The 133,411-nt window shown below is 35.3% G+C and overlaps 1 protein-coding gene across 2 annotated transcripts; it reads right to left on the bottom strand.

Moving 5' to 3' along the window:
* Positions 1-23,678: 23,678 nt before the first annotated feature.
* Positions 23,679-86,343, bottom strand: Slc27a6 (solute carrier family 27 member 6). 2 transcript variants are annotated; one of them, XM_046460327.2, is made up of 11 exons: positions 86,044-86,343; positions 84,883-85,504; positions 66,627-66,830; positions 59,801-59,959; positions 56,457-56,581; positions 40,065-40,259; positions 34,652-34,742; positions 31,999-32,197; positions 30,841-30,938; positions 29,072-29,202; positions 23,679-24,298 (listed from the first exon to the last, which is right to left on the bottom strand). In XM_046460327.2, exons 2-11 carry the CDS (start codon positions 85,361-85,363, stop codon positions 24,122-24,124), a joined length of 1,860 nt encoding a protein of 619 aa, XP_046316283.1. In that variant the 5' UTR covers positions 85,364-85,504; positions 86,044-86,343; the 3' UTR covers positions 23,679-24,121. The 2 variants fall into 2 exon arrangements, with proteins under 2 accessions (XP_046316283.1, XP_046316284.1); XM_046460328.2 differs by lacking the exon at positions 86,044-86,343 and adding an exon at positions 85,780-85,911.
* Between the last annotated feature and the right edge of the window lie 47,068 nt (positions 86,344-133,411).

Genomic DNA, 133,411 nt, shown 5'->3' with positions numbered 1-133,411 from the left:
AAGGACCTCTACAATGAAAACCATGGAATTGAAGAAAGAAATTGAAAAAGACCTTAGAAGATGGAAAAGCCTCTTATGTTCTTGTATAGGCTGAATTAAGATTATCCAATGATCACACTACCAAAAGTGTTACACAAATGTAGTGTAATTTCCACCAAACTACCAAGAAATTCTTCACAGAACTAGAAAGAAGCAGGTCAAGCAATCCAGAATAGCCCAAAAATCCTGAACAGAATGAGTGATGCTGAAGGCATCACACTACCAAATCTCAAATTATACTACTAACTAAACAGCATGGTACTTGTACCAAAACAAACATGAAGACCAATAGAATAAAATAGAAGACACAGAGACAAACCCACACAGATGCAGTCTGTCACCTGATACTTAACAAAGGTGCCAAAAATATATGTTGGGGGAAAAGATATCCTTTTAAACAAATGGTCCTGGGAAAACTGTATATTCATATACAGAAGAATGAAACTTGACCTCTAACTCTTACCCTGCACAAAAGTCAACTTAAACCAGATCAGAGACTTAGGAATTAGAGCATAATCTCTGCAACTGCCAGAAGAAAATGTAGACCCACCAGTCCAACATACTGGCACAGGAAATGACTTCCTTAACAAGACCCTTGAAGCTTAAGAAATAAAACTATAAATTAATAAGTAGGACAATGTCAAATTAAAAAGCTTCTGCACAGCAAATGAAACAATTAACAGTCTGAAGACAGAGCCTACAGAATGGGAGAAGATCATTCCCACCTGCTCCTCAGAGAGGGGAATAATATGCAGAATATATTTTTTAAAAACTCAAAAAACAGCCCTCCTCCATAATAACCCAGTTAATAAATGGGCAAAAGAACCAAACAGATATATCTCAAAATAAACAAAAATGGTCAATAGATGCATGAAAAAAAATTCAACATCAGGGAAATGCTAATCAAACCTACACTGAGATTTAATCTCACTCCAGTAAGAATGACAATTTTCAAGAATACAAATAATAATAAATATTGATGAGTATGTGGGAAAAGAGAACATCAAAGATGTGTGGTGGGACTGCAAATTAGTATAAGTGGAAAGTGGTAAGGGGATTCATCAAAAAACAAGGAATCGGACCAACATAAGACCTAGCTATACCACTCCTTGGTATATTTCCAAAAGATCTAAATCCAGCATACTAGAGGAATGCAGCTACATTAATGTTTATAGCAGCACAACTCACAATAGCCAAACTGTGGAACCAATCTAGGTATCTATCAACAGAAAAACGGATTAAAAAATGTGGAATATATATATACACACACACACATAGAATTTTATTCAGCCAAAAAGGAGAATAAAATTATGGCATTTGCAGGTTAATAGAACTGGATAACAAGCAAAAGAAGTTAGACCCAGAAAATCAAGGGTTGAATGTTCTCTCTTATAAGTGGAAGCTAGACAAAAATAAGGACAAGAAAAAAAATAAAATAAATTTCCCATGAAAATAAAAGAGAGATCAGTGCAGTGGAGGAAGGAGATTGAGAGGAGGGAGGAGGGATGCATAAAGGGAGAAATAATGGAATGATCAAATTTTCCTCTGCATGTGTGTGTCTGTGTGTGTGTGTGTGTGTGTGAGAGAGAGAGAGAGAGAGAGAGAATGTATGACTATATCACAGTGAATTTACCAGATCTGAAATCAAGTCTGCTCTTCAAGAGCCCTTGCAATGGTAGGAAACAGACTCTAAGCACATATAGAAAAAACAAGTCATGTACCAAAATGTATGTTTCTTAAATGCTGATTCTGGGAAAAAAATGTGTAAATCAATGTGAAATTGTAAACATAATTAGAAAAATCTTCTAGGAAACATTGGAAAATTGTTTATCTTTGTTTTTTATTAGGTATTTTTATTCTCTATTAATCTGATTTGCTTGGGTATTGTTCTCATATTCATAGAGTTAGCATATTATATACATATAAGCATAAATTGCTACTGCATCTCCCAATTTGGAGCTTCGTAAACTGGGTCATCATATGATTTGGTATTTGGTAAATTTGGTTATTATGAATACAACAGATATTGAAAAACTATTTTGTATTGCTTGCTTCCTGCCAATAAATCTCTCTTTTCTTCTAATCCTTTAATGCACATAAAAATGCATTGAAATAATGAAAAAATATATTAATTAAAACAATGAATATATGTAGTTTAAAAATTTAATGCTTTTTGGTTTTAGTTGTTTTTATCAATTAGGGTGAGTATTAAAAGGAGGAAATATTTCTTCATCCTGGTGTTGGATCCCTCATCATGGGATCCAGAATTGAGGCCTGGCTCGGGCACAGATACCCTTTCAATGGCTTTAATATGTACAGCAACTAGGATTAAATAAATATTGGAAAAGTAAATATTGGAAAGGATTAAGTTAATAATGGAAAAAGGTAAGTGTTAAGGGCCACAGCCAAGTCCGGATGACGCATGGCATTTTTGCCAGAAGTAGTGGTTGAAAGGTGACGCCAGCGAGCCATTAAGATGATGACTTTTGAGTTCTCGCAGAGTTCTCCTTGAGTTCCGGTTGAGCTCTTGCAGGGATTCCTGAAGAGTTAGCATTGGTTGGGGAAGTGCCCGGAGGAGGGAATTTTCTGGTTGGTGGTTCCTGGAGGAGTGGCGTGGCGTTCAGGAGAGTTCCTGGGGAGTGTGTGTGGAGTGTGCTGGTGGAGTTCAGAAATAAAGTTTGTTCCTCTTGAGTGGCTCGTGATTTGTGCCCAGCCAGACTGCGGCAGATAGGTGAGGTGAAAAAGAGGAGTAAAGGACTTGGAGATGAAGGGAGGAGCACCAGAAGAAAGTAATAAATATGCCAGAAATAAAGATTAGAGAGTTTTTGGGAAAATAAATGTTTAGAGATGTCAAATAACATCTTTGAATCTAAGTGGAGAATACTGAAAATCATTGGATTTAATAATATTTTGATCTTTATGGACTTTTAGAGAGAAAATTTAACATAATTGTGGCACCAAAAATAAGATTTCAGAGTTAAAATGCAAAGGAAGTAAGGAAATGGAAACAAGGACATAGTAGACTTTCAAGAACTTTGGCTATAGTGAAATGGGGTGGTAACTATAAAGGAATTCCAGGTCAAGGTTTTGTGTATGTGTGTGTGTGTGTATGTGTGTGTGTGCTTGTGCGTGCACACACACACGCGTTTCCAGAAGATATTGAAGTTACACACTAAGAAAGATGAAAGGAAACTAGTAGGATAAATATAGGAGTAAAAGGTTGATTAACTGCTTAATACCAAGTAAGAAAGGGAAATTTTAACAGAAAGTAATAAAAGTGGTTGGCCATAGAATTACAGTATATTTTTAACAACAGAAAGTAAGCAAAAGTTACCTAATGTGAAGTTACACATGTGAATATTTTGTAAAAGGTTAGCCAAGTAGACGAGGCATTATCAGACCCCAAACTATATATGCAATACATTAATTAAACTGCATTCTGAAAAATTCAAAGTTGATCTTAATATAAATATCTTAATTGAGAAAACAGCTTTTCTTAGTCATCCACATAATGGATACTTTAAGTTATGATAAATTATTTGGTGAACAAATCCAATAAAATCTATAGAAAAGAATCATGCTTGAAAGACCAAGCTTGAATTATGATAATGGGATGGAAGGGCATTGCTGATACCCCTCAAAGCCTATCTGCTCATCAGTATGGTTGCCCTTAGTCTTTAAGGACATCCTGAAGTCTTTCCACCAAGGTAAATGCCAGGGGTCAGGATAGGTTAACATTTTAGAGAGCAAGAGTCAAAGAGGAAGATGTTCCTAAAGACATGAGGCAAAATAACAGATGAAAGAGGAGTTTTGAGGCAATTCATTGAACTTGGTAATTTCTTACCTATATTGCTCTTTTGTAATTCAGACAGAGATTGCTTATCTATGTTTATCTGATTTACACATGTCACCACATTATCCCACCCATTTAGCACCTACCATATGGTGATCTGAGGTTGGGCATACCTGGATGAATTTTAAGAAAGGTCACGCTGGAATTAAGTGAAAATGTTGAGTTGGAATAGCTAAGAAGAATTTAAATCAAAGTACTACATCACTGGCATTTGTTTGAATTAACCCCAGATAATGCATTCTGCTTTCATCTAATTTGACTTTGATGCTCATACTTGATATTATAAACTAGCCATTAAGACCATAGTAAATTAGCTAAGGCTGAACTATTCACCTGATGATAAAAATCTAATCACAGGAGTCCATAAACTCCTGGAAGCTTTCTCATAGCTACCTAATGATTTCTAGATTAAGAGAAATCTGTTCCCTAGAAAAAAATATTTATTTTCAGCCACAAATGAACATAAAATGATTGTATAAGTACTTTTTAAGGAGGGTGGGACTGGAGTTGTGGCTCAGTGGTAGAGTATCTACTTTGCATGTGTGAGGTTTTGGGTTCAATTTTTCAGCACTAAATATAAATAAATAAAATAAAGATCCATTGACAACTAAAAACATATTTAAAACAAAGAGTAGTCTGTTCCCTAGAAAAATATATTTGTTTTCAACCACAAAAGAGCAGGAAATTATTTTATTAATAATTTTTAAGGGGGAGGGAAGAAAAATCAAATTAACTTATTTTTCCCTGTGATGTGGCTTTGCCTTCCTTCTTTTCCCTCTCTATCTCCTTCTCATTCCTGGAGAACTGATTTTTAATTTGAGTATTGTTTCCTGAAATAAAATTAACACAAAATGCATTATAGGCAGACGGGGAGTCCTGGCATTAGAAACACCTGCCAGGCTTCTTAGACAATAGATTGCTGCCCTGAGCCCAGAGTTTCTGATCCAGTAGGTCTGGAGTAGAACCTGATAACCCATTTCTAACAAGTTCCCAAGTGATGCTAATGTCACTTAGTCCAAGGCCATACCTGAGAATCACTGCCTAGCAATAGGCAGATGCTCATATTTCCCTCTCCCTTGTGTGGTACTTGAGAAACTCTGATTCATCCTTCCCCCACCACACAGATTCATTCCTAGATTCAGTGAAAAGTCAGACCTGCATTGAAATCCCAGGTCATCCCTAATTAGTTATGGCCTCAGAAGACTCTGACCATCTGGGGAATCTTGTGAAAATTAAGCCAGAAAATGTCAAGTGAAATTGTTCTTTACAGGTCGCTGGTTACCAATACAATACCCATTGGGACCAGATACGTAGCATACAGGAGAGTGTCCCCCAAGTTTGAAGTGTGTACAATTTAGACACACTGAGCAGGCCAGGGGGTTGGGAGAACTCATCTGTCTGGAACTTGACAGGCTCCAGTGTTTTACATCTGAATATGTCAACTCACTCCTATTTATTTAATCTATTATTGAAATAATCATTTTATCAATTTTATAGATTACTTAATGAAGTTGAGTAAACCATTGCTAATTTTGTGGTTATTAACCTTTAAAAAAAAACTGGACTTATTTTGGGAAAATTGGGAAAGCAATGGATACTTTTCTGTGCAAAGGCATGCAATTTGTTGGAAACAGGATTCCTTCAGGGATCTGTTTTCCAAATTAAGAACCTCTTGTCTGGGCACAACATACTCATTGCTTATGGCTGAGTGAGCCCTCTCACAATCCTACGATTTGAAGACTTACTTTTGGGAATATTTCAGAAACAGGATGGGGCCAGCCCCTGTTGACCTAACAGAGTTTGTCTTTCCCACAATCATCTTTTGTCCTAAACTTAGCATCTGTATTAGTTTGTGACAGTGACCATAAATGTTGCTGCTTACAGTAAGACTAAGGTACTATTTTACCACTTTAGAAATCAGAACTGCTTTCTTCTGGAGCTCTAGGAAAAGAATCTTGTTCCTTACTTTTTCTGGCTTCTAGAGCTGCCTCATATTCCTTGATCTATGACGTTCACCTCTGTTCTCACCAACAGCCTGATATCTGCCCATCCCTCTGCTTTCATCTTCATATCTCCAACTTTGACTAGGATGTTCTGCCTCCTTCTTTCTTTCATAAGGTCCCCTGTGATTACTCTGGGCCCACCTGCACAATCCAACATCATTTCCTCCCATCTCAATATATTTAATTTAATCATAGATGCAAAGTTCCTTTCACATTTAGTAACATATTCACAAGTTCTGAGAATTAGGACACAGACATCTTGGGGGAGGGGGCACATTATTGTCTCTACTACAGTGTCCATTTATTATCATCCCTTTAACACATACAAGTTCTGGGCTAATTATCATTACTTTCAACATGACTCAAATAAATTTAATAATAATCATAAATATCAGTGAAACATTTTTAACTTTTTTAAATATTCATTTTTTAGTTGGGCATAATAGTTTTATTTAGTTTATTTTTATGTGGTGCTGAGGATTGAACCCAGGGCCTTGAACGTGCTAGAAAAGTGCTCTACTGCTGAGCCACAAACCCAGCCCAGCATTTTTAACTTCTAATATTTGATAGGACATAGTGGCTCTAATAGTCACTCCATGAAATGTGAAAAACTTCTATATGTAGATGCTTATACCCATAGGATAATATGTTTTTCACTGTGCCTTCTACTTCTCTAACATTAAACTTCTATACTATGGAAACCTGGTCAAATTCTTTGTATTTTGAGACCAATGTTAAAAAGCTAGATAAAGAAAAATTAGTAGGCAGCTTACTTTAACAGTTTACAGATGATACAGGATCAATCAAAAGTTTTTGTTATTAAGGGTAAAAGCAAAACAAAACATGAATATATAAGAGAGATCTGATTTCACAGAAATAGTGTCAAAAATAAAATGTTGTGGGTAGTTGGTTGACTTCATTGTGTTAGTTGTGGGTAGTTGGTACTATTATTGTGTTAATTATTATTTTTAGGTTTGTATAACCTGGGAAAAATCACATTCCAATTAAGGAAAAGGGATAAACTTTAAACTCAGTAAAATCATCATATAATATAATTTTGGAATTATTGTAACTTATTATACAGATTTATTAGCAAAACGTATTTATAATAATTTGATGAACCAACTGCTTTTCAAAATATTCAAACATCACCACCAGCAACAGTTGAAAATAATTTATTTAAAAATTTTGCTTATATTCCTCTTGAACATTTTTACTATGAACAAAAAACACTTATAGAATTATATCCTGTTATTATTTTAAATAAACTTTTGACATATTACTCTAGGAAGAGTGGTACATCATTTAGTACAGAAGGGAATGTTTTAAAATAACTTTAGAATACTATATATGTAATTATTACTCTAAATTTAATAAAACTTTTCTACAAATCAGGCTCAAATTTCCTGTTTCATTATTTCAGATGTATGCATATTCTTAAATAATGAATTGAAAAATAATCAGCCAAAGTCTATTTGTGTTAAAGGTTTTAATTATTCTCCTTCAACAATAATATGGGGAGGAGGTGAAAATCAAGCAGTGAATGGTGACTATCCAGACTCACGGGCAGGTGCACAGTACAGGAGCTCAGTCCTGGGTCACCGTGATGGCTTCATGCTGACATCTGCTGAGTTGCACATTATCCCATCTTCCCATCTGGTCCACTGCTCCATGTCACTAGCAGCTGATTCTTCCTTCTTCCCAACCTTCATGTTTCTTTCCCTATTCCTTTGTTACTGCAATGTCTCTCTAGAGGTCTTGGAAAATACTTGGCGGTACTCCCAAATCATGCTGCTCAAGAATTCTGTCTGTCTAGCTCAGACCTTTTTTTCTCTAGACCTAAAAAAGAGAAACTTCTACCACACATCCCAGTATACCATGTTGAATGCAGGGGCCCTGGGAATCTCTCTGCCTCCTAAGGAAAGTACTTAAACACCCCACTCTAATTAAGATTCTTGTTTCTTTTCTCTTTCCTGGTATTTAGCCTGAGACATCAGACAGGGTACAGAGCCCCTTCTAAGGGAATCGCATCAATGTCTAACCCTCTGTCCCCTTTTAGACTGACAAACTTGAATGTTTTCTGCAGAGACAGAAAATATTGGCTCTGATTGACCTTGGGGCTTAAGCTTCCGAAGCTCAGAGGCTATGTATATTTCATGTTCTATGTTCTGCTTAATTAACACACCTACCTTGAGGTAAGGAGAGCGGCTTGTCCTAAATGGTTAACAAGGTGAAAGGAGATTGGGAGTAGAGAAAAGGGGCCATTCTGGGATAACTGAGGGAGAGATACAAGTGCAGAACTTTAGTCTCAAACTCACATAAACAAGGAAATGACAAATATGAAAATGAGCATTTGGAGGGGAAGTTCATTAAATTATGTGGAATTCTTTAAATTAGGCAAGTTGTGAAGTAAAATGGCTGTACTTCAGAGAAAAATATCACAATGAAATCCAGGTGAGAATAGAAACGTATCTACACAGGTACAAGAGAAAAAAAATGCTCCATAATTAGCCACTTATTTTCTGTATGTGTAACTTTATTTATTGAAAATTTTCAGATGTAAGTTAAATTTTAGATTTTTAAAATGTTATAAGGAATGTAATATGCTGGGGCAAAAATAATTCACTGATGATTTTATAATTGTTTTTTTAAGTCTCATAGTGATAGAAAAATTTTACTTCAGGAAAATGTAGAATAAAAGTTTGGTTAACTTGTCCTTATCAACCTCTCTTTTACTAAAGACATCAGTCCTAAGCCTTAGATGTTACCAAATATTATGAGTTCTCTTTCTCTCTCTTCTCCTTAAATTGATGATTTGTTTTGGTGTTGAAGTAATAATAAGAATGTCTTTGCTCAACAACTATATTTTTTAAGGCATGATGTAAATATTTTTTATATGGTAACAGAAAAAGAATCCAGGCACCAGCCCATAAAAATGTTACATTCTTCTGGTGTGAGTAATAATGTGCTCAGTCCTATGGAAAATGAGACGTTATGATTATTAAGGACTTCAGTAATGGGGCAGAATGCGTATTCGGCTCCACACCACCACTATCAGCAAAGAGGGAGAGCCATCTGCAACTGGCCACCGGGGCATGCTTGCTTGGGTCACACAGGCCCACACTAGCACATGCTGGACACTCAGGAACAAGGCAGCCAGCTCCTGATAACTGGAGAGCAGTAAGGTCACATAGATACATCCTTACCCATCTAACTATTCTGGCATTTTAAAACCTATTTAATTCACCTGTCAAGGTTCTATTTATATAAGGTGATATTTGGCATAATATGTTCTCATAAATGATTTTTTATAATAATGACTATTTCTCCTTTTATTTTCTTTTTCCCCTTCTGCTGATGTTTACTGCTAGAAGTATTGTCAGGTTTTTTGTTTGACTGACAATACAAACTCAATTTTGCTGTTCCCCTAAAAGTCTCTGACACTAGTAGACAGTAAGCACATCAAGATGCTTTCAGGAACTGGCAACAGGAGCCCTAATCAAACTAAAGGGACTTTATTGCATCTCATATCTAGAAGACCAGATGAAAAACACATTGCAGGAACAGTCCAATTAGGGATTCTGTTCCATTTCTCTGCAGTGCTATCAACTCTGCACTTTTCAAAGTGTCAGGCTTTTCTCTAGCTTGACTCCTTGAAAAGGTAAAATAGCTGCCACCAACGATTAGGGTGATGTGCTTCCTCATTCCCATTCTCCTTCAGAGGCTGACTTTCCATTGCCCTCCATCAAGCATAAGGAAAACTTCCCAGAAACTCTTAGAAAATATATCCTTGTGTCTCCTTAACCAGAATATGAGGCTCATTCCCATGCTTAACAAGTCCCTGGTATAGGGAATAAACCCAGATCAATCAGTTCTACCTTTGAGCTGAGGTCAGTTATGTAAACCCTACTCTTCCTTAAGAACGGAGGGTAGTGAAATCATCATCCTTGTCATCACCATCACCACTTAGGAGGGGCTTAGTTAATTAGCATGTTGGTCTTCATTTGTGAACATCCTTCTTCTGAGAGACTTCCACTCCTTGCACTCCAATGATGTGTTTCTGCAGCATGGATTCTCAAGTAGACTCTTCTAAACTTCTTACATCCTACTCTTTCCTTCTCATGCCCTCCTCCAGGACTCTCCCAACCAAGGGCATTCCCTCACCTTGGAGTCTGCTAAATAAAGATAAATAAATATCATGTATGTTGCTAATTTCTGTTGATTGATATACACTGTAGATACCTTTGTGATGATTAATATACAGACATAATTCACAGTGTTAATTATAATAATAATCATGTTTTGATTAATAATTTGTGGTGTCCATCTCTTCAGGAGTGTAATTCGCTTATGAAAACCATGTTTCTAGGGGAAAATAAGTTTATATTTCATCATTTCCACTGCCATCAATTCAATAATTATCTAAATTAGTAAATTGCTATTTGTTAAAATATCACTTTTTTTCTAAGTAATGTGTCCATTCTCTCAGTGGAAATGGCCTTGGGTAATATTATCCTGAAGGTAGAAAAATGGACATCTCTGCTTTTGCAAAATGAAAGCTACATACAATTTTTTACATTCTGTAGATAGATTCAACAAACATTGTAATTGAAGGCACTCAGGACCTTTATATTTGTTGTTTGTTTTATCCTTACAACATTTTTTCAAGATAGATTTATAATCTCTATTTGATGGATACAGAAAAGGCTCAGAGAGGTGACTTGCAAAGGTCACCCAGCTAGTAAAATGCCAAAGTTGTTAAAACAGAGCCCAGTAATTCTGACTCCAGTTTCATTTCACTTATGAAATTTACAAGGTAAAACGACATATGAGTTTAAATAGCCATAATGACTACATTCCAGCTAGAAAAAAAGTCAAGGCAGCAGTGAATTTAATTTCAGAAACCATTTCTTAAAAATAATATATTTTGTCACATGTGGAACATATACCAACTGCAGTGTAAGCCAGTAGAAAGATGCATTGTGACCAGAAATGTCTCAAAGAGGAAAAAAAAAAAAAACTCACTACAGATTAATAGACAAACAGGGTTGCTATTCTCTGTTCTACAGCATTTATAGAATGTTAAAGTAATATCTCTACCACACAGACAATAATTTTCCAAAAATTCCCCTACATAGAAGCAGTAAGCAGCATAAAATTAAAATTCCAATTATAAATATGAACTTATTTTATAATGTGCATGCTTTAAAAAGTCGTCTGTAATTGTAACAATTTTAAACAGTTTAATTAAACCTTTTGATAATTTTAAATCAATATCATACAAAATAAATACTTGAATATTAGTATGTTGAACACCTCTGCAGAATCACAAAATGCTTATACCACCCTTGAAACACTTCTGAGGGAAGGGTAGCCAAATGGAAGAATATCTTGTAGAGCAGGAGGCTGCAAATCCACAAGGAGAGAAGGTGAGAGCACCCCACACGGTGATGACTGAGTTGGAGACCACAAGAATGAATTCACATCAGGTTAACATAGACAGAGATGGCTACATCTAGAAACACTCATGGCCATGTGCATATGCACAGGTGAAACCACACACACATTCATTTCCTTGCTCTGACAGCTGGCAGGGCCCCAAAGCAGCAATGTTCCAGTAGCCACCCAGACCTTGGATTCTTCCATTCTCCAGTAAAAGGAAACAGGAATGGCTTTTGATGAGACAATTGACACATAAGATGAGCTCAGAGCAGTTTGTAGTGTTGCTCCTAAACTCCAAAGAAGGGGTTTGATTCATTGAATTGTCATACAGACAACATTTATGAAATGCTTACTCTCTGAAATCATGTTCTACTATAATAGGCTAAAGAGAGTCACAGGATGTTTTTTAAAACAAACTTTAAAATTTTAGAATAGTTTTAGATTTGCAGAAAAATTGAGGTCATAAAGAGAGCTTCTATATTCCCCATGCCCCACCTTCAGTTTCCCCTATTTTAACATCTTGGAGTGTTATATTATAATTAATGAATTAATATTGATACCTTGTTACTAATAAATGTTTCAATTCAGTTGTCCTTAGTTTTAACTTAATGTCCTTTCTGTTCTAGGATCCTATCCAGGATCTCATATTACATTTGGTTTTCATGTTTTGTTTTTACTGACCTTGAAGATTACCAGAAGTGCTGGTCAGGTAATTTGTAGAAAGTTCTCAATTGGAATTCATCTGCCGTTTTTTCTCATGGCAAGTCTGGGGTTATCTATGGATTGTTGCCTTGTCCTTTTTAAGTCCAGTGTCAATAAAGTTCAAAACAAAACAAAACAAAAAAGCATATTGGAAATCTGTATTTCTGTTTTGCCCTTCTCATATATAAAACTTTCCCCCATTTCCTGAAAAAGCTGACTGATTTTACCACCAATTTTATTTGATCTAAATGTCTTTTTTTATGTTTCACATAGCACGCAATTAGATTATAATAATTTCAAATAGTGGGTTTTTTTTTAAATTTAAATAGATTGTGCTGGTAAGGAACTAGAAAAATCATATTTCGATGATGATCAAAGACATTGACTATTAATAGAATTCTTTTTAAATTTTAATGGTTAAAATTAAAATTAAATCATTATCTGACTAATGACCAAGTTATAGAAGTAGGTGTGATGACTATATTATAAATGAATTAGTTAATGTTATTTTCCTACTGGGTTTCTATGATAATACCAAAAAAGAATGCTTTTTTTTGTTTGCTAAACTCAGTCTAAGAAAAATGTGTTCATTATATTATTGCTTTTTTGGCATAAGCTGTACCATCAATATTTTTAGCTTGTTTGTATGAGTATATGATACCTGACCTGAATACCTCAGCTCTTAATATATTATTTGCTTTCAGTTTCCATTATGTTATAAAAATTTGTAAAATCTTATCTATTGAAAATGGCATTGGCTCAGCCATCCAGTATAAGTAACAGTACATTCAAGAAATAACACAAAAGACAGTGGAATGAGGTGGACATCATTACCCTAAGTGCATTATGAAAGACACAAATGGACTGACTCTACTTTGTGTACAACCAGAGACATGAAAAATTGTGCTGTATATGTGTAATGTGAATTGAATTGCATTCTGCTGTCATATACAGCAAATTAGAATAAATAAAGAAGAAAGAAAGAACACAAAGGCAGGCATACTGTCACGTACCTGTAAGCTCAGCAACTCTGGGGCTGAGGCAGGAGGATCACAAGTTTGAAGACAGCCTCAGCAACTTAGTAAGAACCTGTATCAAAATTTAAAAAAAATAATAAAAGGGCTGGAGATTTAAGCTTAGTGGTAGAGCACCCCTGAGTTCAATCCCCAGTACCAAATACATAAATAAAATCACAGAAAGAAAAACTATGGTAAAAAATATAGCAAATGAACTACCTGACTAGTGCCATTCCCAAGTTGGCAGAACTGTGTCAGCATGACTATTTTGTGACCCATCTTCCACTACCATGAGTTTTGTGCTCTAACGAATAATGCTCATTGAAATCAGTGTCATCTCATGTCTATTCTTATTTCAGCGCTAATTCACAAACTTATAGAAAAAGGAAAAAAAAAACAACTATATAAATCTTAAGAAATCTATCTTGTGCATCACGTTAGGAGACCCTAAGGAGACCCTAAAATGATCGATCCCTTGAGTATCTATCTGTAGAGACCTATTTTTGAAATTTTTCTTGCATATTAAGAATTAAAAGTTAACCTGTAAGGAATTTAAATTTCAGTTCTAATTGCAGTCAGTTTAATTTCAATTTTGAAAGTAAAGACAGGGGCATTTAATTTCAGACAATCTTGGCCACTCTTTCTCCCACCATTTTCCTGAACACTAGGTACAAGTTCTTGAGAGTATGCTAAATATATTTAAAGAGAAGGAGAGTGTTAAATTACTGTGTCTGAAAGTTTTTTGTTTTGTTTTGTTTCCAAAGATCTATGCAGCTAACCACTGAAATGTTCATTTCCAGCCCCATAGGCCTCTTGAAACCCAATGGCTTTCTTATTTTCTACCAAAATTGGAGTTAGGGAAATCATTCTATTTCTGAATATTCTCATCACTTCTCATTTATCTCTCCTTCTCTAAGCCAAAGACATTCTCTAGACAGAAGTCCCATTGCTCTTGGCATCTGCTTTTCTCTAATTAGACCCTACCTCCCAATAGTGTCACAGGCTAGAGACCAAGCCTTTAGTATATGGTATTTGGGGGACATATTAGATCCAAACCATATCAGATGAGTTTGGGAAGACCCTGAAGACATATAGAGAATTTGGTGAATACACATTTATTTGGAGTTCTGAAGGACCTAGAGAAAAGTCTGGGAGTCAGGAAAAATTATGCCATGAAAATGAAGAAATAGAATATAATAATAGCCATGGTTCAGAATCCTGGGGTGTAAAAAATTTAAGTTCTAGATCTTACACTATAGTTTCTTATTCAATAGATCTGGGTGGCACCTGAAAAATCTGCAGGTTAAGAGTTGCACAAATGATTTTTATGCACTCTGGACTTGAAATCCATTTGTTTTTCTTGGGAGGCAGGGGACTAATGATAATGTCTTTATGCAGTAACTTGATGGAGGAGGAAGTGCCATCATTTTTCACAAGGTCAGATTTGTTGACTGAGAAACTCATTCACATTTTAAACCCTTCACCATATGGTTGAAATGTGCCATTGTACACAGATGGTCATCACAAAGCTATGCTCCTATCTCTAGAAGGATTAGAACCAAAAAATTTACATAGATTATGTATCAGTTACCTTATAACAGGAAGCCAGTATTCTGAATAAGAAAAGCACTGAAAGATGTCGCGACCCCTTGCCCGCAAGGAAGACGCAACTCAGGAATCTTCTTTCAGCAGTTTATTCAGGCCCTTGATATTTCTTCTTCTCTCTCTCTCGGATGCCCCTCCCAGCCTTAATAAAGCATCTCAAGCCCCAATGCGAAGCTGCCACGTGGAGCTTTCTCATAGGGTGGTGAAAAACCTTGCGCCAACTCTCCCAAATAAGGAGTTGTTTGTCACAGACCACAGCAGAGCCAGCGCCATCTTGTAATGGCGACCATAGTCTGCAGAAACGGCAGAAGCGGCTCACCACAGAAAGAAGTTCATAAAATGAAATTCATAGACATGTTTCATTCTGCATTTTAACTTTGACTTAATTTACTGAAGATTTTCCCAAAATCTCTTTAAAACTAGAGATTCACTACTAAATTTTTTTTTACTAGTATGATATCCACAGAAACCTTAAAGGAAGATCATCTGGAATGTGGTTCACACTTGGCTTTTACTCTACATGTTAAAAAGTCACTTATAAATTTACTAAATTTCAGAGATTTCATCTGGGTTCAGCTGATTTCTTACTCTTGGGCTTATGGTGAGGCAGAACTTGTTGGCCAAGGAGCATGTGGTGGAGCAAAGCTGCTTATCTAATGGTGGTTGCACATAAAGAGAAACAGGATGGGGCTGGGGGTCCAGTATCCCCTTCAAAGACATGCCTTCAGTGAACTAATTTCTTTCCTCTAAGCCTCACCTCCTAAAGATTCTACCATCTTTCATTAGTCAACAAGTTGAAACCAGCCTTTAGCATATGAGTCTTTGAGGGAAATTTAAGATCCAAACCATAACAGTATTATTTACTGTCAGTATATGCTGGCATGTCAGTTACCTGATATAATCATTGCAGAGCATAACAAACCATGGATTCTACCATTATTTATTTTTTCTATTTCAGGTATTCTCTCATTATTCAGTATTATTAATAATACTTTCCTGAACAGAAAACACTTATATAAATTCTGGCTATCAATAGTAGTTATTTCTTAGTCCTATAAATAGACTTATAGAGTCAAAGTTATGTGCATTGAATATTCTGATAGATAACTATCAGAGAGTTGTATCTATCCCACCAATAATGCCTATGAGTCCTATTTTGACATGTTTTCAGTTGTAGAAAGACATTTCATACTTACTTTAAGTTTTATTTTCAAAATATTGAGTTTTTAGTTATTTCTCCCAATGCTTAATAAGTACCTGTATTCTCCACTGGTTTTCCCATCCTTTATGTGATATTTGTCATTGGTATTCATCTACATGAACCATAAACTCACAAACAACATTATAAAATTTAAACAGTTATATTCATTTTTCAATTAAGGGAAACAAAATAATTTTGTATATTTTCCCAAATATGTACCATTTCAAAAAATGAAAATTTCTTCTGGAAGATACAAATTGCCATCTGGTATTATATTCCTCTGGTCTAAAGAAACAACTTTTAGCACTTATTCTAGACAGGGCTCCTGGCTATGAATTTGTTTTTCTCCAACAGCCTTTATTTGACCTTCATGCTTGAAAATATTTTTGCTACATACAGAATTCTGGCTTGACATTTGTTTATTTAGCATTTTCATTTTCTTCTAGACTTCACAGTTTTGATAAATCAAATATATTTCAAACTTTATATTTTTAGCTCTGTGGTATAATTTGAAATTGTTGTTCTCTCATGTGGCCTATATACATATATTAATTTATTGACATAATTGTTACCTGGTATCTAATACATTTTGATAAATATTTCATGGAAATTTGAAAAGAAATCTTTGGGAAACTAGATTATATTTCCTGCCTCCTCAGTTCTTTCCTTCACATACATATAGATCATGTAAATATATTAAAATTATATTTATATTTATAATATTAGTTTTCTAAAATTTTGTTTCTGAAATTTTTCTTTATTTTATTTTTAATGAAATATTTCATGCCTGAAAATTTTGAGGGATTTAAACTTTAATTGCTAAATATTAGTTTAATGTTTTCCATTTTTATTCTATTTTGTAAGAAAATAATACCATGACTCTTGGATTTTTGTCATTATGGTTAGCAATATTTGATATATATGAAAATTAATCTCACTATCAGTTTTTCAGATTTACTTATTGTAATGGTAATACAGTTACACAGCAATATTTCTTCCATTTTCCCAACCTTAAAAAACCATTTTACTTTGATTTTTTTAAAATTTAATTTAAAAACCCCACATTTTCTTCCCACAGTTGCAAAGTTTCTGATCTAATTCCAGGGTCTTTAATTAATTTTGAGTCAATATTTGTGAAGGATAAGAGGTATGGATCTTATTTCATTCTTCTACATATGCATATCCAGTTTTCTCAGCAACATTGGTTAAAAAAATATATCCGCTCCAACATGTTTGGACACCTTTGTTAAGAATCAGATAATTGCATCTGTTAGTTTGTCACTTTGTCTTCTATTATATTTAATTGGTCTTTCTGTCTGTTTTTATGGCAGTACCATACTGTGCTCATTACTATAACTCTGTAGCATAATTTGCAGGTATTGTGATACCTCCAGCTTTGCTCTTATTGCTCAGAATTGCTTTGGCTAATCTGGGTCCTTTATTCTTCCATATAAATTATAGGACTAATTTTTCTAGTTCTGTGAAGAATGTCATTGGTATTTTGATGGGAGGTGCATTGAATCTGTGTATTGCTTTTGGTAGTATGCCCGTTTTGACAATATTATTTTTCACTTTTCAGAAGCAATAGAGGTCTTCCCATCTTCTAATGTCCTCTTGAATTTCTTTTTTTAGTGACCTATAGTTTTTATTGCAGAGGTCTTTCAGCTCCTTGGTTTTATTCATTCCCAGATATTTCTTTTTCTTTTCTTTTCTTTTTTTTTGAGGTTATTATGAATGAAATTGTTTTACCAATTTCTTTTTAATTATTATAAAGAAAATACATTGATTTTTGTATGTTGATTTTGTATCCTGCTACCTTGCTGAATTAGTTTATCAACTTTAGAAGTCTTCTGGTGAAATTTTTTGGGTCTTCTGTGAATAGGATCATATCATCTGCAAGTACAGATAATTTGACTTATTTTCCTATTTGAATCTGTTTAATTTCCATCTCTTGCCTAATTGCTCTAGCTAAAATTTCAAGAACTATATGGAGTAGGACTGGTGAGAGTAGACATCTTACTTCTTGTTAGAAGTAAGCTTTCATTATTTTCTCCATTCATCATGATGCTGGCTTTAGGTTTGTCATAATAACTTCTATGATTTTGAGATAAATTCCTTCTATTTTTAGTTTTTTCAATGTTGACATGAATGGGTGCTGAATTTTGTTGAAGGGTGTTTTTTTTTTGCATCTTTTGAGATGATCATGTGATTTTTTTCTTAATACTATTTATGTGATGAATTACATTTATTGTTTTGCATATGTTGAATCAACCTTGCATGCCTTGGAATACAGCCAAATATATGTTCAGACTGACTTCCTTAATAAAACACCTAAAGCTCAAGAAATAAAACCAAGAATCAATGAGAGGGATAGCATCAAAATAAGAATGCTTCTGCACAGCAAAGTAAACAAGAGCATAAAGAAGGAACCTACAGAATGAAAGATAATCTTTGCCAGCTACTCACAGAGGACTGATATCCAGAATATATAAAGAACATGAAAAACCAAATACCAACACAACAAATAACCCAATTGATAAATGAGCAAATGAACTAAACAAACACTTCTCAAAAGAAGAAATGCAAATGGCCAACAATGAAAAATATTCATCATTGCTAGCAATCAGGGAAATGAAAATCAAAACTACACTGAGATTCTTTTCACCCTGATTAGATAAATGATAAGTGCTGTTAAGAATGTGGGGAGAAATGAACACATACATTGTTAGTGGGACTGTAAATTAGCACAACTACTTTGGAAAACAGTGTAGAGATTCCTCAAAATGATTAAGCATAAAACCACCATATGACCCAGTTATTTCACTCCTTGGTGTATATCCAAAATAACTAAAATCAGTATACCATGATGATACCTGCATTCCAACATTTATACCAATTCAGGTCACAACTGTCAAGTTATAGAACCAGCCAAGGTATTCCTCAATGGATGAATGGATAAAAAAAAATGTGGTGTATATATACACAGTGGAGTTCTACTCAGTCAGAGAGAAAAAGGAAATTATATCATTTGCTGGTAAATGATAGATCCACAGGACATCACACTCAGTGAAATAAGCCAGATTCAGAAGGTCAAGAATCAAATGTTTTCTCTCATATGAGAAAACTAGAGAAAGATTAAGGATTAAAAACAAAGTGGGGGATCTCACAAAAATATAGGGGAGAACAATAGAGTAGAGGAAGGAGATCAATGGGAAGGGAAAGTGTTGGAAAGGGAAAGAATTGAGGAATGAAATTAACTAACTTATACTATGTGCATGTTTAAATATATCAAAATAAATTCCACTATTATATATAACTATAATGTATGAATTTTAAAAAGCAATAAATAAATAGAAGGAAGACCAGTAAAGTAGAGGACGGAAATATGGGCAGGGATGGAATGAAGGGCAAGGGATTAGATGAACTCTAGATAAGGCACAGGGGAGGGAAGGGAAGGGAGGGGGCACGGGCATAGGGATGATGGTGGAATGAGATGGAAATCTTTACCCTAAGTACATGTATGAAGACATGAATGATGTGACTCTACTTGTACAACCAAAGATATGAAAAATTGTGCTCTGTATGTGTAATATAAATTGTAATGAATTCTGCTGTCATGTATAACAAATTAAAATTTAAAAATTAAATTTTAAAAAATGATGAAGATATTATAAATGTTGAAGATATTATAAAGCATCAGGATGATGTTATAATTATATATGTAATTATATAATATGCTGTTACTTTAAGTTTATTTGGTTATTAAAAGTTTTAATCTGAAAAAAATGCTACAAAGGTATACGGTATAACAACTAAGCTCTTTCAATTCCCACCATCTTCCCTCTATTCTAACAGCACCACACTTTTCCCAGCGTCAAAAATACAACTTTTCTCACTGGAACTGATCGTTGTTTTTAGTGTAATATTTTTCAGACACTCTTGTATTTATACACATATGTATGCACAAAATAATTCAGTTTTGTATAACTTTTATATAAACTTATTGTACTGTACGCATTGTTTAGCAGTATTCACTTTTTTTAAAATACACGACAGCAGTGGAAAGCATTACAATTCTTATTACACATATAGACACAATTTTTCATATCTCTGTATATAAAGTATGTTCATGCCAATTTATGCCTTTGTACATGTACTTTGTTGGGTTTTTTTGCATTACAATTCTTAATACACATATACACCACAATTTTTTCGTATCTCTGTTTGTATATAAAGTATGTTTACACCCAATTCAAGTCTTCATACATGTACTTTGGATAATGATGTCCATCACATTCCACCATCCTTGCTAATCCCCTGCCTCTTCCCTTGCCCTCCCATGCCTTTTCCCTATCCAAAATTCATCTATTCCTCCCATGCTCTCCCTCCCTACCCCATTATGAGTCAGCCTCCTTATATCAAAGAAAACATTCGGCATTTGGTTTTTTGGGGGGATTGGTTGACTTCATTTAGCAATATCTTCTAGGATTTTAGGCAAATGTATATGCAAATGTGTATGAGGTTTGGAGGTATTACATATTGTCTACAAGTAGAATGCCATGTGAGTAGTATATGCATATATATTTTAATAAATACTACCATATTAGTGCCAATTAGTGTAGCTACTACTCCCTAGTAGCTACACTAATTTTTACTTAACTAGATTTATTGTAGAGTTATGAATTCCCCAGATCCAAGCTAACCAAACTGATTATTAATGTGTATAATTATTTCCTCATGGAAAAAAGTTGATTTTGTTAGTTAATTTTTATTTTATTTACCAGTGAAGCTGAATATCTTTTTGTAGCATTTGTCACATTTGCAAGTCCAGATTTTATGTGGTTCAGTCTGTAGAACTGATTTTGCTCATCAGTGTATCCCTGGTACTTGTCATGTTATAGACATGCATATATAGAACACATCTATCTATCTATAAAATACCTACCTCTATGGGGGTATATTAAGTGGGCAAAATGAATTTTTAATTTTTGTATTATTATATTGCCTATTTTCATATTTTTCCATGAAATTATTTTGCCTTACTTTTTTTTTTTTTTTTTGTATTGGGCATTGAACCCAGAGGTACTTTACCATTGATGTACATCCTCATGATGTACCTGCATTAAAAATTTTGAGGCCAGGTCTCTCTAAAATGCCCACTGGCCTCAAACTTGCAATCCTCTTGTCTCAGCCTCCCCCTAGTAGCCGGGATTACAGGCATATGCCACAGCACGAACCTTTAAGTGTTCTTTATATATTAAAATGTGATAACTATTTCCCCTGGTATCTAGTTGTGTTTTTTTTTTATCTTATTTTTTGGGGGGTGGGGCTCTTTTTTTTTTTTTTGTCTTTTTTGGAACTGGGGGCCGAACCCAGGGCTTTGTGAATGCAAGGCAGATGCTTTGCCACTGAGCTACATCCTAGCCCTCTAGTTGTTTTTCATCAGTCTACCTATTTGGAAACTTTAATCTTTATTTTCTTTTAAAAACTTTTAATTTCACTTTTGTTGTTTTATTTTACAACTCATGCTGTTTGCTAATAGAAGTTTTCAATAAACAGAGAAAAGGAAATGAAAGTCATGGCCTCGATTTACTGTAATTAAGTATCCTGATAATTACATACAGCCCCAAGTTGGTCATTATGTGTGTTTATTATGTGGTTGTGGTTGGCATTTCTTTTGCCTTTGAAGTTATTTTCAGCTGCCTGTTTTTGATGCTTTATTCTCTCCCCCTTCCTCCACTGTATCTTTGGTAATTTGATCTCATCTGTATTTTTTATTTTCCAGTGATTTCACACAATGTTTCATCCAATTATGACAGACTCCCTGCTATACCTCTCACATACTCCTAACACACACTTTTAAAATGTATGGTTCTTTTCAAAACATTTTGCCTTTAATTGTAATGGATTTGGAAGAAGTAGTGGTAAAGGGTTGATATGTGCATGTCCAGTTTACTATCATGAACCAAGTTTTTAAAGATCTAGAAATTATTAGAAATACAGTAGCTCATTTCTAATAACTAAAGAACACCTAGAAACTAAAAAAAAAAAAAGACAAAACAACTTCTTATGGAATAGGTCAAATCACTAATATGAAAATCAATATCAACTTATACATTTACTTAATATATTTTAAGAAATTAGTATATTCTAATTTGTATTATGGGAATATGGGTATATTATTGGCACATGAGAATAGTTAGATTTCCTGTATGTTTAAATTTTATTTTATTTATTTTTTAAATTTTTCTTTTAGTTGTAGTAGGACACAATGTCTTTATTTATTTTCAAGTGGTGCTGAGGATCAAACCCAGTGCCTCACATATGCGAAGCAGGCACTCTACCACTGAGCTACAGCCCCAGCCCATGTTTAAATTTTATTCATGATAGTGTTTGTAGCTCCACATTTAAGATTCCTTATTTTGGTAAAATTAATTGTATTTTCCAATATTTCTTCATTCTAAAGTTGTACATTCTACTTATATGCTACTTGTAGTTAAAATTTGCATTTAAAACTTTTAACTTTTATAACATATGCTTCCCAAGCAAAGATAAAAATGAACTCCCTACAACTTTGGTTCCAAACAAAGTAAGGCTTTAAGCATGTAGGAGACAATGTGAAGTAAGGAAAACTTTTCTTTTGGTTGTACAGGGAGCTAGTATTTGGGATACAGGGGGTTTTGCTAGGTATTATTGCATTTCTCAGTCCAGCTCCACAATGCCCTTTGTCTTTGTGCCAATGCATTTGTGGCTATAACAAAAACCTAATGCTGTGTACTTTTAAATAAGTTTATTTAGCTCAATCTGAGGACTGTAATTCCAAGATTAGGAGGCTCCACCTATTTAGCCTCTAATGAGGACTGCATCACAACATGGCAAAGTGGTGGGAAGGGAAAGGGTTTTATGCAGAAGCCAAGAGCATGGTGTGACCTCTTTCAACAACTAGCTTTGCAAAAATTAACCCCATGACAATTACATTAATCCCTTCTGAGGAAGGTTCCCCCCCACTGACCACCTCCATACTGCCCCACTAGGGACCAACCTCCTAGCAAGCAAACTTCTGAAGGACAAATCAAACCACAACTGCACTCATTACACTGCACTTTTGATGGACTTTCCATTTAATTACTAGCAAACCTGCTCAGACTTGCAGCCCTTTCTGTCTATGATCTTGTTGATACTCCCAGGGTTCTATTCTGGTCTCTTCTTTCCCTGTATTATTAGTGGTTCCTAAAGCTCTGTTGGAACTTATTGTTAAATTGATCCCATTTATGTACTTTCAGAAAAAAATCCTAAATGTTTAGGCTTACCAGTGTTCGAAATAATGAGGTGTGGCAAGAAATCAAACTTGTGCTTGAAAGTGGGTGGGCAAGGCACTCCTTTACTTCTGGCAAAATGCTGGGCTGTGGGAACTGTGTTAGAAAGCCTGCCTGGGCTGGCAGTCCACCAGCTTGTATCTCTAACCTAAGGTAGTGTGCCCTTCACCCTGATTGGAGGACACAGGGGTACAATTTATGAGATTGGCTAATTTTAAAATTAGGGCGGGCAGAGCTACAATTGGATCCAGTTAAGACTGAATACCATATTCTGAAAATGGACCACCAGACTTTCTATTTCTCATATCAGCTTTCCTGATCTGTTGTTTTGTATTTTTACTTTTCTTCTATAATGTTCATGGATTTTAAGATAAAAAAGAGACATGAGTTTCCTTTAACATAAAGTTTACAATTAATACTAAAACAAAGACTCAAAACACATATTAATGAAGATGGTTTTATTGAGCAATAGGATAGGACACATAAAAATAAAATATTTGAATAAAATTTAACCATTTATTAAAAACTAGAAACTTTACATTAGAAAATACTTTTCAATGATTGTCTAAATGATTAGCTGCTTGTTTATTATTTAAAATATTTAATATTATGACAATTATTTACTTATACATTGAATCCCCAAATACATAAAAAATTAGCTAAAGTTAATTAAAGCAACACAAATCTTACTAAATTAAATTACCTTGCACATTAAGGAAACAAAGCATGTGCTTAATGTTAGTTCCTTTTAAACAGAGTAAAGATTCACGTATATATAGTTTCCAGCCGATGTTTGATAGGTTAAATGTATTAAATGTATTTTTATTTATTTCCAATTTATGATGGATTTATCAGAACAAAATCCCATTGTAAGTCAAGAAGCATCTGTACTCTCCTCTCGGTCTTCCTAGGAAAGCACATGAAAATCCCATACATACAAAAGCTTAAAGTTTTATCTCCCCTAATATTATCTGATCATAAAGTTCTTTGGTCAAAGGAACATAAGATTTTTTCAAGTTATCCATAAAGTAAAGTGGATCAGAAATTTTCATAGGATTAAATCCTTCTTCTACCAACTGAAACTTCTGTAGTTTGAATGTCCCCGTGGTTTCCATTTTTTCCTATAAAATAATTTTCAGGATGAGTGGGAATATTTATTACTATTTATAATAGGTATTATAGGCAAAAAATATTTATCACCATAGACTATAATATTTAATTATAATATTTTTATATCTAATATCTTCTGTATATTTACTACTAATTTAATGTTAAAATTTTTAAATGCTTTAATATTTAAAACTTTAGTTTCATATACATGTAAACTCTATTCAAATGTTAACTCATTCAATATATAAAAATCATGAACATAACCAATAAGCTTTTCACAAGTATGTTCAAAACACATAGCTTAGCATTTAATTCAATGCCAGTACAATATTATGTACAAAGAAGACTTTCAGAAGAGAAAATTTAAAAGCAATACAGATAGCAATTTCTGATACAAATGCACAAAATACGTTACAGGAGGCAGAATACTGTAAGAACCAGCCTGACCCTGTCTAGTCCAATCTAAGTTTAAAGAGTTGTGTAGTGCCTGACTTACATCTTAATGAGTAATTGTGGTTGTTTGGAAGTAATGTGAAAGTTTTTTTTTTCTTTAATTTAATGTGCATTATGTTTTAAATGACTACAAATTTGTTAAACCTAAATACTTGTAAGTTTATTTTGACCTAATTAGTCAATAAATGAGTGTTTAGGCATCTTTGTTTTTTCTTTTTTGACCCAAGAATGCCTAACAAAATTATACTGAGACATCCCAGATTCCACGAATGTAGAAAGTTTTAAGAATCTCTGCTTTAAAAGTTTTAAAGGATATGAGTGCATCCCTTATGGAGAGTTGCCAATATGGAAAACAACCCTGCTTAAATGAGATGATCTGTCAAGATCCATATAACCCATGCAGTATTCTATGAGCAATTTGGTCATTTTATCCATCCATAAGGATTAACTCAAGAGTCAACTGCACTTCAAGCCTTCTTCTTGCATCCCTCTCCCTGCCCCTGACCAAAAACTGTCTTCCCAGAATTAGATGCAGCTATAGAAACACATGTCATTTTTTCTTTTTTATTTTAAATAGAACATCACCATAATTTTACAATTAAGTGTTCTGCCTTGCAAAAATATTTAATATTATACAAGGTATACTTTCCTAGGCTATATAATTTTCTTCAAATTAATACTTTAAAAATTGGCTTTCAAGACACTGGAATGGGGAAGAATGTTTTGAACAATACTGTAAAAGCAGAGGAAACAAAAGCAAAAATAGACAAATATGATTACATTGAAATAAGTTCCCGAGAAACCAAGGATACAACCAACAGAGAGAAGAGACACATACAATATGGAAGAAAATATTTGCAAACTATACATCTGAAAAAGGGTTGACATCCAGAATATATAAGAAACTCCAAAACCTCAATAGCAGCAAAACAAATAATCTGATTTTTAAAAATGGACAATAGATGTAAATAGACACTTATCAAAAGAAGACATGTGAATGTCCAACAGCTATATGAAAAATGCTCAAGATATGAATCATCAGACAAATACAATTTAAAACCACCAAGAATAGGTGTTATCAAAAAGACTAAAAATAACAAGTGCTGGAGAAGATATGTGGGAAAGGGAACCCTTGCATACTGTTGATGAGAATGTAAATTAGTTCAGCTGTTACAGAAACTGTACAGGTGGTTATTCAAAAAATTAAAAGAACTATATACTACTGGGCATGTGTCTAAAAGAAATGAATCAGTATGTTGATGAGACAGCTGCACTTTCATATTCACTATAGCACTATTCACAATTGCCAAGACATGGACACAACCAAAGTGTCATTAACTAAATGGACAGAGAAAATATGGCATACACACAATGGATTATGATTTAGCCATAAAAATGAACAGAATTCTATCATTTAAAAAACATGGAGATCATTATGTTAAGAGAAATGTACCTGATATAGAGACTACCACATGATCTGACTAATATGTAGGCCTGAAAGAGTTTTATCTAGAAGTTGAAAGTAGAATGGTGGTTACCAGAGGATGGGGAGAGAGCAAGGCTGGAGAGAACTGCTGCAGTTAGATCAGAGCAAGAAGTGCTGGTGTGTTCATGTACAGTAGGGCGACTACAGATAACAATACTGTATAATTCAGAAAGTTAAAAGAAAATAATTTTCAAGGTTTTTCCATAAAGGATAAATGTCTGAGGTCATAGATATATTTGACTTTATTTAAACATTACATAATGTACATATGTATCAAAACATCACATGGTATTCTCTTAAAATGTAATATTTTCATGTTTTTATCTATCAATAAGAAAATAAATTTTAAAATGTATTTTATAAGGTTGTACCTAATTATCATGTTTTAATTATTTTTGCATTTATTCTTGAGTTTGTAGAGAATACAGAATTTTACTATTATAAATAATACTTTGAAAGATCTCCTTACGTGTAACATTTGTACATCTTTTATCACTTTCTAGAAATGAATTTCCAGAAGTGAAATCACTAAATTAAAATATTTGGCAACTCTTAAAGAGTCATATACTACCAAATAATTTTCTTTTTTTAATATTTATTTTTTAGTTTTCGGTGGATACAACATCTTTATTTTATTTTTATGTGGTGCTGAGGATCAACCCAGCACCCTGCACATGCCAGGCGAGTGTGCTACCGCTTGAGCCACATCCCCAGCCCCCAAATGATTTTCTAGAGAGGTCACACTTCATATTTCCACAAGTAGATTGAAAGAACCAAGTCCTTTTTTTCCCCACATTACTGAATATTATCATATTTTAGAAGTATGGGGGCTTGGGGGCGTTGCTTAGTGGTAGAACACTTGCCTAGCATTTGGATGGTCCTTTTATCTCTAGCATGAAAGATAAAAATAAAAAGGAAATTATTGGCAAAAATGAGTCCTCTTTAAAAAAAAAAACCTGTGCTAGATTTTTAATAAGATAAATAATGTTTTATGAATTTTCAGAGGCAACTTAACTTTTGTACTACTTTTATCAGATTATTATTATGATTAATTTAATAAATGTTTTGACTGCTGACTAAATATTTGGTTTTGTGCTAACTATAGCAAATAAATACTGTAATAGACATAACAGTCATGGCCTGTTCTTTTCAGATAGTTAATGATTTTAAAATATTTTCTAAACTTGCGCAAAGCTGATTGAGTCTTCTGGAGAAGTCCTACACCAGAATATTTCTTCAGCTTAATTAAAGTGATTTTTCAGTTGCCCTAGAGGAATACTGTTTAAAATATTATCTGCACTATAAACTTTTTAGTCCATCAAAATATGTTATTTGGGGGGTAGGTTGTAGAGGGACAGGAGGGAGCTAGGTGTGGTTATAAAAGGACAGCATGAAGGAACCTTGTAGTGTTGGGATTATTCACATCTTCCTGGGGGTCATGGATGCATGAAGCTATGAAGGTAATAAGAGTGGATAGAAAATAACACAACATGTATGTGTATAAGTAAAATAAGAGAAATTTAAGGGCATAGGTTGGTTATGTCAATATCCTGGTTGTGATAGATGTGACTTGGTAAAATCTGGGTAAAAGACACAGAATCTCTCTACTTAATTCTTAAAACTGGATAGGAATATACAACCATCTTAATAAAAATTTCAATTAAAACATATTACTAGCATTTAGTATTACAGAGGATTGTATGGAGATAATCTGAGATAATGTAAAACTCTCAAAAATGAAAAAAATATATAAATTAATTATGTACTGATGAGAGTCCAGATGAGTGTCCTATTGGACATATAAACAGACTTGGCTGTGAGTATTTCTTGGCAAATGCTTAAAATGAATATGAGCTGGGTGTGGTAGCTCACTCCTATAATACCAGCAGCTCAGAAGGCTGAGGCAAGAGGATCGTGAGTTCAAAGCCAGCCTCTGAAACTTAGTGAGATCCTAAGCAACTTAGCAAAACCCTGTCTCTAAATAAAATATAAAAAAGGGCTGGGGATATGTCTCAGTGGTTAAGTACCCTGTGTGCAATACCCAGAAAGAAAGAAAGAAAGAAAGAAAGAAAGAAAGAAAGAAAGAAAGAAAGAAAGAAAGAAAGAAAAGCAGAATATAATATACCTACTTCTCTGTTATTCTCCAATATGGATGTAATATAGATATAATAAATATAGTAAAAAAAGTCTGTGTGACTGCATATACTAACTTTGGGAAATTGGATTTGAGGCATAATATTAAATAAATAAATGCTTGAGTTAATGGTAAGTGAAGTTACCTGTAGCCTGGTAAATTATTTTTCTTTATACTGGTAGCCCAATAAAAAACACACTCATCCTAAAACAAATGAACTCAGAATTCTCCAAAAGAGAAGGAAGTTGGAGTTCTGAACAGAATAATAGAACTAAAAGCAGGATTCCGTCAAGCCAATTTCCTTCAGGTTCTGTGCACTTTCTGCCTACACTTTGATGTCAGCTTGGTGAAAACTAATTCTAGGTAAATGACACTGAATGCATTCATAAGATGTATTCAAGGTGTGGTTTCTGCTTGTCACCTTTGCTGGGACCTTCACTTGGGTCTCAGGTCCCAACTGAAGAGGAAGAGAACAATTCTATAATCAGGATAAAGACATATACATCCTAGCATTTCACCATGTTTCCTTCTTTCTCAGGCTTCAGATATCACATTGATTAGCATCAATTCTGTATCCCTAAGCTTTTCATTGAAACTTTGTAATATAAAAGTGCACATATTATCTAAAGGCTACAATATGATTTTTGCTCTTCAACTACCTCTTGGTTTCCTGGTCTCAAATTTGATAGTAAATTTAGCTTGTAAAATTACCTGAATTCTTAAAAATCGTGGGCAGGCATAAGCTGGTAGAGATGTTACAACTTGTTCATAAATTTTTTCTAAGTCTAAAGACTTATTTGGTTTTAAAACAATAGAAGCCATTCCAGCTTTTCCTTCATAACCTGAAAAAAAGTTTGAACTATAATCAATTATATAAATAAGAGATGAATTGTTAAAAATAGACCTGTTATATATTCATCCATATGAAGAGACATTAAATCTATTGTAGAGATAACAATGCGATAGTAGCATGAATGAGGCTATGTCCTTCTCTGAGAGTAGGCTCAATCTCTAGAAATAAATGAAGAATAGGAAAGTCTAGAATTTATCCTGAATTGTCCACACTACAGGAATAAAATAGATGGAATGTGAGTGGCGCATGCCTGTAATCTCAGAGGCTGGGGGTGGGGGGGCGAGGCAGGAGGATCTTGAGTTCAAAGACAGCTTCAGCAACAGCGAGACACTAAGCAACTCAGGGATACCCTGTCTCTAAATAAAATTCAAAAAAGGGCTGGAGATGTGGCTCAGTGGTTAATCGGCCCTGGATTCAATCCCTGGTACCCCCCTCCTCCCAAAAAAGAAAGAATGGAAAATACCATAAAATATCTATATTTTGCATCCTACCAACAATAACACAAATATTAAGAAAGAATTTTCCTTTGTACACATATGAATACACCACAGTGAATTTCCACATCACATACATCCACAAGACTAGGATCCTAATTATAATAAGATGTGCTCCATGTTGATATAAATTGTGAAAATTGACTATGCTGTCATGTATCACTAACACGCACCCACTAACCAGTTTGTCATAGGTGTCCCCATTTGGCACTGTATGGTTTCATGTCATCTTTGTTGATGTGACATTTCCAGTCAACTCAAAAATATATTTATACCTTTTTTTCAAAAAAAGAAAAAGAAAGATTCATTTGAAGGTGAAAGTATTCTGGCAGAAATATACATTTTAAGTACTAACTCAAAAAAACTAAGGGCACATTTTTAACTTAAGAAAACAGAAACTGCTATTTTTATAATTAATTCTATATATTGTATACTGCTTATCAAACCATCTACAGATCTTTATAAGGGGTAAAAATGTGCCAGAGCCTTTCTTCAATACCCAATGGCCATTTATTAAATAAACACTCCCCTCCACTGCTCCGCCAGCCAAACACTCCCACTCCTGGTATCCTCTCTACCACAATTGTTATCCAGAAGTCATTGTCATTTATAAAAAAAAAAAAAAGAATTTAAAGACTGAAGGTGGATGTTTGTTCTATGACTCCAAATCCTGTCACTTTTCTGTGCCGTTTTCACCACCATAAAAAGATCCTCATACACATACTTATAAAGACAATGAGGCCACACAAATTTTAAAATAATTCTTAGAGACCCACCTTAAGTACAAGTCATTGTAAGCATTTCACTAGAACATTTCTGTTCAGTGGCATGTACAAATAGCAATCATTAAGAGAAAAATAAGACTATTGAGAAGCTTCAATTATTTTCAAGCAGGGAGTCACTAACCAGAACATTCTCAAACTCTGTTTAAAAATGCACACAGACATCAAAATTCACTTGGTAACTTTCCCCTGATGAGTCAGTGGAATTTGTTAGCTTAATGAAGTATATCACTTGCTAAGACAAAGGATATTTATTTTAGCATATGAAAATCAGATTAGTAAAATAATTTCAAAACTAAAGAACAGTTGTACACACTATTCAGGGTCCTTCCAAACTTGACATACTCATACCTGACACAGTCACACCATAGACATTTGTTTCCTGTATGAAATCCAACATCCCAATAACATCTGCAACCTCTGTGGTTGCAACATTTTCTCCTTTCCATCTAAATGAAACACAAATTTCAATTAGTGCCTCATATTTGAAAAACTAGGTGCCCAGTTTTAATTTTAGTGCCTTGTATTTGGCTCCATGCAAGCACCTAGGAACCAAAATTGCTACACTTTTCAAAACTAAAAGCACTTCTGAGGAAGCACTTTGATCATAATTCAACAAAGTCAGCATCTGTGTGTTGGTTAAAGTTACTTTAGGTCTTTTTGGTATAAGTTTATCATTATTCAATGTTTTATAATATGTTATCAAAACAAAAAAAATAATAACAAAGATTATCAATACAAAAATCTTATTTGGTAAAATAACAAGCATAAAATCTTCCCCATCTCTAAGGTCAATTATGTAAAGAATTGACAGAAAAGTTATAGCTGTCTTTTAGTATACTAACTTTAATTTCTAAGTACTAACTCCTTAATGTCCTTTAATTCATATAAATAAATATTTTATTTTAATGCAACTAATTTTATGTAAAGTGAGTTTATAACATGGCACATGAAGGCAAGGAAATAATATTAAATATAACTATATTTGTTAAATATTCACTATATGCCTTCAGTATTCAAGCATTTGTTAATACTCACTATATGCCTTCACTATTCTATAGTCATTGTTTAATAAAGCAAACTAATGGTATAAGCCTAAAATGATTTTAGGGAATTAAAAAAAGGAAAACAAAATAGAAGAAATGGAAATTTCTCTTTCAATATTTTACCATCAGATCAGAGTTAGACCATATTTGACTAAATTGGTTTTCTGTTTTAATCCTACCACTTAGATATCACATCTGTCAGTTTTCTATTCCAAAAGAGAGCTCATGGATTTGGACTTAACGGATTCATTAAAATAATTACAAAATTTTATATCAAAATTGAACTTACAGTTTAGTCTAGAAACAGATAACTGATAAAGTTTTAAATGGGAAGGCATTATGCATTATGAAAATGAAAGGGCTCTGTCTTCCCTGAAAGCTCCAAGCATGTGGTCTCTGATATTTCCAAAGAAGCATGCTTCACAATTATAGAACAAGCCGGGCATCTAAAGGTCGTTCATACCTGAAAGTGTCTCCAATACGGTCCCAAAAATAAAGGAAATTCTCCTGATCTTGGACCATTAAGTCTCCTGTGTTAAAGTAAACATCTCCCTTCTTAAAAACATCAAAGAGTAATTTGTTTTTTGTGTGCCTGTAAGACCCAGCATAACCAAAGAAGGGATTCTTTGTATTCACAGGAGAAATGAGAAGTCCAGGTTCTCCTGCAAGAGAAAAGGGCAATCTTGCAGCCATCTGATTAAAATTATTGTTATACACACTATGAACATATCTAAATCACATCTGGCTAACACAATCAGTGTTGCACATCTGGCTTTCCTTTGAACTTTATTCTACTAGACATCACTCTCTTGGCATCTGCATCTTATACATCCTTTCAGATTACCACAAACACATCACTTTATAAAAAACAATGAAAAAGGAGTTGAATACAAAGGAAAGATGCTTAAAATTTCAGATGGAAGGCACTAGAGCCCAGAGGAATGAGGTTACCAAAATCAAAGAAAGAAATAGATCTAGAACTCAAACTAAAGTTTTTGTGTAAATTGCCGTCTCTGATCTTAATACTATGCTATTATAAATTTAAGAGAATGGCTTATTCCTCTGGGATGTTATTATGGAAATCCTTGGTGGAAAAGAAATGAAAGATCAAAAAGATTTTCCATCCCATGAAATGTTTAGTTCTACTTGTATTTAGACACATTATTTGAAATAATTTTTCCAAAAAAATTATTTAAATGAATCAAGATTTTGCTAAGCAATCTACAAGGTAAAAGCTACTTCTAAAAGAGTTTGGTAAGAAGATAAGATGCAAGTATCAATCACTGCCCAGAAGTCTTCAAGGCTATTGCCCCCTTGCTCTGCCTGCTATAAATCAATGCAGGGTCACCTGATATTAGAAAGGGTTGTCTTCTGGCAAAGTGTAGAGAAATTTCTTGCATTATATCACTTTCATTGCTGTTACCCCTCTACTCTGCTCCAATAGCAGCTGTTTCATTTTCATTCACAACATCATTGTTAGCCCTAACATCATCAAATTATAATCATTACCGTGAGCACACTCTGAGTACCAGCCACCATTCTGATAGTGTTACATACCCATTTAATCCTCATCATAAACTTGCAAGAAAGGGCTTCATTTTAAAGGTGAATAAACTGAGGCAAAAAAAGGTAAATTGCCTGAAGTCATACAGCTATCAAATGTAGGCATTGGAGGGTTTTTGTTTGCTTTTAAAACCGGGTCCCTCAGACTGTAAAGCTTCATCTCCATCCTCTATTCTGTTAGTCTCTATGCCCTATATTTCTGACTTTTACATGACTCTTATATTTACCTTAAAACTTATGTCCTTTTTTTGTCTTCCTTAGGACACAGGTGTCAGTTTCTTCTCTGAAAAACTAATTATTGCATGTTCTTACATAGATTACAGTGTATTTATATCTTCCCTGTTTAGGCATGATTTGCATTGTGAAGACATACTGCCTTAATGAAAAATATATCAAGTACCTCTTCATGAGAATTCCAAAAGAGTGAAGTAGACATTTGGGGCCAATTGGCTTTTTAAGTTCCAATGCCTGATATTGTACTAATTGTAATAAAACATACTAAAGAAAGCTATTTAAGTTCTTTATAATCTCTTCAGAAATTCCTTTTTTTTTCTAAAATGGACTATGTCTATAAGAGTTAAATTAGAGAAACTTACTGATAAATACCCCTCAGGCTTGAAATTTACAGATTTTCCAGGTTTTCTTTTTAATAAGTAAATCTTATTTTTTCAATCTGTCAATTACCAGAAATATGGGGATGGGGGTAGGTAGGGGAGGTTTGTTACCTTTCTCTCCACATTTGAAGTGAACATTTGGAAAGTTATCTCTGAAATGTAGTTTGAGGCAGAAAATAGTAATATTGGACTGAGTTATTTAGATCACTAAAAAATTCTCAGTACACATTTATACATTATTTTCTAGCTTGATTCTGTTCAGTTAATTGGGGCATTTGCTTTTATTAAAATTTCTAACCTAAAATTATAAGAAACTCTATCTTGGGAGAGGAGAGAAGCAAGAGAGGAGAGAAAAGAAGGGGAGGGGGAGATGAGGAGAAGCGAGAAGGAGAGGAGAGGGAAAGGGAGGGAAGAGGCAGAAGGTAATAACCACAGGGATTTACACATCCATCTCATTTAGTTGACAAAAAACAGCTTCATGTAATAGACATTGCTACCTGTAGTTCACATAGGAAGAAACAGACTCAGCTTTATTAACCTTCCCACAGTTACAGTTTCCAAGTGTAAGAATCCAATTTTGAATCCAAGCCGGTCTGACTTTTCAGTATGTCCAGAAAGATAAATCCATCAATTTTTATAGTATTGGGTGGTTTAGGACATGAGACATATGCCAATATTACAAACTAGAGGTGACAGATTAAGAAAAATATGATCTAAATAGTAACCAAATAGTAACCACTTTTCAATTTTAACAATTTTTCATCTGAGTGACCCAGTGAGGGCTCTTAATATCTAATCACTGAACCATTCCATCTGTCTTTAATTTCCAAATAAGTAAAACTACTCATTAGAACTAATGATTTTTTCCTAACTTCAATAATCATTACACAGAAAGTTAAAAGCTCTCCTTCATGAGACTTCTTCAAATATGAGTTTTACCTTTTTTCACTTGGCTACACCAGTCCTGTTCATTTCTCAAAGGTTCATCTTTCTGAAAATCATACTTTATCAAGTGGAAATTGAAAAAAAGCTGCAAAAACAAAATTAAGCAAACAGAAAATATTTATTCACTGGTAATAGATCTCATCCTCAGTTGAAATAAATAGAGTGTGAATTTATCAAACAGGCCACTTTTATTGATGAAAATTAAATTAATATTTGAACATCACAACTGAAGGTATTAGTAAATAGCATGTCTTCACTGGCTTTGACTTTCGTTTCCTTTGAGTTCCACTTTGCCTTAGAAACTACTACTATATTTTAAGTATGAATCCGTGATGTCAAGAGACAGAAGCAGTCCGTGCATTTAATTACATACTCTTATGCAGGCGAAGGGATCATTTGTGTGATTATTTGAAACACCTTTTGAAATTTTTAAAAAAAGATTCAACAGCACTCAAATATGAACTATGTGTATGCCAGGATTTTGTTGCTTGTTTTTTCTTCATAGTCTTCAGACAGGTGACCAAATGCCTAAAAAGTATAGCCACTTGATAATTGCATTGGACTTTCCCAAAGGCCTTCCACACTACTACCCCTAAACTAACACTGGGTACATAGGCATACCATTTGGGTCTGAGATGACCAATTTGTTAGAACATAGTCATCACACTGGTGTCTCCCCTCATTTCCAATATTTCTACCTACTCTGCTCCTGCAATGTCCATGTTACCGTGCTATACGGACACACACATCCACTAAATATGACCCGGGAGAGAACTACAAGTTGGTTCAGTTCAATCCCTCATTTTATATATAAGAACTGAGGTTTTACGCACCAGTAAAGCAAGTAATTTTTTTTATACTGAATTAGATAATATTCAACTAACATAGAAGAAATAAAATGAAGTAAGAGAAAGTAGTAAGAAAAAATAGATAGGAATAGCGGGGAGGTAGGAGGAGAAGAGAAACTAATAAATAGAAAATGAGTGTGAAAAGATGAATAATAATATTACAGAGATAAATGTAACAGTATCATTTAGTATTAATGATAAAACACATCATCTCTGGTTTTTGAGCTTGGTAAAATCAGGGTGTGACAAGAATCATAATTTGCTATTTGAATTAAAATATAAGACAGAGCAACTAATATCAATTGATCAAAACACTATGCTGAGAGCTGTATTTAATTCAAGTATCAAAATACGCTATGAGGTAGAAATTAGTCTTATACTTTTCTAAGATTAGAGCCAATGGAAGAGGCAACAGAGCAAATATTACAGTTGTTCTTGACATAAAGATGATTAAAATGCGAGTTTGCATCTTGTTGGTCTTTCTCTGTAGTTGGGATAACAGGATATTGGCCCCTTGCCTAATTGCCAGTAGAAAGATTGCAGAAGTTCTGGAACTGCCATTATCATCTTGGTCAAATAAGAATAGAGCTCTGTTCATTACTCATTCTTTTCTCTCCTATTTCAGCATGCTTTATATTTTGGATCATTTCCCTAACACCTTGTGATATCAGCTTTAGTGTTATTTCTTTTAGATTCACTTGGCAATAATGTGCATGGATGAGATTCACTCTACAAAAAATCACTGTTCAATGAGACTGCTATCAGACATAGAGGACTTGATGGTTAAACACTGGGTTATTTTATAATTCAAGTGAAATTAAACATATTACAGCATCTACTAGAGGTGGCCTAGGCCCATCATTAACGTTCAGCTAGAAGCATCTCCATTTTTTTTTGTCTTGCCTTCCACAGGTCACCATGAGATTACAATGACTATATTATTATAACAGAAATAAAAAGAGATACCACACTTTAAAATCGTCTGAACACGTCCAGACATAGTGGCAGGGACTCCTGTTCATAGCAGCTCTGTAAATGGCTCCCCCAGAACCACTGAGTCCACACACACATATCTACAATGGCCCTGGGAGTTATCCCACACCCCTATATATCTGGACATATTCAGATTTGTAAATGTATACATTGGAAAATGTAAACAAAAATAATTTCGTTTATTAATACACAAGGAGACTCTGATCACAGAGAAAAGTAACTTGTTAAAGTCACAAAGTCAAATAGGTGATGCAGAGCTGAGATAGAACTGGGATATGGGCTTCTGTGTAGGGAAGAATTTGATCTTACCCAAAAAGAGGTCTGGCCTTCCCTCTCAGCTTCTGGAAGGTAATCTCTAAGTCCTTGCAATGGTATTTTTGATAGAAAAGTATTCATTTGTCTAAGACACTTAAGCCAACTAGATAGTAACAAAATGGTTTATGATGGGGTCTCTAAGCCACACCAACAAGATAATGTGGAGCTGGGACTTTGGATGGTTCAGCTTCAACTCCTGAGAAGCAGGAAATGGAGGACAGTCATGTGAACAGTGAACCAGATGAATATGATCAAGCCCCCAGAGGATCTGGACACCAGGCTCAGGTGAGCTTCCTAGTTGACAGTGCTCTGGGCACACTGTCACACATCACTTCCAGGAGAGAAATGTGATTCCATCTCCATGAGATAGGACTTCTATAAGCTTTGCCCTTAGGGATCTCCAGGATCTGCCCTACAGACTTCCTCCTTGGCTGATTTTAATCTGTATCCTTTAGTTATAATAAGCTATAACCATGAGTATAGTAACCTTTGGTGAGTTTTACAAGTCCCTTAGCAAATTATCAAATCTAGGTATGGTTTTAGGGAGTCCAGAATTGCGGTTGATATCAAAGGGAAGGTGGTCTTGAGTGAAATGTTCCCTAATTTTGCAGTGGGTTAAGGTTCCTTGTCCCTAAAGGATGTCTATTTTCATTTTCTGCATGTGTATATGCATAGTACAGGGCCTAGTGCATTCTAAACAAGTACTTTTCCTGGCCTTTTTTAAATTTTATTTTTTCCGAGACAGTTTCACTAAGTTGTTCAGACTGATCTAACTAAGCAAATTGGCTACCCTTCTGCATCAGGCTTCTAGGCCGCTGAGATAACAGACATATGCCAATGTATCCTACAAAGATGCCTACTTTTAAGACAACAAAAAAGCTTAATGAAAATATGAAGGAAATGAGCCTTTTCATAATTCCCATATTTTATCTTTATATTGTGTCTATGGAGTTAGCACTATAAAAGATGAGAAAATTGCCACTATGCCTCCTACTCTCATCTCGCCTAACCTAATGTCAGAATTAAAATTATTTTATATTGTCAGGTTTTATATTTCCATTCCATTGGTAGACATAATTTGGAGCTGTTCAATTCTTTGAATATAAAGCATTGAATATAAATAGATTAAAAGCTGACTATCCAACCATTTAACGGAAGGAAATTCTTTCTAAGTTCACTTTTCTATTCTGGTTGACCAGAATGTTTCATTCAATGAATTCCCACAGAAGTATTGCATTTCTGCAAACACATGAGTATTGCATTCTTTGATTTCTTAAAACTTTGCAAAAACCTCTGCTACCTTTACACTTAAAGAACAGCTTGGCAGAACTACAACCCTTAGGTGAAGACATGACTTTTTATCAGGATTTGAGGACTTTGCTCTTGTTTTCACGTGAGACACCTGAGCTATTTCTCACCTAAAACTGTTAACACTTTGTACAACCTTATTTTTTGTACTTCAGCATCTCCCTCTGTTTAATTTTTGTTCAATAATTTTACTGAGATATCCTTGTCTGATAATCATTCTGTACCATGTTTATTTCCCTATACATGCAAGTCTTTAAGAAAGTTTTCTTATGACTCAATTATTTTCCCTTTGATCTTTTCTGCAAGAACATTAACTAAGCACATGTCAGATTCTTGTTTATGTTTATAAAATCTTTCTTTTTGCTTTATGTTATTTGCTTCCTTTTTATTATTTATGTGTGTGGCCAACTCTAATCCAATCCATCTTGCTTCCTAACATTGTTTACAGTCCATTTTGTTTTTAATGCTTTTAATGTGGTGTTCACTTTTGTAATATTTTTAGTTTCTTCTATTTTTTCTTTGAACTGAGTATATTTGCTTTTCTGCCTCTTTTGTTGATTTCTGTTTTCCATAAAACTTCCTCTCTTTGGAGCTTTTTTTTTTTTAAGGAGAATGTTGTTATTTTTTTGAGCCTATGGAAAAAATGTTTTCCTAAATATTTATTGGCCATTTTGAAGTACTTGCTATTTTGATGTGCATTCATATTTTTCAGTTGCCTTTTATTTAGATTTATTCTCTCCACCTTTTCAAGATTAGACCCTGTATGGATTTCACATTTATCCCTTTCTGATTATTATTGGTTGTTAGGAATGGAAATAAATAATAAACATTTATTATTTCCTATTTCATAAATTTCCGTTATTTATTATTTCTTTCCTTTTATATCTTTCAGTTTATTTTGTTTTTTATTAACATAGAGATGGATATTTAGCTCCATCCAACTAATTTTCAGCTGTTCTTAAATGAGTCTGTGAGTTTTTAAATTGATATTTTCATTATAATTTGTCTCATAATATCTTATATTTTCTATGATATTTTCTTTGACCCAAGGCAATTTAGAACCATTGTATTTCCAAATACCTAGATTATCTAGTTGTCCCGTTAAAAGATTATTTCTAACTTAAACTGTTGCCAGAGTACTTTTTGAGATTTATTGGGATTTCCTAGGTGACCCTGTAATTTTTATTAAAGTCTCATAAGTGCTTGAAAACAAGGGGTATTTTATAGTTTTTAGATACCTGGTCCTTCATATGTTGCTTTCCAGTAGTTTGCTTATTGTATTATCCAAATATTCTACATGATTGAAGATTTGTTTATTTCCCCTTGAGGTCTTATCAATTTTGGTGTTATGAATTTTGATACTGTTTTCTTTATTTTCACCTTTATTCTTAAAAAATACTATTATTGAGTATAAATTCTAGTTTAGTTTGATAGTTATTTTCTCCAGGCCAGTTGAAACTATGCCACTATCTTGTGTTTCATTGTTGATATCGAGCAATCATCATTGACATTGATTGCCTTTAAGTTTTAGTGGCATCTTAATATAAATTTTTATTTTTGTATATTAAAAGACTACATATAATTTTTAAGAAGCATAAGCAATTAAAGATAAGTAGAACTGGTAGAATAAAAATACTTAAGGAAAATATAAAGAGTAAAATTAGTTATTTCACGACCTGTGTTTACTACTTAGACATTATATCATTAAACTTAAAAGTGAACAAAAAATTTGCTAGTATTAACCTCATATTATAGGGTGAAAATACAGGCTATGACTGAGGTTTCCATAATCTGTAACATCATAGTTCACCTACAGCCACCATTTATTTACAGAATCTCCCAAATTAAAAGAGATGATAATATTTACCATAATTTACAAGCACAGAGTCTAGAAAAGAGCAGACTTCAATATGTCTCTTTTATAAAGAAAATGCTGTACTTACTTTGTAAAAGAAATTTGTTCTTCCAACAGATCCAATTTTCCCAGTGTGGTTCATAAAACAAATGTTCCCTTCAGTAGCTCCATAAAGTTCACACATCTTAATATTGCCAAACCTGTCTAAAAATTGTCTCCATACATCACTCCGTATACCATTTCCAACTGCCAGACGCACCTGATGATCCTTTTCTTCTTCTCTCTGTTAGAAGAAAAGGTTTTACTTATAGTTACCAAATTTTCTTTCATTATAATTATTATGTAAATGGTAAATATTCCAGCAATAAGCTGTATCTGAGCAACAGTGGAAGAGAAGTGAAAATAAAATCATGTAAGTCTCTTGCAGAATGGTGTCCAACAGCTAAAGAAAATAACATTGGCAAAGAGTAATATAGCTTGTATTTCCCCATAGCTGGTAAAAGCTCTTTCTAATTTCCAGGTTGCTGAAGGCTATTTTTTCTTTTGGTAAGTATCCGATGAGAAAGCAAGGATATTTCAGAAAAAAAGCATTTTTTTTTTACAATATTATAAACACAGGAAATATAATTGAGTTTATTCTCCTAGTTGTACATTTATCAGCTGCATAATTTTGAATAAGGCATTGACTCCTACTCTGATTCTCATATTTATGTGTAAAACAAAATAAATAATAATACCTTTCTTACTTATATACTGCAGCCTAGAATGGAGTAAATAATAAATCGAGACCACAGAATCAATGTAATATTTGGCTTGCAAATATTATGACAACTACATGCAACTATTATTTTAGAATGTTCAATAGTCTCAAATTGTATATTTAGTTCCTAGTTTAGAAATAAAGGGAAAAAATTAGACTATATTTTGTCCTAATTCAATAAATCCTGTTGATTACCATGAATTATACACTGTCCTAAAATTAAAGTAAGAATATCTTATCAGGGAAGCCATAGTAAATCCACAATTTGTTCAGAGCCACCTCCATCATCACCAAAAGTAATACAACATAATCAGAAGTAATGATAATCAGCATCTATAATAAAATAGAGAAATCAATGTTCCTGGTGTTTATAATTTAAAATGATAAATTAATCACATTATTTGTCTCAATTTGTTTTCTGACCACACTAACCTGACTTTAAAAGAAAGATTTTAATCTATGAACTCTCAAGAACAAATAAGCAAGTAAGAGGTAATTTGCAGGAATAAAAAGTGAACAGATAAAAGGCACATAACTAAGCAGGATGCATAAGATTGACATCTAAACCTAGAGGTGAGTCATCAACAAGTGAACCTGAAAAATGTCAAGCAAACATCAGAAAAGAATGAGAAAAGCAAATAGCCTGGAATTTATTTCAGAACCACAAGACATCCTAATTCAGACAAAGCATCTGAGTCTGCTCTTGGCATGTATTAGCCAAATACTAAAGAATTAATCTTTGGAGAAAAGCAATCAGACACACACCAGTTCCTGCTGAGGGACCTTCTGAAAACAGAAGAGTAAAAAGAAGTCTGCACCAAAGGATTGGATAACTAAAGTTTTTTTTTTTCACTACTCTGACCTCAGAACTCTGACACTCAGAATTATAAACCAGAGCAGGAAACTTATGAGCTGTTATCACAAACCAATCATTCCAATAGAGTGACTCTTGGGAAGTACCTTAATAAAATGGCTTGATGCTACCTCAGTCATCTTAGAACCTAACCCTTCTGTCAACAAATTGCATTCAGGAGCAGTCAGGTTTCTAATACTTCATTCTGAAATACAACCAAGTCATAGATTTTTTTTTAAAAAAAGGGTAAAAATACATAAAAGGACTTAAAAGATATGTGCATAACAATAAAAGTTTTAAAATCCATACAAGTAGAATCTTACAAAACAGTAGAAAGATGGAGAAAAAAATAATACCTCAAAATATTTTAACATAATTTTTCAAAATGATGATAAAACATCAAGCTATCATTTCAAGATCTAAAACCTCAGATAGAATAAATGCCAGGAGAATACACTTGGACATTTTCTAGTAAAATTTCCAAGAAGAAAAAAAATGCAAAAATGAGAGAAAGAGGGAGGTCGGAAGATTTTAAAAGCAGGTAGAGATTTTTCAATTTGAAAGGGGACATCATGACTATTTAGGTTGACCTTTCAACAATAACTACAAAACCTAGAAGAAAATAAGATAGTGTCTTTAAGATACTGAAGAAAATAATTGTCAAGCTAGCATTTTATAGTCAGTGAAAGTATCATTCAAAACTAAAGACAAAAGATATGTTTTCATATAAATAAAAACTAAAAATTAGGATAGGGATATAGCTCAGTAGTAGAGTGCTTACCTAGCATATCCGAGGCTCTAAAAATTAGGTTAGGTATGTAGCTCTTTAGTAGTATCACCAACTAACCACCAAAAACATCACTAAAAATTACTTTTTTTAGTGGAGGGGTACTAGATGGAATGCTAACATAAGTTTTTAGCACAAAAGAAAAATAAATAATATTCTACAGGATCAAGCAAACAAACATGCTTATAAAAAGTGGGAAGGCATGAGGAAGATCAGAAAAAGCAAATATGGTACATGTAAATGAATGTTGATATTTTAATGTTAATATTACTCCTGCAATTTTAAATATGTAGAAATAGAATAGGTGATAACAAAAAAAATAAAAGATTAAAGGTAAGTAAATGAAATTAAAGTGTTATAAAATCTTTGCAATGTCAAATAAATAGAGAAATGCTATTTTAAGATAGAATGTAATAAGCAAACGCTGTATGTACCCTTTAAAGTAATAAAAGTACTCAAGGAGAAATAAAAGAAAAATGTAAGAACGTGTATCTAAAGAGTTAGTTGATGAGAAAAATTTAATAATAAAAATATAGTTTTAAAAGGAAATAAGAAAAGCATGAGCAGGGACAAACAATGGATAAAAACAAGTAGAAAGACATGATAGAAGATTTAAGCTGATATATATCAGTAAATATATAAACATAATTGGACTAAATACTGCATATAAAAGATGTTCCAAATATATAGAAATATAAAGCTTAACTACTTGCTACTTATAATAAACACATCTTAAGTATTAGATGTTAGAAAAATTAAGAATAAATGGATGGAAAAAGACATTTAATATCTTCAGAACCCAAGAGCAAGCTATTATGACTACACTAATGCCAAACATGGTAGACTATAAATAAGACACATTTCTGCAGATAAAGAGGGATATTTAATAATGATAAAAGGTCCAATTCATCAGAAAGATAACAACTCTGTATTTCTAGTCACCTAACAGTCAAAATATAGAAAGCAAGATTAAAGCACTAAAAGGAGAAATAAATTTGTTTTTAACTTATCTCTTTAAGTACCAATAAAATAAACAGGAAAAGAATCATAAGAACAGAGAAATGTGAAGAAAATTCATCAGCTTCATCTAATTTATGTGGACAGATAGTATGACAAATCACTAAAGAATACACATTATTTCCAAGTGCCCATAAAACATTTAGTAAAATAGATCAATCATATGTTGGGTCCTATCATGAATCTTAACCAAATTAAAAGCTCTAAGATTTATTCAGAGTATGTGCTCTGACAATAAAATGAAGTAAGAAATCAATTACAAAAAGACAACTAGAAAATCTCCAAATGTTTGGATGATAATCCACATTATTTTAAACAACCTATGGCTAAAGAAAAAGTTGCTCTTTAGATACATGTTCTTATATTTTTCTTTTATTTCTCTATTTCTCCTTGAGTACTTTTATTACGTTAAAGGGTTCAGCATTTCTATATATATATATATATATATATATATATATATATATATATATATACACACACACACACACACACACACTGGGGATTGAACACAGGGGTGCTTAAACACTTAGCTACATTCCCAGTCCTTTTTAGTTTTTATGAGTCAGGGTCGCTATACATTGCTAAGGGTTTTGCTAAGTTGCTGAAGCTGGCCTGGACTTTGCAAACCTCCTACTCCATTGTACCAAGTTGCTGGTATTACAGGAGTGCGCGACCAAACCTGGCAGAAATTAGGAAAATAAGACAATAAAAATTAAAGGAAAATGTATTGTGTTAAAAATAAATATTTGAAAAAATATGATTGGGCTCCCTCCCTCTCCTGTCTCTCTCTCTCCCCTGATGCATACATTTTTCAAATTAAATTAAAAAAAAAAACATAAATACCACACAGAAAAATAAATGAAAGTAAATGAAAAATAAATGAGACAATCCCTCATGACATATATAAATAAATGTATGTGTGTGTACGTGTATGAGTGTTTATGATCTGATATATAGCCTGAAATTTATAGACTATCTTTTCAAGGACATTTATAGAGCAAATAGCATTTATGATACTAAAAATCACAGTACACATATAAACAATCAAATATAGGTTTCTATGTTCATATATGAATGCATATTTTATTATAAGTACATTAAATTATTAATATTATATTTATAATTATTTATATGTGCATATACATATCTGTATATGTGCACACACACACCAGACTATCATTTCAAGAATGCTTGCATAACAAATAGCCTGGAAGTTGCATAGCTTTTGGGTCACAGTGAAACTTTATTTACATTTTATGATAATAATGTTTCCCTTCTCTTCTGGAAGTAGGAAGTAAAAGAAGGGCAGGGGTCACCAGAACTCCCTTAAGTGACTGGAACATTCATAAGGGTAGTATTTCTTAGCTGAGGCATAGATCTATGCCACAAACATTGCATGCACCTGGATGCACCTCTGCATTGTCTCATGGGACTTGGCGGGGGGTGGGAGACTGTGGCAGACATGAGATGTGAAGAGAAGCTTCTAATACCTTCTGAGCTATAAGTAGTTAACTGCATAAATTCATCTGGGCTCATTGTTTCCTTACAGTCAGTTTTACCAAAGTGTGATGAGCAGTGCTGCTGCTATAGCTTGATAAAATATTGAGCACCCATTCTTCAAAGAAAATATTCAAGTATCCAGTAAGTATGTGAAAAAAGTCATTAGTCATCAGAGAAATATAAATCAAAATGTCATATGATGGCAATAAACACAAAAAATGGCCTTTTCTTTTTCAGCATTATAAATCTTCCAACAAGTTGGCAAGGATTCGGAGAAATTGGAACTCTCACAGAGGGTAAAGACTGTATATTATTAGTACCCCTACTTTGATAAAATGTTTGGAAATAGCTACTAACACTGAATATATGCATATAATATAATTTACGAACTCTACTCTTGATTAATTATCATGAGAAACATGTACATATATTTGCCAAAAGACATATATAAGAATATACGCAGCATCGTTAATCATGTAAGGTCTCAAATGGAAAGAATCCAGATCCATAAATAGTAAAATAGATTTTTAAAATGTTGCTTTATAGCAATAGAATATGCTTGCATTAGTTTTCTATTGCTACCATATAAACTACCTCAAATTTAGCAACTTAAAACAGCAAATGTATGGGCTGGGTTTGTGGCTCAGTGGTAGAACACTTGCGTTGCATATGTGAGGCACTGAGTTTGATTCTCAGCACCACATAAATAAATTTTAAAAAAAGGTCCATCAATAAGTAAAGAAATATTTATAAAACCTGCAAATTGATTATCTCACAATTCTTGTAGGTTAGAAGTCCACGATGGCTCAACTGATGTATGTAATCCTGTACTCACAAAGTTGAAATGAAAGTGTGGACTGGCTGGGCTCTTATCAGGACCTCTTGGAACTCTACATTTCCCAGCTCATTCAGGTTCTCAACAGTCTAGTTTCTTGAGGTTGTAGGACTCTTTTTTTGCTAACTGTGGGTTGGAGGATGCCTTGAGCTAGGACATCATTATATTCCTTTCATATGTTCCTCTATATATAAGAACCAGAAAGACACATTGCCTCAAAACTTATGCTTTGGAAATTTTGACCTTCCTCTATTTTACATATCCATTGGTTACAGTCAAAGAAAATTATGTTTTAAAAGTTCATGAGATTATATTACATCCAACAGGCTAATCCCCATATTTTAAGGTTCAGAACTATAATTATATCTGCAAAGTCCCCTTTGCAACTGTCCCTAATGCCCACATATTCACATGTTCCAGGAATTAAGGGATGAGCATCTTCAGGGAGACCCTTTTTCTGTCTCCTACAACTCTAAAACACGGAGAGAGAATGAACTATTACTGTACACAAAAACAAAGACAAAGTTCACAGATAGTGTTGAATGAAAGAAGCAAGAACAACATAAGCATATGAAGGATTCTATTTCTATTTAGATTTAGTTTTGTAAAGGCAGGCAAAACTAATTTATGGTGATAGAAATCAGAATATTCTTCACACTTGAGATGCAATGACTGATAACAACTCTGGGGGTTGTGCTGAAGAAAAAGCAAAATAAAATTTACTGAAAACACTTAGTGTTGTGAAATTTCATTGAGAAATTTCAACTATAATAGAGAGTTTGAGAAGAATTAATGACAGGCATGAAAAATCTAAATTAAAAAAATAAAAACATGCTAATTATTACTTACAAAGAAATAACAAGTTGAAAAAACAAGTTGTAATTATATTAAAATTATCTTAGCTACAAACAAAATTTATATATTTGTATATTGATAATATTTTTAAAGTGGTTATCAACGTATTTAAAAAATATTGTAATTGTATTGGTACCATAGAGAGGAAAGACATGTGTATGTGAGTATGAAGTCAGGTAGAAGAAAGTTAAAACTGAAACATCAGTGTGCTATTATACAGTACAGTAACTGTAGGTAACAATAGTGCAACGTACATCTCAAAAAGCTAGAAGAAAGAATTTTGTAAATTTTCTCCATAAATAAATAGCATTTTCTTTTTTTACTGTGCTAGGGATTGAGCCTGGGTCCTTGCATATACCAAGCAAATACTCTACTACTGAGCTATACCCTCAACCCTAGAAATAGCAAATGTTTGAAGAGAGAAATACATTTAATCTGATGTAAGCATTATGCAATGTATACCTATCAAAACATTACATAGTAGCCCACTAATATGTACAATTTTATGTTTTTATGTATCTATTAAAAGGACTTTTTTAAAAACCTGAAAAGTCAAGAAATAGTAGCATACATATTTTATTGAGGAATAGAAGGATAAATAATAACCAAAAATACCCTAAAAGAATTAAAGGTGCTTTCTTCTAGAGAGCAAGTGTTGATAGTGTAGAATATTCCTGAGACTACTGTTTTTTAGTGCATAAAAGTACACTTTGATATAAATAAATTCAATTAAAAAAATAAGAACCAAGATTGTAGAATCGTCTGAAATAACACTTCCACCTGTTAATGTATTTGACCTCAGTGACAAAGGGGTTGAAGGAAACTATCATGGGGATAGAGAAACTCACTCACCATAAGAGCCGCTCCTTCCAAGACAGAGTTGGTTGTTTTCTACTACCAAACACAGCACACAGTAATGCTGTCCTGGATCCCAACTGTATGTTCGGTATAGCTTATCTGACATGGAACTAGCTCTTGGGTTATCTATTGCTATTTTTCCACAAAAAGAACTGTAGTGTTGCAAATCTTGTGATTTATTTTGATTGAACAGAGAACAATCTTTTATGTGGCATAACTTTTAGATGCTTTTCAGGTCAGAGATGAGTTTTGGCAAGTTTTATTGATGAAAAGGTATCGGTGTGTTCCACAGACCAATATGAAGTCTTTATAAACCAAATTGCACTGGCTTTAAGTTGTGTGGGCTGCAGCTATACCAGTTTACTAAGTAACAATAAATAATTGTCCTATTCCATTGATCAGAAAATCAAATGATCAAAATAGAATCAAGGCTTGTGTCCAAAACTATCAAATTAATTTCTATCTCAAAATGTCTTTATTCTATTTTCTTCTTTTAAATAAAGATCAAGATTTAAAAGATACTTTGAGGAATGTGAGGAAAGATCAATCAACACATTATATAGTGTTGAGGGGGTAAAGAAAATGTATATTTCTTTTGATAATCAATTATGCACAAATCAGAGAAAACATATAATAAAGAAAAATAAAATATCTATATCACTATAACAGTATTGTTAATATTTTACATATCCATATATGTATATATGTTAAAAGTTAAAATCATACTGAATATTGCTAGTCTACTTTATAAATATGTTCTAAAGATTCTTAAACTAATAGCTACTATTCTTCAAAAGTATAATTTTCCATGGTTTAATTATTATCATATAATTATACCAAAATTTATTTCCTCATCTATTTTTGGATTTCAACATGGTTTTTAAATGTCCACCACTATAAATAATACTGAATTAACATCTTGTCTATGAATTTATATCTCATTAGGATAGATTCCTGGAAGAAGTTAATAGTTGTAAATATTTTTATTACTTAGTTACCTGACATCTAAAGATTCCTGTTTATATATTACTGAGAGGGGTGAGGTAGCTACCTCTTTAATGAACTAACACTAAGGGATTTTCAATTAATTTAAAACATCAGTTTAATAAGAAATACAGTATATCTTATTTAAATAACTTTATTTTAACTAATAGAATGCTTGTCATTTAATAATATATTCTGAAGATTAAACTTTGTTTAATAATTTACAAATATTTTCTGCTCTGTAATTTATTTTAGTATTATATTCAGTGTTTATTTCTATAGTTAAATATATGCAAATCTGATGTTAATATTTCTACTTAATTTGTGATTAAAAATATACTTTCCCTTCCCATAAGCAAAAATAGCAAGAATAATAACCTAGAAATTATTTTCTTCTTCTCTTCTTTATATTTAACGATTATATTCATCTAGAATAAACTTTATGAAAAAGATGAACTTCTTACATTTCACATGAGGATTCACCTCATTTATGGCCAATTTATATTCCATGTAAGTTTTACTTTACTTCTAATTTGTTCAAGTACATTTATCCAAAGACTTGCAAATAGAAGGTCATCAATTAATTAAAGTCTAAATGTTCACAAATGTTGACTCATTAGGCACACAAACACAAAGTACTTTTAACCAATTCTCTAAAATCTTTCTTTGAAATGTCACTGAGAATCCAAACACAAGCACTTCAAAGTGTTAAGCATAGTAAATTAATCTGCATAAATGATTAAATTATAATTATTATACAAATTATTGTACAAATATTATTACAAATTATCGAGAAAATTATCAAATGTTGCCAGTAACAGTATTAAGATATTTGTTTCCTCGAGTCAAAGATGAACATGGAAAGATATATAAATAAGATAATATTATTCATTTACTTATAATAATAATATAGAAATCAGGGCTGGGGTTGTAGCTCAGTGGTAGAGTGCTTGCCTAGCACATGTGACAGACTGGGTTTGATTCTCAGCACCACAAAAAAATAAACAAAATAAAGGTCCATTGACAAAAATAAAATTTAAAATAATAATGATAGCATAGAAATCATATAAAGCCCTACAGCAAGCCCAGAGGATATCCTTATTTGGGGCATATATGTTCTCACACATGCATATGTGGAGGAAGGGAAAAAATAGGAGAAGAAGCAGTTTTAAGAAACTAGTTTACACAGGAATAGAAATTTTATTTTAAGGAATGTACAATATTCATATGTTGTCTAAATTAAGACTTGACAAACCATGTCCTACAAGAGTCAAATCTGACTTACCCCTATTTTAATAAATAAAGTTTCCTTAAAGCACAGCTATGCCTAATTATTTGCAGATCATCTGTTGCTGCTTTTGAAACACACAGACAGAAAAAAGCACATGTGAGAGACACTATGACCTACAAAGCCCAAAATTTTTACTAATCTAGTGCTTTGCAGAAAAAGCTTACTGACACCTATTCTAATATCAATCTCAATAGTGAAAGCTTATTATTATTATTAGAACACATTAAATGTTATCTGGTCAATTGGACCACACACTGATGCTATAAATTTTGGCTCTCTTAATTTTCTCATCCACAGTCCTATGTATCTTTATTTTATGTCTCCTCTGACCAAAGGGCTTTATTGCCTTGGAAATTACTGGGAGCTGGCTTTATTTTTTAAATGGGGTGAATAGCCTGATTGTAGTTCAGTGACTTAGATTCCTATGCACACTGGACAAACTATTAGGTGTGCAAAGCACTAATCAGATGAGTCTTTAAAAGAATGGCCCAGTTATTTGTGTTGTGAACCTCTACTGATGGCTCCTGGAAGACAACTGGAAGTCAGGGGAGCTATCAAGTAAAGACTGATGCAATAAAATTAACCTGGCATCAAGTGGATAATGGATTGGGAGGTTGGTGGGGTCAAAGGTCAGTAGGTGATATGGTTTAGAGAATAGACACAGAGGGTAAAAACACAGGTATGGTCACAGAAATGCAAAAAGCAGGGTCCGAGGAATGACAAATATGAGGAAGAAAAAAAAGTCATCAGAATGGACAAAGGGAGCCTTAAGTGTGAGCCCAGAATATCCAGATATTGAGGGAAGAGTCTAATGTTGCTATTTAGATTTGGTTTATAAGTGTCAGTTTTGAGATACTATGAAACTCATGGTGTTACCTAAAATGCAACCAAATCTTGATAACATCCATCTATAATTTTTAAAAAATATCTACTTTATTCATAAGTCCTTTCTTCATAAGTCTCTTCTTAGGGCTTCTTTAAAATAAATTCCTATTCCTTTTTATCCTTCCTAAATATGAGGGTGCTACTAAATATTGCTGAATATCTAAACTATGCTGGGAATGGAATGAAGTGAGTATGCATAATCATAATGAGTATAATTAAATGAATAACATACATACATACACAAGTGAAAAGCTTGGGTGAGAGAGAAAGCATGAGAGACAGAGACAGCAGAAAAGACAGAGTAAAAGTAAAAGAAAATGAGAGAAGGAAGGAAGGAAGAAAGGAAGGGAGGGAGGGAGGAAGAAGGAGGCAGACAGAGCAAAACAAAAAAGTGAGAGAGGGGCAGATTGAGAGTGAGTTAGGGAAAGAGAAAAGGAAAGAGTGTGAAGGAGAAAGAAAGGGATAGGGAATGGAGAGGGAGGGGGATAGAGAGAAAAAGATAGAGAGAAATAGAAATGAACAAAGAAGAAATAATGAAATAGAGATACACAGAAATATAGACACAGAATTACATACACAGTTAGACCCATACGGAGAGATACAGACACACACAAGCACATGCAGGTACAAAATAAGACATCTTCACACAGGTACAGAGCCACACAGATGTTAGAGTCTGTAAACAAGTCAAAAATAACACCTGGCATTTTGCCAGGGGAATGTTAGAGTTCGTAAACAAGTCTGAATGGTGCCTGGCAAAATGCCAGAGGGAGTGGTTTGAGAAGTAACAAAAGCGAGCTATTAAGTGTGGAGATTCCTTATTGGTTGACTGATGTATCTAGTTTATGCTAATAAGATAAGCTGTGTGGAATGTATAAATACTGCTCCTGTCCTGCAATAAACGGCTCCTACTCCTGCTGTATCAACGTTCACAAGTTGTTCGTCACCCCCCGGTTATTTTGCTGCAGCCAGCCGGACTCCGGCACACAGAGGGATAAAGACAGAGATGCATGCACAGAGAAATTCTCTGTCATATGCATGGACACACACACACACACACACACACACACAAAGTGAGACATAGACCCAGAGAAAACAAAAAAGGGACAAACTAGACCCAGAAACATACACAAAGAAGATACAGAGGTGCACACACACAGGGACACACAAATAAGGAGACACTTAGAGTTGCACACAGAAGCAAAAGTACTGAGATACACAGAAAAGACACATGCAGAGAGACATTTGAGAGAGAGAGAGAGAGAGAGAGAGAGAGAGAGAGAGAGAGAGAGAGAAAGCACAGGGCAGGAACAAAAGCTGTTTGCAGCATATTAGGAAAAGCAAAGTTGGCAGACATGTATGAGCCCCCAAATCCAGGTTATTGTGTTAGTTCATTTCAATCATCAGAGTCACTGTATAAAATAACGTTATTTCCATTTGGCAAATTGGGATAATGAAGTTCAGGTCCAAGGGCACATATCATAAAGAGTCAGAATTTGAACTACATAGGCATATGCTCTATGAGGGCAGGGATGGATGCCTGTTCTGTGCTTGGCTGCACTGCAGTACCTATGATAGTGCCCACCGTAATGCCTGCAATAGGGCCTGGTGCATAAGAGGGGTTCACAGCACATATGTGGAAAAAAGGAAAGGAGGGAAAAAGGAAGGAAACCAATTCTAAAATGCTTCAAAACCCATGTTCTATTTTTCTAACCCTGTCCTCATGGTTTCAGTAATAGAAAGCCATCAATACTAGTAGTTTTGCCCTTCCCTTAGTGAATCTCAAAAAGAAAATTGAATCTTTCAGCAGTTTTAATGTTGAATACAGTTTGCACATCCACATATTGTAAGCCACTCCCAATAAACAGATAATAGTCATTTCACCTTCACCCATTTACAATTCCTTTTAAAATGTAAAAAAGAATTTTCTGAAAGGTTCAGAGCATTTAACACAGAGAAGTTCTAAGGTCTTGGATTTCAATAGACATTTATTTCCCTCTGGCTTTCAGTACCATGTCTCAGCTTGATATGATGATACCAGCAAAGGAGTCACATACACCAAACCAAGGCCTGTTTTCTTCAAAAGGCTCTTTGGGAGCTTTTTAGTCTCAGAAGTACAAGCAGAACTGCAATGCAATGAGACAGGGACTGAATAGAAGTTTCTTCCTACCAGATCAACATCTCCATCCTAGAAACAAAGCCTCTTTCTTCCAACACATGGGCTGGATTCCTGAGAATTCCAAATACATACAGGCTGAATAGTCTCTTTTAATGCCCAAGAAAAGTGACCTTCCAAGTAGTACACACCTATATTCCCAGAGACCTAGGTAGCTGAGGCAGCAGAATCTCAAGTTCAAGGGCAGCCTCAGCAACTTAGCCAGACCTTCAGTAATTTAGCAAGACCCTAACTCAAATTTTTTTTAAAAAAGATTGTAGCTGAATTACCTGTATAGACACAAAAACAAAACAAAACAAAACAGGAAACAACCTCCATAAGTTTAAATACAGGCAATTTTGTATCAACCTTAAGTTTTTAGAATGTTTGAGAAGAGAATACTAACAGATGGAGGCATGGAAAAGAAACACAAATTCATCATGAAAGCAAAAAGGCAAATTATTAGACCATCTCTGCATAACCAAGAAGAATCGGTTCCTTTGGCTTTTTGTACACCTACTGCTGCTGCGAACCATTGTAAAGAGGCATCTAATGTTTATACTGAAGGAACTTTGGTAACTGCAATTTTGAATTTAAAAAAAAAAAAATGGGGGTGGATAAAGGCTGCCAGTCAGGGAAAGCCAGTCTTAAGAAGCTTTAATGGAAATCCATGTAAACACTCAATTCAGACTGAGACTTTTGACTGCAGGTAAATCTCTTTTAGAATCTACTATTTATGTGGATATTGTCAACAAAACTGGATTTATTTTGAAAACCCCTGGTGCTGCTTTCTTTTATTTAAAGATTCCTTTTAAATAAGTGCATGGGAGGTTTCAAACAATGGCTTATGAGATGCTTAGTTTTAGTTCTCTGAGGTGAGACCCTACCTGGTTGTTCACTCTGGCCCTACCAGAATCCACTGCTGAGGTCAGTGGATACTCCCTTCACCTCGAGAAATGCTCATTGAAAGGAACAGTGGACAGCAAAAAAAGCAAGATCTCCTTTAATGGATGTGTCAGAACAAATGACTTTCTCCTTTTTCTAATCTTTAATGCCAAGAACTGCTTGTACTTGTTTTTGTGTGGAATCAACAAAAGCAGATTAGGTAATGCAAAGCTTCTTTCCTTAAAAAAAAAATCAAGTTTTCCTTTGGGCAAAGCTATATTTATTTCCATTTCCTCCTCTTTCATGAAAATTATCTTTTATGCAAAAAAGATTTATTAAGAATTAAAATTAGAAATTAAAATAAAATCAATTAAAGACAACCAGGAATTCATTTTCAGTTCTTAATTCCCTTAAATTATCTGCAGCTGAAATATTTTCCTAAAACTAGTGCAATACAAATTCAGAGAGATTAAAAAGATGTATCAGTTCATTAAAAATTCAAAGGAAAGCACCCTGAGAAAAGATTTTTAGCCAATATGACACACTATTAATACCTTTATTATGTAAAGTGAAACTTCAAACAGATATAAACTATTCTGGGCCCAAAAGATAAGTGGGTAAGACTCAGAAGAGACTTTTGGTAAAGATAACAGAGATAGAAAGCTATCTGCTTTGTAAGCTAAACAGAGAAAAATAATGCATTCTTCTTTTTAGTCTAAAAAACATAAATGACATTAAGTAATCATTTTCCCAATTAAAAACAATCAAAAAAAAAAACTTAAATGTCCTTTGAGAAGCCTGAAGAAACTGGGTTTCATCTACAATATTCAAAAGTGTCGGTATGGAGACTGGCCTGCTTGCGCTCCTCTGCTCTGCTTTTCAGAGACTTTTCAGGGGGCTTCAAGGACTTCTAGTTCTCCATGAAGCACAAGAGAAAGCCCACTGATTTTAATAGCACCCAGTACTCACAAAGAACTGTGTAATAGGCATACTCCCATGTGGTGAATGGGATTCTAAATCACTTTGCCCACCTTGAACAGAAATCTTGAAATACTCCAGAAAAATCAGAAAAATTATCCATACCCTTTAACTATTTACTTTCATTCCTGAGGCTCTATACTGGCTAAATTGCACAATGACACTAACTACAGCATTAAGTTGGTAAAATTTTAGGAAAAAAATAAAATTTATTAATTATTTATTAATACTTAGATAAATATATTACCTTAGAAGAGCTGATGTTGCTATTAAGAGGTTAGAGAGGCAACAAAAATGGCTGGGTGATGATTAAGAAATAATATAAAGAGTGTCATTAGTTAGAACCTATGTCTTGTACTATTTATAGTAATGAAACACCATTGAAAGTGGCTTTAATCTTACTGGAAGGCATTGATTCCCTAAATTAACCTAGCAGATTTCACATTACCAAAGAATACACTGAAAGCTAGGAGAGAAAATACATGAAGCTAGGGTATTATTGTTCTATTGGGTGGGACACTTCAGGTAAGACCACATCCTTATCTAAAGCAAAGTATTCTTGAAGAGAGAAAAGTTCAAAAACCACAAAAATTTTCTCTGTAACTTCATGACTTAGCTATGGATATGTGGTGTCTATAGTAATTTGGAAAATTTTTAACCAAGATAAAGAAAGAAGAAGATAGAAAAGAAAGAAGAAGATGGCTTCTCCTGCCCCAAAGAGGAGGTCAGGAGATAGACTGGAGGTGTCTTCGTGGGAAACTGCAAGCTCAAAATGAAAAGCATTTTCTTAAATCAGATTAACTAGCCAATTTCATGGTCTTCTCGGTATTTGTCTCCTCTGAGTAACCCCATATCTTTAATAAAGCCTTGCTTAGATGCCTCCAATATAATCTCAGCTATGTTGTGAATAATTAGTGAAAAAATTATGTGTCCATATTTTAACCAGAGGAAATGAGAAAAGATATCCCAGTCCACCAACTCTGCAGGAAGCAGGTGTGATGGTGGCAAAGATGGTGACAGCCCCAACCTAGAAAGGTATATATCAAAGGCCAAGATCCGGCTGTCCTGCCCCACCTGTGGAATGGGGAGGCATCCTCCACTGCCATTCTTGAAGACAATAATGTCAGTTTGATAAAGGAGGACAGTTGGTTGTAGCCTTGGGAATGTTTAGAAAAATAGAAAGTTAAAAAGTAAGTATTTGGAAAGATAAATGAGACTAGAAAAAGGAAAATACCTTCCTAGGGCAAAAAAAGCAAACAGACCAATAAAGACAGTTCAAGCTCTTGCAGCACTCTGTGCGCGTCTATTTTTCAGGTGGTGGTGATTGATCAAAAGAATATGGAAATGACTGCCTTAGGTGGAGAAAAAAGCAAGAATCAGAGCAAAATTTATCTGTAAAGTAAAGCAAAACTAAAATATATTCTAATATAATCATGTAGTCAAAAGAAAAAAAGTAGAAAAAGCAAACATAATCAGTGCCATTAGTTTTTTTTTTAAGAACAACATTTAAAGGATTTATCTATTTTATACTTGGAATAGCTGATTTCTGTAAACATATCATAGAAACTTGAACTAGCCTAAACTCCAGTGCACTGAATCATGGATGTGTTCTGTTTTGCTATAATACAGGCACATTAGTATTTTTCTGGATATATCTCTTATTATTTTCTCCATTTTATGTTTATTTTATCTTGGGATATTGCACGCATTTTTCTATTTCAGCTAAACTAGTTCTGGAAGAATGTGGAGTATAAACAAAAAATACAAATTACCTTTTCTATATATATACTTGTTCTTTCTGAAATAACTTAAGTTCTCTAATGATAAGTTGTCTTACCTTAGGTTGTTTGCAAAGATAGCGACATAGTTCTCCAATATATTGAAACACGGTCACATTATACTTCTTGCAATCATTCCAAAATTGACTTGCTGAGAATTTATTCTTTAACACACAAGTGGCACCTATGATACAAGGTAAAAACAGGCACTGGGGAAAAACTTCAAGGATATAATTAATATAAAAACAAATGGCATTTCTCTGTCTAAACATGTTTGTTCACTTCTGAGGCTTTTACAATTCATCTCTAATCATTTATATCAGGCTCATTTTAAAAACATTGATTCATAGTTCAGTGACTCTTTTTGAAATACCCATACTGTGGTTATATAGTTGATGGCAAATATGCTTTTATATATATATATATATATATATATATATATATATATATATATATCTTTTGAAAATCATATTTATATACACATATACATATATACACACATATATACATCCTACCTACCTACACACACACACACATACACACATACACGATGAAAGCAACAGTCAAAATAAGTAGAACAGCTACAAGAATTAAAGCATAACTGTATATATGTCATTTTTTTTTAAAGAGAGAGAGAGAATTTTTAATATTTCTTTTTTTTTTTTTTTTTTAGTTTTCAGCAGACACAACATCTTTGTTTGTATGTGGTGCTGAGGATCGAACCTGGGCCGCACGCATGCCAGGCGAGCACACTACCGCTTGAGCCACATCCCCAACCCAAGTATATATGTCTTTATAGAAACAGAGAATATTCACTTATTTTTGACCTTGATTACATACCTACTTTTATTTTTAAAAACTTAATGCAGATTCAATGTATCTTGAGGTCATGATGTAATAAGGTAGAGGGAATAAAATAGCACCAACAAAAAGTTCATTAATCAATAAAGAACCCAATATTAACAGCCTGATTTTTAACAAAAAGCCTTAATTTTTAAATTGGGATATAATTCACATGCCATATAATTCACAATTGAAAGTGTATAATTCAGGTTTTTTTTAGTATAGTCAGAAAGTTGTAACCATCACCACTAACTCCAGAACACCTTCATCATTCCCCCAAATATTTCACACCCATTAGTAGTCATTCTGTTGTCCCAATTTCCCTCACTCTAGACAACAATTTATATATTTTATGACTCTAATTTTGGACATTTCAGACATGTGAGATAATATAAAATTTGACATTTTGTGTCAAATTCCTTTTTTCTGAACATAATATTTTCGAGGTTTATCTATGTTGTAGCATGTTTTAGTACTTTATTTTTCTTTATGTCTGCCTTTAATTCTCTGAGAGTTCTCTCATACTGATTACTGATAGTAATTTGGCACATCATTTTTTTTAGGAGAGAGGGAGAGAGAGAGAATTTTAATATTTATTTTTTAGTTATCGGCAGACACAACATCTTTGTTTTGTATGTGGTGTTGAGGATCGAACCCGGGCCGCACGCATGCCAGGCAAGCGCACTACCGCTTGAGCCACATGCCCAGCCCTCTGGCACCTCATTTTGATTGCTATGTGAAGTCATGTTTTTTTTTTTTCAATTTTTTTTTTAGTTGTAGATGAACATAATACCTTTATTTTATTTGTTTATTTTTATGTGGTGTCAGGAATCGAACCCAGTGCCTCACACAAGCTAGGCAAACGCTCTACCACTGAGCCACAACCGCAGCCCGAAGTTGTTGGGCTTTAGTTATTTGTTCCATTCTTCCTAATTTGGCTTTATATGTGACCATCCAAACTCTAAGCAGGCTGCTTATTTTCTCTAAATTTTTTACTTCTGTTATTTCAGAATATCTAGGCTTGTCAATAATCTGCTATTGGTGTGTTGTCACTGTTACAGCACTAAAGGGTGATCCAAGCCCAGGTTTGTTCCAAATCCATACATGATATGTTTTTCAGGAAACAAAAAATAGGGTGTACCTAAAAGGTGAGGTAAATCCCAACAAGGTAAATCCCACGCCTGTTTCTGGGGCCAGAATAGGCCCAGTCACATGTGGTCAGGCAGTATAGAATTCTGCTCATCTCGGGGCAGATAAAACCATGGATGGACTAGCCCCATGTTCCTATGCCACGCATGTGGCTACAAAGGCCACCAAGATTTATCACATTCTGAGCCCACATTCCAAGATCAGCACTTCATGAAGAAGGGGCCATGGTCTATACTGCTATGGGATGTCTATTGCTGGAGTGGACTCACAGACCAAGACCTCAGTGATCAGTCACAGATGATTCTGACTGGAATCCAATAAACCAGAGCAGCATGTCTTCCCCTGGCACGTATACTGTTCCAGGAGCTCTATCCACAGGCAGGCCATGGGTGGAGACTGTTGGAATCTGCCCATACTGTTAGGTTTCATCAGTCTGTTACGCATCTTTTTCTTTTTGTTATATAAAAACTGGCACTATGGTCTGTCAATGGGTTTCCTTAGCTGTTGTGAAGATAGGTTGTTGTGTGTTTAGCTGTTCAATTTGGTGTGTCTGTGGGGAAACAATCACCAGAGAATTTTACTCAGCTGCTATCTTGTTCCAGCTCCAACAACCCAGTTTTGACCACAATGCATGTCATACATAAATATTCATACATATACAGAAAAATTTAATGTATTTAATCTTTATTTATGGAAAGTATTGATTATATTCTAAATATGCTATTTTAAATAATTATTTTTATAGTATTTTAGACATATGCAAGTAGTAATGAATGATCAGTACGTATTATTTTAGGGCTAGTAAAGAACACATAATCTTTTATGTTTATGAATGGGAGCTACTCAGTCTCAAGCTGTACTGGCTGACTTCCTGGGTGTTTAGTATGGAGTGTTTGCAAAAATGATCTCAACAATTCCTTCTCCACCCTTACCTTTGTAATGTGAATTTGCTTTTCTACCCTTGAAGAGGTGGGCTCTATCTTTCCTACACCTTGAATATTGAATTGGGGCTTTCTTTGATCAACAGAATGTGAATAAAATAATCTCTTTGACTCCCACAGCCCCCACCCCTTGAAATACTAGCACCACCATTTAAGGAATCTGGGGGAAGACCATTAGGGAATGAGCAATCATAATGAGAAAGAAGCCCAATCAAGAGCTAGCTCCAACCACATGGACAAATCCCCTAGGACTTTGACTTTTCTACTTCAGGAATTACTCTATGTCATAATACATGTTATGTATTATAATAAATATTATGTTTTAAAAATATTATGGTTATTTAATTATATTTTTATAATTATATAACAGACATGTAATCACTCTGAATTCTACTGAGAGCTTTAAATTATAATGAACACAAGTTCTAATTATTAGATATTTTGAAAACTTATTAAAAAAAAAAACTTACCCAACTCAACACATCCACAAATTCCCAGGAGAGATCCTGAGCTATGATACAAAGGAAGGGTTATATAAACAATGTCATCAGCTGTACAACCAAAAGCCCACAATCCAGCAGAACCCTTTAAAGCCTGCAAGTGACTAATCACAGCTGCTTTTGGTAGACCTGGAAGACAAGAAAAAAAAAGATATGTATATTATTTACTTTCTTTTTCTACAAGTTAACTGACTCTGGACTTTGGACATAAATAGAATCATATAATATTTGACTATCTTAGTTCATTTGGGCTACTATAATAAAATACCATAAGCTGTGGAATTTATAAACAACAGACATTCATATCTGGTATACACACACACACACACACACACACACACATATTGTGAAGCTGAAGCACTCTAAAGAAGCCACTTCTACATTAAAGATACTGCAGACTGCTGGACCTCTGCTAAGTAAAATATCATGGTTATATAGAGATGCAATATTGAAGGTAGATAGCCAGAATCATCTTAGGCTCTTTAGAAAAATAGCCATTGATTTTTAATCTTTACTTGTGACTTAACATTATCATGTCTATTAGGTAAAATCTTGGGATATCATGTTAAATTTAATTATCTCCAGCCTTCACTAACCCTATAGCTAAGGATGTTATGAGATAACAACTGAAACCTACAGAAGAGATTTTCACACCTTGTAGTAGCCTGCCTACTTAATGCCTCCTCCAATGTATCTGTTGAATGCATTTATTTATAATTTTTGTCCATAAATGTTCATGTAACATTTTATTGCTTTGTTTTGTTTTTGTACTGGGGATTGAACCCAGGGACACTTAACCACTGAGCCACATCCCTAGCCCTTTTTTGTATTTTATTTAGAGACAGGGTCTTGCTGATTTGCTTAGGGCCTCACTGAGTTCTTAGGACCTCACTAAGTTGTTGAGGCTGGCTTTAAACCTATGATCCTCCTGTCTCAGCTTCCCAAGCTGCTGGGATTACAGACATGCATCACCACATCCAGCCATGTAATCTTCTTTATGGCAGAACTTGTCACATAGGGTAACTTGAATCTGTGTTCCCAGACCATGGTCACCATATTTGACTCAGAATATAGTGTTTTTTATTCCTTATTAAAGCTGAGTTGTTATTTAATGTCATATGCACACACATATTAATGTGATATATACACTTACATAACTGACATAAAATAACAACTCTGATATATACATATATGTGAAAGAATATATATGTATTTGTGTGTACATATGAAAGAATATGTGTGTGTATATATATATGTGTGTGTATATATATATATATATATATATATATGTGTGTGTGTGTGTGTGTGTGTGTGTGTATATATATATACGAAAGAAGTCCTATGCCATGAAAGAAGTCCTATGCCATGAAAGAAGTCCTATGCCAGTGTGAACTATATAAAAAATTGAGACAAAATACATCAAAGTGTTCTATATGCTTTATAAAAGGGGCCAGGAAAGTGTGAGTTATTTTATAATTAATTTCTAGAATCTTATAGAATCTTATATCTGTATAGAAAGACCAAACTACAAAATTATATAGTTTGAGATACTGTAATTTTCAAGGACCCATATCTGCTATAAAAACTAAAAAAAAAAAAACTCTAAAGATGAGGCAAATCACAATACAAATCTAAATTATACATGAGGTAGAAGTTTTCTAGAGAACAATTCAGCTCCAAGTAGGAGTCTTTCATTCTGTCACATTTAACCCACCCTACAACGTGATCATCAAAGCATATCAGATTCCATTGTAAACAATGGTGAAGCTTTTCCATACATTCATTAACCAAACATAGCTTTCCTTTCCTCTCTAGTTTTCTTCCCTGGATCCCATGGCAACTCAACTTTTAAAATAAGATAGATAACTTTTCACTTGGAAGCAGGTCAAGAAAAGAAGGACGTTCAATCCAGCTTTCTCCCACATGCTTATGTTACCCCATTAAAGCACTTTAGTAAATTTATTAGGCATGGTCCTTTTTGATTAAAATAAACTAAATTAGGTTGCTTAATTTTAAATGAATAATCATAACACGAATTTGTTATAAATTGTACAAGGTATTTGATAGATTTTTTGATAGAAACAATGGACATGAGCTTATGCAACATGTGGAAGTGATCAAAAGTTGATAGAGTTTAGAGCTTTAAAGGAAAAAAAAATACCAGAAGAATAAAGTAAGTTTGATAAAACTACATCTTACAAACCTATTTAAAATATTTAGAAAGCATATTAACAATAAAGATCTCAAGAAGTCAAGCAGTACAGAAACATCAGTATTTATATCAATGTCCTTTCAAACTTGTATGTCCATTAAATCCTTATGAAACTTTTATTGCATTTCTTTGAAAAAAAAAATTCCTTGAGAAATAGTACATTGAATGGTTTCCAGAGTCTTTGGCTCTTCTAACCTTTGATGGTTTCATGATGTTGGAACTCTTAACATGTCCCTTGATTTGAATGGAGCATCCAGATGGGGCCAGGGAGAAAAGTGGGAATAGGGATGTGTCCAGTGATGGGGGATTAGAGGTAGATTAGGAAGGATAGAAAATGCCAAGACAAATTCAATTCAGAAGCAGAGATATTTTCTGCAATAATTTTGGAAATTGGAGAACAATAGTTAAAGAAAGAAGGAATCCATAGGAAGGAGAAGGAGAAATGAAAGGAAATCTTTTGATGGTGATGGTTAACTGGTTCCAGGCCTAGCACAACAGGCAGAAGCCTCATTTTCCTCCCACTACTTATGGCAGTGGTTGAATGTATAATTGCTCTGTCCAGGATTAGCCTCTCTTATAGGTTCTTGGGGCCACCTAATCAAGTCACCTAGTAAGACAGGATTAGTAGCTGATGGACATCAGGACAACCAGGATGGGATTGGAGGGGACAACAAGCTGTATTAAAGGTGATAGATCAGTGTGGTGAGTGATAGCACATTTAAGCTGAACTTAGGTGAAGCCTTGAAGACAGCTGAATTGCCCTCATGGAACCTCAGAAAAGCTCAGAGATATGGGAGCCAGGTTCCTCAAGACTAAGAGACCAACATGGAACTATAAAAGGTAGCTTTATGAGAAGTAATACTTAAGAAACAATTCTTCCTCCATCCTGGTAAAATACTAAGGTTTATTCTCTGGAGAAAAAAAAATATGGACTTCAGGAAGCATCAGGAAGAACAGAGGTTGATAGATAGGGGGATAAGAAAAGCATATAAATACTTCCAACTCCTCTTTAACACTCAATTGGCTCTAGTCTTCAAGATTCCTACCTGAGGAATCTGAACATGTAAAAACTGAAAGACACTGATAATCATGGATCTTTCCAAAAATGTCCTTGACAATGAAATAAGTCCCACTCAGGCTCATGGAGAGTCTAGTCATAATTTTGTTTGTTTGTTTGTTTGTTTTTGTGTGTGTGTTTTACTGTCTGTATTTTAAAATATACATGGAAATTCTCTAGCATATAAGATAGAGGCTAATCAAAAGATAAAAAAGATATTGGAGAAATCAGATAAGGTAGAGAGGAGAAATTTTTAGAAAAGTATTTTTATTAATACTCTAAAAGAAATGATACAATAAAGTATTTAAAATACAAACATACAGTTCCAAAAGAGAAATCTTCAGAGAACACAAGAGTTGGAAGATAAATCTCTCAAAAAATTATCAAAAGGTAAGGAAAGGAAATTAGATACAAAAGATTAAGAAATTAATGAATTATTCCAGGAAGATCAATCTTCAAAAATGTAAGAGTTCCAAAGATGAATGAGTGAAAAAATTAAACAAATGTAATAGAATAAGGAAATGGACAGAAAGAACAGAAGTAGGAAGAAAGAAAATGAGATGTAGAATATTCATTTTTCAAATTAAAAAGTTCCTAGAACTGGGCTGGGGATGTGGCTCAAGTGGTAGCGTGCTTGCCTAGCATGCATGAGGCACTGGGTTCGATTCTCAGCACCACATAAATGTAAAATAAAGATACTGTGTCTACCTAAAACTAAAGAAATAAATATTTAAAAAAGTTCCTAGAACTGCAGGACATGACTTCCTAGATTAAAATAGACATACTAATTTCCAGAAAAAATGGATAAATAAGACCAGTATATGTCAATGTGGTGTTAAAGACCCATGGAGATTCATAAAAGATTCTAAAAATTCCAAAAAAGGAAAACAAAAACTAAGATAAGTTACATAAGGATAAGAAAGCAGAAAGACTTCTTCAATATGTAGAGTGGAAGTCTAAAACAATAGAGCATGCCTTCAAGATCCTACTAAGAATAAATTCCAACCTAGAATTCTATACGAACTATCATTCCTGTGTAAGGATAGAAAAAGGATAATTTGGACATGTGAGCAATTAAAAAAAAAAAAAAACATACTTCCCAAATACTCTTTATCAGATAACAACTGAAAGCAGCACACTGAAAAAAGAAAAGTAAAGCAACTTTAAGGATCCCTGAATTGGACGATCAAAACAAGAGAAGGATTGAGTGAAGTTTCCAAGGTGATGGTGAGAGCAAGAGGACCAAGACCAAGAGGTCAAGATCAAAAAAATAGAGAGCATGTCTTTGGTAAAGAGGAGGCCAAGAAGATAAATTTGACCAAATATGCACTATCTTTCCTATATCTAAAGGTAAGTTATCTCTTTGAGACAAGGGTGAGAACCATGAATTTGTTTAATATAGTTGCTATCTCTGCATCAATTTTTAGGCCTTGTCATAAGTTATTTGAAACCCAGTTGTACCCTGTTGGACTTAATAAACACTTTCCCCCTGCCTGTGATTGTGACATAAGACAATTGTCCCTCATCTCACTGACTCAACACCCCAGGGTTACTGACCATGAAAAACCTAATGGTCAGCCCTAGAATTATGTAAGAAAGTCCCCACCAAAAGGCAGCATAGGTATGTCCCTGGACCATAGAAAGGACTAGTCCCATGGTGCCCTCTCACTCCCTACCTTCTGGCTGAGTTCCCTACTGCCTCTGGATCTTCCACTGGCACCCCTAACCTCTGAAGGCCCTGAGAATAATAAATTTCTTTTCTTTCATACAATTTGTTTTCACCACTTCATTGTGTCTCACACACCTAAAACATCCCCCAGTCAGGATCCTATAGAGTGTAAACTATCTTGGCCTGCAGCCAATCTCAACAAAGAGACTTTAAGCCCCAAATATAAGAAAAGCATAGTCATAGTCATCTAGCAAGCTAAGCAATCAAACAGACAAAAAAAGTAATTACTTCCAGATTGAGGAGAGTTTTATAATTTTGTCAACAGGCACAATACACCATAGTATATTGAACTCTAGAAGAACAAAGCTGTTATGTCTGTCTGTGTTCTGTGGGGTGGAGAAGTAAGGACTGTTTTGAAGACCAGACTCACTTTTGACTTTTCACAAGAAAATAAGTATAAAGACAAACTGGCTAGCACTTTTGGAAGTTTTTAAAGAACCTCATTTCCACAATTTTATTCTCTCTTTCAAAGTACAAAATCAGACTGAATGTATGCTGACAGTCTAATACACATTAGCATTTTCCAGTTCATTTATCAAAGCTATTCTAATCACAGTCAAGAAAGAGACTGCATTTAGGCATCAAATAGGTCATTAAAATAAAGAAAAACTTTTCTTATGCAATAGTCGTGCTTACAGTACTACCTTTACATAAGAAATTAGCAACAGAATATTTTAATATTAAATTCTATATTATACATGTACATATATACATATATGTGTGTTTGTGTGTGTGTGTGTATATATATATATATATATATATATGTTGTATGTGTTTATATGTGTATATTTATTTATTTATTTATTTATTTATATTTGGGGTGGGGGTACCAGTGATTGAATTCAGGGGCACTCAACCACTGAGTCACATTCCTAGCCCTATTTTGTATTTTATTTAAAGACAGGGTCTCATTGAGTTGCATAATGCTTCACTTTAGCTAAGACTGGCTTTTAACTCACAATCCTCCTGCCTCAGCCTCCCGAACTGCTGGGATTACAGATATGCACCACCATGCCCTGCCTAAATCATCTTTAAATTAATCACAAAAGCTTATTTAGCTTGTAATCAATAATACTATTTATATTTCCTAAAAAATCAAAATTAAGCATTTTTAAATTCTCAAGCAATTTATTATTTTTTTTTCCTTCTTATCATTATTGCTTACTGCCCCCAGCCCCTGAAAAAAAAACAAAGCTTAAAAATTTGATATTTTTGTCTTTTTGATTATTTATCTTTTCCTAAACCTGGGATACCCTCCAGATCTTGTTGGTTACATTATATTTATTCTAGGAAAATTAGGAGAGCAGCTACTTGTGTTTAAATTGGACTATGCTTAGGATTTAAGATTTTCTCAGAAATAGAACTGTTTTCAATTTAGTTAATGACTGCTTAAATACAGATGAATAATTAGGAACTATTTAAACTAATCTCTTCATATTAGAGAACAGGAATCTGAGGATCAGAGAAGCTGGCAAAGGTCTTGCCATAAAAGCTAGCCAAATATCTGACACTGAGCAACAGGCTGAGGAAGGTCTTCAGACATTCCAGTGCTTTTTATTCTATGAAACTAAGAAAATCTTTTCAAATGAGACCAAGGTCAATGAACATGTGATTTTCCAAAGTCAAAACAATGAACTTTTTGAAAGCCAAAGCAATTCATTTTTCATTCCTGTTTGCAAGTTCTGAGATACGAGAACTTTAGGTCTTCTTGCATGCATGCTTTCTCAGATGCTTAGACCTACACATGGCTGAAAATACATGGTAATCCTCTTTAGCCTTAAAAATAATTGGAACATACCTGTTGTTCCAGAGGTAAAAATATATAGGCACGTGGACTTGAGGCTTGAGGCAACACGATGGCTGCATGCCACAGGCTCCTCAGATGATGTGCTCAGTTTTTGTATGAGTGAAATCATCCCTTGGGGAACAGAATCTTTCATGCCCCAAACACTGACATTTTGGGGGATGTTGGGAAGGATCTCTTCTATAATGCCAAGCAAATCTAAAAAAACACAAAGGATTAGTATAAATAAACAAAACGTAAACCTCAAACCATTCACTGTGAGCTTACTTTTTTGTGTTGAAACAAAGATATAAAATGCTGACTTTCTTCTCATTTGGGATGAGTAATATCACTGCCATGTTATGGTTCTGTTTCAACAGGACTACCTGAAAGGGAGATCTGATTACCCCTCGACTGAACAATGCAAAGTAGGCCAATTCAGATTGACTTCTGGAGAGGTCATTATCAAAATTATGGATATTTTTCAATTTTTAAATAGAATTTAATACTCTGAATTCAGAATACTACACTAAACATTTTTTAAAATGCAACTTAGTAGATGGTTATTCCAAAAAAAGTCATCTGTCATTGTGTAGTTCTACTATGGTGAAATATACTTCGGAAAAATCCCCTGGCAGATCTGGAATCATAAGCTCATTGTGGTTTTGGAGTCAAAAGCTAAGTGATTTAGAGATGCCTTTTTTCTCTATGTAGCTAGAACTAAATATAAGAGCCTTTGAAAGCAGAGGAGAAAAAGAATGCCTTCCAGGTAAAGCAACAAGATCCTCCATACAGAGGAGGATGTGACAGTGGTAGGTGAGAGTGAGTTGAGAATAGAGTCTCCACAAGCAGCCCTGGGCAGAAAGAAGCCAAGAAGAAAGAAGGAAGAATAGAAAATCCCAAAGAACTAAAGACTTTGGACTCTGGTGAGATAAGGGTGTAGTTGATAGCCAATGTTTAGGAAAGAAAAAAAAAAAAAAAACTTTTCTCAGCACCTGCTGCTAAGATAAATAAAACAGCAACCATTAAGGTAGGAATACATTGAGTTATTCAGAGAGATAAACCAGAGTTCATTAATTTGGCCATTAATGAAAGACAAGATGTCATCTACTCAGAAAGAAGGTATTGATGGGAAAGCAGGAAGATAGAAGGTGGGAGTGGGTCCCTAAGGAGGAAATATTACATATCAAGGTACCTGATGGGATAAAGAAACAAAAAGCCATCATTCTTGCATAGTCCTTTGTATAACTGAGTATTGTCCCCTGCCCCCTAGGGTAGAGAGATCTACAACTACTTACATTCTTTATATTTCTTTTGTACTTGACAGTGCCTGACTTTAAAATGGACCTCTGATAGTAGAATTCAACTGCTATATTCAACCTGGGCACTCCAATTTTATTTCCATATTCCTATAATATGTTATAATTTTCTAAAGTATACAGGACTTCTGAGTGACATATTACTTATCTTAAAATCTACATTAATATTCTTGGGGTTATTAAAACACAATTCTCACTGTTTTTTTAGAGTTAATGCAAGGAATGTCAAGCACTGTCAGCAACCCCCAGAAGAGCATTATGAGAAACCATGGCCCTGTTCACACTTTTATTTTGAACATCCAGTCTCTATAACTGTGAAAGTACATTTCCCTTGTTTTAAGCCACGCAGATTGGGGAACTTCATTTTAGCTGCTCTAGTAGATAGCTACACCAAGGTCACAAGTTGGCAGACAGTAGAATTGGTAATTTAACCCATCTATTAACTCAAACTTATATTTATAGACCTCATAAAACCAGCAGTCATTAAAAAATAACACTATTAAATGTAAAAGAGACTTCTATCAGAATGTTCAATACCTGCAAATATAGTTGTTACCTCTGAAGCATTATATATTTTCTAATTTTTAAAATAAAACTAAAAATAATCATAATCTACATTTGGCTTTGAATTTGAATTTGGAGTTCTGCATTACACATTTTCCTAGAATCATAAATCAGTACCTTGTTATGTGATGAAGTCGTTTGCCAGTTACTACTTAGTTCTATTATAATGCAATGCATTTGGGATTTACTCTCTCAAAATCTATAACTCAGATTGGTCATAAAGAAGCAGCAAGAGAAATGTGACTAAGAGTTTCTCAAAACCTGTAAGAAGCCAGATGAACATACAAGTGCTAAGGAATTTATATGTTGTTGGGGAAATTAGAAATTTAAAATGTTTTTTAAATTTTTATTTCTAGAACAAATCCAAATAAAACAAAACAGAACAAAACAAAAATCTAGAGAAAATACTTAGTTCTTAACAGACCCGGCATACTGCTGTATACAGATTGTTTGGCAAGGAGAAAGGAAAATCCACAAGGAAGCCTGGGAGGAAAGATAAGTCATAAACAAATGGAAAAGCAGGACAAAGGATTGAATTTTTTTTTAAATGTTAATTCTAGATTTTGTCTGAACATTCTTTCTGGCATTTTATACTCATAAATCTCTGAATTGACCCATTTTGCTGATCATAATTTCAAATCTGTCACTGGGAATTAGAAATTAATAGCATACTTTTATATGTTCTTAAAGATACAAATGTCCAGGACTGAGGATGTAGCTCAGTGATAGTGGGCTTGTGTGGATATACAAGGCCCTGGGTTCAATCTCCAACATCACACACACACACACACACACACACACACATACACACCACACCACACACATACACACCACACACACACACACACACACACCACATATAAACACATACACACACACAAATAATAATAACATATAAAGGGAGGAATGTCTAAAGTTGGAAAATCAGTACAACAAAAGTTATAATATGATTAAATTTTACCCCAAATTTTGGTTGAAATCCAGGGTATAAGGAACAGTGAGGATCTACAAACAGTGATAATGGTTACAAGAAAAAAGAATATGGCTGAGGATATAGCTCAGTTGGTAAAGGCTTGTCTCACATGCAAAAGGCCCTGGGTTCAATCCCTAGCACCACAAAAAAAAAAAAAAAAAAAAATCAGTCTTAAAAGCAAATTCTGAAAAAAGAAAATGAGCATGAATTAGAGGAAATAGAATTCTGTTTTCTTAAAATTAAATTGATTTGGCTGAGGTAGAAAAAGGTAGAATTCTGAAATGGAATTTTTTCTAACCAAATTATTTCTTCAACAGTGGTAGAAAATATGGACGCGGATGGTGAAAACTGCAACAAAAATGTGAAAAGTCACATAAAGGAAAAAGTGTCACCAGTTACTTATCACTGCCAATTTTCCTTAACAAAATGAAAAAAAGTTTTATTATTTTGAAAGTAAATTTTGGGGCTGGGGATGTGGCTCAAGCGGTAGTACCCACCCCCCCTCTCTCTCTCAAAAAAAAAAAAAAAAAAGAAAGTAAATTCTGAAAAAAAAAAGGTAAATTCTGAAAATTTAGTTCTGACACAAAGCAGTGATGGGGACAGACAGGTGCAAGTGATGGGAACACAAGGTTAAGGGAATGATTCTACAAAATGGGCCCACTCTGCTGACCCCCACATTCTTTCTTTTCCAAGAAGCAATATGCCTGAAGCCCTGCATGGCTTGCCTGGACAGGATATGTCACATTCCTTAGCAAACAACCTATTATCTGCAGGAGAAATGCAGGCCTGAAATAATGCCAATAAGGGGAACCCAAGTTACCCTGAAGAGGGATACATTCGTGACCCTTTACAGATCAGATCCCCAAACTCAGAGAGATAAAGATAATTCCTCCTGATCATAAAATCTGTAAGAATTTATGGTTAAGAATCCAATCAGAACTGGTCAGCCTGGGCCAAAGTGACCTGGAATTGTCATGGTAGTGGGGTCTTGAAAATCTGATGTCAACAGTTGTCAGTCAAAGTCAAGAGGTAGACCTTGGCAGGACTCTCTGGAAAAATCTCTGGGATCCCCAATAAAACTAGAGTGCAAGAGGGAGCACACTGTCCCTTTCCTCTCTGACAGGACTCACTTTCTCCCTTAAGGGTATCCCCTTTCCTTTTTCCTATCTCTTCAATAGACTCATGTCCCTTACTCTGAGCATTGATAAGTCTGAAATCTTTCTGACTTGATTATAAGAATCAGTGTTTAAAAAGAGGTGGGAGGTCTTCACCCTGCCTCAGTTTCCCAGAGGGCCCAGCCTTGTAACAGTAGCAATTTTTAAATACTTCAAGGAAATTTGATTTTGTTTCATGAAGATTTACTCTTCAGTGAAATGCACTAGAACTGGAAGCACCTCCTAAGATTGACATGTGCCTCCTCCTTCCTTCTGCTGACTGCACCTGAGCACACACTGTAAGTGTAGGTAGAAACCTGGTTAAAGGAACTGAACTTTGCACCATGGGATCTAGGATAGATTCAGGTCCTGATAGAACCTACTATTGGAAAATGAAACATCTGGATTTCCTATGATCTTTAAGAGTTTACACTGCAAGGCTCACTGTCTTTTTAAAAGCAACATGCTCTTTTTAGAAGCACATATTTTCTCCCATATGCAAGGCACTATGTTAAATGGGATCACAAGAACAAAAACATGTGAATTATGATACTTACTTAAGATACTTTAGCACTTTTTACACAATTTGATTTCTTGTTTCTATATTAGTTTTATATTTCCTATTCACATTTCAGGGACTATACAATCAATGGATAAAAGTTTCATTTACTTCTGTAATATTTTATTGGTTATGAATGTGCTGCATTAAAAACTTTATATTATCTTATTCTACATGGAACAGACTAATATTTTCAAAAGTATAGGAATATAATCAATTATAGTTTTTATGCACTGGTAAATATTTCAATTTTAAACTTTTCAAATTTTATGTAGGGATTGGGGTGTAGCTTAGTAGTATGGCTTGTTATGCTTACTATGGGTGAGGCCCTGGGCTCTATCTCTATTACCAAAAAACAAACAAAGACCAAAATGTTATGCATTAATAAGCCTAATATAAAAATCAGCTATAAATGGTTCACTTGAACTTTCCATACTGATACAAAATGAAATTATAGATCTTACCAGATGCTTATAACTATAATCCTCCTGTGTAGAGAATCCCAACAGGCATGTCAGAGAATGCATGGCAAGGCTATAGTTTCTAAGAAAATTAATATTTAAGCAGCAATGTTCTAAAGCAATTCATACTGAGATATTTTATACTTAAAATCAGGCCCTAAAACTCATTTCATCATCAATAATGTAACAGCTATTTGGGCAAGTATTAACTAATTGTCATGTTAACACTAGGAAATGTGTGTTACCTCTACTTTTAAAGATCAAATATAGGAATTTGAAGGAAAATGAAGGTTAGAAAAATTAACTGGCCTGCCTAAATTAACAAACGTGCAACTTGTGCTTTAATACAGGTGTACTAAGCTCCAAAATTCATTCCCTAATATTTAAGACCTATACCACATTGCTATTCATTATAATTAATTTTAAAATCAGTTGTTCTCAATATGATTTATCAAATAATTCTTCTCCATCCGCTCGATTTTCTGTTTGATTTTGTGATTATACTGTAGTAACCAGTAAAATCAATTAAAACCAGTAAAATCAATTGTTTCTTTTGAAGTGGAGATAATACTTGACCTAGCTTAGTCTAAGATGAAATATATATATATATATATATATATATATATATATATATATATATAAACTGTCATTGTACTAAATATATATAAAAATTCTTAAATGTCCTGAAAACTGAAATATCATGTAAAGATCATAATACACTGGTAATAAAGTTTGCAAGAACCAGTTATTTTATCTATCTCAATATATAAATCTCAAATTCTATAAAACTTGAAAGGTCTTATTTCCCCCCTAACTCTTACTCTTGATCTTTATAAGGCAATTGCCTTTATGACTGAAAGCCCTTTAGGGAATCACAATGGCCTATTGCTAGCCATTTGCCCTGCTTAGTCTGAGTGCAGCAGCTCATGAAAACTCACAGTGGACAGCTGTATGCACTCCTGTGTGTATACAAAAGATCCGAATTTACTTCTTGAGAAGATAAACCCAAAATGCTTTAAAATAGGTTGAGATGTAAAATATTATCAATTCTAAAGTAAATAAGCTGAGGGCAATATGAATTTTTAAATTATTCTTTTATAATAATGATTTAACATGTCATTCTTTAAGAAAAGAGAGAAAGCAAGATAAAACATTCACATGAACCTGAAATCTTGTGGATGCCTAGGGTATCTAAAGTACTTTTTACCTCTTGGGCATAGTGATTCTAATGATTAGCAACACAAATACCAAACAACACAGAAAAGGAATCCCCAACACATCTCTATCTTCAAAACCAGTTATCAAATTGAGAGCGGAGTGGACCATTTATTAGCAATTGTATAAAAGTCAATTAAAAGTTACTAAGTATATAAATAACTCAAAAAGCTTAACACCAAAAAACAACCCAATCAATAAATGAGCTAAGGAACTGAAGCAGAAATATAATCAATCAACAAATATATGAAAAATGTTCAATATCTCTAGCAATAGAGAAATGCAAATTAAAACTATACTGAGATCCCATCTCACTCCAGTCAGAATAGCAATGATCAAGAATACAAGTAATAATAAATGATGGCGAGGATATGGGGGAAAAGCTACACTTATCCATTACTGGTGGGATTGCAAAAACTTGGAATGGTACCACCATTTGATCCAGCTACCCCTCTCCTCAGTTTATACCCAAAGGACTTAAAATCAGCATACTACAGTGATGCAGCTACAGCAATGTTTATAGCCCTTCAATTCACAATAACTAAACTATGAAACCAGCCTAGATGCCCTTCAACAGATGAATGTAAAGAAGTTGTGTAATATATACACAATGGAATATTACTCAGCCTTAAAGGAGAATGAAATTATTGTAAATGGATGGAACTGGAGAATATCATGGTAAGTGAAATAAGCCAATTCCAAAGAATCAAAGGTCAAATGTTTTCTCTGATAATCGGATACTAATTCACAATAGTGAAGAGCAGTTAGGGAAGAATAGAGGTACTTTGGATTAGGCATAGGAGAGTAACAGGAGAGGAGAGAGTATGGGGCTAGAAGTGACAGTAAAATGAATCTGACATTGTTACTCTATGTCCATATATGACTACCTGACTGGTGTAACTCTACATCATGTACAACTGGAAGAATGAGAATTTATACTCCATTTATGTATGATGTGTCAAAATGCATTCTACTATCATGTCTAACTAATTAGAACAAAAATAAATAAATAGGGACAGGGGATGTGGCTCAAGTGGTAACGTGCTCACCTGGCATGTGCGGGGCGCTGGGTTCGATCCTCAGCACCACATAAAAATAAAGATGTTGTATCCACCGAAAACTAAAAAATAAATATTAAAAAATTCTCTCTCTCTCTCTCTCTCTCTTCTCTATAAATAAATAAATAAATACAAAAGAAAGTTACTAAGTGCCCAAATGGACTTGTTGTTTTTATTCAATCATTTAGCCACATATTCATCCAAGCCATAAATATTTATTGAATATCTTCTTTGCACTCAATCCTGAGAATTTGGTAGAAAACAAAATAAACTTCCTCAGATCCAAGATCTTACAATCTAGTTCTTAAACTGTTCTTCAAGGTTACACCAATGTGTTTGGCAGTTGGCTAAGGAAACTTCATGACTTACGGGAGTCACTGTAAATAGCCACAGCACACCTGAGGTGGGAGGGAAAGTTCAGTGGAAAAAGGTACTGAGAGAAGGTGGGTGGATAAATAGAAGGTGAGAAAGAAAAGGAAAGGAAAGGGAAGGGAGAAAGAAGATGGTGATAAGACAATAAATCAAGCTGGAAGGAAGACAAACACTGCAGGATATCCTGATTAACATAAGAAAATCAGGACAAATCTGGACTCCAGTTCCCATGTGACACTGCTTAGACCCATGAGCATCAGTAGGTGACTTACCCAGAGGAATCTTGCTGCCCTCATCCTTAAAATAAAGCTATTATCTAACTTTTGTGGCCACAGTGAAAAAGGAAAAAAAAAAGATGTATAAAAACACTTTGTAATCTACAAATTTCTTTAAAATGGAAGGGAAGATCCGCCGCCCGCGCCTCCAAGGTAGGCAGACCTGCGACAGACCGGCGGATCAGGCCCAGGAGCCTGCTGGCGTGGTACACACACCACCCTAATTGGAGTAGGGGCAGAGCAGAGTCGCCGCCCGTGCCAGGAACAGGCCCAGCGACCTGCAGGCGGGGTAGTCACGACACCCCAACTGGAGTAGGGGCAGAGCAGAGCCACCACCCGTGCCCGAAAGGTGGGCAGATCTGCGACCGACCAGCAGGACAGGCCCAGTGGCCTGCCGGTACGACAGACACGTCACCCCATTTGGAGAAGGGGCAGAGTAGAGCCGCCGCCCACGCCTGCAGGGTAGGCAAACCTGCAACCGACCGGCGGATCAGGCCCGGTGGCCTGCCGGCGTGGTACACTCGTCACCCCAATTGGAGTAGGGGCAGAACAGAGCCGCCGCCAGTGCCCAGAACAGGCCCAGTGACCTGCCAGTGTGGTAGCCATGACACCCCAATTGGAATAAGGAGAGAGCAGAGCCGCCGCCCGCGCCTGCAGGAAAGATACGCAAGCAGTATGAAAAGACAAGGAAAGAAAGGACCACAAGCAATGCAGGTCAACGCAACTTTAGAAGAGGTAACAGCTGCAGCAGATGGAATGTCAGATAAAGAATTCAGGATATACATGCTTCAGATGATCTGGAGTATCAAGGAAGACATTAAACAGCAAAATCAGACAATGAAAGATCACTTCGACAATGAATTACGCAAACAAATCCAGGAAGCAAAGGATCAACTATACAGGGAGATAGAGGTTATAAAAAGCAAACAAACAGAAATCCTAGAAATGCAGGAAGCAATAAACCAACATAAAAACTCAATGGAGAATACTACCAGCAGAGTAGAACACTTAGAAGATAGAACATCAGACAATGAAGACAAAGTATTTCAACTGGAAAAGAACATAGACAGCTCAGCAAGACTGTTAAGAAACCATGAGCAGAACATCCAAGAAATATGGGATAACATTAAGAGACCAAACTTAAGAGTCATTGGGATACAGGAAGGTACAGAGCTCCAAACCAAAGGAATGAGCAGTCTATTCAATGAAATAATACGATAAAACTTCCCAGACTTGAAGAATGAGACAGAATCCCAAATCCTAGAAGCCTACAGGACGCCGAATGTGCAAAATCATAAGAGATCCACACCTAGACACATTATAATGAAGATGCCCAACATACAGAATAAGGAGAGAATTTTAAAAGCTACAAGAGAAAGGAAGCAGATTACATTTAGGGGTAAGCCAATCAGGATAACAGCTGATCTTTCAACACAGACTCTGAAAGCTAGAAGATCCTGGAATAACATATTTCAAACACTGAAAGAAAATGGGTTCCAACCAAGAATTGTGTATCCAGCGAAATTAAGCTTCAGGATGGAAGATGAAATTAAAACCTTCCACGATAAACAAAAGTTTAAAGAATTCGCAGCTAGAAAACCATCTCTTCAAAACATCCTTGGCAAAACATTACAGGAAGAGGAAATGGAAAATAACAATGAAAACCAACAGTGGGAGGTAGGACAGTAAAGGGGGGAAAATAATCAAAGAGGAAAACAAACCATGTTTAGTAACATAAATAAACAAATATGGCTGGAAGAACAACCCATATCTCAGTAATAACCCTAAATGTTAATGGCTTAAACTCACCAATTAAGAGACACAGGCTAGTAGAATGGATCACAAAATAAGACCCAACAATATGCTGCCTACAGGAGACGCATTTGATAGGAAAAGACATACACAGGCTGAAGGTGAAAGGTTGGGAAAAATCATTTCACTCATATGGACTTCGGAAACAAGCAGGAATGTCCATACTCATATCAAATAAAATAGATTTCAAGCCAAAGTTAATCAAAAGGGATAAAGAGGGACACTACATACTGCTCAAGGGAACCATACACCAACAAGACATAACAATCATAAATATTTATGCCCCAAACAATGGTGCAGCTATGTTCGTCAAACAAACTCTTCTCAAGTTCAAGAGTCTAATAGACCACCATACCATAATCATGGGAGACTTCAACACACCTCTCTCGCCACTGGACAGATCTTCCAAACAAAAGTTGAATAAGGAAACTATAGAACTCAATAACACAATTAAGAACCTAGACTTAATTGACATATATAGAATATACCACCCAACATCAAGCAGTTACACTTTTTTCTCAGCAGCACATGGATCCTTCTCAAAAATAGATCATATATTATGTCACAGGGCAACTCTTAGACAATATAAAGGAGTAGAGATAATACCATGCATCTTATCTGATCATAATGGAATGAAACTGAAAATCAACTATAAAAGAAGGAAGGAAAAAGCATACATCACTTGGAGAATGAACAATAGGTTACTGAATGATCAATGGGTTATAGAAGACATCAAGGAGGAAATTAAAAAATTCTTAGAGATAAATGAAAACACAGACACAACATATTGGAATCTATGGGACACATTGAAAGCAGTTCTAAGAGGAAAATTCATTGCTTGGAGTTCATTCCTTAAAAAAAGAAAAAACCAACAAATAAATGATCTCATACTTCATCTCAAAATCCTTGAAAAAAAAGAGCAAAACAACAGCAAAAGAAGTAGAAGGCAAGAAATAATGAAAATCAGAGCTGAAATTAATGAAATCGAAACAAAAGAAACAATTGAAAAAATTGACAAAACTAAAAGTTGGTTCTTTGAAAAAATAAACAAAATCGACAGACCCTTAGCGATGCTAGCAAAGAGAAGAAGAGAGAGAACTCAAATTACTAGCATACGGGATGAAAAAGGCAATATCACAACAGACACTTCAGAAATACAGAAGATAATCAAAAACTATTTTGAATCCTTATACTCCAATAAATTAGAAGATAGTGAAGGCATCGATAAATTTCTTAAGTCATATGATCTGCCCAGATTGAGTCAGGAGGATATAGACAACCTAAACAGACCAATATCAATTGAGGAAATAGAAGAAACCATCAAAATATTACCAACTAAGAAAAGCCCAGGACCGGATGGGTATACAGCAGAATTTTACAAAACCTTTAAAGAAGAACTAATACCAATACTTTTCAAGCTACTTCAGGAAATAGAAAAAGAGGGAGAACTTCCAAATTCATTCTATGAGGCCAACATCACCCTGATACCTAAACCAGACAAAGACACTTCAAAGAAAGAAAACTACAGACCAATATTTCTAATGAACCTAGATGCAAAAATCCTCAATAAAATTCTGGCGAATCGGATACAAAAACATATCAAAAAAATTGTGCACCATGATCAAGTAGGATTCATCCCTGGGATGCAAGGCTGGTTCAATATACGGAAATCAATAAATGTTATTCGCCACATCAATAGACTTAAAAATAAGAACCATATGATCATCTCGATAGATGCGGAAAAAGCATCCGACAAAGTACAGCATCCCTTTATGTTCAAAACTCTAGAAAAACTAGGGATAACAGGAACATACCTCAATACTGTAAAAGCAATCTATGCTAAGCCTCAGGCTAGCATCATTCCGAATGGAGAAAAATTGAAGGCATTCCCTCTAAAATCTGGAACAAGACAGGGATGCCCTCTCTTTCCACTTCTGTTCAACATAGTTCTCGAAACACTGGCCAGAGCAATTAGACAGACGAAAGAAATTAAAGGCATAAACATAGGAAAAGAAGAACTTAAATTATCACTATTTGCAGATGATATGATTCTATACCTAGCAGACCCAAAAGGGTCTACAAAGAAACTATTAGAGCTAATAAATGAATTCAGCAAAGTGGCAGGATATAAAATCAACACGCATAAATCAAAGGCATTCCTGTATATCAGCGACAAATCCTCTGAAATGGAAATGAGGACAACCACTCCATTCACAATATCTTCAAAAAAAATAAAATACTTGGGAATCAACCTAACAAAAGTGGTGAAAGACTTATACAATGAAAACTACAGAACCCTAAAGAGAGAAATAGAAGAAGATCTTAGAAGATGGAAAAATATACCCTGTCCATGGATAGGCAGAACTAACATCATCAAAATGGTGATATTACCAAAAGTTCTCTACAGGTTTAATGCAATGCCAATCAAAATCCCAACGGCATTTCTTGTAGAAATAGATAAAGCAATCATGAAATTCATATGGAAAAATAAAAGACCCAGAATAGCAAAAACAATGCTAAGCAGGAAGTGTGAATCAGGCGGTATAGTGATACCAGACTTCAAACTATACTACAGAGCAATAGTAACAAAAACAGCATGGTACTGGTACCAAAACAGGCGGGTGGACCAATGGTACAGAATAGAGGACACAGAAACCAATCCACAAAACTACAACTACCTTATATTTGATAAAGGGGCTAAAAGCATGCAATGGAGGAAGGATAGCATCTTCAACAAATGGTGCTGGGAAAACTGGAAATCCATATGCAACAAAATGAAACTGAATCCCTTTCTCTCGTCATGCACAAAAGTTAATTCAAAATGGATCAAGGAGCTTGATATCAAATCAGAGACACGCCGTCTGATAGAAGAAAAAGTTGGCTACGATCTACATACTGTGGGGTAGGGCTCCAAATTCCTCAATAGGACACCCATAACACAAAAGTTAATAACTAGAATCAACAAATGGGACTTACTCAAACTAAAAAGTTTTTTCTCAGCAAAAGAAACAATAAGAGAGGTAAATAGGGAGCCTACACCCTGGGAACAAATCTTTACTCCTCACACTTCAGATAGAGCCCTAATATCCAGAGTATACAAAGAACTCAAAAAATTAGACAATAAGAGAACAAACAACCCAATCAACAAATGGGCCAAGGACCTGAACAGACACTTCTCAGAGGAGGACATACAGTCAATCAACAAGTATATGAAAAAATGCTCACCATCTCTAGCTGTCAGAGAAATGCAAATCAAAACCACCCTAAGATACCATCTCACTCCAGTAAGATTGGCAGCCATTAGGAAGTCAAACAACAATAAGTGCTGGCGAGGATGTGGGGAAAAGGGTACACTTGTACATTGCTGGTGGGACTGCAGATTGGTGCAGCCAATTTGGAAAGCAGTATGGAGATTTCTTGGAAAGCTGGGAATGGAGCCACCATTTGACCCAGCTATTCCCCTTCTTGGTCTATTCCCTAAAGACTTAAAAAGAGTATGCTACAGGGACACTGCTACATCGATGTTCATAGCAGCACAATTCACAATAGCAAGACTGTGGAACCAACCTAGATGCCCTTCAATAGACGAATGGATAAAAAAAATGTGGCATTTATACACAATGGAGTATTACTCTGCATTAAAAAATGACAAAATCATAGAATTTGCAGGGAAATGGATGGCATTAGAGCAGATTATGCTAAGTGAAGCTAGCCAATCCCTAAAAAACAAATGCCAAATGTCTTCTTTGATATAAGGAGAGTAACTAAGATCAGAGTAGGGACGAAGAGCAGGAGAAGAAGATTAACATTTAACAGGGATGAGAGGTGGGAGGGAAAGGGAGAGAGAAAGGAAATTGCATGGAAATGGAAGGAGACCCTCAGGGTTATACAGTGGTGGGGGTAGAGAGAGAGGAGGGGAGGGGAGGGGAGGGGAGAGGTGGGGAGGGGGGAGGGTGGAGGATGGGAAAGGCAGCGGAGCACAACAAACACTAGTATGGCAATATGTAAATCAATGGATGTGTAACTGATGTGATTCTGCAATCTGTGTATGGGGTGAAGGTGGGAGTTCATAACCCACTTGAATCAAAGTGTGAAATATGATATGTCAAGAAATTTGTAATGTTTTGAACAACCAACAATAAAAAATTAAAAAATAAATAAATAAATAAAAGTGGGGGAAACTACAAGCTCATAGGCAGTAATCCCATAGTAAAAAAAAAAAAAAAAAATGGAAGGGATTATTATTATTATATATTAACATATTGTATTATATATTACATGACATGTTATATATTAACATATAATTTATAATAATAATTACACATTATAATTATATATTACTTTGTTATATATTTAATATGTTAAAGGACATAGGTTACATATATTCTATAAATGATATACAAACATCCTAACACTTTCCTATTCATTCTAAGTAAAGAGAAAAGCACAGATCAGTAGATAAACAGATATCAGTAGATATCAGAGGTAAAAAATCAAGGATAAGAGACTAGAAGACTTCTTTGTATTACTTTTGAGTCTTCAGACTTTGTGGGAAAGCAATGATAATTTTGTAAGTATTTTGATTTTTTTCTGTGTATAGAAAACCTCATTTCATAATATTGATAAATTTATTTTAAAATTTTATGAAACCTGAATGCATATTTTTCATAATTATATTAAAATGAATTGGCAGTCCCAGAAATAAGTGGACCGTATGGTACAGCAGGGTCTTAAATTAGAAGCCAGTTTTTCAGTCCTGGTTCTGCAACCTACTAAGGTGTTGTACTTTAAACCAGTTACTTAATTTCTTTTCATCTCAGTTGCCAAACTACAGAACTGCTCTAGCTTCTCAGCATTATTGGTAGTGCCATAAACATGGTCAACCTTGAAAAAGTGGCAACTGTGGATAGTTTTGTTTATTTGTTTTTAATTTTTTAGTTGTAGGTGGACATATTACCTTTATTTACTTATTTTTATGTGTTGCTGAGGATCGAACCCAATGCCTCACATGTGCTAGGCAAGTGCTGTACCTCTAAGCCATGACTCTAACCCTTGTAGATAGTTTTGATAATAACAGTAGCATTTGCCTGGGGACTTAGCTGCTATGTTTCCTTTGGTTTAGTCTAGAAGACAGTGATGGAAACTTCATCTATCACCAAGGTTTTTATCTGGTCTGGCCTATAAAACCTGTTTAAAACTGATTTTATATGACCTATGAAAAAATGTAATTTTTCTAAAACATAATGAGTTCAAGGTCCTATTTCAAACAAACTTTATACTAATCTTTCATATTGCTGGCACCAAATTAGGTTGCAGCAGCAAAGTCCAAATGAGATTACTTATTAAAAGCTCCAGAGTGACTTTACAATCATAATAGCAATTATTTTAATTCACTAAGTATCTAGTTAGTACATATCAGGCACTCAGTCACTTTGCAAAAGCTGATATTAAATAGATAGTATTATTTATACTTTGCAACTTGGTAAAGTAACACTCACAGATAAATCATCAGCTATGAAGTGGAAATGCACATATGAAATTCAGACCTGTTTGGCTTAACACTGTCTAAACTACTTGATTTGTCTTTCCACTTCAATATACTTTCCCTAGGGATATAATGATTTACTAGTATATCTCCATCAGAAATACTCAAAAAAAGGATCTAAAAACTCTAAAATGTAAAGTCTTTAAAACTATGTACATATTTTATTAACTGATGCAACTCAAAATGTCAAGAATATGCTATTCAAGGTATAAGCTTTAAATACAGAGAAGTGAGTATGATCTGAGCTATATCCTAGCCAAAACAAAAACAAACAAACAAACAAACAAAATTTTAATCAAAAAAGAAGTGGTCTTATCTTTGAAAAATACATGTAATTTATGTCTTGGAGATATGCTAGAAAGAATGGTTCATAGGATGTAAGCTAGAGGTCCCAGCTATCTATTTATCCAGCGAACCATCTAAGTAGTCTTGACTTTAAACTCTAGTGCCCCAAATTATCTTTTTCTATATTGAAAAAAAAAACAAACCAAAAATAACTAGCTGTTGGTGTTAAAAACAAAAACAAGGGAATAATACAATTATTGACTGTCAAGTGAAGCAAAAACTAACATAAATAAAATTACAAAATTAGAGTTAATTAAGCAAGAATTCAGTCAACAGCAGAGTCTGAACACTCTTATTTTGGGAGGTAACCAGCCTAATACACTTCAAGATAAGTCGTGTTTCAGACAACCTGTTTGGGGGTGCTTCTCAGACTGGCCTCAACATCATGGACACATGAATCTTATCAGGGATACTGTGACCTTTCAATTTGCTCTTATGAAGGAAACTATGCCTTTATCATTTGGGGCATAACTTGGGGTTTACATTGGCTGTGGGAATTCCACATATAATCAGGTTGAGCAATGTGAGAGATGTGACGAAATGTCAGTGTATCCATCAATGAACTTGGGTCATTTTTCCTGCAGCACTCAGATGTTCACTCATCCTGCTACATTCATATTTGCATTCTGTAATAGACGTTGTTTTACCACTTTGTCAACATTCTGAATGACCATTTGTTCTACTTATTGCTACAGGTCAATAAAACTTAAACATGCTGGTTAACCTCTTTCCAAGCTAAGAGGTTAATCTTGGAAGATAGGAGTAAAGAACAAAATGAACAAACAATACCCAAAGGACACTCTTTGGCTTCTCAGCTCCTGCAGCCTTAAAAACGAAACAACATTGAAAGTAAACATTTTACCACTGTATCAGGCCTTGTGCTGAGCTGGAAGGACAATGATAACTAGGAAGAATTTTTGAAGGGTTGACCTTCTTCATATTGCCTAGCTCAGTTTTCTGTCATATACAAAAATTATATAATACAGTTATATACTTTAGAGATATGTAGGTTATTATAAGTTAGATTATTTTTCCACATTGCTCTGTGAATTTAAAAATTATCTATAAGGTTTCAGTATATATCTATTAATCTAAAACACTTAACTATTTTCACCAAGGTGCTTACCACCAATCCTCCCACTCTTCCTACTCCCTCATTTTCCTAGCCCATGCAAGAAGAATCTGCATAAATAATTTAAATTGTATCAAATAGGGATCATTTTTCATACTTCAATTCCATTTTGTTAAGCTATACATCTTCCTAGATTCTTGGTTAATTAATAACTACACCAAAGATTTTTCTTCACAGCTCAGTGTTAAGTATCTGAGGCAAACCCATCTTAACACCAACATAGGGAGAAAAGGAAGGGTAGAACTTCCTCAGAGAAAATAATAATGATGCACACATGAGAAGCAGTGTTACAGAGGAAGAGACTTAGAGTCTGCCAAAAGTCTGCCCACTGGCTGGCAGGTTAGGAGCCCAACCTTGCTCTGGCAAATCCTATCTTGCAGACAGTATAAAATAAGAGCAGACATGAAGTTAAGAATTCATGAAATCCAGAGTAAACAAATCTGTTTTGCAAATGCAATCATCCTTGATAAATTTACCATTAGAAGCAAGTAGGTATTCCACAATGAAGTTAACATAACTTTCTTATTCCTCAAACTTTTTTTTCTAGATCTGATAAGACTTACAACCAAACAAGTTCTTTGTCTCTCTATTCTTGTACAGACAGAAGGTACCAAGAGCATTAAAATTGTCCCCTCCCCAAATGTGGGTGCCTGTGTCAATTTCTTGTAATATCCTGAGACTTTCTGCTCGGGGAGTCAGCCTTCCAGCCCAGCCCAGTGCCCTTGCCTTCTACCCTCAAAGGTGGCCCACAGCCTGCTGAGTTGTACTGTACTTTTCAGCTCTCTCCCACGCCCCTTCTGGCCTCTGTGACCCTAAGCAAACTCCACCCTAAGCAATATCCTAAGCAGAGATTTCATAAAAGCTTTCTGAAACTGTCTTGATATTTACTAATCTACAAAAGAGTGGATGATTAAAGAGGCATGGGCATTTAAACCTCCTGCCATAGAATTGTAAAACTATTTTATACTCTTGGCATGCACACATTTTCACACATCTAAAACTATTAGTTATGAACTGTTCTAAAGGAAAAGGAAGGTAGGAAAACAGGTCCCAAAAAACAAAGACCGAATGTTCTCTCTGATGTGTGGATGCTAACACACAATTAGGGAGGGGGAGGGAAGAATAGAAGTTCATTGGATTAGACAAAGGGGAATAAATAGAAGGAAGGGGAATGGGAATTGGAAAGACAGTAGAATGAATCTGACATAACTTTCCTATGATCATATATGAATACACAACCAGTGAAACTACATCATATACAACCACAAGAATGGGATCCTAATTAGAATAAGTTATACTTATTCCATGTATGTATACATATAGGCTATTATATACTATGTATATATGTATACTCCATGTATGTATAATGTGTCAAAATACACTCTATTGTCATGTATATCTAAAAAGAACAAATTAAAAACTTTTTAAGAAAAAGGAAAATAGATCTCTTTACATTCTCCCTAAGCAGATCACACCCCATACTCTACCTGCGCCCACCACTAGGGCCTTGGGCTTGCAGGTGCGGATGCAATGCAGAAGGGAGTTGGAGCGAACGTTGCAGTTGAGGAAGGCCACCACGCAGCCCAGCTTAGCCAAGCCAAACCACATGTGAACAAAGTCGGGCTCATTGCTCATCAGCAAAGCCACAGTGTCCCCCTTTTCCAGTGAGGAGTGGTTCAGGAAGACACGGGCCACTCTGTTACTCCTTTTATCCACATCCTGATAAGTGTAGATGTCTCCTTCATAAATGATGAAAGGTTTCTGGGGTTGCCTCTTGGCATGGCTCAGGAATTTATCCAGCACAGTGACCTGCTCGCCTCTCCATTTGCACTTTGTGATCTGAATTCCAAAGCGCACCACCTTCAGCAGGAACCAGAAATCATCCCAGAAATAAGGGAACAGAAGTCTCTGCACGCAGTGCAGAAAGATCATGCCAGCCCCTATTCCTGTTAGCCATGACAAGAGCATGGGGGCACAGGTCAGAGGCAGTTCTTGTCCCAACCCTACCAGAGTCCTCTTTCAGGATCCGTGGCTCCCTCAGCGAAGATCTCCAGTCCTCACTGCTCAAGGAGGGAAACTGCAGTTCGTGTCACCCTTTCTGGAGGGATCCTGTGAAACAGAACCAGAGATTTGTACCCAGAAAGTTGCCTCAACGAATTCTGGGGTAAAGCTTGGGAAAACCGAGTGGGTGTAGAGCAGAAAGTCTCTGAATATTACAAGAAATCAACGCAGGCACCGGAGGAGCTGGGAGTCTGCCTTCCAGCCCAGCCCAGCGCCCTCGCCTCCCACCCTCAATGGTAGCCGGCGCCCTGCTGACTTGTACTGTACTTTCCAGCCCTCTCCCACGCTCCCCGGCCTCTGTGACCCTAAGCAAACTCCACTACCCTCAGGAGAAGTAACTCCAGAAGCTGATGCTCTTTCCTCTCGCGGTAGTTTCTCTGGAGGCTGAGATCCAGAGGCTGAATTCGAACCGGGAGAAGCAGAGGTGGGGAAGACTGGAATGCAGTGGCTTCCCGTCTCCACCAGCCAGCAACCTGGCTGGTTATCGAGGCCCCGCCTCTGCTAGCGCCCCCAAGCTTGCCGGGGCCCCAGGGCCCCGCAGCGCCACCTTGCCCCGCCCAGTGCCCAGTAGCTCCGCTGGGACGCACCGGGTCCACCCAACTGTTCCCAGGTGACCACAGAGTCTACTGGAAGAAGTTGTCCTCCACTCCAGCCGCAGCTCGGGATCTGAGAGTCCTTGGGGCTGTGTATCTCTCCTCCCAACAGCAGCGGGATAGTCACCCGCCTGCCTCCTGTCTCCAGGCTCCAGGCCAACTCCAGTCCTGACTCCTCTGCCCCGCAGCTGCAACAGCCTGGGCGTTCTGTCCGGCTCCTTCCGGATGCGCTTACAGTCACTGGGACACCCGTGAGGCGCTGGCCAGCTCCCACTCCACAGACCGTGCCCGGGATCAGACTTCTGGCGCGAAACAGGACAGTGCCACTCAGGGACAGCCAGGGATCAGAAAGGCGTGGTATGAAGTCACAGGGGAACAGGGCTGCTGGAATTTGAGTCCCAGAGGCTCGGGGAAGAAGAGTAGTGCACTAGAGTTCATTCATAAAATCAGCAATTAATGGGAACAAAACTAGAGGCTGCAAACAAATAAAAACAAAAAACAAAAAAGAACTGAGGTGGAGAGAAATATATATATTTGCAACCCGTATTTTTGAAAACAGCTTGCTGTTTGTATTTATATTGAAACTAATGTCGTTAGAGTGCCTCCACAGTGCTTTTTACAAAAGTTTCCAATTTTTTGATTGATTTAACAACTTAAATCGATAGTCACATCCACGTTAAAAAATAAAAACAAAGTATAAAATTCTGCCTATTATCTGTCTTTAAACATCAATTTAAGATCATCAAAATTTTGAACTGAGAATTCTGAAAAGAACTCCGAGTAAAAAGGAAGCAGGCAAATGAAAAGAATGATAAAATGTTGCACAAAGTTGATTCTTACTAAAGATAAAACACTAAGGAATACTTAATCACACTTTTTTCCCCCTAGCAGACGTTATCATTCCAGCTCTTAACTTTAAAGTGTATATGAGTGGTTAATAGTATGTATTGATATAATTAAGCATGGCCTCATGCTGTCTGGCTTTTCTCCCCTCCATCCTGTGCTCCATAGCTGGTTTCTGGCTAACTTCAGATTCCCCAACAAAAGAAAAACCTGACAATTCCAAAGACAGACTATGGTTTATTAGTCTGATTACTTTGAAGTCACAACGAAGAACCCTAAATGAACATCGACTCTTAAAATTTGTTCGTGTGGATGAAGAAAAAGCTTTCTCATTTTCCTCAGAAGTTCTAGTTTTTTTTTTTTAATTCAAAAATATCTTTAGTTAAAACTAAAACTACTAGTATCAACTATTTTACAACTTGAAAAGCGTCTTTGAAGTTAAATTATTTTATCACCCATCTCTGGTATAATTTTCTTCCTAGAAAAAAAAATTAAGTCAGAATAGAATATGGAGCAGTTAGTCTCAGATGTTTGGATTGCCAATATGAGGAAAATTTGTCCTCATACAGTGAAAAAAAAAAATGGGGAAAAATATTGGCTTGCCATCTTTTTATTTTGCTAAATTAAAAACATTAAGGATACAGTGTGATAATTACCACCTACTGCCACCATTGTTTTATAAAGGGAAGAATTTATTTCAACATTAAAAGAAGAAAGGAAGTATAGTACCATTGTAATAAAGGACAGTCTTTTAAAATGAAGAAAACTAATTTTATGAAAAACTCATTATGTTACACCAATTTTCTTTTCTTATCATCAACCTTGTAACAGAATCCCAAGGAATGGAATTAAATTTTTAGCAACTACTATTATAAATGAATGCAGGTTATATTCGGCACCATAAGTCCAAGAGTTTCATTTATTAAGAAGAACTACAAACATATGTTGCAAAACTGCATATTAACCCAAACCAATTTCATGCCTCACTATGGAAGAGGCAATCAATGAAAATCCCAAGACGATACCTCATGCATTCCTATTTCAGCCCATGAGTGTTTTTTTTTTTTTTTACAAAAGACCATAAAGTAAAATGGATATAATTTTTAGTTAACATAAGGAAAGGCAGCAATAGCTGCCAGTGAATAAATACATCATTTAACTAAAATAAAGAGAAATAAACACATTCAAATAGTCTGTATATTTGTGTTAACAATACTTTTCATCAGGAACAGTGCACTATTTCTCAGGTTTCCTTTTAGGTAGTTACAAACATTTTATATTTTTCTTTAATATAATTTGAAAATAAAAATGTTGTGATTAAGTTGATGCAAAAAGGCAGTTTATTTCAATCTATATATGTTCTCCTCAACTCCATTGTCATTTTTTACTTTCCTTTCTGCTCTAACCCACTTTGCACACTCATTTCTGTTGAGGATGAGTTGTTTGGTGAGTAGATCAAAGTAGTATAGAACATATAGCATCATACAACAGACATGAACTCACATTCACAGGATTTTGCCACTGTGTTCTAAGAATTCTGATTTTGTGCTGTCAAATCACTTGCCTCTAGTAGTCTCCTGATACAATTCTGCAGCAATTACCATTTGGATTATGGGAAGCTTATGTAGGAAGTAAGAGATTCAGAATGATCTCAAATAATGCTATGTTGCAAAACATCTCAATGTGTGCTTGCAATGGACCAAGAGTTTCTGATTCCCTTGACAATAGCTATAGCTTGGGAAAAGGGATGGAGGAGGAGTGGAATATGTGAAGGAGCTAGATTACTTTAAAAATGGGATCTTTTGAGTTTCCTCTTGAATGAAAGGGCCCACAGGAACTATGGAAGAGTTACTCCCTAAACCTTAGTGGAGAAGTTAACAGTATGGTCTGTGGAGGCCATGAGAATGTTCTGCTCAATTCTTCTGACCTGGTATCCTAATTGACTACTGACTTTCTATTTCCACAACTATTTTTGGACCATGGCCACACTTTCTAGAAGTTCTATGACAGAATGGCAAGAGTACTAAGACTCATTCCAGAGAAAAAGAAGCAGGATTCCTCCTACATACAACCTTTGCAGGGGATTACAGGCCATTATGTTCGGTAATGGGTCTTAACCAAAGGAAAAGTGAAATTTATCCTATTCCCTGGCAGAGAGTAGTTTTAAAATCTAGAGCAAAGCACTCACCAGGAAAGATAGGTTCTTTCTCACCACAGACACCAGGAGATAGGTACTATCTTTCTTTATCTTCATCTTTCCATTTCAAAGGAGAAAAATAGGGATGAGAATGTTGAATATAATTCTACTCAGGAATAGGGTCTTGTTCAGTTTTCAATCACTGCATTTAAGATATGATACCTACTTGGGTTTTGATGAGAAAATCATTCTTCCTATAATCTAAAGTTTATTTGGACTAATGAATAATCATTGCCCAGAATTATTCCACAAGCGGACTCATGAAGCAAACTGAACATTAAAGATGAGGAATGCTATTAAAATACTACATGTCTTGGATACATTAAACACTTCTTAAAATATAAAAAATTTTATAGCACAATAAGTGATCCTATAATAATAGTCTTGTGAGCAACTCCCAAACAAATTAAATACTTAACTCTCATGTTTACTACTAAATACAAACGATACTTAGAAATTTATGTCAGTCAGGGTCCTACCAAGAAGATATTTTACCAGTGTATTTTATTAATGGTATTTGAGAACACCTTTGTTATATTCAGATACTTCTGGTTATGACAATTTCCCCTTTTTTCATGTTGGTAAAATTGATTAGTTGGAAAACATTCATGTAAAGTTTTTATAGTTGACTGGGTCCTTAGAGTAGCTTCATTTCTAGTTTATAAGCCACCTATAGGGAGGCAGAACACTTAGTCATTAGTGAGATACGTCAAAGACAGTCTTCAGCAACTTTTGTTAGGAATCAATAATGCTCTGGAAGTTGCAGTGGCTTGTTCCATGAGCCCCTGCTCTTACTAGTCTCATAAAGTCTAAGATTTATTCTCAAAAGACATAGACAGGGGGTATGGGACTTTTGAGGCTTAGAGCATATACTCCATCTCAATATGTTTTGCAAGTTCACAATACTTATTTTTAGATTTTTTTTTCCAATGACTTAATTATAATAATTATTTTCCTCTGGGTAGGCTGATGTTTCAGGGCTGGCATGACTACCAACTTCAACTTGTGGTTTCCACTTACAGATTCAAGGCAGCTGCTCCAACCCTTGTCATCTCCTGCATAGGGAAGGAGAAGGTGATCAGGCAACTCACACTAATTGGTGTTTCTTTGTTTTAATTTTTTTATTAAATTAAAATTTTCAAACATATGGAATGGTATCAGTAATAAAATATCAGCCTACTCCCACCACTTGCTCATCTCCTGGTTTTCATGATTAACATTATGCACTATTTGTTTCATCTTTTTTTTAGTATTTTTAATATATTGTGAAAAATGACATTCTTCCCCTAAATATTTAAGGACACATCTCTAAAAAAAGGACATTTCCTTACCTAATCACAGTACCATAATCACACTTAATAAAGTTAATGATTATCTGATATTTTCTCTAATACTTGCTTTATATTAAATTACTCTCAAAATAGTCCCTATTACAAGCTACGTATCTTTTACCAAGACTCATTTGTTAAAGCAAAGAGGCCAGAGGACGTGTGGCATGTCCCACTTTGTGCCAATCGCATCTAACTATCTTTTTCTCTTCCCCTTTGACAGGTTCTTTTGTATCCTGCATTTCATGTGAACCGGTACTTTGATGTACAGACTTGATGAGGCTTAGGTTGAATATGTTTGAAGAATATGTCTTAGGTGATGTTATATACTTCATACTACTTATATCAGAGTGAATAAACAAAATATCTGTTTGTTGTGAATTAGACAACTTAACACTATTGTTGATTATAAAGTTGACTACTGGTTTCATTGGTGATAAAGCCTGGTTATGTTTTTCCCCTTGTGATTTGCTACTTCAACTGTATAAGAAAGTGGTATTTTGATCATCTGTGAATATTCAGTATTCTATCAATTTCACTTAGTTATTTTAGCATAGATTAGTGGATTCTTGCATGAACCAATTATCTCACAGAGATGAAAAAATTATTACTTAATTCTATCATTATTTCTACATATCATCTAACATGTTTTTCTGAAAGATCTTCTTTTCATTGATAAGAACTACATGATTATTGTGAAATAGAGTTTGCAAGAAAAAAGAGATAAATTCTTCATTCTTTTTCATCAATAATCAATATTTAAAGTGAAGAATTTTAGTGACAACTTCTGTTATTAAGAGACATTTTTATTTTGTTTTAAACTATAATTATCTTTCAAACTTATGCTATATTGGATTTAAAAATTAGAATAATAAAAAGATGATATACTCAATTAAAGGAGGCTGTAATAACCTATGGTCTGCAAGCACCCTTCACTGTGAGCATGGTCGAATCCACTACCAACTTGGACATGAGGCCAGCAGATTGGGCTAACATGTGTCGATCTGTGCTAAATGGAGGACAATATTCATTATGGAAGGTTGCCAATGAGGAATTTTGCACGGAGACAGCTAGGTGAAATGCAGCAGCCGGTTACCCTCAAAGAAATCTAGACATGTTGTTAGGAAAAGGACCTTATGAGGGTCAACGGCAACAAATTGAATATGATCCTGGCGTATATGCACAAATTGCTGTAGATACGGTTAGGGCATGGAAAACTTTACAGGGACACGGAGATTTACAAGGACAATTATGTAAGGTAATACAAGGAACTAATGAACCTTATGCTGAATTTGTAGACAGGCTTATTCAAACGGCTTCCAGAATTTTTGGGGATACAGAACAAGCAATGCCATTTATAAAACAACTGGCTTATGACCAAGCAAATCGTTGCTGCAGAGAGGTCATTAGACCATGGAGACATGAAGATTTAAACACATATATTAAATTATGTAGAGACATTAATGAACAAGGGCAAGTCTTGGCAGCAGTACAACAGGCTTCAGATGCCAGGCCAAAAACATGCTACAATTGTGAACAAACAGGACATTTTAAAAGGAGTTGCCCCATAGGAGGAGGGTTTAACAAAGCTAGGTATCAAACGAATAGAATACCGGGTATTTGCCCACGATGCCGTAGAAGGAGACATTGGGCTAATGAATGCCATTCTCAAACCACCATAGAGGGTACTCCGTTATCAAAAAACGGACAAGGACCAAGTGTTTACCCATGATATCATGGAGAAAGGCATCAGGCTCCATTGCCAAAAAACAGACTGGGGGGCCCAATGCTCCGGGGCCCACAACCACAAATATACGGGGCAATGGAGGAACCCAGCAACACCATCAGGGTAGTGCCCAGAACACATTATCCATTAAATCCCTCATCAGACAAACTAGAGGGAGCGCAGGGTTGGACATCTGCACCTCTGCCGGAGCAGTACTAACTCCAGAGATGGGAATTCAAATCATCCCCACAGGAGTAAAAGGACCTCTTCCCCAAGGAACAGTAGGCTTATTATTGGGACGCAGTTCTTCTACACTAAAAGGACTTATGATAAGTCCTGGGGTAATTGATCCCGATTATGAAGGTGAAATAAAAATTATAGCTAGTTCTCCAAGAGGTATATCAGTAATTTCACCAGGAGAAAGAATAGCACAGTTATTAATAATACCCAGCCTGGTGATAAATTTTCCAGTCGTTCTGTAGAAAGAGGTTCCAGGGGATTAGGCTCCACAGGTGTGGATTGGGCTATGCTGTCCTTAAATTTAGATTCTCACCCAATGCTAAAACTAAATATTCAAGGACATGAATTTAATGGACTACTGGACACAGGTGCTGACCTTAGCATCATATCTCGTCAAGAATGGCCAAAACATTGGCCATTACAACAAGCCACTCAAACGCTTCGAGGCCTAGGAGTAGCAACTAATCCCCATAGAAGTGCAATGGTATTAGATTGGAAGGATCCTGAAGGATGTGAAGGAACTATACAGCCATATGTATTGGATCATCTTCCTATAAATTTATGGGGACAAGATGTCCTAGATCAATTAGGTTTGACATTAACAAATAACATCAATCCTAACACGCCCACTACTAGGGCTAGACAAGGCTTTAGGAAAGAAAAAAGATTAAGAGAACAAGAACAAGGTAAGGCAGCACCAATTCAAATAGATAAAGGAATAAATAGACATGGATTGGGTTTTCAGAAAGGGCCACTGAGACAATCAAAATTACTTGGAAATCAGAAAGACCAATGTGGGTTCCTCAGTGGCCCCTGACTAAAGAAAAGATACAAGTAGCCCATGACCTGGTCAAACAACAATTAGCAGAGGGACATATACAACCTTCCGTATCTCCCCATAATACTCCCATTTTTGTCCTTAAAAAGAAATCTGATAAACGGAGATTATTGCAAGATTTAAGAGCCATTAATAATGAGATGGTTATTATGGGACCTGCTCAATCAGGGATTCCCCAATTGTCTGCTTTACCAAAAACCTGGTATGTTTTAGCTATAGATATTAAAGATTGGTTTTTTTTCAATTCCAATTCATCCTGAGGATAGTCCACGTTTTGCATTTACTATCCCTACACTAAATCATGAAGGTCCTGATCAGAGATATAAATGGAAAGTACTCCCTCAAGGGATGGCTAATAGTCCAACTATGTGTCAAATTTATGTTAACAAAGCAATCCAGCCACTTAGAAATCAAAATCCTGAACTACAAATATTTCACTATATGGATGATATGTTATTGGCACATAAAGATAAAAGCACATTGCTAGAATGTTATGCCACACTTACAAATTTATTAAAAAATTATAATCTAGACATAGCAATAGATAAAGTACAATTAAATCTTCCAATTAATTATTTAGAAGTTCTATTATCCTCAACCATGGTCCGTCCACCAAAAATTCAAATACGAGTAGATCAACTCAAATTACTTAACGACTTTCAAAAGTTATTGGGAGACATAAATTGGATAAGGCCTTATCTAGGCATACCAACAGGAGAGCTAGGACCTTTATTTGATATCCTAAAAGGTTCCATCAGATCCAATTTCACCCTGCATATTAACGCCTGAAGCAAGAAAGGCATTAAAATCATTGAAACATATATGGAAAATATGCATTTGGATAGAATTGATATAAGTTTGCCTTTATTATTTATTGTACTACCAACAAAAAATATTCCTACAGGAGTATTTTGGCAAGAAGGTCCATTATTGTGGATACATTTATCTTATTCTCCTAACACTATTCTTACTAGGTATCCTGAGGCTGTAGGACAATTAATACTCAAAGGAATAAGAGTAGCAAAGGGAGTGTTTGGGATTTCTCCCAATAAAATTATTACTCCATATACTGTGGATCAAATTAATGAGTTAGCAAATGAGTTAAACACTTGGGCAATAATCATATGTAAATCTAATGTTTCATTTGATAATCACTTACCATCTAATCCTTTGTTGTCTATTTGGTCTAAGCATCCTGTAGTTTTTCCTAAAATGACAAGAAAAACCCCTATCATGAATGCTCCAAATATACTCACTGATGGGTCAAATAATGGTACAGCAGCAGTAGTTACCCCTGATCAAACTTTTACATTTTTAGTACCCAAACAATCAGCTCAAAAGGTAGAGCTTAATGCAGTATTACAAGCTTTTGTGATGTTTAAAGATTCTGTATTTAATTTATTTTCTGATAGTCAGTATTAGTTAATGCTATAGTATCCCTTGAAGATGCTGGTAGGATTTCCCCTTCTTCTACTGTTTTCTCTTTGTTTTCCACTATACAAAGTCTAATCTGGGACATAAAAGATCCATTCTTTATAGGACATATCAGGGCACATACAGGATTGCCTGGAGCCCTTAGTTTGGGCAATGAATTAGCAGATAAATCTACACATGACATACATATTTTCTCCACAATAAAAGAAGCTATAAATTTTCATAAAAGGTTCCATGTCAATGCTAATACTTTACAAAAGCATTTTAAAATAACTAAAGAACAAGCCAGACATATAATAAAGCAATGTCAAAATTGTGTGACCTTTTTACCACAAGTTAATCTTGGAGTCAATCCTAGAGGACTGATACCTAACCATATTTGGCAAATGGACGTCACACACTTGCCAGAATTTGGAAAATTAAAATATTTTCATGTTACAGTTGATACTTCTTCTGGATTTTTGATGGGCTCCCTTCATGCCAGAGAAAAAACTAAAGATGTTATAGCTCATTGCTTACAAAATTTTGCCACTATGGGCATTCCAAAACAGTTAAAAACAGATAATGGTCCTGGTTATATTTCTACCTCTTTTAAACAATTTTGCTCATCATTTGGCATTACTCACATAACAGGAATTCCATACAATCCACAGGGACAAGGCATAGTTGAAAGAGCTCATCAAACTATTAAAATGTACTTGTTAAAACAAAAGGAGGGAATTGGAAAGGGGTATATATCCCCCAAAGGTCATCTTAAAATAACCCTTTTTACTCTAAACTTTTTAAATTTGGATTCATCAGGGCTTAGTGCTGAGGAAAGACATTTCTATCCAAAAAATACATAAGCCTAAGGTACTTTGGAAGGATATTCTAACAGGACAATGGAAAGGTCCTGACCCAGTGATTGTCTGGAGTCGGGGTTCTGTTTGTGTGTTTCCACAGGGAGAACAGCAGCCGATTTGGATTCCAGAGAGACTAACCAAAGTGATTTCTACAGACCAAAAAGAAGATGATTTGACTCAAATCCATAACAGCTGATATCCAGAGCTCCAGCTTGGCTATTCTTACATCTGCGACAGTGATTAACCAGGATGCTTTCTTCAATATCTATTTTATTATTTGCTTTTTCCCACAACATAAAGTTTTATTTTATTTTTGAGCTCATACAGACCTAGGTTAATGTTTTTCTGATCAGTTTTATTTTTTGACTGTGGAGTTTTTAAACACTGAAATGGAGATTTCACCTATGTAAAGCTACAAGGCCTTTACTATTATCTTATGTGTTGTATGTTACGTGTGCACACTTCTGTTTTGTGTTGTATGTCTGTATGTGCGTATGTCCATATATCATATATGAGGAGCGCTCATGAATAAATGGATCTGAAATTTTTTTTATTATTCACCTAATTTTAATGGTTTAATTTAAATTGGGTAAACAGTTGTTGAGGATTGTTTTAATATGTGTACAAATAAGCAGGTTAACAGATCTGTTTGTTTACTTTCACCTTTCCTTTTCATTATATTTAATAATTCTGTTCAGGATAATGTAAATTGTTCAAAAAATTGTTTTCTTAGTGCCTGTTGGAATGTTACATGTTTTTTTTTTAGCCATCATTGTCAGAATTCCTATCTTCATCCCAGTGCCGGTGAAGACAAAGATGAAACCAAACTACAGTTTCTTTGATAGTTATCACAACAAACTGTATAAACTGATGCATCAATGAATAATAACTCAACAAGTAATGCTCATTCAAGGAGTCGATTTATTTTGGGAGGAAATGGACATATTGATAGATTCCTCCGCTTTGAACTGCTTGCAGATCTTGCCTGGACTATGTATCACTTGTATGCATTGTGATCTATCTGTTGATGCAGCGAATTATGGTAGTGCTGGCGTATCTTTGCTGATGTGTCACCAGTGATGCAATTCTTCCTAAGGAGCTGTCAATTGGCTTGGTGTCGTGGCATTTCTGTATCCTCCTCCCTTCTACTAGTGATGGTCTAATTTTGGGGGCCAACAGAGGTGAGGCAAAGAACCTCACCCCCCCACCGGCACCAAGGCCAAATTTGGGGGCCAACAGAGGTGAGGCAAAGAACCTCACCCCCCCCCACCACTGTTGCATAGGCCTATCCACAAGTATGGCTGTATGCTGGACTGGTAGTCAGTGATGGGTATGATCCAATTGCAGTGATACCAACCTAAGACAGGAGGCTGACACCTGGAGGTCAGTTCATCCGATGACGGGTAAGAACCATATGTTGAATTGGACAAACCTAACAGGCACGGTCCCTAGCCACATTGCTTGTTGCTTAATTAAACAGAAGGGGGGAGATGCTAAGAGCCACAGCCAAGTAATATGATGCATGGCATTTTTGGTTGAAAGGTGACGCCAGCAAGCCTTTGAGATGATATGATTATGTTAAGATCTGCATTCATATGGATATTGTACTCCTGCTGTCCACCTCGGCCTGCTACGGGACTCCTGGAGAGTTCCCATTGGTTGGGGAAGTGCAGTAGGAGGGAATTCCGGAGGAGGGACTTCCTGTTGGGGTCCGGGAGAACGCTGCATGGGTCGATCGGCAATCTTCCCGGGAGCATACGGGGCATTGGCGACAGTTTCAAAAATAAAGTTTGTTCCTGCTTTAGTGGCTAGTGATTTTGTGCCCAGCCAGACTGCGGCACAATCTCATGATAAAACATAAGTGAATGAGAAGAGGCTTCTTATGGAAGAGCAAAGAAAGTGGTTTCTTCAGATGGAATCTCCTCCTGGTGAAGATATCAGGGACATTGTTGAAATATCAACAAAGTATTTAGAATACTATATCAAATTTTAGATGATAAAACAGGAGCACTTGAGAAGATCGTCTTCATTTTGAAAAACATTCTAATGTGAGTAAATTTTGCTTTCAAACACCATAGCATGCAACAGAGAAATCTTTCATGAAAGGAGGAATCAATCAATGCGACAAACTTCATTTTTGTCTTATTTTAAGCAATTGCCATTGTCACCCCAACCTTCATCAATCACCAATGCAATTAGCAGCAGCCATCAACATTGAGGCAAGATCCTTCACCAGCAAAGAAGACTGTCACACTAAAGAATTAGATGACTTTTAGCATTTGTTATAATAAGTTATTCTAAATTAAGAAATGTACATTATTTTTTGCCATGAAGATTTTGCACACTTAATTTTTTATAATATGGTGTGAATATAACTTTTATATGTACTGGAAAACTAAAAAAATGTGTGAATTGTTTTATTGAACTAATCTGGAATCAAACACACAATACTTAATCCAGTTATGTCTTTACAAGTTAATTCATGTTACCAAGTATAAATCTTTTGATTCTGTATTCTAATACTATTATTAAAATCTTTCATGCATATAGAACAAAATTTTATCTTATTTGACACGAAACTATATACATTTAAATCCATATTTTTTTCTTTTTGCAATACTATTTCCTACATGTGCAGCAAATTATAAAAACAAATTTAAAACAAAAGCTAAATCAAACAAACAGAACTTTTCAGAAAAAAGAGATATGATAGCAACATGGACTAAAAATTCAAGCTACATGCTTCAAAGAGACATTGTTCTCCAACTATTTTAAGAATGTGTGTCCTGATTTGCTACAGGAAGCACATACAAATTTTGGATCATTGAATCAATTATGTTCATGAGCTTCATAATATAATATCAAATGAAAACCTAAAGGTTTCAGACAAGGAATGTCTACAATTTGCCACCAGGAAATACCTGTCAACTGTTTACAATTGGCTTCTAAACTGAGAAAGGTTCAGATAAGCCTCAATGGACCCTTTTCAATGTAGAAATATGAATAGCACTACAAATATAACAATGCATTCTTTTGCCAGTAAAAGAAATCCAAAGCCAGATGGAGAAAACTTGCTATTCCATTATATCTGCGGGATCTCTAAGAAAGAGTCAACACCAGGTCCTTTAATCCTGTTAAACAAACAGAATCAGAATAAAAACAGAAACTGACACCCTTCTCTAAAAACCATGAGGGACATGCCTTCCAGCAATACTATGCAGGAAGAACTTCTAGCTAAGGAATTTCTTGGAGAGGCGGAAGCACCTGTGAACCTAGCTATTGTCACCTTGGCCACAGTTAAACGTATGAGTACCTCTTTCAACTCAGTACCATGTTTGACAGAAATATGCAGTTAATGTTAACTAATGAAGTGCAATTTCACCCAGGAAGCTTATGTCTTATACTCTATGTCCTAACTAATGTGGATGAACCATTTGGCTACATCAAGCATATAGAATCTGGACTTCAGTGTTGTTTGGTGATGCCCACTTAACATAAGGACTTACTCTACAGAACTTATTCATCTAGACCAGGCAGATCACAGTGTTTTTTATACCTGCTCACAACTTGCTAGCAACCTGGCATCTGGTCTCAATGGATGTACATATTGGCCTTCACATTCAAATTATCCAAGGTGATTCAAGGCAAACCCCTGCTATGACTTATCTCCAATTCCGTGTACCCAGTTCTTCCTCCCTCTTGCTTCTAAGATCACATGACATAACACTAAAGGGCATATATGCAAATAAATTAAAATAAGCATACTATATTGTTACAGCCATATCAATGTTTATACCAGTTCAATTCACTATAGCAAAACTATGGAACCAATCTTGATGTCCATTAACAGATTAATGGATAAAGAAATTGTGGTATATATATACAATGGAACTTTTGCTCAGTCATCAAGAAGAATGAGCTTATGATACTTGCCAATAAATGGATGGATCTGGAGACTATCATGCTAAGTAAAATAAGCCAATTCCCCCCCAAAAAACAAACAAACAAACAAATTTTGAATGTTTTTTGCTGATATGTAGAAGCTAAACGATAATACAGAGTTGGGGAGGGGAAGAACAGAAGTCCAGTATATTAGACACAGGGGAACAAAAGAAAGGGAGAGGGATATGAATAGGAAAGACAGTAGAATAAATCTAACATAATTTCTCTATGTACACATATGAAAATACCTAATCATCATGCTCACCCACAAGAATAGGGTCCTAATTAGAACAAGGTATTTTATCAAAATGAATTCTGCTGTTATATATAATTAAGAAGAATCAATAAAAAAAGACTAAAGAATTCTAATTTATATTCTTCTCAGAGTGGACCCTTTTAGAAAAGTCCAGGTACTTAACATAGTTCAGTGTAGTACACACTTCCAAGTTAATAGCAAATGCAGAGAATCCTATAAACTGAAGAGTACCTTCAGTGCCATATCACTTAACATATCACTTCAGTGCCTTTTCACTTAACCTATCACTTCCTTGGGACAAAATTAACACAGTGTAATTCTCTTCAGGAATTTAATCTATAGATATTCTTCATTATACTAGCTTTTATACCTCTCACTGACACTGATTATTCGAATAGCAGGATTTTGTCAGGATTTGGAGAAGCAACATGACAATTAATAGGATCCAAGCAGTTACATCAAAAATACAAAAACCACAACCACTAGGCAATATCCTTTGGTTCCATAGGTATCAGGGAGCATTGGCAGCTATAAGGTATAGCTCTCATCTCTCTACAGTGATTCTACTTTGACCTTCCACTAAAAACAAAAGGGTTATTTGGTTGATACACAATGTCCAAGCTAATATATTGGGAAAATGTCTGCCTGAAAATTTCCCTTCTCCCCAAATTTGAACATTATCCTCCTCATTCTCTTCTCTCACTATCCCAGAAAGTCTCACCTAGTGGCACCTTTTTCTTCATCAGTCTCAGTACAAAGAGTAAAGGACGAGGATATCTGGCATGGTAATCAGGTTCTCACATAACCTCAATGGCCAGTTGGAGTTTCAGGTAGAAGGGGAAGAATGTGGATCTCCCTCAATGACATTATATTTCTTTGATTCTATGTGATCAACAGATTACCAAGGATCCCAATCTGGCCTTATTTAGTAGACAGCATCTACTGGAAGACTGTTGAGCAGCATTGCCTCATGTTTTAAGTACCCTCAGCCCATAAGTGAGAGAAAATTACTCCTGCAACCCATTCAGAGGCTGCCTCACTAGATGTGCCTTTGGCCAGATGTAACTTGGTCTGTCCCACTCCTTCTTTCCTCAGCTGGTCCTTCTCCACTGACTGTCATGCCTATTTGACCCTTAACTTACCACATTAGATCAGTCTTTACTTTCTAAAATGTCATATGCCAAAGACCAATTTGATAAATGACAAAATTTAATTCACTAAAAGATGATTTTCTGAACTATTATGAATTTCTTTAATGTGTTAGTTTTATTTTAGCAACATCTTCTATTGCCATCAATGTCTCCATCCTTCCCTTGTGTCTATCAGACTCTATTAAATACAGAAATGGGGGGAAAATTATTTGGGCAGTGCTGCCAACTGAGGTAGGGATGATGCAGACTCAACTACAGGAACAGAATTCTGCTCACAGCTTAAGAATCAGCCTGACATTTGAATATCAAGCAGGAAGGACACCTGAAGAATCAAACTAGAAAATGGAGCAGAAGATATGAGAGGCAGGAGCTTCATTTAGCAAAATGGAAATTTCCTAAATTGCTCAATATTTTCTTGGTATATTTTCTCACATCAAATTAAAAGAACAGGGTTATAGCTTACTGAGATTCATTATGGAGGTAGAACGAGGAAGAGATTTAATACAAGCCTTCATGAATTTTTTTCCTTACAACCTTGGAATTACTTGATAACATGCTTGAGGGCTATAAGACCTGATTCGACAGGGTTTGGAAGATAGATTATAGGAAATAAAATTACATTAAAATTACATCTTTATATTTTAATACTATGATTTTTGAAGTTAACCACTCACTTACTATCTTACTTTGGCAACTCTTTTTTATTTTTGGCAAGGCCAGATTATTCTCTAATATGAGCTGATAAACTGTTTAGCTTTGATGCAGATTTGGGTTGCATAGATATTGCAGAAAAAAATTAGGCTTGTTCACTAGATTAAAAATAGAGATTCATAAATATACACATATAGAAGCATCTAACACTATGTCATTCTTAATAGAATATGGATTCTTTTAGTTTACTTGTTTAAGTCTCATTAAAAGGTAAATTATTCAGAAAGACCTTATGTAATGTATGCATAATAATATTTATTATTATTAGGTAATAAATATTAAAATATTATTAATTGAAGTGTTCTTTTGGTTACTACAAAGTCTTGCAAATGTCCTATCAAATAACTTTATGTATCAAACTATAAATATACACATACATATGTATGTATTATACTATAAAAATACACATATTTAAATTGTGCGATTTAATATTTTGACTTAGGAATATATCTATGAAGTAATGACCCCAATCAAGATAAGTAATGACTACATCCATCATGTCTCAAAGTTTTCTCACTTTGCAATCCCTCCTTCTTGCCACTCAGTGCCGCATCTGCCCTGTTCTCTCCCAGGGAAAACCTAACAGTGATTTCTGTCACAATAGATTAGTCTTTACTTTCTAAAATGTCATGTAAATTAATCATATAATATGGACTCTTCTTTTGCCTAGGTTCCTTTCATGAGCATAGGTATGTGTAGCTTCAACTATGTAGGATTCTATGCCGAAGTGGTATGTTGATGATATGTTTTATTAAGTGGGAATTTAATGAATATTAATATCTGTAATTTTTTTATCACTCACTTTTGAATGGACCTTTGAGTTTCTTCCCAGTTGTTGCCTATTACAATAAAGCTACTATAGACATGAGATACAAATATTTACTGAGGACATGTTTTCAATTCTCTTGGATAAATACCTAGGAGTACAATGGCTGGGTCAAGGGCTCAGATTTTTATTCTTTTCCCCAGCAATAAATGAGTTTCATAATGTTCCACAGCTTCACTGACACTTGGTAGGTTAAATCATCTTCATTTTAAACATTCTGATATCTGTGTGATGATATCTCACTGTGGATTTAATTTTCATTTTAAACATTCTGATATCTGTGCAGTGATATCTCACTGTGGATTTAATTTTAATTTTCCAGGGAGTAATTATGTTGAGCTGTTTTTCAAGTATTTCTCATATATACTCCCTGGTGAATGTCTGTTAAAATTGACTGTTTTTACATGGAATTTCTTTTTGTTTTCTTCTTGGGTTTTGAGAAATATTTTCATATATACTGAATAAAATACTTTATCAATAATATATTATTTGCAAACATTTTCTCCTACTCTATGGCTTTTTAAAATTATTCCTTTAATAATGTCTTTCAGGGATGGGGTTCTGGTTCAGGGGTAGAGCACTTACCTGGCATGTGTGAGGCACTGGGTTCAATTCTCAGCACTGTATATAAATAAATAAAATACAAATACATTGACAACTAAAACATATTTTTTTTAAAAAAATTAAGCTCTTTCAAAAAATAAAAGCCCTTTATTTTAATGTTTTAAAATTATAATTATTAATTCACATTAATTATACAAATTGATAAGTTTCACTATAACATTTATATACATATATCTAACATTAATAAGGTTTTATTTAGCACTTTTTTCTTTTATAGTTCATGCTTTTTTATATCCTAATTAATAGGCTAAAGTCACAAAGGTTTTCTTTTTGATGACTAACAGTCTTTGATCAACATTTGTAATTAGGATTTATTTTGAGTAATTTTATTGTACAATATATGGATATAACTTTCTGCATGTTGATTGAATTTGCATCTGATTGTCCCAGCACCATATGTATAAAAGCTCTAAACCATACCAAATTTTCATTGCAACTTTGTTTAGAATCAATTATCCACCCATGTGTTGTTCTATTTTTGCACTATTTTGTTCTGTTGATCTGTCTACTTGTACACAACTCTTTCAATGTCCTTGCTACTCTAGCTTTATACTAAGTCTTGAAATAAGGTATCATTAGTTCTCCACTGTCAATATTTTCTTTTTCAATTTTTTTTTTTTGCTTTTTATATTCTTTGCATTCCCATTTGAATTTTAGGATTATTTTGCAAACTTTTATAAAACTAGTAAAACAAAAAATATGATCACAAGAATTTTTATGGAAAGATCTCCCTTGTTCTTAGATAGGCAGAATTAATATTGTCAAAATGACCATACTACTAAAAGCATTATACAGTTTTAATGCAATTCCAATCAAAATCTCAATGACATTCTTCATAGAAATAGAAAAAGCAGTCATGAAATTCATGTGGAAAAATAAGAGATCCAGAATAGCTAAAGCAATTCTTAGCAGGAAGAGTGCAGAAGGTGGCATCACTATACCAGACCTTAAACTATACTACAGAGCAATAGTAACAAAAACAGCATGGCATTGGCACCAAAATAGACTGGTAGACTAATGGTACAGAATAGAGGACACTGAGACTAACCCACATAATTACAGTTATATTATATTAGACAAAGGCGCCAAAGACATACATTGGAGAAAAGATAGCCTCTTCAACAATGGTGCTGGGAAAACTGGAAATCCATATGCAACAAAATGAAAATAACCTCTGTCTCTTATCATGCACAAAATTCAACTCAAAGTGGATCAAGGATGTAGGAATTAAACCAGAGACCTGTATCTAGTAGAAGAAAAAGTAAGCCCAAACCTCCATCATATCAGATTAGGCCCCTACTTCCTTAATAAGACTCCTATAGTGCAAGAATTAAAATCAAGAATTAATAAATGGGATGTATTCAAACTGAAAAGCTTCTTCTCAGAAAAAGAAACATAAGTGAGGTAAATAGAAAGCCTTCAGTTTGTGATTAAATTTTTACCACTTGTACATCAGATAGAGCACAATCTCTAGGGTATATAAAGAACTCAAAAAGCTAAACACCTAAAAACAAACAACCCAATCAATAAATGGGCCAAGGATCTGAACAGACACTTCTCAGAAGAAGATATACAATCAATCAACAAATATATGAAAAAATATTTAACATCTCTAGCAATTAGAGAAATGCAAATCAAAACTGCTCTAAGATTTCATTTCACTCCAGTCAGAATGGCAGATGTTAAGAATACATAAAAACAATAAGTGTTGGTGAGGATGTGGGGGGAAAGGCACACTCATACATTGCTTGTGGGACTGCAAATTGGTGCAGCCAATATTGAAAGCCTACGGAGATTCCTTGGAAAACTGGGAATGGAACCACCATTTGACCCAGCTATCCCACTCCTCAGTCTATACCCAAAGAACTTAAAAACAGCATACTACAGAGACACAGCCACATCAATGTTTATTGCAGCACAATTTACAATAGCTAAACTGTGGAACCAACTTAGATGCCCTTCAGTAGATGAATGGATAAGTAAAATGTGATGTATATGCCCAATTGACTATTACTCAGCAATAAAAGAGAATAAAATCATGGCATTTCCAGGTAAATGGATGGAGATGGAGAATATAATGCTAAATGAAGTTAGCCAATCCTAAAAAAAAAAAAAATACGAATGTTTTCTCTGATATAAGAGAGGGATTCATAGTAGGGTCAGGAGGGGGAGCAAGGGAAGATTAGACAAACTCTAAATATGGTGAATGGAGGGAGCATGGGGGCAGGAAAGACAATGGAATGAGATAGATATCATTACCCTAAGTACATGTATGAAGACATGAATGGTGTGAATATACTTTGTATACAGCCAGAGATATATGTATTCTGCTGTCATATATAACACATTAGAATTTTAAAAAGAAAAAAATGTTTGGATCCATAGATTAATTTGGGGAAAATTGACATTTTGCCCATATTGCTCTTTCCATTCAGGAACACAATAGCTCTCTCTTATTCTCTTTAAATATGTGTCAATACTTTTGTAATTTTTAGTGTACATATATTTGGCCAGCTTTTATTAGATTAATATACTATTATATAAATTATAATTGATATACTATTATATAAATATTGATATATACTATTATATAATCATATTGTTAGATTCAACATCTGATTTGGCATTTCTACCATATAAAAAACACAGAAACAGAATGAATTTCTCTATGTTGCTCCTGTATCCTAGAACTACTGCTAAACTAACGTGTTAATGGTATTAATGTTTTCTGCATAATACACAAAATTTTCTATACAGATTATCATGCTGATAGCAAATAAGACAGATTTACTTCTTCATTTCAAATTTGAATGCCTTTATCATTTGCTTCATTTTGTACTATGTCAGCAAGAGCTTCCAGTACAATATTGAGCAGAGGTGTTAAGAGAGGATATCTTTGCCTCATTTCTGACATTGGGGTATAGCATTTAGTCTTTCACCACTAAATACAATATTAACCATAAATTTTAGATAGATAGATAGATAGCCTTCATCAAGTTGAAGAAGTTCTCATTTATATGTAGTTTGATCAGAGTTTTTATCAGGAAGTGATGTTGGATTTTCATGTCAGGTGCTTTTTGACATCTATTTAGGTGGTATTTCTTTTTAGTCAATGCATATTGTGAGTTACATTCATTAATAAAAACTAATCTTGCATTCCCGAGATGTACCTCACTTGGTCGGGTTATTCTTTATACATATTATCGGAAATTATTTGCTAACATTTTGTTTGAATTTTTTTTTTTGCTTTTTCTCTGAAGAATAATGGTCTACACTTTTATTTCTTTCCTTGCAGTGTCTTTCCTGGTTTTGTATATGGGAATGCTTCCCTCATAGAATAAATTAGAAACCACTCTTTGATCTTAAATTTTCTGAAAGAGTTTATGTACAATCACTATGCATATTTTTTCTTTAAATGGTAGAATTCATCAGGGAAATGATCTTAGCCTGGAGTTTTATTTATAAGAGATTTTATAACTACATATTTAATATCTTGATAGACATAAGGTTATTTATATTTTCTATTTCTTTATCAATGTGCTTTAGTAATTTTAATTGAATTTGTTCATTTCATCTAAATGTTCTAAGTTGTTGGGATAGTGTTGTCCACAGTATTACCCACCTGCATAGTGGTAGGCAGAATAATGGCCCACCAAAAAATGCTCACTTCCCATCCTCAGAACCTTTAAATATTTTTCCTTTTACAGCATAAGAGACTTCACAGACATGATTAAGTTAAAGTTTTTTGAGATAGAAATATTATTCTGTATTATCCAGGTGGGCCCAATGTAATTTATCATACTGGCCCTTATAAGTAAAAAAGGAATGCAAAAGAATCAGAGTCAGAAGAGGCTGAGGATAGTTCATTTCTGGTTTTGAAGATGGCGGGAGGGCCCCTGAACTGAGAAACTCAATAACTTCAGTAATCTGGAAAAGATAAATGCCCATATTCTCCTCTAGAGCAACTAGATGGAATTCAGTACCACCAATATCTTCCTTTTAGCATAGGAAAGTTCATTTCTGACTTCTGACTTCTAGAACTATAAGATAATAAATATAGGTTTTTTTTCAAGCTACTAAATTTGTGGTAATTTATGATGACAATAGGAAATGAATATACCCATTAGCCTTTTTAATATCTATAGAATCTGTATTGATGTAACTTCCCCTTGTTGATATTGGTAATTTGCATCTTCAATCTGTTTCTTGAAAAGTCTTAACTAAGATTTGTCCATGTTATTACTCTCCTCCACACACCAATATTTAGTGTCATTGATTCTTTTTTTTCTTTTTCACTAATTTTCCCTCTGCTGTTTTATTTCTTTTACTATGCTTGTTTGGGTTTACTTTGGTCTTGTTTATGTTTAGTATTTTAAAAGAAGACTCACGTTCCTTCCTATTCTGTGAAGTCTGTTTAATTACATCTTAAAAATTGTGAAATGTGTTTTTAAGTTCATTCTGCTCAAAATACATTAGAATCCCCATTTTATTTCTTCTTTGATTCATGGTTTGTTTAAAAAGTTGTTGTTTAGTTTCTAAATATTTGCAGATTTTCCATGTATTTTTCTCTTATTGATTTTTAATCTAATTCTATTGTGGTCAGAGAACATACATTTTATGATTTAAATAATTTGAAACTTATTAAGACTCATTTTATGGATCAGAATATGGGTCTATGAATGCTCCGAGGGCACTCAAGAATAATGTGTTTTCTGTTGTTGAGTGGAGTGTTCTATAAATATCAGTTGGATCAATTTGGTTGGTAGCAAAATTCACATCTTCTACAGCATTAGTGATTTTTTACTAATTGCCCTATAAAATGTTTTAATGTAATAATATTTTCTAAATAATTTATTGAGAAAGGATGTTGAGATATTTAACTATATTTGTTCATTTATCTACTTCTCATAATTCTATCAATTTTTGCTTCAAGTATTTTATTTTTTATTTATTTTTTTTTTAATTTTTTATTGTTGGCTGTTCAAAATATTACATAGTTCTTGATATATCATATTTCACAATTTGATTCAAGTGGGTTATGAGCTCCCATTTTTACCCCATATACAGATTGCAGAATCACATCAGTTACACATCCATTGATTTACATATTGCCATACTAGTGTCTGTTGTATTCTGCTGCCTTTCATATCCTCTACTATCCCCGCTCCCCTCCCCTCCCCTCCCCTCCCCTCTTCTCTCTCTGCTCCATCTACTGACATTCGTTTGTCCCCCTTATATTATTTTTCCCCTTCCCCTCACTTCCTATTGTATGTACTTTTGTATAACTCTGAGGGTCTCCTTCCATTTCCATGCATTTTCCTTTCTCTCTCCCTTTCCCTCCCACCTCTCATCCCTGTTTAATGTTAATCTTCTTCTCATGCTCTTCAACCCTACTCTGTTCTTAGTTACTCTCCTTATATCAAAGAAGACATTTGGCATTTGTTTTTTAGGGATTGGCTAGCTTCACTTAGCATAATCTGCTCTAATGCCATCCATTTCCCTGTAAACTCCATGATTTTGTCATTTTTTAATGCAGAGTAATACTCCATTGTGTATAAATGCCACATTTTTTTTTATCCATTCATCCATTGAAGGGCATCTAGGTTGGTTCCACAGTCTAGCTATTGTGAATTGTGCTGCTATGAACATCGATGTAGCAGTGTCCCTGTAGCATGCTCTTTTTAGGTCTTTAGGGAATAGACCAAGAAGGTGAATAGCTGGGTCAAATGGTGGCTCCATTCCCAGCTTTCCAAGAAATCTCCATACTGCTTTCCAAATTGGCTGCACCAATTTGCAGTCCCACCAGCAATGTACAAGTGTACCCTTTTCCCCACATCCTCGCCAGCACTTGTTGTTGTTTGACTTCATAATGGCTGCCAATCTAACTGGAGTGAGATGGTATCTTAGGGTGGTTTTGATTTGCATTTCTCTGACTGCTAGAGATGGTGAGCATTTTTTCATGTACTTGTTGATTGATTGTATGTCCTCCTCTGAGAAGTGTCTGTTCAGGTCCTTGGCCCATTTGTTGATTGGGTTGTTTGTTCTCTTATTGTCTAATTTTTTGAGTTCTTTGTATACTCTGGATATTAGGGCTCTATCTGAAGTGTGAGGAGTAAAGATTTGTTCCCAGGATGTAGGCTCTCTATTTACCTCTCTTATTGTATCTTTTGCTGAGAAAAAACTTTTTAGTTTGAGTAAGTCCCATTTGTTGATTCTAGTTATTAACTTTTGTGCTATGGGTGTCCTATTGAGGAATTTGGAGCCCGACCCCACAGTATGTAGATCGTAGCCAACTTTTTCTTCTATCAGACGGCGTGTCTCTGATTTGATATCAAGCTCCTTGATCCATTTTGAATTAACTTTTGTGCATGGCGAGAGAAAGGGATTCAGTTTCATTTTGTTGCATATGGATTTCCAGTTTTCCCAGCACCATTTGTTGAAGATGCTATCCTTCCTCCATTGCATGCTTTTAGCCCCTTTATCAAATATAAGGTAGTTGTAGTTTTGTGGATTGGTTTCTGTGTCCTCTATTCTGTACCATTGGTCCACCCGCCTGTTTTGGTACCAGTACCATGCTGTTTTTGTTACTATTGCTCTGTAGTATAGTTTGAAGTCTGGTATCGCTATACCGCCTGATTCACACTTCCTGCTTAGCATTGTTTTTGCTATTCTGGGTCTTTTATTTTTCCATATGAATTTCATGATTGCTTTATCTATTTCTACAAGAAATGCCGTTGGGATTTTGATTGGCATTGCATTAAACCTATAGAGAACTTTTGGTAATATCGCCATTTTGATGATGTTAGTTCTGCCTATCCATGGACAGGGTATATTTTTCCATCCTCTAAGATCTTCTTCTATTTCTCTCTTTAGGGTTCTGTAGTTTTCATTGTATAAGTCTTTCACCTCTTTTGTTAGGTTGATTCCCAAGTATTTTATTTTTTTTGAAGATATTGTGAATGGAGTGGTTGTCCTCATTTCCATTTCAGAGGATTTGTCGCTGATATACAGGAATGCCTTTGATTTATGCGTGTTGATTTTATATCCTGCCACTTTGCTGAATTCATTTATTAGTTCTAATAGTTTCTTTGTAGAGCCTTTTGGGTCTGCTAGGTATAGAATCATATCATCTGCAAATAGTGATAATTTAAGTTCTTCTTTTCCTATTTTGATGCCTTTAATTTCTTTCATCTGTCTAATTACTCTGGCCAGTGTTTCGAGAACTATGTTGAACAGAAGTGGTGAGAGAGGGCATCCCTGTCTTGTTCCAGATTTTAGAGGGAATGCCTTCAATTTTTCTCCATTCGGAATGATGCTAGCCTGAGGCTTAGCATAGATTGCTTTTACAATATTGAGGTATGTTCCTGTTATCCCTAGTTTTTCTAGAGTTTTGAACATAAAGGGATGCTGTACTTTGTCGAATGCTTTTTCCGCATCTATCGAGATGATCATATGATTCTTATTTTTAAGTCTATTGATGTGGTGAATAACATTTATTGATTTCCGTATATTGAACCAGCCTTGCATCCCAGGGATGAATCCTACTTGATCATGGTGCACAATTTTTTTGATAAGTTTTTGTATCCGAGTGGCCAGAATTTTATTGAGGATTTTTGCATCTAGGTTCATTAGAGATATTGGTCTGTAGTTTTCTTTCTTTGAAGTGTCTTTGTCTGGTTTAGGTATCAGGGTGATGTTGGCCTCGTAGAATGAATTTGGAAGTTCTCCCTCTTTTTCTATTTCCCGAAGTAGCTTGAAAAGTATTGGTATTAGTTCCTCTTTAAAGGTTTTGTAAAACTCTGCTGTATAACCATCCGGTCCTGGGCTTTTCTTAGTTGGTAGTCTTTTGATGGTTTCTTCTATTTCCTCAATTGATATTGGTCTGTTTAGGTTGTCTATATCCTCCTGACTCAATCTGGGCAGATCATATGACTTAAGAAATTTATCTATGCCTTCACTATCTTCTAATTTATTGGAGTATAAGGATTCAAAGTAATTTTTGATTATCTTCTGTATTTCTGAAGTGTCTGTTGTGATATTGCCTCTTTCATCCCGTATGTTAGTAATTTGAGTTCTCTCTCTTCTTCTCTTCGCTAGCATGGCTAAGGGTCTGTCGATTTTGTTTATTTTTTCAAAGAACCAACTTTTAGTTTTGTCAATTTTTTCAATTGTTTCTTTTGTTTCGATTTCATTAATTTCAGCTCTGATTTTCATTATTTCTTGCCTTCTACTTCTTTTGCTGTTGTTTTGCTCTTCTTTTTCTAGGATTTTGAGATGAAGTATGAGATCATTTATTTGTTGGTTTTTTCTTTTTTTAAGGAATGAACTCCAAGCAATGAATTTTCCTCTTAGAACTGCTTTCAATGTGTCCCAAAGATTCCGATATGTTGTGTCTGTGTTTTCATTGATCTCTAAGAATTTTTTAATTTTCTCCTTGATGTCTTCTATAACCCATTGATCATTCAGTAACCTATTGTTCATTCTCCAAGTGATGTATGCTTTTTCCTTCCTTCTTTTATCCTTGATTTTCAGTTTCATTCCATTATGATCAGATAAGATGCATGGTATTATCTCTACTCCTTTATATTGTCTAAGAGTTTCCCTGTGACATAATATATGATCTATTTTTGAGAAGGATCCATGTGCTGCTGAGAAAAAAGTGTAACTGCTTGATGTTGGGTGGTATATTCTATATATGTCAATTAAGTCTAGGTTCTTAATTGTGTTATTGAGTTCTATAGTTTCCTTATTCAACTTTTGTTTGGAAGATCTGTCCAGTGGTGATAGAGGTGTGTTGAAGTCTCCCATGATTATTGTATGGTGGTCTATTAGACTCTTGAACTTGAGAAGAGTTTGTTTGACGAACATAGCTGCACCATTGTTTGGGGCATATATATTTATGATTGTTATGTCTTGTTGGTGTATGGTTCCCTTGAGCAGTATGTAGTGTCCCTCTTTATCCCTTTTGATTAACTTTGGCTTGAAATCTATTTTATTTGATATGAGTATGGATACTCCTGCTTGTTTCCGAAGTCCATCTGAGTGATATGATTTTTCCCAACCTTTCACCTTCAGCCTATGTATGTCTTTTCCTACCAAATGCGTCTCCTGTAGGCAGCATATTGTTGGGTCTTGTTTTGTGATCCATTCTACTAGCCTGTGTCTCTTAATTGGTGAGTTTAAGCCATTAACATTTAGGGTTATTATTGAGATATGTGTTGTTCTTCCAGCCATATTTGTTTATTTATGTTACTAAACATGGTTTGTTTTCCTCTTTGATTATTTTCCCCCCTTTAGTGTCCTACCTCCCACTGTTGGTTTTCATTGTTATTTTCCATTTCCTATTCCTGTAATGTTTTGCCAAGGATGTTTTGAAGAGATGGTTTTCTAGCTGCAAATTCTTTTAACTTTTGTTTATCGTGGAAGGTTTTAATTTCATCTTCCATCCTGAAGCTTAATTTCGCTGGAAACACAATTCTTGGTTGGAACCCATTTTCTTTCAGTGTTTGAAATATGTTATTCCAGGATCTTCTAGCTTTCAGAGTCTGTGTTGAAAGATCAGCTGTTATACTGATTGGCTTACCCCTAAATGTGATCTGCTTCCTTTCTCTTGTAGCTTTTAAAATTCTCTCCTTATTCTGTATGTTGGGCATCTTCATTATAATGTGTCTAGGTGTGGGTCTCTTATGATTTTGCACATTCGGCGTCCTGTAGGCTTCTAGGATTTGGGGTTCTGTCTCATTCTTCAAGTCTGGGAAGTTTTCTCGTATTATTTCATTGAATAGATTGCTCATTCCTTTGGTTTGAAACTCTGTCCCTTCCTGTATCCCAATGACTCTTAAATTTGGTCTCTTGATGTTATCCCATATTTCTTGGATGTTCTGCTCATGGTTTCTTAACAGTCTTGCTGAGCTGTCTATGTTCTTTTCAAGTTGAAATACTTTATCTTCATTGTCTGATGTTCTATCTTCTAAGTGTTCTACTCTGCTGGTAGTATTCTCAATTGAGTTTTTAAGTTGGCTTATTGCTTCCTGCATTTCTAGGATTTCTGTTTGTTTGTTTTTTATAACCTCTATTTCCCTGTATAGTTGATCTTTTGCTTCTTGGATTTGTTTATGTAATTCATTGTTGAAGTGATCTTTCATTGTCTGATTTTGCTGTCTGATGTCTTCCTTGATACTCCACATCATCTGAAGCATGTATATCCTGAATTCTTTATCTGACATTCCATCTGCTGCAGCTATTACCTCTTCTAACGTTGAGCTGACTTGCAATGCTTGTGGTCCTTTCTTTCCTTGTCTCTTCATACTGTTCGAGTTCCTTTCTACTTGGTGAAACTGTTGTGCTATTGAATTTTCCCCCTATATATTTATATTGGTCTTGTATAGTTGCAAAGTCTCCCTCGCAGGCGCGGGCGGCGGCTCTGTCCCTCTGCGGGCCGCTAGGCTTGTTCTGTCGGTGGTCACAGTTCTGTCTACTTTGCAGGCGCAGGCAGCGGGACTGCCCCTCTGCAGGCCTCTGGGGCTGTACTGCCAGTGGGTCGCAGGTCCGCCTACCTTGCAGGCGCGGGGGGTGGGGGGCGGCTCTACCCTTCCTCAGGCCGCTGGGCCTGTTCTGTCTCTCGGTTGCAGGTCTGGCCTGTTCTGATGGTGGTCACAGTTCCGTCTACCTTGCAGGCGCGGGGGGGAGGGGGCGGCTCTGCCTCTCAGCAGGCCGCTGCTCCTCTTCTCCTGGTGGGTCGCAGGCCCGCCTACCTTGCAGGAGTGATTGGAAGCTCTGCCACTCCGCGGGCCACTGGGCCTTTTCTGTCAGTGGTCACAGTTCCACCTACCTGACAGGCACGGGGGGTGGGGGGCGGCTCTGCCCCTCAGCAGGCCGCTGGGCCTGTTGTGTGGGTGCTCACAGTTCCCTCTACCTTGCCGGCGCAGGGGGAGGGGGCGGCTCTGCCTCTCAGCAGGTCGCTGCTCCTCTTCTGCTGGTGGGTCGCAGGCCCGCCTACCTTGCAGGAGTGATTGGAAGCTCTGTCCCACCGCGGGCCACTGGGCCTTTTCTGTCGGTGGTCACCTGGCAGGCGTGGGGGGTGGGGGGTGGCTCTGCCCCCCAGCAGGCCGCTGGGCCTGCTCTGTGCGTGGTCACAGTTCCCTCTACCTTGCCGGCGCAGGGGGAGGGGGCGGCTCTGCCTCTCAGCAGGTCGCTGCTCCTCTTCTGCTGGTGGGTCGCAGGCCTGCCTACCTTGCAGGAGTGATTGGAAGCTCTGTCCCGCCGCGGGCCACTGGGCCTTTTCTGTCCGTGGTCACAGTTCCCCTACCTGGCAGGCGCGGGGGGTGGGGGCTGGTTCTCTGCTTCAAGTATTTTAAATGTGTTATTAGATGCATAAACATTGAGAACCATTATGCTGTCTTTATGAATTCATACTTTTATCATTATTAAATGACCTTCATAACATTATTTTCTTTTAAATAATACTAACATAACATTAACATAAATACTGACATTTGTATATTCAATGTTTTTACTTATGCCCAGTCTGTCTTTTAGTTTCTTGAACCTATGAAAAACAATTGTGCTTTACTACTTAACTGTCCTTCATTAATCCCTTCACATGCATTTTATGTGTAAATTTCAATGGATCAATTTCTGTCCTCAAAAAGGATCATATTCTTCTTCAAATACCTGCTAATTTTTATCAGATGCTAGCTATTGTTAATTTTACTTAGTGTAGTACATTTCAATTCCTTTAAGTATTGCCAATTTTGACATGCTGTTAAAATATATAGATACAATTTTAACCTTTTTAAATTTGTTTTAAATCTTTGCTGGGCAGAAACAGAGTAGTGAATAGTATATGGTCAATTGTGTTTTAACACTGGAGTAAAGCCTTTCTGACTACATTATACTCTACAAATGATGAGGGTTTCCACTCTAGGTGTTGAAATAGTAAGCATTCCCACCACTATGGGAACTTTAAATACTCTTTCCTTACCATATTTGTTGATTCTTCTCAGCCATGGGCACTTTGCTCACATGCATGCACTGATCTCAATTTACCTATAGATTTAAGAAGTACTCTCTACAGTTTAGAATTTTCTCTAAGTAGCTCTCTCCTCTCTGATATCTTGCAACCTCTAGCCACATTGTGCTCTCTTGATTCTGAACTCCTTAATTCAGGGAAACTGCCAGATTCCTCCTAGTTTTCTTGCTCTGTTGTGTTTCAAAAATTTCTCTAGTCTGTGAGCTGGGACAGCTATAGTGCTCACCTCTTATTTCCATATGTCTCAGGGAGCATTGTTCTTCATTGCCAGATGCTCAGTGTCTTGAAAACCATTTTTTCATACATTTTTCCAGTTTTTAAGAGGTTACAGCCATAAGTTTTAATACAATATTATTAGTCTATGTTAATCAGAATAAGCATTCCTGATGCAAATGATTTTCTCATTAATATAAAGTAGATAGTTCTATCTTCCCTTCTCAAAATCCTTTCAATTGCTTTCAAATGTCCCCAACACTCTTCTCTTCAGCAAAGTCTTGAAACAAAAAGCTAATCAATTCTTTTTTAAAAAAATTATTTATTTATTCTAACTTGTTATACATGATAGCTGAATGCATTTCAATTCATAGTACACATATAGAGCACAGTTTTTCATTTATCTGGTTGTACACAAAGTAGACTCACACCGTTCATGTCTTCATACATATACTTAGGGTAATGATGTCCATCTGATTCCACCATCTTTGGATTAGGCCCCAACTTCCTTAACAAGACTCCTATGGGTGCAAGAAATAAAGTCAAGAATCAGTATGGATTTAAATCAAAAAGCTTCTTCTCAGAGAGCCTACAGCTTGGGAGCACATTTTTACCACATGCACATCAGAGTACTTATCTCAAGGATATATAAAGAACACAAAAAACTTAACACCAAAAAAAAAAAAAAAAAAAAAAAAAAAAACAATCCAATTAATAAATGGGCCAGGGAACTGAATAGACACTTCCCAGAAGAAGATATACAATCAATTAACAAATGTATAAAAAAGTGTTCAACATCTCTAGCAATTAGAGAAATGTAAATCAAAACTACTCTAAGATTTCTTCTCACTCCAGTCAGAATGCCAGCTATTAAGAATACAAACAACAATAAGTGTTGGCAAGGATGTGGGGGAAAAGGCACATTCATACATTGCTGGTGGGACTGCAAATTAGTGTAGCCAAATGAAAGCAGTATGGAGAATCCTTGAAAAACTGGGAATGGAACCACCATTTGACCCAGCTATTCTACTCCTCAGTCTATATCCAAAGGACTTAAAAACAGCATACTACAGGGACACAGTCAGATCAATGTTTGTAGCAGCACAATATATAATAGCTAAATTGTGGAGCCAACCTAGATGCCCTTCAATAGATGATCAATTCTTGATCTATAGAAAGATCAACACTTGCTTTATTGTGAAATTCTATAAGATTATCATTTATCTCTTATTCTAGAATAAAAAGACTACTATAATTAGGAATTTAAATTTGGATAAATAGGAAATCTAACAAGATAATATTGGGAAGTTATATGGTAAATTTCTTATTATTAAATGTAATAACATTATTTTCTTAAACACCCACATTGACTTTCCTTTTTTGCAATATAATTACTTAGCATATGTGGTAAAATTTATTTTTCTATTTTCACTTTCTTGAAATATCATTTTATAAAAATTCTTCTCTTTAACTTTTTTAAGTTTTGTAAGAATATCAAAGCTCTATCAGCTGTGCTGCCTCTATTTTTTGATGGTGAGAAAGTCATATATATAAAGTAGGAACCCAGCCTCATGGAGCTGCTGTATTGTTTTCTGGTAAATAAGAATAAAACTCCCACAGGACAAAGTTGTGGAAATTTAAGGCGTGGATGTGTAAAAATGTACTTTGTAAAATATGAAGAATTAATTGAAAAACCAGAGACATTATTAATGAGCAAAATATCTGTTAGCTTGTCATACTGTTTAGCTATTTATTACATGAGTTTCTCAATTCAATGAAAGCCTTAGGTTTGACATTATATTATCATTTTTCCCTTTTGCCTTTCTAGATTGTTGTAAATAAATTAAAAGTGACATGAACTACCGTGCTATTAAATAATGTTTGTTCTATATAATTTAATTTCTAACCTAAATATTACTGTTTTTATACATACATTTCATGATAAAGAAATCAAATTAAACATTATTATTTTGTTTTATCAGCCCTAATGTGCACTGTGCCAACTGGCAATTTTAGCTGGAACAGCAATACTATATGCTTTAATAAGATGCATTTCACTATATATTGGGGGAAATCAGTTTTTAAGATAGTTTAACAAGAACAGGAAACTTCTAAGAAAATCAATAAGAGCCACTTGACATTGTAGACCATCTTGCTCAGCAAGTGGAGATATTTCCAGATAAATTGTTTATTCTTTATGAGAAAAATGTTCATATCTATCAGGATGTGGACATAGAAGCATTTCGATCTTCCATGTCTTCCTGTATCTGAGAGCTCTTTAAAAGAGGAACACAGTTGTTCTGCAGCTGAGAAATATACCAGATTTCATCTATGTAGGGCTTGGACTAGCCAAGTTGGACCAGGTAAAAGCTTTCCTCAGATCAACGCTCAACCCAATTCTCTACTAGAGCCAATTTGCTGGTATTGAGTGATGGCATGTCTTATTTTATTTATATAAATGGTCAACATACTGAATTCTATTTTTATAGAAGCATGTTAAGTATGTAATTCATTCATTTAATGTATATATTCAGTACCTACTCTGAACCAGGTATCAATATAATCTGGGGAGACAACATGAAATATCATAGTCTCATCTCTCAGGAAAGGGAGGAGAACTTGGGAAACTAGTATGCTAGTTTATATAATAAACAAAATATATTAAGCAGCAAAAGGAAAAGATTTTTCTTAATATTTTATTTTATTTTTTTTAATATAAATAACAACTGAATGCATTACACGGAAAAGGTTCTTGAGTTGCCTGGGAGAGTCAGAAAAATCTTTCTAGAAGAAGTGATATTTGAAATGAGCTTTTTGAATTTTCTCATACTGAATAGCAGAGGCAAGCCAGACACTTGCACAAGAGTTCCCCTGGTCTTCTGGTGTGGAAAAGTGATACAGTCTCTTCATAGTTTATTTTACCAAGGGCTACCGTGGGTATTAAATGATATTACATAGATAAGAACATCATCATCTAGCACATTGTAATCTTCTAGTAAACATGACCTAATCTTGCTTTCTTTGTTAATGTTAGTCACACTAGCTATGAGGGTCATACCATCTGGCTCAGGATTCCAAGTAAGGAAAATAGATTCAGAGAGACTGGTTGGCCACAGGAACTCAATCACCTGAAATTATTCCCAAAGTTAACCTCTGACCTTCTGGAAGGAGAAACTGATCTTATTTTCCATTTTTTATTCCAAATATGCTGAGATTCTGGAGTTACCATTTCTAAATAAAGTAGCACTTAGAAATGAATGATAAAGTAAATAAAATATTAACATCTTCATAATATTTTAAACTGCATTAAGCCTTCAACTTTTTAAGCAATTGTATCAAAGATTAGAACTCTTTCTTCTTTTAAAAATTAGAAGCATTTTCCTTCTTGTTCTCAACTTCTGAAAGCTGATGTTACTATTGAGTCATCAGTAAGAATTCTAAAACATAAACACTTATTTGGATAAAGTTGATGACATGTTGAAGATCCTGCCCCTTATAGCTCAACTTCAACAAGTATAGGCAGCCCAGCCTTAGTCATATCCAGATTTGAAACCAATATTTTTACTTATTTGCTCATATTTTTTAAAATTCCTACTACATGAGAAAGCATAGTTATCTAGAACCTACATTAATTTCTTGCTGTCATAATACAATGAAGAAAAATGTCCTAGGAAAGTTTCTCTGTTTTTGATTTTAAGTGGAAATTCATAATGTTAATGCTTATTAATATCAGACTTCCAAAAAGTTTTAAGATCAAAATTGATACTTTGACATTAAAATAATATTTACATTAATTGTTTCTATATGTTCACCAGCTAAGAAAATTAGAGTCCAAATGAAATTATTTGCTACATCTCCTCCTTTTTGTTTTTTGTTTAGCAGACTGTAGTTCATGTTTGTTTCATTAAATATTTCACAATTGTCCTCACTTGGGTTGGTAGGGGACATAAGAAGTCATGCTGTTTACTCATGTGTGTTAACTCAGTGCAGGTTTGGTAAACTGGTGACACATTGAGTGGCAGTTTTCAACATTTCTGCACTGGATTTATTCAGTAAACATGTAGTCTGAAATCTCTTGGGCATTTGGGATGGTTGAATTGTCAAAAGATAATATTCCAAAGAGGAAAGCAAGAATAAAACTTAATGAGTGTTTGCTCCAGCAAACCTGTGTCTTTGTTTTTAAGGACCCCTTGTTCCACTCCTAGTCATTAGAAACTATGCAGAAACGAAGGTGCCATCTGAATAAATCAAACAGGAAAATTATATTCGATATTAATTCTTTGACTAGAAAGAAATAAATTTGATCTCAGTCTGTAGACAAGTAATAAAATAATGATGATATTAATGAGTTAAAATACATGCTTCTTTTCCTTGGTCTTCTGATGCCTACTCATAGGCATTAGATGTACTCTTGTTTTATATATGATTCTCTACTCATATCTACCCAGGATTGGCATTTTGCAAGTAGAAGGAAACGGCCACGATGACTTGGTGTTTTTGTCAATGACATAAATAGTGCTCCCTTCTGTTTTCTCCCCATTGAATCAGTCTTTTATGTCCCCCAAACAAGGTTTTTGACAGGAGAAGGGAAGTAATGAAGAAGCTGGTTAAGAAAGGAAGGAAAGTGGGAAAACCCAAAGACATTGACATCTTCCTCTACTTATTGTCTTGCCAGCAATTCATGTTCTCAATCCCCCAATCCAACTTTCACTTCTTAGGGTTCCCCATCCTTCTCTTCACTGGGCCTTCAATGTAAATTTTGAAAGGAATTGCCAAGATAGACTTCTTTTATATAAACAAAGATAAAAACCCTAATATGTAGTCAAACCTTGAGAAAATTGATTGCAAGTGATTGCAAATAAGAGAAAATAGTTTGCATCATGGCAGATTTAAACAGAAAAAAAAACCCAAACAAACAAATATTTAAGCCAAAAATAAAATCAAGAATGAAAGGGGGAGGGATCCAACATGGCGGCCGGCGAGGAAGCAGCACTTTCAGTATCTCCACATTAATGGGATCAGAAATACCCATTAATACACCTAGATTCTACCTACTGAGGAACTTCTAGCAAAATTCCGCTGAAAGGAGACCTGCCGGGAATTAGTAAGTTTATTAGAGGTGACAGTTTGTCCCAGACAAGTGAATCTTGACCACGCAGCGCAGAGGTCCAGTCCCATGGCCTCCACCTGCCCGGCTCTGCAAGCGGCCCCCGGCGGCCTGGCGCCGCGAGAAGGGTCCCCGCCCGGCCTGGCAGACGGCCCCCGCCCTCCTGGCTCTGCTGGCGGCCCCACTCCCGCTGCGAACGCCCCCCCCACGCCCACCCTGCTCTTTGAATGGACCCGCCCGCCCGGCTCAGGAGGCAATGTGAAGGGAATCTAACCAAGCCTTTATGAAATAGCGAACTGGGAACTAAAACCAGAGATTGAGTCAGACCAGAGACAAGCCAGTTCCACCCCTCCCTTCAGACACTCCGGCAAGGAGCCAGGGGCCCGCCATAGCAGAGAGGGGAAGTCACCAAAGTTCGGCCAACGTGATTCCTTCCCAGCAGAATCTACTTTAGCAGGTGTGTGACTCCCACCCACATCAGATACAAACAACCGGGAAACTTCAAAAATCTCTCGTGGGCGTGACCATAAGGGCCAAGGGACTCCCGACCCCCAAATCCCCCTAATGCCAGTGATGTGGGCGTGACTGTAGGGGCAGAGGGAAGCAGAGAAGACTCCCCACCCCCAAATCCCCCAACCGCCAACTGAGAGGGCATGACGGTAGGGGCAGAGGGAAAAAGAGGACACTCCAGACCCCCAACTCCTCCTACCGCCAGCAGAGTGGTAATGATTGTAGGGGCTGAGGGAAGCAGAGGGGATCCTCGACCCCCAACTCCCATTACCACCAGCGGCGACACCAAAGGTCTTAGCCACCAGCTTCCGAGGGTGTGCCCACCAAAGGGGTCCGGAAAAATTAAACTGTTGACTCCCAGACCACAGCTCCACAGCACTGGGGCTTAGATGAATGACAGAAAGAGTGCTCAGTCGTTCGGGAAATAGGGCACGCGGTGGGGCTGAAAGTGTAACCAGATCCTTGGGGAACTGCCTCCGGTGACCAGGTCATGGCTGGCTGGCAGGAGGAAGGGGAGGAGGGGCCATAGAAGTGAAACGGCTCTGGACCAACAGGATTGAGAGACTCCCAGGAGCCACCTTACAGGGATTGCTGTCGACACATTGAGGGCAAAACTCAGCCCAGAGGGCACAGCTTTGCCTACGGGAAGAGAAGAAAAAGGATCTCTAAGACCTAATTTTATTTCTTATTTTATTTTATTTTTTCTCTCCCTTTTTCCCTCTTTCCTTCCCCTTCCAAGTTTTATTGTTCTTTCCATTCTCCTCTATGCTATCTATCTCCCTCTCCTTCTTTCTTTTCAAGAACACCTTTCTTCCCCTACCCCCCAACTTTCATCCCAAGCATTACATCCTCCATTTTGTATAACTGTCTAAATGTAAATAGGTGAATGTTTCGAGGCCGTCTATAGTGCTCCTAAATACCTAGCTACTACCAAAACCCTGATCCAATCGACGGTTAGTATCCCCTTTCAGTAGAGCAATCTTCTAAAGTAGCCAAGACATACTAACCCTTATACCTTCATAGCACATAACCTAAAGTCCTAAGAACAAACAAATCACTATATGCATACAAAATCCGGAAGACCTTTATAAATTGAATGAACCAGCTCTAAAGTACAATAAAGCCCAACATCTCTAGGCATAAACTCCAACCACAAAGGAGAGACAACAGAGATATACAAAGCCAAAACAAATGTATAGGAGAAAGCAGTTACAAAGCACTCAAACAGAGCTGGAAAGTAACGTGAACAACATGAAAAAACAAGGCAAAAAAGGATTACAGATAATGCAGGACAACTTAAATCTAGAGGAGGACCTAGAAGCATCAAAAACATGGACAGGGAAAGAAATCAAGGCATACCTAACTCAGATGGAATGGAATATTAGAGAAGACATGAGACAGCAAGTCCAAGCATTGAAAGTATATTTTGAAAACGAACTAAACAAACAAATTCAAACTGCAAAGAACGAGCTTTACCAGGAGATAGAGATCTTAAAAAAAACCAAACAGTAATTTTAGAAATGCAAGAAACCATAAACCAGATTAAAAACACTAACGAGAATATTACAAATAGACTAGATCAAGTAGAAGTCAGAACATCAGATAATGAAGACAAAGTTTATCAACTTGAAAAGAATATAGTCAACACAGAAAAGATGCTTAAATCTCATGAGCAATCTATCCAAGAGATATGGGACCCATCAAAAAACCAAATTTGAGAGTCATTGGGATAGAAGAAGGCACAGAGTTTCAAACCAAAGGAATGGACAACTTATTAAATGAAATAATCCTACAAAATTTCCCAGAGATGAAAGATGGAATGGATTGCCCAATCCTGGAAGCCTACAGGACCCCAAACATCCAAAATCGTAATAGACCAACTCCAAGACATATAATTATGAAGATAGCCAACATACAGAACAAGGAGAGAATATTAAAAGCTATGAGAGAAAGGAGGCAGATTACATTCAGGGGTAAACCAATTAGGTTAACGGCTGATTTTTCATCACAGACTTTGAAAGCGAGAAGATCCTGGAACAATGTATTTCAAATGCTGAAAAATAATGGATTCCAACCAAGAATACTGTATCCAGCAAAATTAAGGTTCAGATTTGACAATAAAATTAAAATCTTTCAGGATAAACAAAAGCTAAAAGAATTCGCAGCCAGAAAACCAGCACTGCAAAGCATTTTGGGCAAAATTCTACAAGAAGAGGAATGGAAAAATAGTGCCCAAAACTAACAGTGGGAGGTATCTCAGTAAAGGGGGAAGAAAATAACCAAAAAGTAAAAACTAGCCAAACTAAAATAAATAAATAAATAAACATGACTGGAAGTACAAATCATATTTCAATTGTAACCTTAAATGTTAATGGACTAAACTCACCAATCAAGAGACACAAGCTAGTAACCTGGATCGAAAAAACAAATACAACAATATGCTGCCTTCAGGAGACTCATATGAGAGGAAAAGACATACACAGGCTGAAGGTGAAAGGTTGGGAAAAATTATACCACTCACATGGCCCTCGGAAGCAAGCAGGAGTGGCCATACTCATATCGAATAAAATCAACTTCAAACCTAAGTTAATCAAAAGGGATAAAGAAGGACACTATATCCTGTTAAAAGGAACCATCCACCAAGAAGACATAACAATTATCAATTTGTATGCACCAAACAATGGTGCAGCAACATTCATAAAACAAACTCTCCTCAAGTTCAAGAGTCAAATAGACCACAAAACAATAATTATGGGTGACTTCAACACCCTGGTCTCTCCATTAGACATATCCTGCAGACAAAAGCTGAATAAAGAAACTATAGAACTCAATGACACAATCAATAACCTAGACTTAACCGACATATATAGAATATATCAACCATCAACAAGTGGATACACGTTCTTCTCAGCAGCACATGGATCTTACTCAAAGATAGATCATATATTATGCCATAGGGCAACTCTTAGTAAATATAAAGGTGTGGAGATAATACCATGCACCATATCTGATCATAATGGAATGAAACTGGAAATCAATGATAAAAGAAGGAAGGAAAAATCCTGTATCACATGGAAAATAAACAATATGTTACTGAATGATCAATGGGTTACAGAAGACATAAAGGAGGAAATCAAAAAATTCTTAGAGATAAATGACAATTCAGACACAACATACCGGAATCTATGGGACACAATGAAAGCAGTTTTAAGAGGGAAATTCATTTCCTGGAGTTCATTCCTCAAAAAAAGAAAAAACCAACAAATAAATGAACTCACACTACATCTCAAAACACTAGAAAAGGAAGAGCAAAACAACAGCAAATATAGCAGAAGACAAGAAATAATTAAAATCAGAGCGGAAATCAACGAAATTGAAACAACAAAAAAAAAACATTGAAAAAATTGATAAAAGTAAAAGTTGGTTCTTTGAAAAAATAAATAAGATCGACAGGCCCTTAGCCATGCTAATGAAGAGAAGAAGAGAGAGAACTCAAATTACTAACATACGGGATGAAAAAGGCAATATCACAACAGACACTACGGAAATACAGAAGATAATTAGAAAGTATTTTGAAACCCTATATTCTAATAAAATAGAAGACAGTGAAGATATCGATAAATTTTTTAAGTCATATAATCTGCCCAGATTGAGTCAGGAAGACACACACAATTTAAACAGACCAATAACAAAGGAAGAAATAGAAGAAGCCATCAAAAGACTACCAACCAAGAAAAGCCCTGGACCGGAGGGGTATACAGCGGAGTTTTATAAAACCTTCAAAGAAGAATTAATACCAATACTTTTCAAGCTATTTCAAGAAATAGAAAAAGAAGGAGCTCTTCCAAATTCATTCTATGAGGCCAACATCACCCTGATCCCGAAACCAGACAAAGACACTTCAAAGAGAGAAAACTACAGACCAATATCTCTAATGAACATAGATGCAAATATTCTCAATAAAATCCTGGCAAATCGAATACAAAAGCATATCAAAAAAATTGTGCACCAAGATCAAGTAGGATTCATCCCTGAGATGCAAGGTTGGTTCAATATACGGAAATCAATAACTGTTATTCACCACATCAAGAGACTTAAAGATAAGAACCATATGATCGTCTCCATAGATGCAGAAAAAGCATTCGACAAAGTACAGCATCCCTTTATGTTCAAAACACTAGAAAAACTAGGGATAACAGGAACTTACCTCAACATTGTAAAAGCTATACATGCTAAGCCTCAGGCTAGCAAAATTCTAAATGGAGAAAAACTAAAGGCATTCCCTCTAAAATCTGGAACAAGACAGGGATGCCCTCTCTCACCACTTCTATTCAATTTAGTCCTTGAAATACTAGCCAGAGCTATTAGACAGACAAAAGAAATTAAAGGCATAAAAATAGGAAAAGAACTTAAATTATCACTATTTGTGAATTATATGATACTATATCTAACAGACCCAAAAGGGTCTACAAAGAAACTACTAGAGCTAATAAATGAATTCAGCAAAGTGGCGGGATATAAAATCAACACGCATAAATCAAAGGCATTCCTGTATATCAGCAACAAAACTTCTGAAATGGAAATGAGGAAAACCACCCCATTCACAATATCCTCAAAAAAAATAAAAAACTTGGGAATCAACCTAACAAAAGAGGTGAAAGATTTATACAATGAAAACTACAGAACCCTAAAGAGAGAGATAGAAGAAGATCTTAGAAGATGGAAAAATGTACCCTGTTCATGGATAGGCAGAACCAACATCATCAAAATGGTGATGTTACCCAAAGTTCTCTACAGGTTCAATGCAATGCCAATCAAAATCCCAACGGCATTTCTGGTAGAAATAGATAAAGCTATCATGAAATTCATATGGAAAAACAAAAGACCCAGAATAGCAAAAGCAATTCTAAGCAGGAAGTGTGAATCAGGAGGTATAGCGATACCAGATTTCAAACTGTACTACAGAGCAATAGTAACAAAACAGCATGGTACTGGTACCAAAACAGGCGGGTGGACCAATGGTACAGAATAGAGGACACAGAGACCAATCCACAAAATTAAAACTTTCTTATATTTGATAAAGGCGCTAAAAGCATGCAATGGAGGAAGGATAGCATCTTCAACAAATGGTGCTGGGAAAACTGGAAATCCATATGCAACAAAATGAAGCTGAACCCCTTTCTCTCGCCATGCACAAAAGGTAATTCAAAATGGATCAAAGAGCTTGATATCAAATCAGAGACTCTGCGCCTGATAGAAGAAAAAGTTGTCTCCGATCTACATATTGTAGGGTCGGGCTCCAAATTCCTTAATAGGACACCCATAGCCCAAGAGTTAATAACAAGAATAAACAAATGGGACTTACTTAAACTAAAAAGTTTTTTCTCAGCAAGAGAAACAATAAGAGAGGTAAATAGGGAGCCTACATCCTGGGAACAAATTTTTACTCCTCACACCTCAGATAGAGCCCTAATATCCAGAGTATACAAAGAACTCAAAAAATTAAACAATAAGATAACAAATAACCCTATCAACAAATGGGCCAAGGACCTGAACAGACACTTCTCAGAGGAGGACATACAATCAATCAATAAGTACATGAAAAAATGCTCACCATCTCTAGCAGTCAGAGAAATGCAAATCAAAACCACCCTAAGATACCATCTCACTCCAGTAAGATTGGCAGCCATTATGAAGTCAAACAACAATAAGTGCTGGCGAGGATGTGGGGAAAATGGTACACTTGTACATTGCTGGTGGGACTGCAAATTGGTGCGGCCAATTTGGAAAGCAGTATGGAGATTCCTGGGAAAGCTGGGAATGGAACCACCATTTGACCCAGCTGTCGCCCTTCTCGGTCTATTCCTGAGGACCTTAAAAGAGCATACTATAGGGATACTGCCACATCAATGATCATAGCAGCACAATTCACAATAGCTAGACTCTGGAATCAACCTAGATGCCCTTCAATAGATGAATGGATAAAAAAAAATGTGGCATTTATACACAATGGAGTATTATGCAGCACTAAAAAATGACAAATCATGGATTTTGCAGGGAAATGGATGGCATTAGAGCAGATTATGCTAAGTGAAGCTAGCCAGTCCTTAAAAAACAAATGCCATATGTCTTCTTTGATATAAAGAGAGCAACTAAGAACAGAACAGGGAAGAAGAGCATGAGGAAAAGATTAACAGTAAACAGAGATGAGTGGGGGGAGAGAAAGGGATAGAGAAGGGAAACTGTATGGAAATGGAAGGAGACCCTATTTGTTACACAAAATTACATATAAGAGTTTGTGAGGGGAAAGGGGAAAAAAAACAAGGGAGAGAATTAAACAACAGCAGATGTGGTAGAGAGGGAAGATGAGAGGGAAGGGGAGGGGGGATAGTAGGGGATAGGAAAGGTAGCAGAATACAACAGTAATTAATATGGTATTATGTAAAAATATGGATGTGTAACCGATGTGATTCTGCAACTTGTATTTGGGGCAAAAATGGGAGTTCATAACCCACCTGAATCAAATGTATGAAAGATGATATGTCATGAGCTTTGTAATGTTTTGAACAACCAATAGGAAAAAAAAAAGAATGAAAGGGGAGGTTGAGTGCAATGATAATATTGAAACCCAACATTAAATGCCATTGGATGCAAGTACTATTGTCCTTCCTACTAGATACTGATGTGACATTGGCAACCCAGGGCCATTTGGCCATGGGGAGCATACACTACTTACTATTCTCATTGTGACCAGAATTAATTTATGCTGCTCAAGTGGATTCTAGCTCCATATCAAGGGCTTGAAGATGTACTCATTGTTCACTTTTCTAGAGAAAGAAATATGCAGACAGTGAAAATTTTAGGTGTAAGTGGATCTTGTGTGTCCAGGATATATGAAGTAGAGACTTTCTCATAGGAAGAAGCTTCAAAGCCTAAACACTCCAAGTAAAATAAATGCACAATACACTGACATTTTGGGGATGATTTGAAATTATTGTGTTATTTTCAGGCTATTTGTTTTTATTTTCATTATTTAAAAGTTTTTAAAAAGCACCCTTCAAAAAACTATGGGGTTTAAGCTGTAAATCCGCTATGAAATCAATTTAATGAGGTATGATTAATATATTTTAATAGAATAGAGTGGAAATAGAAAATATTGATATGCATATCACTTAATATGATGAGTTTTATTTCAACATGTAACTGCAGAGGGACATATTTATTTAATTATGATGTCAGATGCCTTTATTGCTGTGAATCACAGTAAAAACAATAAAACATTGAAAACCACAGCTCAAAAGGACTACATTCTTACATCTGTGAGTGGATCATTCCTCTCCCAGTACAGGGCAGTGGCCTGGGAAAGGGACAATCCATGGGAGAGAAAGATTGGAAATATGGGAGTTACTCTCAAGGCTTTATGAGAAATGTGATCAGGAACTGATACAGAACCAAGAACTTTTGAACACTCCTTTTCTTGTTATTTGCTCAAGTCCCAGATGGCTGGAACTCCCCGTTTTGTAAATGGGGAGATGAGAGAGGTTAAACAATTGCTCATACAGCTTAGAAGAAGAGATCAAGCTGGGATCTCAACCACGAAGTCTCATCCCAGAAGGCACATCTTTGATCACTGAGCTCCACTGCTTCTCGATGCTGAAGTGTGGCTGGAAAGACAGGGAAAAAACAGGATATTACCAGAGGCTATGCAGAGATTACAAAATGAGAATAAAGGCAAAACTGTAAAATCCCCCAAGAGAGTACCATTACCTTTGTTACAGTAACTGTGTTCTCTGCTTCCTTTTAGTGAAGCCCTCTAGGACATGTATAGCATGATGCCTTATCTGTATAGACTATAATAATCCTGAGTAATATAGCCTTAAATAAATTAGGATGCTATTTTGTTCTTGTGGAAAATAATCCTGAGGTAGGAAGTCCATCCCATGTTTTCATCAGAATCCAAGTCCTATGTTTCTGATCTATGACATTAGAATAAGGTTTGCATCTTCAAGTCGCGTTCATGACCCAATATGTCTGTGTAACTCCAGCATTATGTCTGTTATAGTCTGTTTTCTCTTGTTATAATTGAATATCACAGACTGTGTTACTTATAAAGACCTGAAGTTTATTTAGCTTATGGTGCTGGAAGCTGGGAAGTCCAAGAGAGTGGTACTGGCAACTGGTGAGGGCCTTCTTCCTACATCACAGAATAGCAGATGGCATCACATGCAGAGGTGAAGCAAGCAAGCCAGAAAGAGCCGCATTTATAACAAAGTCTTTTTCATAATATAGCATTCATCCAATTGCCTCCTCAAAGTCCACGTCTCTCAACATGGCTACTTTGGTGACAAAGTTTCTAGCATGAAATTTGATAGACACATTCAAACCATAGTAACATTGGGTTGCAGACCAGAAGACAGACAAAGCAGAATGATAAAGGAGATTTCTCTATGCAAGTCAGTGACATTTAACACTCACTGAAATAACATAGTAGTTTTGCTGGCATCTCATTGGCCAGTCCTTAGTGACTCATATGTCTATATGTTTAACCTCTCTCATCTCCCCATTTACACACATCATCTATATATTTAAATCGAATCCCCTAGGTGATGGGTTTAAAAGGTGGGAATTTTAGCAGGTTCTTATGTTATGAGGGAAGAGATTTCACAAATGTTGAACCCAATATAAAAGGAGACTTGGAAATGCAAGCTTTCTTTCAGTGTGTTCAACCAAAATTCAGGATTCTATTACTAGAAAAGAAAAATGCCTGTGAATATTCAGGTGGATAGCTAGTAGTTTCTAGAAGCTCCAGGCAAAAGTGACATTGAGATGTCTACCATGGAAACAGGAAAGTATGGGCATAGTTGGTGAATATCAATGCTGTAATGACAAGTACACAAATGATATGTCAACTATTCCATGAAATCTTTCTTGTAACTTCTAATTGGATATGAATTCTCCTTACTTTGAATTCCACAGCACATTGTGTGTGCTTCTAATTAGTTTGTGTTATCTGTAATGCATTATACTCTTGCCTTTTATTTGCAATTTGGTGGTTATATCCTTGAAACCAGACATTCTCAGTCCTTTTATCCATTCCATACAGTACCAAGAAAATAATCTTACACTGAATATGTGATCAATAAAAGTACAAATTGAATCTTCTTTGTTTACGTACCATTTAGGGAAATGGTCATAAGTGAAGCTCATATTAACATAAAACATGTAGATGATTTCCAACATGCCAATAAGACTACAGGTCTTCTAGAAAATTTGAATTATTTGAGCTTCTATTTATACCTAAGAACAGTGTGAAGTATAGAGATAATTCTACTGCATCATAAAAAACACATTTGAACATTTGAATAACAAAGAGAATGCAAATTATGAGTCTATAATCATCATCATTATCCCTTACTTCTGGGAAATTCTAATCAAAGAGGTTAAAGGGTATGCAAATAAATTAGCCATATGAGAAAATCCTCAGTGTTATCCAAAATAGAAACACAAAACTTAGAGGAGAAAATACCACAAAAATGATTCAGAAGCTTTCCTCAGAAGCTGACTTCAGAAAAACTAAAGATGGTGGATTCATTGATAATGGCATATAAAGAAGAGGGCATATTGTATTTAGCAAACATGGTTACTGAGAGATGCATCCAGGAAGATCTCTTGAACCAATGGTCATTCAGAAGAGCCTGGAAGACAGAAGGTGGATGTAAGGCAATATGGCTCAAGCTAGAAGCTCTAGGCAAAAGGGACATTGAGATGTCTACATGGAAACAGGAAAGTTCGGGCATAGCTGGTGAACATCAAAGCTTTTGCTGGGATCTGTATCAGAGGGAAAGGGGATCTGCAGTACACAGATAGCACAAGATATGGAACAGAGGTAAAGGCTGTACTATGGACTGAATATTTTTGCCCCCTCCAAATCTATATGTTTAAATATAATTCCCTAGGAGATGAGTTTCAAAGATGGGAATTTTAGCAGGTGCTTAGGTTACGAGGGAAGATATTTCACAAATTAGATCAGTGCCCCTATCAGAAGCGACGTGAGAGAGCTTATTTCAATCATTTTCTCTGTCATGTGAGGAGTCAAGAAAATACAGGCCCTCACCAAACACCTGATCTACTGGAAACTTGACTTTGAGCTTCTCAGCCTCCAGAACTGTGAGAAGATTTTGTTAAATTGTGAAGTTTATAGTATTTTTGTTATGATAGCAGGAACTTACTAAGAAAACATATACATAAAACTTGTCAATGACTTTGATTCAAAGGGAGAGGAATTCAAAATGTTAGGTTGGGCTTGGATGACTAGGAAAATCCTATAAATGCATAGGATACACTTATATGTGATTTCATCACAAAGTTAATACAATGGTAACTACACTTAATCATCCTTCTTAAAACAGGCACAGTTTATCTTAATTGAGGAAACAGAGATCAATAACAGTATCTTCCATTTAATAAGGAAAAATAAAACCAACCATGGTTTCTATATGTAAATAAAATAGGATTTTCATATGTGAGCCATACTGTACAAAAGAAAAAAAATTAAACTGACATGCCAAAAATACTGTATAAGTCCTAAACTCAGTAACAAAATTTTATTCAGCTATTGAATATATGATAAGGTACAGAGTTTTCTTCTTATTTTTCTGTCTTGGCTTGAACTCTCAGGCAATTACTCTTATTCTCTTAGCTTTGTTAACATGTTTACAATATCATCTCTTGAAACACAAAGTGAAAACTCTATCAATGGTCTATTATTTTGTATACTTTTTTTCTTTTTACTCATCAATTCATTGTTAACAGCTTTGGGAGCCAAATGATGCTTTATTTATAAGTTATGTACCTTTTAAGAAAAACAGTTAAAAAGTTTTACTGCTGTATATTAAGTGGATTTATGTTTCCAAACTCAAGAAATAAAATAGCACTGTAATGGAATTATTGATGCATCTGTCACTGGAGGGGGTCCAAGGAGATCCTAAAGAGAGGTTCTTGACATTTGTCACAGAAAGAACTGCAGATGCATCAGCAAGCAAGCCATATGTAAAGATTTATGTAAGGACAGCTCAGTATTCACACTCAGGAGTGTGGGTGACCCCTTGATTTTCAGAAAAGAAAAGTGAATGCCCAGGTTTGAAGTCTCTGGTTATGTGTATAGTTTTAGGGACTGGGTGGAATCCTAAGCAGGTGAGTCATTGTTAGATTTTTGCTCATTTGGAAAATGTTTTCTTTCTTGAAAAAAAGTTTCATGGTAACCAATTCCCAGAGCAAGCAGTCTGTACCTGGAGGTCAGGTCAGAATGTTCTCTTTGGTCAAACACTCTGAGCCATTAATCATGTATAGGCACAGTGTGTAAGTTCCTGAGGTGGTTGACATTTTAATTAATAATATGTCTATTCTCTTATAAACATACGTTGTGTTCTGTCTTTAACGAAAGGAGCAAGCTTGACATAACTTGCCGCAGTCTGGCTGGGCACAAAATCAAGAGCCACTCACAGCCTTGTAGATTCAAACAGCAATTCTTTATTCCCGAACTCACACCGGCACTCTACAATCACGTTCTGGGGAAATCCACATTCTGGGCAAAATCCCAAATACTCTCTGAATCCCATGAGAACTCAAGGGGAACTCAAGGAGCAGGCGCGCCTGAGGCACCAGGATACGCCCTATTCCCAGCAGGGTACACCTTAAACCTGGAACCACCCTAAACCCAAGGAGAGCCCTAAACCCTGATCTGCTGTAAACCCGGATCCACCCTGGTCCTTGAGCAATGTCACTTACATGCAATGTCACTGCAAATGACCTGGGTCAATATGGAGAGTCCTTCCTCTAAGCAACATTGGGTAGGCTGACAAAGAAATTGCCATGTGTCATTCCTACTTGGCAATGGCTCCCAGCATCTCCCCCCTTCTGATTAATTAAACAACAAGCAATGTGGCTTAAGGACCGTGCCTGGTAGGTTGTCCAATTCAACATATGGTTCTTACCTGTCATGGGAAAAACTGACCTCTAGGCGTCAGTCTCCTGTCTTAGGTTGATACCACTGCAATTGGATCATACCCATCACTGACTACCAGTCCAGCATACAGCCATACTTGTGGATAGGCCTATGCACTAGTGGGGGGGGTGGTGAGGTTCTTGCCTCACCTCTGTTGGCCCCCAAATTTGGCCTTGGTGCCAGTGGGGGGGTGAGGTTCTTTGCCTCACCTCTGTTGGCCCCCAAATTTTAGACCATCACTAGCAGAAGGGAGGAGGATACAGAAATGCCACGACACCAAGCCAATTGAAGGCTCCTTTGGAAAAATTGCATCACTGGTGACACCATCAGCAAAGATATGCCAGCACTACCACAATTCGCTGCACCAAACGATAGTTCATAGTCCAGGCAAGTTCTGCAAGCAGTTCAAAGCGGAGGAGTCTATCCTATTTTGTGGGTTTAAAATTCTTGTCTTCCTACATCTTTTTTATCTTCCTACATCTTTTCTAATTTTTTTTCACCTTCCTGTACTTCTGTCTTCAAAGATTTTTCACTTCAAA

Source organism: Marmota monax, unplaced genomic scaffold (assembly GCF_021218885.2).
Source record: "Marmota monax isolate L192 unplaced genomic scaffold, Marmota_monax_Labrador192_F-V1.1 WCK01_AAM20220418_F8-fsc00006, whole genome shotgun sequence".
In the NCBI taxonomy this organism is placed as follows: domain Eukaryota; kingdom Metazoa; phylum Chordata; class Mammalia; order Rodentia; family Sciuridae; genus Marmota; species Marmota monax.
The sequence above is the reverse complement of the archived record's forward strand: the minus strand, read 5'-3'. Positions and strand labels throughout refer to the sequence as shown.

Bases quoted from the DNA above. Each gene is read 5' to 3' on its own strand.
- Slc27a6 (XM_046460327.2), bottom strand. From the start codon at position 85,363: ATGCTCTTGTCATGGCTAACAGGAATAGGGGCTGGCATGATCTTTCTG. The intron at 59,960-66,626 runs GTATGTTCCAAT...CTTGTCTTCCAG, and splicing joins TTTTACCTCTGGAACAACAG to GTCTACCAAAAGCAGCTGTG. The intron at 24,299-29,071 runs GTAATTTTACAA...ATTATTTTATAG, and splicing joins CACGATTTTTAAGAATTCAG to GAAAAAATGGAAACCACGGG.